This window comes from Mixophyes fleayi, chromosome 1, assembly GCF_038048845.1.
Source record: "Mixophyes fleayi isolate aMixFle1 chromosome 1, aMixFle1.hap1, whole genome shotgun sequence".
Lineage (NCBI taxonomy): Eukaryota > Metazoa > Chordata > Amphibia > Anura > Limnodynastidae > Mixophyes > Mixophyes fleayi.
The window spans coordinates 64,458,366-64,602,544 of NC_134402.1; the positions used below are offsets into that span (position 1 = coordinate 64,458,366).

The 144,179-nt window shown below is 40.5% G+C and overlaps 1 protein-coding gene, 2 long non-coding RNA genes and 2 other non-coding genes across 10 annotated transcripts; 4 read left to right on the forward strand and 1 right to left on the reverse strand.

Annotated features, from left to right (window-relative positions):
• Positions 1-14,090: 14,090 nt before the first annotated feature.
• Positions 14,091-81,208, reverse strand: LOC142138708 (uncharacterized). 4 transcript variants are annotated; one of them, XM_075195563.1, is made up of 12 exons: positions 81,121-81,208; positions 69,843-69,941; positions 67,739-67,831; positions 66,643-66,802; positions 58,138-58,252; positions 57,855-57,931; positions 55,129-55,183; positions 49,807-49,864; positions 49,587-49,675; positions 49,070-49,145; positions 22,838-22,930; positions 14,091-14,443 (listed from the first exon to the last, which is right to left on the reverse strand). In XM_075195563.1, the coding sequence occupies exons 1-12, from the start codon at positions 81,163-81,165 to the stop codon at positions 14,402-14,404; spliced, it is 1,002 nt and encodes a 333-aa protein (XP_075051664.1). In that variant the 5' UTR covers positions 81,166-81,208; the 3' UTR covers positions 14,091-14,401. The 4 variants fall into 4 exon arrangements, with proteins under 4 accessions (XP_075051664.1, XP_075051680.1, XP_075051673.1 ...); XM_075195579.1 differs by lacking the exon at positions 14,091-14,443 and adding an exon at positions 21,905-22,543; XM_075195572.1 differs by lacking the exons at positions 14,091-14,443; positions 22,838-22,930 and adding an exon at positions 28,568-28,703.
• Positions 81,209-91,670: 10,462 nt separating this feature from the next.
• Positions 91,671-93,570, forward strand: LOC142104545 (uncharacterized). 3 transcript variants are annotated; one of them, XR_012679590.1, is made up of 2 exons: positions 91,671-91,751; positions 92,945-93,570. It is a non-coding gene; the product is annotated as an uncharacterized LOC142104545 (long non-coding RNA). The 3 variants fall into 3 exon arrangements; XR_012679591.1 differs by lacking the exon at positions 91,671-91,751 and adding an exon at positions 92,017-92,058; XR_012679593.1 differs by lacking the exon at positions 91,671-91,751 and adding an exon at positions 92,017-92,038.
• Positions 92,193-92,323, forward strand: LOC142137240 (small nucleolar RNA SNORA26). The gene has a single exon (XR_012687883.1). It is a non-coding gene; the product is annotated as a small nucleolar RNA SNORA26 (small nucleolar RNA).
• A 14,092-nt stretch (positions 93,571-107,662) lies between the features above and the next one.
• On the forward strand, positions 107,663-110,157 carry LOC142104555 (uncharacterized). Its single transcript, XR_012679595.1, has 2 exons — positions 107,663-108,056; positions 109,279-110,157. It is a non-coding gene; the product is annotated as an uncharacterized LOC142104555 (long non-coding RNA).
• Positions 108,324-108,454, forward strand: LOC142137241 (small nucleolar RNA SNORA26). Its single transcript, XR_012687884.1, has one exon. It is a non-coding gene; the product is annotated as a small nucleolar RNA SNORA26 (small nucleolar RNA).
• Positions 110,158-144,179: the final 34,022 nt, after the last annotated feature.

The following is a 144,179-nucleotide window of genomic DNA, read 5'->3' on the forward strand; positions in this document are numbered from 1 at the left end:
CTGCTCCTGTTGTTTCCTGCCGGCTTAGTGTATTACCGTGAAACAGACTGTTTCCGTTCCTGACTACTCTTCATTGGATTTTCCTGTGTACCGACTCGGCTCTGCTTTGACTCTTCTCCTGTGTTGATATCCCTTGTACCAGACCTGATTCTGTTCCGGACGATTCTACTATCTACTCACCAGTTCCAGTCAGTTTTCTCCTGGACCCTGGTAAAGTCGTGCTCCCAGGCATGGCTCTGGCGCGATCTGCAGCTCCTCCGCTCATCCTACCTTATACGGAGATGCAGCCCTTGCAGCATATCTGCGCTCAGATTTCAACTATCTTCCTTTGGCTCCGGACTCAATCTTGCCACAGGTACTATTGACTGGTTACATATATCACTGTGTGCCTATAATTGTTGTTACCCCTGGCAACTGCCTAAGAACTGTTACCCCTAAATCTCTGGACTCTCACCAGTACTGTGGGTTGCAGTTACCCCTGGCAACTGCCTAAGAATTATTTCCCTACAATCTCCGGACTCTCACCGATACTGTGGGTTGTAGTTACCCTTGGCTACTACCTACGTTCAGTGTCAGCATCTTTACCTATCACTGCAAGTTCCGTAACTTTCCGGACAAGCACCAGTACAGAGGTTGCTGTGTATCAGGGGACTTCTCTATCAGCTGTTCCTTTATTTATTCCAGTGGCCACGAGTGATATATCAGTCTTGCACCATCCACTCGGTGTCTCTCCTGGCTCCCTCCTGCACTTCCTACTCTACTGCCTCAGTAACTCTATTCCTGGGTTCTTCCCAGCCAGTGCACATCTCATGACCCTCTGTTTGTCTGCAGCCGAGCCTGTCCCCACCACTAGGGGCAACAGTGAACACCAGACGTTCGGAGCAGACTCCGGGTTTTGCTGTACTGGCTGGAGGGGTTACTAACACCTGCAGCTCGCGCTCATTATCCATTAAGCGTTGGAGATGTGCGTATTTTTGGCCCGTCATAGCCATATCCATTTTCTTGAGCTGTTGAACCATTACTGTCAGGGGCAGAGTGGGTTGGGGGGCAGGGGGCATCTGTACCCCTGGCCAGTTCCTGCAAAAGTCCCAGGTCTAATTCCCGGGTCATCAGACCTGGGTCGAAGCAGGGACACCCTTTCACACTGGCCTTGCCCTGGCAAAAATCCGGGTTTTTGTGGCAGTGTGAATGGGGTATAAGATTTAATTCAAGAGCTGACATTCTTGGTTACTCCCTGACTGAACCCAAACTTCAAACATTCATAATTTTATCAGATATACTGTAAGTGATAAATTTCCCTGCATAAATGTAGCATAATAATAGCCAAGTCTATTGGATGGATGAATTATTTAAGAACACAAAGACAGAATGCTATTAAGTGGCGTTCAATATGACAAAAACTCACAATGTTTTTTTAATAAAAATGATAACAAATTGGCATACAGAAATATAAATGCAAAAACATAGTCAAAGTCAACTCACATACTTTTTTTGCGCACTCTGTTTCCAACTATTTCAGGGGACCTCACACTGTTCATCCCCCAGAAATTGCTGTAACCAGGTTATAAGCACTGGTGCTTGGATCACTTTTTCGTGAGTGCCCAATCCTTTTTTTCTTTAACAAAAATGATTTATTTAAACATTTTTTTTAAACACTGCAAAAGTCTGTGCTGATTATCATCAGCAGCATAGGTCATTGCACCAGGGGTCGAGAGCCTGTGTCATTTCTGCGTCCTAACAGGCGTATCTGCAGCTGCGTCCACTTCGGATTACACCATAATTATGTGAACACGACTTTACTGTACTCGGCGTACGCAGTAAATAATGTATATTTACATTAAAAATTAGGTGTAGGTCCAACTCTGCATCAGGTCCATTATCTCTATAGCATGTGCAAAGGTCTCCCCAAATATGATTTATGGACAGTAGTGTTTTGATTTATTTTTTCTTAAATGGAATATAACTGCATTTGGGAGTGACCCCAAATAATGTCCTTTCTAGCCAAAGAAATTCCCCAATCTATTATCATATGAGCAATAAGCACATGATTGACTGATGTGAGTGAGTTCTCTGTACAGTGCTGCAGAATTAGTGGTGCTATATAAATAGCTGATGATGATGAAACACACAAGGACAAACAAAAAAGAAGGACGGGGTCCACTCATCTGAAACATTCTGTTAGCTTGATTGCTGTGTACGCTCAGGGCCTTGGGGGCAAACAGAACAGGCCCCTCCCTACATGGCTCACTGGCCATAACCTCAATTTATTGTATCTTACCACCTCTAGTCTAGTTACAACAACAAGGCTCTAACAACTGCACTGGGTTTACGTGTAACACTGCAGCAGACTAGGTGTAGAGCACAATCACTAACCAGACCCTGCGCACTATAATATACAATGGAGAGGATAGGGGAGAACAGTAGTATATAGCAAACAACGATAACAGGGTAACGCATAAACTTACACACAGTGCAATTGGACTTTCTACATGCGGCCAGTTTGGCTGTCATATAGCGGCAACATTGGAGTCTATGCTAGCTCAACTTCTTTAGATTTCAGTTTAACCTCTATACAGAGAACACCCAAATGTACTTATCTTTTCCGGATAGTTTATCATCTCTTCCTCTACACAGTTCAGTCAAAACTTATATGTGTGCTCTTTCTATGCTGAAACAAATTTCTGACCCCAAACCAAAATTGTGTGTGATGAACAATATAGCCCCACTAAAAACTTTTTCCCATTGCAATCTGACTGCACCAATTTGCACTATATGCCTCATGCATCAAACTCCCATATGCCTATGGACTGTAAGCTTTCAAGCAGGGCCCTTTTACTTCTTTGTCTGTCTGCTAATATCCAGTTTTATAACTGGTTGTTTCCAAACGTAAAGTGCTGTGAGATATACTGTTGCTATATAAATAAAGGGTAATAATAAAATAATATCAATTTGTCCCTTAAATAAACATTGTCATTTTAATAAACATTTTCATTTCAATTATAATGGAATGTTGTTAAATAAACACAGGAATATGAATTCCACTGTGTTTACATTGTACAATCATTCCTAAAGTGAGATGAATTTAGAAGTTCCGTCTATATAATTAATTATACATAGCACAGACATTGCAAAGGAACTAAACTAACCATCTGTACAACACTCGCTTTTTATCAAATTCAGTTTAGCCCTCAAATTTAGAGAGCAAATTATCTAAAATAATATATATGAAACTAAATTTGCTGCAATTCTGATAAAATGTGCCACAAATGGGAGCATGTATAGTTCCAAGAAGACTGACGATCCCGATCATCTTATGGGTAGCCATCAAGTGTCAGTTGGGATGGAAGGTAAATTCAGGCAGATAAAGTCTACAATCATCCTCCTACTGCTCTGAAAGGTCCCGTCTCAACCGATCGTCTGAGCACTGAACAACCTGCTGTTTCAGATTTGGCCCCACGCGTTTATGTACATTTATGGCCAAATCTGACAAGGAACCAGGCAGTGGGGTCCAGAGACCACTGTATTTCCATCTTAGAAGGCGTATAGGGATCTGTGAACTGGTGGACTTCTAAAGGTGGAAACCAAGCTAAGCATTTCTGGAAGGGGGTCCAGATATGACACAGTGAATTAAGTGGCTGTGTGTATGAGGGGGCATTGAATGTGACTAAAGTGATTTTCGGACTCCTGGAACCCAGAGCTCATCTGTATTATGCCTGCCCGTCTTACTCTGGGAGCAGGGGGTTTACAAGCCAAGGGGATGGCACTGCACATGCTACACCCATGGTAGATATGCCAGTAGGTGAGTTACATACTTGGCTCTATCAGGAAACACTGCTATCAATTTAAGCAAATGTATGCCCCAGGTTTCGTTCTAATGCTTTTTAAACTCCAGAGATATTGTGTGTTGGAAAGATAATTTTTCAAAAGGTTAATCTCAAGTAAGAGCAGGTTTAATGGTTCCCTGAAGTGAATGAGGGAGGGAGATGAGCCTCCATTTTCGAGAGCCAGTTCGGGTCTTCTGGCCTCCCAGCCAGACAGCTGTACCTGCAAGGCTTAATTAAATGTGTGTGGCAGTCTGCTGTGGAATCACTACCTGGGGAAAGAATCAGAAAGCCTATGCAGAGACACCTGGCTTATTGCAAGTGAGACAAACCTGCCTAAAACACTTGTGTCTGTGGGCTGGATATTAGGTTCCCCACAAACAGAGATTGACTATTTGTTAGCGAGAGCCAGACAGGCTAGGAGTTATTGTGTTGTTTTATTTACTTTCTTGCCTACTAAAAACTAACTGTGGCTAGATTCTCCAGACTATTGGACTTATGTCATTCATTGGCTGCTGCACTACAAAGGGCCACTGTCTGCACCAGGAGAAGACATCTGCTACCTGTTCCTGTAACACCATATAAACAGTGATGAGTGGTGAGACTGAGGGGCTACAAAGCTAACAATGCAGATTTATAAACATTGTTACTGAAAATATCAGAAGCAAATACAAAGTCACATTATTGGGAATAACGGTAAATGTGTCACCTCCATGTTAACTATTGCTTGAAGGAATCAATTCAGTAGCCCATACTGGGCCTACTGATTTACTCAAAGGTGCCTGATGTTACAAATGTCTCACACTAAGCCGCAGAAATCCATTTTCACTGGAGACGACGTGTAACAGATAGCGGAATAAACCCGCAGGGGGGTACTTTGGAACACGGCTTAGTCTCCTGCCACACATTAACCTCCTTCCACTAGGTCTGGAAACTTCTGCCAACAATGCACTTTGTCTTTATACTAGGCTCAGAATGTTAACAGTTTTATATTTGACACATCATGTTTATACTTTCAGTTGCAGCGGGTGAGAAGGGTACCATAGCAATGTTTTCCTATGTAATTATATCTTCTAGACTAGAATGTGATTGATGGGTTGGCTTAAAGTATCTGACATAAAAAATGATGCATGTAACTAACTTTGTGTGGCTTTATATATTTTCCTTATTTAATTTAAGGGAGCAATGAAATTAAAAGAATACGAGGTATATCTATTAAATAACGAGACTGATTAAATAACTAACCTTTATTTATTGGTATTACAAATTTAATGTTTGTTTCCTTCAATATACTTCCCATTTGCACTAATACATCGCTGTATTCTTGCTTTCCACTGGTCGAAGGCATGGAGCAAATCTATTTCTGTCCATTGTTTCAACATATCTGCCGTTTTCTTCTTTACAGCATCAACTGACTCAATGTGTCCCTTTACGCACTGATTTAACTTTTGGGAAAAGATAAAAATCGCAAGGTGCTAAATCGGGCAAATATGGAGGATGTTCAACTTTAGTAATGTGTTTGTCGGTCAAAAACTGCTTCACAGAAAGTGCTGTGTGAGCAGACGCATTGTCCTGGTGAAGAAAGAAACCATTTTTCCACAGTTGCGGCCGTTTATTTTTGACTCTTTCTCTCAGCTGTTTGCAAAACTTCCTTATAATAATGTTGATTAACTGTTATGCCTTCTGGAACCCATTCTTCCAAAATTACACCCTTGATATATTAAAAAAAACAATGAGCATTGCTTTGAACTTTGACTTGCTTTGACAAGCTTGTTTCATTCTTGGTGATGACGGTGTTTTCCAGTGCATTGACTGTCATTTGGTTTCAGGATCGTACTGGAAGATCCAGGTCTCATCACAAGTAATCACTGTCAGGTGCAGTCTCCGCACCTCCCACGGGTGTCGGAGACGAACGCCTTCTATCGCTGCCTCCGTCCCTAGCAACGGGACGTCTTCGGCCACATGACCGTCGCGCGCGCATGCGCACTTGCCGCCTAGCTACCTAGCAACGGGGATGCTTTTCCCCGGCGATCAGCCTCAGCTGAAGTCTCTCTCCCCTCGCTTCCTCCTCTCCTGTATTTAAGTCTCCCTCTGGCACCACTTAGGTGCCAGAGTATTGGTTCCCAAACTCCAGCTTCCCTGCAGTCCTTGTTGTTTCCTGACTACTCCTGTATACTTGGCTTGTTTTTGACTACTCCTCCGGATCTCCCTTCTGTACTTCGCTGCTCGTTTGGTATTTGACCCCTGGACCGTTCCTGACTACTCTCTGCCTAGCCTCTGTTGTACTACACTATTTGGTTTCCAACTCGGCCTGTCTGACTACGCTTTATCTATTGCACTGGTGACTATCTCAGAGAACTGCAATCTGCGCACTTCACGCAGCAAAGTCCATACCTCCTTGCGGGGGTCCCTGGTGAACAGCGGAAGTGCGTTAGACTCCGCGCCTCTGTTTAGTCGCGCCAACACCAGTCAGTAGCAAATTCTAGTGAAAGACGTGACAATTACTTTATGAAACACGTTTGGATCTGTGTCAAGTTGCAACACAACATTCCTTGCAACATTCTTTTTGTTCTGGTGTGAGAACCCTTGGGACCATCTTTACACAAACTTTTGTCATGCTAAGATCCTCACGCAAAATTTTCCATACGGTGTCTTTGTCAATGTTCAAGGATTCAGCTATCATTTGAACACTGAGTCGGCGGTCTTTTCGAACAATCTGACTAATTTGTTCTACATTTTCTTCGGTTCTTGAAGTGCAAGATTGTCCAGGGCATTCATCATCTTCAACATTCTGCCACTCAAACACACACGCACGAGACAGGCAGTCATTCCCATAGGCCGTAGTAAGCATTTGAAAACATTCTGTTGATGTTTTGTGCAATTTTACTAAAAATTTCAAACTGACACGTTGTTCAACTTTTAAACTTAGCATTTTTCGGCACTCTACAGAAAACACAATCAAACTAAATGGCGACTCACAATCAACTGAACATCATTGTGTTGCAGCCTGTCATGCAGGCTCAGACAGGTTCAAGGTTACTACGTATGCAGTTATAACCGGTTCTGACTGCTTTGTTTACTAGTCTCGTTATAGACATACCTTGTATACTATGCAATTGTAATTCTAATTGAACTTTATCATTTATTTTATTAGATAAATGTTATTATGCCATGCAAGAATTCTGAGCCAGGTAGTTCCAACCTGCTTTTAGGGAGAGACATATTGGAGGGATCCACTAGATCACACTAATTGAACATGGTCTGAAAGGTCATTATTAAAACAGCAATAAAGCATCCAGTTCTTATTGTGTAACAAATATTGTTACAGTTTACATCAGTCACATATCACATGTGAAACCAAATATAGGAGGGTGCGTGCAAGTTACAATCTAGATAAAGTATATACTTCAACGTTATAAAAGCAGTATAAAGTATATACTTCAACGTAGTGTAATTTATACTACGTTATAAATCAAAATCCAGAGAGCAGAATTTTCACTGCACTTCATAACATGTCATATTTAGTAGTTCATTAGTGCAATTCATATGGAAGTTCATGTCCCTTTTCATTAACTATAGCATAATTACTGTACTGCCTTTCCGTGTACTGTATGCAATGAAGCATTTATATTTTAAATATTTAAATTAACGAGTCACCTTTTGTGACACCATCTAACAGCAACTCGACACCGACTGTTTTCCCTAATTGACTCTGACTTTGTTGTGTATTTGAGCATTATTGTGTTGAATTGATTTGCAAAAACATTGCTTGGTCATCTGAGAATGTTGTTCTTTTCTTGTAACATTAAATAAAGATAAAAAATAGTTTTTAATTAGTTACCACATTGAGTTGGCCATTTGGTTAATTTTTTTCAATATTTTTTAGGATATGTATTTTTGGTAGTAAGACCAGGTTGTTGTTGCTACTATTTTGGACCCTTTTTTTGCACTGGTGGAACAAAGACGGTGTCTACATCTCAATTTGCAGTGCATGCGGCCCGAAATTAGTGCAATGTTCGATAATAAGCCGGTCAGATTATTAGGGGTATTGTTAAATGCATGTGTGGACTGCACATGTCCACTATTGACCTGTGTGTGCACCCCTAACATAAGTCAGAAATAATTTGGTCAGTCTGAAAAGGCTAGATTTTCCCAATTTTGACCACATATGTGACTGGCCAACAAAGACCTGATCCTGCCACTCACTGCCCTGGCTGAGATATGGCATCTGTGTGTGTGACCAGCGTTATGAGATGAGATCTCATTGTCACTCATTTACAATATTGACCTCTGATTCCCATAAATTTTGAAGAAAAAAAAATCAGGACAACCTTGTGACCTGAATTGTCCCAGGCCACACACCCCCGAAAAAAAAGTACTACTTCTTATCTTCCAAATGAAGTATTTATAGAAACCTATTCCCACTTATCCTGATAATTTGGGTGTATCAGGAGTTTGAATTGTGGGAAATGAAGCACTCTTAGTTAGTTAAAGCTTTTGGTGGAGAAATGGTCACTGTCCTAGAAAACCTTGGACACAGAGCAACCCTCCAAAATATAGGTTATGATTCAGGGTTGCACAACATGAGGATGTGTATTGGTGTAAAATGAATGCACTACGCATTCGCACAACTTGTGTCCATGTGTAAGGTTGCACATCTTACACTTGCAGCCCATTGTGCTTATAGAGGTAGAGCTGGGCTCATTAATGTGCAGGTTTAGTATAATAATGGTATGTAGATAGAGAGTTAAGCAAACCCTTTGAGATACATCTACTCTTGAGTCACATGGATCTTGAAATATGTTAGTTACTAAACCTACATAATATGGGTACAATAACAATCATTTTATGTTATGTTCCTAGGTGTTTTGTGACGTTTCCTATGATAAAGGTCTGAAATGTTGCCACAATATTATTCCTGATATGATAATTATATATTATATGATAATTATCATATATTATATGATAATTGTCACCAGATGGGCTTATCTGGCATCCTGTCCTCTCATTTGCCATTTTACAGATCCGTCTTAGGGTTCCTTCTTACCATTAGTAACCTGCTGTTACTGACCACCCCTACTCAAGTTGCTCAGCCACCAGGCTCTCTAACCGTGGGTGCCAACTGTGCACCACTTGTAGGAGAACAGTTGCTGCCACCACCAGGCTACTTCACCAGCACCTGGAACCATTAACGTCTGGGTGTTTGGCATAGCTGATGCAGCACCTCTTTTCTGTTGACTGGGGCTGGTTCCCCCTGACCACTTACTTTACCGATCCGAACTGCTGGGTAATAGGCAGAGTGCTGGGTTCAACACAGGGCAGCCGGGGAACAGAATATAGGGCTATTTTCTGCCTCCAATTTTTGGTAATGGTCAATTTGTAACACTTACTGGCGTTCAAAATGCTAAATCCCTCTTGTCCCCCTAAATAAGACTATGTACATCCCTTTCTTAATCCTACTTACTCCCCCATATGTTCAATGCCTCTTTACCTCTTAATACTGGTCTGACACATTTTATTTCATGTGTGCTTAATGTGACACCAATATGTTAAATTCACTTGTTCATAATAATAAATAATTATACCCCATTATAAACACCTTCCCTCCATTTTATTGGTGTTCCATGGTCCCATCAGATTATCAGGGATGTGAACACTTTCCCGCTAGGATCTCCGTGACATTGCATTGTGCTACTAGAGCAGAGAACATTTAGAGAAGCTTCACAATTACCTTCAATAAAACCGCAAAACTCCTGTAGAATGAAATTACAGGTCTAAGAAACCACTGAGATTTCATATAGTGATGGCGCATTAATTTTTGTGCATGCTGCCATTCTTTTTATTGGTCAGCAGAGTTCCAGTGGGTCCAGTCAATAACATTTCAACATTCAATAATATGGGTTAATAATAATATTGGTTAGCACTTCTGCCTCGTGTGTTTTCCCCGGTTGCTCCGGTGTCCTCCCACTCCAAAAACAAACATACTAGTAGGTTAATTGGCCGCTATCAAACTGACCTTACTCTGTCTGTGTGTGTTTTAGGACTTTAGACTGTAAGCTCCATTGGGGCAAGGTCTGATGTGAGTGAGTTGTGAGTACTATATAAATAAATAAATTATGATGAATATTAAAACCATTATATTCTTTTTGTAATAACGCCATAGGCCCAGGAAAGGGTCTGATGGGTTTAATGTGGTACACTGGCTGCCAATTTAGCAGGGCTACTCTAAATCACTTAAAACCACCAGATAACATATTCATAACAGCTAGCCCAACAAAATGATATAGTATCCTCTAAAAATGTGATATAGAACTGAATGAAACCATGTATGGCATGGAACTGGTCAATAAACCAAGCATACTGCTATTGTATATTTCCAACATATGACCCATTTTACCTACTACATAATGGTAAATATTTACTACATATTTCATTAATAGAATAGTCCCTGTGATTACATTTCCTGTATTTATTTTCACAGCTTGATTTGAAATCCTCAGAAAAACGCTTAACCATTATGAATTTGTTCCTGGAGCTCTTGTCCTGAGTCACATGTTTAGCAAAATAAGAATCCCTTCATCACTTCCGAAATGTTACCACTTGTAAAATAGATTTTTTTCCAGAATTGCTTCATTTATATTGTTACATAATGAGATAAGATGCAACTCAATCAAGTATAACCTTGATTAGGAAACAGCAGTTTATTGCCAATAAAGTTGATTAATTTTATTTGAATGTGATTTTCCCTTTCAGTACATACCTGTGTCTTATATATTACAAATTAATTACAGCATGCTGGAAAACCCAATAGTTTTGGCTGGGCAGCTAGTATATGTTAGTATCACATGTTTTAAATTAGTGTAATGATGCTGCATTTCAGCACTAGGTAAACCTGTTGCTGACCCCAGCATACATGGATCATTATGTCTGTGCAAGGGAAGTTCCAGAGAGCAGAATTTACAGAATTAACTATCCAGCTGACTGAAAAATGTTATAAACTGTGCAGTGTGCAGAAATGTGGAACTTCCTTTAAATCGGCAAACATAAAGTATATCATAGAATATTTATACAAAGAAATGCACATTCATTGCTTATTCAGACAAAAACTTTCAAAAAATGTACTTATGCTGCATTCCAAATGGAATGTGACACCTGCAAATCGCTCTGAAAATACTGCAGGCGCTGTTCACCTTGGTGGCAATAAAGAACCACGGATCAGACCGAAATATCATGCACATGCACAACACTGATGGCCATGTGAACAGCAGTCACCTGCAGGCACCATCATCAATAATTCAAGTATCTGCAGTAATTTTAGGACTGAATGATCACATTGTATTAAATTTGGAGTCCTTGAACCATGCAAAAATCATGCTGCACTGAAATAATGGGCAAACTGCTCTGTATTTACAAAAGTGCTCTGACAGTTTTTATAAATGTCTCCTTAGTAGGATATTGGGCCTGTTCTACTCCTGATCTGACATGACATAGGATAAGTGGTGTAGTAGATCTAGTGTTTTGAAGATACAAGCACTGGTTACTTTTTATAATGCAATGTCTAAAGTTCCTTTCCATTGTAGCTCCACCATCTGTAAGCTCAAGCTGCAGGGGGTATAGGGAAAGAAAATTCCATAGTCTCCGGGCAACACAGATATGGTGCTCTAGTACCACAACTATGGAATGGATTCTCTCACAATCTAGCTATATAAATATCCCACATTCTCTTTTATTATAAAGAGCTTTGAAGTGATGGGTTCAAACAATAAATTCAGCCATTTTCAGCCTGAGATACTATAATGGAGCATATTTTCAATAAGTGCAAAGTTTAAGCAACCAAGATAAGCACATGTTTTCTAATATATAGCAGACCATTCGTTTTGTTTACGTTAGACTGGCAGACTCTTGTTACATACACTACATACAAAATGTAAGCAAAAAGTAAACATTTAAAGTATGTGCCATAATATAACTGTACTTCCTGATTTCTCCCACACTCCAAAAACATACTGGTAGGTTAATTGGCTGCTATTAAATTACCCTTAGTCTCGCTCAGTCTGTGTGTGTGTGTGTGTGTGTGTTAGGGGATTAGACTGTAAGCCCCAATGGGGCAGGGACTGATGTGAATGAGTTCTCTGTACAGCGCTGCGAAATTAGTGGCGCTATATAAATAGATGATGATGATTGTTGAACAGAAGGCAGCAGCATGTAATGGGAAGCTTAGAGTTTACTCTGCTCTTAGTGTGCACAGTGTAATGATGGCCCCAGCAGGAGTATGTATTGCAATCCAACTGCATGTGGGGGCACCTGAAACAGGGCCCTTCTTAATCCCCCGTACTTTAAAAATCCAATATTGCAATTCTTCACCATTATTGTTTGTTAACAAGGTAAATACTAGTAATTTAAACCTGTATATTAAGAAAATGATTATTTAGAAATAGATTTCCTAATTTTATTCACTCAAATATTGTTGCCTGAAACAGCAGTGACAGGTCGTCTTATTATAGGAACTCCCCTGGTCCCATGGGACTCACACATATTAGGTGGGCTTTACATCATTTGGATCATTGCACCTAAGCCACATAAAACAACTTTGTATCTAAAGTTCATCTTACGCTTCTGTTCTACGAGCTACATAAATCTTTACCGTAATCATTTCATAATTAACTGCTTAACTGCAAATACAAGTGGTAATATCGTTTATAGATTATGGAGCTCATTTACCAACATATTAAGGACTATTTTAAACCCTCAGGACTAGTGACTTATAATGGCAAGTAACCTACACTTTAAAGTACACTTACACCCTGTAGCAGATGGGAACAGCAGGGCTTGCACTTTGTGGGCCAATTGCTGGATAAACCTCCAAGAAACCATTGCGTCATGCTCAGGCCATAGAGAGGGTCCCATTTCTGGGTCCTTGTGGGTTAGTGTTCCTTCAAGCTAAACACTATGCTAAGAGTCTTATTACTTTCTTTTCAGACATTGATTGGGACAACCCTTTAGATTCCTTCTTGAACTCCTGTCCACCTAAACAAAAAGCCGTATCAGGCCACTATAGGCTTTTAAGAAATTAATTAGTCTATTCTTCTGTCCGCACTGGTCTTACACATATGTGGAGATGTTTCTTAATATATTACATAAGGGTTATATATCCCCACATCAAAGATTAGCTATGGGTCTGTCCGATAATGATAGGTCTGCGCCTTCCACCCACACTTGCAACACTGTTTCACTGTTTTTGGGGTTGTCTGGTCCTCAGGAGTTTCTGGATACAGAGATGGAGATTTGTTATGGCGAAATTAGTGAATTATCTTTCTTTCACACCAGAATGGGCTATTTTGGGCATTCTGCTGCCAAATACATGGACCGCTAAAGGAAGTAAAAAACTGTTGTTGGTTATCTCAGCTGTTGAGAGAAAATGCATTTTCCACATGTAGAATCAGGGCTCCCCCCCCCACTCTTGATCTTTTTAAGGAGAAACTATAGTTGTTATGAGAGTGGACTGGCTGGAGGCCTCGCTGCAAAAAACAAAACTCACAGGTAGATTTTTTGAAACTTGGTAGAGTTTTATTTACACCTGGTATATTCCTGTGAGAGAACAACTGCAGAAATGCTTTATCCAAACTCTTCACCCATCTCTGTCAGTGACTGATTGCTCTCAGAACCCCGGTCTCTCCGTGTCTCTGTGCCTAGAACATTACAAATACTGCCTTCAATGTTGATTTTGAAGCCTGAATATATACGTGTCTTTTTGATTACAAATGCTTTTTGATATGTCTGAAATTCTTCAATAAAAAAAGTTTGGGGAAAAAACCCAAAACACTTGTCTGTCTACTACACAGGTTGTCTTTTCTTGATGTATTACATATAAGCTATTGGATTGTGTCTTGGCTTTCCTGTCTGGCACTTGATCTGTTCTCACTGTTAAGAATGAATCTCTTTGACTTCTGGTTGTTAGGAGTCCACCTGTTCTTGAGGTCTCTGCTATCTCTCACCGTGGTGTCCTCAGCTTCTTTTTTCCATATTTAGTAGAAGAGCATAACTCTATTCTTCCTATACATTGTCATGATTTACTGGGCTCTGACAATGTTATGACTAACAGGGATCTGGGCAAGGCAGTCTTGCACAAATAGCGCAGAACCTCAAGATATCAACTAAAGCAGAACAGCCATTTAGACAACTGAGAAGTGCAATAGCCAGACTGGAACAAGGTCAGAACTGGGATTGAATGAACAAGGTTCTATGTTGGTAACATATGACAAAGAAATGTTTGTAGAATCTTCATTTAATACCAAAGTACATAAACAGGTACAGGATTTCTATTTGACATCTGGACACCATTAACAAGCTCTCATGCAGATAAACGAGATCAAGGGAAAACATCTAATCCGTATCCCCACCAAATCGTATCGCACCCTATTAGCAGCTTATTCAGTTGTTGCTCTACCCCAACCTTGCAGGCCCACTTCCTGTTGGCATCAGTGGGGCAAATGAGCCTTCTGTCACTCTTCTATTTCATGATACTAATCAGTAGTTAATGAAAATGTTGAATATATACAGTGAAAAAAAACCCTTTCTTTTTAGAAATGTAAAGGATCTGAGTTCTTCAAGTATCCTTGAACCTGAAAGACAGTAAAAAAAAGACTCATAAGTTGTGTTTCATTTATAAAGCATTGTTATATTTAAAAGTTACTTCTAAACAAGTGGTGGATGCAGGCAAGTTAGAATGAAGGGGCTAATGTTTTTCAGGGTCCTCACAATTTGACATTAACAGAGTAGCATCGTGTTACAAAGTCCCTATGACAATATTGACATCAAAGTAGGTCACATGTTTACCAAACAGGCTATAAGAATGTATTGCACTTCATTCAAAGCGGACACAAAGCAATAAATAGGGCCCATTTTGTTGCAATAACTGGTAGCTTACTCACCATTTGTGCATTTTATATTAACTTCAATTAAAAATAAAAAAAATAATATAACAGAAGACATTGAAATACATTTTGCCTTCCTTTTGACATCCCCTCCTCCCCACTTCGTAACCTATCATCTTCTCTTCCTTCACTTCAGTTTCTGCAGATGAAGTCCACCCCCTTCTCTCCTCCTCACCCCCTACTCCTGCCCACATAACCCCATCCCCTCCAACCTTCTCTGCTCCCTCCCTCTTACAGCCTGCTCCTATGTTGCCCACCTCCTCAACCTATCCCTCTCCTCTTGAACCTTCTCCTCCTTCTTTAAATATGCACGTCTCCCCTATAGTAAAAAAAAATCACTTGACCCTGCCTCTCTCTCTAATTATTGCCCTATCTCCCTCCTTCCTTTTGGCTCCAAACTTCTCAAACGGGTTCTTTCTATCGTCACACTCCCTCCTTGACCCACTCAAATCAGGTTTTCGCTCCCTCCACTTCACCAAAACTGCACTCACTAAGGTCATTAATGACCTTCTCTTCACTAACTCTAAACGACACTACTCCCTTCTAATCCTTCTTGACCTCTCTGCTGCCTTTGATACTGTTGACCACTCCCTCCTTTTGCAAACTCTCAAATCTATAGGCCTCTAACATTGTCCTCTTCTGGTTTTCTTCTAACCTCACCAACCACTCCTTTTCAGTCTCCTCACATGACTTCACCCCCCCTCATCCCTTACCTGTCAGAGTTCCCCAAGGTTCCATTCTTGGCTCCCTCCTCTTCTCGCGCTCCTTTGGCCTCCAGTACCACTTCTATGCTGATGTTACCCAAATCTATCTTTCATCCCCTGACTTCTCCCCTTCCCTTATGTCTCGTGTCTCCTGCTCATCTTGGATGTCCCAGCACTTTCTTAAACTCATTGCACCGGAGTCATTAAGGAAAGTATCGCAAATAAAGGACTATATATTTTACGGGACAAACCATGTTACAATGCAATGGGCGCAAACTAGTTTATTATTTTGCACATAAGTTAAATACTGACTGTTTTTTCATCTATCACACAAATACTTGATCGCTTTATTTTTACACTAAAACTTAAAGTTGATCTAGGACATGCCCTACAGCAACTATAAATCTCTCCCCACATTTTAAATTTACCTCCTCCTCCAATGCAACATTGTTTTGCCCAGGTGCAAAGTTACTCCTTTTTTATGCTTTGCACACCTTAATCACTTAGGCCCATTATTTGCAAGACTGAACTAATCTTCTCCACCCTCCCTGCCAGGGCTTCCTCACCTCCCCTCTCTCTTTCTGTTAATAATACTACCCGCCATTCTGTCCCTCAAGCCCAATGCCTTGGGATCATCCTCGACTACTCCCTCTCCTTCAAACCTCACATTCTGTCCCTCTCAAATATTTCTACTTCGACCTCCGGAATATATACAAGATATGGTCCTTTCTCACCACAGAAGCCACCAAAACTCTTATTCACTCACTTGAAATCTCACCCCTTGATTACTGTAACCTCCCTCTCTCTGGCCTACCTGACTCTCACCTTGACCCTCTGAAGTATATCCTCAATGCTGCTGCCCGCCTCATTTTGCTCTCCTGACGCTCTATTTTATTATTATTAATTTTTATTTATACGGCGCCACAAAGTATCCGTAGCGCCGTACAAGGACAAACAATGGCACAGAACAAGGTGAAACAGCACATTACAAGTAACAGTAAGCACTATAACTCTGGGGGCTCAGGCGCAGCATGAAAGAGAGGGAGGGAGGGGAAAAGTGAGTACAGGCAGGTAACTATGGCCCAAGAGGGTGGGCACGGATGACAGGTTGAGTGTCACTGAGGGGAGCGGAGAGAAGCGAGAGGAGACAGAGGGCAGAGGGACTGAGAGGAGGTGAGCTGAGTAGCTGGAGAGCGCAGTTAAAAGTGATGGAAACAGAAGGTAGGAGAGCCCTGCTCAAAGGAGCGTACAATCTAAAGGGAGGGGAAGACAGACAGACACATGGATGAGACGGGAGAGACGGAGACGGAGTCGAGGAAGGGGGAGAAGGGAAGAAGGGATGAGAAAGAGAGGAAGCCGACCAGTGGGAGTTTAGGCATGAGACTGGAAGGCTTTTAGGAAAAGGTGGGGTTTTAATGTTCGTTTGAAAGAGGACAGATTAGGGGAAGTTCTGATAGAGCGGGGGAGAACCACCATCACTCTCACTGACTGTCCCGTAATTAATTTGATCTGATTTAAAGTCTTATCTCTATATTTGTTTATTCATAAAGTCTGGCCTTTGTATTTTGTTCTTCATGTAATATGTTATGGATCACTGCTTTCTGTATATGTATTTTTCAACGCTGCAGACCTTTTGTGGCACCTTATAAATAAAAGATACTAATAATAATCTGTCTCTGCTGTCCCTCTCTGGCAGGCGATAGACTGTGGCTACAGAATTAAATTTATACTCTTCACCTTCAAAGCTCTCAATCAATCCTCCCCCCTACATCTTCAACCTCATCTCTACCTACACTCCTCTGCTTTGCCAATGACCACCGCCTCACTACTTTATTGATTACCTCTTCTCACTTCCGTCTCCAGGACTTTGCCCGGGCCGCTCCCCTGCTGTGTAATGATCTCCCACACCCTATCAAGATAGCCTCTACTCTCAAAGGCTTCAAGCGTGCCCTTAAGATTCATTTCGTTATTCAAGATTATCAGCATTCCTCCTAGCTTCCTTGCTTCGGCTTTCACCCCCATTTCCCCAATCAATGCTATTTGTGTCTCCCCCATTCCTTTGGAATGTAAGGTCTCATGAGCAGGACCCTCCTTGTATTCTCCTTCTATACTATTCCATCACCCTCTGCATCTCTTGTCCTGCTTCCCTAAGCTTAGGCCTACTTCACGCTGGTAACCACCATCACTCTCACTGACTGTCCCGTAATTAATTTGATCTGATTTAAAGTCTTATCTCTATATCTGTTTATTCATAAAGTCTGGCCTTTGCATTTTGTTCTTCATGTAATATGTTATGGATCACTGCTTTCTGTATATGTATTTTTCAACGCTGCAGACCTTTTGTGGCACCTTATAAATAAAAGATACTAATAATAATAATTACACTTACTAGGAAAGGACCAGTCTTGAGAGGCCAAGTTAGACAGAACACCTAGGACACATACTGCAGTCAGACAATGCATATATATCAGTTTATTAGTCTTTAAATCTCCTCCTGACAGTAAGGGTAATCCTTAGGGATCCCACAACTCCAATAAACCAAAGTCCCAAATTTTGAGTTCTCCAGGCAGAATTCAGTTTAAAGTTTAATCCCAAACATGTGAAGTTTGTACAATTTGTCACAATCGTCTTACATAGTATGTTGTGAAATTCAGAACACAGCTGTGTGACGCGAGTTGGATAATGATCAGATTATGCAGCTATTGTTAACACTGAAGGTTTCTGGCATGTACCATGTAAAACATAGGTAGAAAGTAACAGACTAATTCACGGAGAACAAAAAACTGCACTCTGATTGTAGAAGACAAACATTCATTATGATAGTGTGTTTTAATTAAAATGTAAAACAAATAGCTAACATTTCAAATGCTACCTTCTCTTGTGCGCTCACATTGTAGGCTTGATTTGGAGACATTTTGTTCCACATATAAATTAAATTACTAGATTATGGGAAAACATAAACAACAGGATAAATAAATCACTGGGTGACATTTGCCATCAAATATTTGTGCAATTCACATATTTATTTACATAGGGAATGAGTTGATCCATCTGCCTCACACTGCTCCTGATGTCTGAATCAAGCTTTAGTGGTTCATCATCATCATCATTTATTTATATAGCGCCACTGATTCCGCAGTGCTGTACAGTGGTTAATATATAATTATATATTTTGCCCAAAAATTATTGAAATAAGCATAGTTTTTTTTAATAGTTGACACAAGTGGATTTAGTAAAGTATGAAAAAAACACTTTTCCATGATTCTTCCCACAGTTAGTTTTCTATGAAAACATCGACCCAAGAAATTTGCTTTTAACTCTGCACTAGAAACCGGAGGGACACCACTAGCCTAAAGTAAATCTACTGTGGCTGGTTGGGAGATGGTTAAAGAGACTCTGCTCTGCTTGAATGGTTTTAAAATTAAACCAGTCCCCCTCATCCCAGTTGCAAGGGTCTACAGTAAATTGGTTAGTGGTTAACAGTCAATTCTCCTGAGCATGATATTCAACCCTCATTAAGGTTATAAAACTTAATAGGGGAGTTTAGGGATGCCTTCACCTCAAGGGTCATATCTGTGTATTTCCCTTATGGCCTCTGAGATGGCACTAATTCATTCTGCAGCGCCATCTTAATGACAGGTCAAATCAAATTATGTAATCAATGTACCAGATGACTCACATTAGCATGCCCGTCGAACCTGGATCCTAAGGCGGTCAATTACACCAATCTAGCTAGGACCAGAATTCATACAGGAGGTACGAGTCTGTCGTAAGGCCAGGGAGTCCTTCTCAGACATCAGAGGCAATTATAGTTTCAAACAGCCCTTTCAAAGAGAGGGTCAGTACCGAAGGCCCTCCCGGAATGTCCCAGGCTTTAAGCAAGATCAGAAAAATAGTCAAAAACCTTCAATAGTTCAAAAGGGAGACCTGCTGCAAAACATACCCCTGGAACAGCCAATACATATGGTAAGTGTTATAGATTCCAACACAGCGTGGGGGACATTATCATAATGGAAGACCATAACCACAGTCAAGTGGAAATTAAGAATGGTCAAAAAAGGGGTAAAAATAGAGCTAGCGCTGCCTCTCAGAAGGGATGCATCAGCCATTTATTCCTGATCACAGAAGCCTGGTAGAGCTAGCACATGCATTGTCCTGCCAATAACTAACGCTGAGGGACTCCTGTACACTTGGACATACATCTGTTTTATTTCTCTAAAATAAGCATTTTTCATTCTGCACAGATTTTGTAAATTTTACACTTGCAACTCCTTTCAAAGGAGTGAAGGGGTTAATGAGTGTAAGCCGAGTACAGTGAGGGCGTATTCATATAACTGTGACTGAGCTGGACCTGGACACAGATGCATATACTGCTGTCAGGAGCCGCACCTCTTGCAGGTGTTGGAGGGCTGGTCGCAGCCATCTGTCCATATTACTTAAATGATAATTCCATTTGGACTACAGGAAAAGGTGTTTAAAGGTAAAAATAACAGATGTTTGTACTTAATTAAAATTCACTTGACTTAGTTGAATTTAATTTGCATTTTGTATTTTTGTTTATATTTAAATATATTTTACAAAATAAATAAATCTTTCACATTTATTAATAACATTATTTGTGCATATGACACTTCATACATTATTATATTGTGTAGAAATAGGGTAATGCAACTTGGGGTAATGCAACTTGCTTACCTATTAAAACTGTAGAACCATAGAACCAATACTTTCTCTACACTACACTTGTTGCTTCTGACATAAACCTACGTATGTATTCATGCTGTGGAGCGGGATCTCTTGTGAGATGCGTCTGACTGAGCATATGCGCATAAAACGTTTAGGTTCCAACTCTGCATGAGTCCCAGAGTTTGGTGGCACGAAGACAAACCCTTTTTCCAACAGAAAGAACAACAATTTGGGCAAAGAGACATAGATGTATCTGCTTCTACAACAGTTGCCAAGACCCAGAAAAATCTCTCTCGTGTCTGGAAGGAGAGAGCCTGGAAAATGGATGCACTCGCCATCCCATGGCCATATGTCATCCAGGAGCCTTTCCACCTTCAGCGATCTTGGGGAGTTTATTGCAGAAGTACTAAAAGGGGTAGATTTATCAAACCTTTTTAAAAAGTGGAGGTATTGCCCATAGCAACCAATCAGATTCTAGCTATTATTTATCTAGCACATTCTAGAAAAGATTGCAAGAATCTGATTGGTTGCTATGGGCAACAATTACACTTTTCTGTTTAAGATGGTTTGATAAAGCTACCCCCATGTCAGAGAACTGGTTCTGGTATACCCAGTTGGGCTTTAAAACCTTAGAATCCTTTAGTACACCAGCCATAGCACTCATTGCGGTTCATCGGAGATTTCCCCTTTCCCCCTTTAGTTGAAGAATGGAATAGGCACAAGAATTTTTATATGTCGGTGGATGACATTACCCTAGTGCCAGTTGACCAGATACTTTGAATTCCCTCCCACATAGGCAAGATGTATAGAAGAATTGAACTCATACCAGGCTCACATTTTACCACCAGTTCCAAAAGTTGGAATCCTTCAAGGAAGTGCAGTTGTTGCCATCAAATATTCTATTCATTCAGTGCATATATGGTGGGAATGTCCTCGAATCACTCCCTTTTGGGATGAAGTTATTAGGCTCTCTAAGACCATTATTGGCCACGAGGTTCCTGAAGACCCGGGTTTTAGGCTATTATCTCTCTCTAACATCCCCTCATCTGCATTGTTTAAAACATTTAAACAATGCAGCTAGAACGGTTATTCTAATGCACTTGAGATCTCGATCCCTGCCCCTTCAATTAAGGATTGGTTCTCCAAAGTGGAGTTCTACATGTCAATGGATGACATTATTTTCTCTGTAAACGACAAATACTCAGATTTCACAGCCATTTGGTTTAGATGGTTGGAGTTTAAGGAAACAGAAGAGTCTAAGGGCCAGATTTACTAAGCTGCGGGTTTGAAAAAGTGGGTATGTTGCCTATAGCAACCAATCAGATTCTAGCTTTCATTTATTAAGTACCTTCTACAAAATGATAGCTAGAATCTGATTGGTTGCTATTGGCAACATCCCCACTTTTGAAAACCCGCAGCTTAGTAAATCTAGCCCTAAGACTGTTCTTTGCACCCCCACTTCGATCGATGGAGTGCTTCATATTTAAAAATTACTTTTTTAAATCCTACATAAGGTAATTTAACCAGGTACACCTTTCGTCTGACTAGTTACATGATTTGATAGTTACTAACATTCCTTACGGTAGTATTTGAAGTGAGTCTGAAGAGCTTCTCATACTCTTCTCCTCTTCCTGTCCCCTACCTTCCTTACCTCCTGTTTTATACTTATTCCTGTCTTTGTCAGCCCCCTTTTTTCTTTATCTATGTCTAGTTATGTTTATTCAGATTTAAAAAAAAAAAAAAAAAAGGAAGACAGTCAGTTGGTTTATCTGCTTTATTGTAATTATCGATGGATAGTTCTCGCATATTTTTCTCAGACACTATATTATTGTATCATATATAACTCTATTCATATTTACATTGTATAACCGGCATTGTGCATTGCCGTTTATTCTCTTTCTAATAAATAAAGAATTTATTAAAAAAATATATATATATATTCTATTCATTCTATTCATTTTATGGTCTTTATTAGAGATCTCTATAGGGCTAGCTCATCGATTCTGGTATGGACCTAACAAAGGCTTCATGAGCGTGAGCCCCTCTCCCTATGCATTTCTTTCCCACAATCCTTTTCCTCATTAGTTCCCTCCTTCTCCATATGATAAATACAAAGTGATAATGTTCTGATTTATTTGTTATCTCTTTGTAGTTTTGTTCTATTTTTATTACTGACTTTGTTTCGCCAATTCTGTATAAAACTGCATGAGGACAAACAGCGCAAGAAATTAGACTCCACATATTGTGTATCTTTACCAGTACTGTATAAATAAAGTGAACCAACACACACAGACATTTTGTTCATTCAGCCAATTGGGCACATTTATGTAAACGGGCACAGGGTAACTGTGGTGTTGCCCACAACAACAAGTTAGATGACTTCATTCATTTAATAAATCTGCAATACAAATATTAACAGATAAAAAGGTTTTGGTTTCAACGAGTAACAACACTGTCTTTCTGTAATCTAGTTTTCATACTGTATCACTGAGAATGCAGCAGATCAATTCATAAATAGTGGAACCTAATGCCCATAAATGGCCACCGCCACTGTGTGTAAGTGAAGGAACCACTTTAATCTTTGTGACTGAACTCTATGGGCATTTACTGTCCGATATGTCCTATAAAACACCAACATGAACTTGTTCTCAGTATTAACAATAACCTAATGAAGAAAATTTGTTTTACTTACCTCTGCAGAATCAAAGTGTGATTCAAACTCTGTCCTTAAGGCTGTCCTCCTGAAAATATCTGTTGCAATTTGCTTAGCCATTTGAGCCGTCACCTGAAAACGAGATAAAGCATGTTCTTAAGTCATGTGAGTGGGTACTCTACCCAACATATATTTTTAACTGTAATGACTGAGGCAAGTTATTCTACAATTTGTATTATCCGCTCATCGTGGGTTTCCTCCAGGTGCTCCGGTTTCCTCCCACACTCCAAAAACATACTGGTAGGTTAATTGGCTGCTATCAAAATTGACCCTAGTCTCTCTCTGTCTGTGTGTGTATGTTAGGGAATTTAGACTGTAAGCTCCATGGGGCAGGGACTGATGTGAATGAGTTCTCTGTACAGCGCTGCGGAATCAGTGGCGCTATATAAATAAATGGTGATGATGATGGTGATGATTGGCGTTTTTTCTGTATCTTGATTACTCTCTACCCTCTACCCTGCTCAACAGTCAGCTAATTTAGTAGTGTTAGATCAGATTGACTCCAAATTTCTGCATGTGTGAGTGCAAAATTGGTATTAATACCACTCAGCCCGAGTGACTAGATAGGTAGCTTTACAGAAAGGGGAGAAATACAAGGCCATGTGTTTTTTTTTTTTTTTACCACATTCCAAAATATATATACTGGTAAGTTAATTGGCTTCCTATGAAATTAGCCCAAGTGTGTCTGTGCATTTGTGAGTCTAAGGTAGAGTAATTATACTGTAAGCTCCACTGGAGCAAAGACTCATGTGAATGACTAAATATTATCTGTGCAGTGTGGGTAATATGTTGGCACTATATAAAGAGTAATATAATAATTGGTAAACTGATCTCCAGATGACAAAGAGAAGGTAATTAATGAAGCGCACTCGATGCACCGGGCAAAACACTTTCATTTTCTCCCCTGGCTCCTCTTCTCTCCCCTTTGCTTCACTGGCTCCCTCTTGTGCCTGATTTTGTTTACCCTCCCTTAGGATGTAAGCTCGTATGAGCAGGGCCCCTCTCCCCTCCTGTCTCCACATCTGTTCTTCCGCTCCGTCTTTACAGTATTTGCCTGCCTGGAGTTTCTGAAGTTCTGGTACTTTGTGTTTATTGTTCTGTATTGTTTTACCCTGTATAGTGTACTGTTTGTACCATGTACGGCGCTGCGGAATCCTTGTGGCGCCTAACAAATAAACAATAATAATAATAATAATTTTGAGCCTAGGTGGTTCGTCCAGAGCACATCATGCCACGCTAACGCTCCAGTCGCATCTAGAGCACATCATGCCACGCTAACGCTCCAGTCGCATCTAGAGCACATCATGCCACGCTAACGCTCCAATCGCATCTAGAGCACATCATGCCACGCTAACGCTCCAGTCGCATCTAGAGCACATCATGCCACGCTAACGCTCCAGTCGCAGGATATGCCTCAGCAAATTAGACATAATGTAGGGACAATTCTAAAGAGGGGAACCCTGTAAAAGTGTAAACGTCACATCAAAAGTCGGTTCTCCTACACTTTAGAACCACCTCTTTTAATTAAATTACATTTTGGTTTATCGCCTAAAATACTGCTTAATTTAGCCTCATAGATTCTTAAGTGACTTATGAGACTGAGAGGATGTCGGGACTATCCTTATTATATGTGGCACTTTAGTTTGGTTGAAGCTTGAAGTGTTCCTCGAAATTTGCTTCTCCACCAACATTCTAGAAGGCACAAGATATGTCCTATTAAAAGAAAAGAAACTCCTATCTTAAAGCATTTTTTATTCTGCCTATATTCTCCCACAGTGTTTTTGTGTTAGAGGTGCACATGGTACAATGTGTCACCAGTTCAAGTGCACCTGTCACCATAACACAGTGAAGGCAGCCATTTTTTCGCTAGAATCTAGGTACGTTTGAAATGTGATAATCACGTCACTAGTTTCTATTGAATTATTAGGCTGTATTTTCATGAATATTGGTTAAGCCCACAAAGTGGTAACCGCCACTGTGTGTGCATAACGGGTATATTTTAATGGGGATGGTGTCTTGTAATGGACAATATTTTGAACTACTTATAGATTGCTTTACATTTTATAAATGTGATGGGTATTGTTTTCATACAATTTCTATACACAATAGTCCACTACTGACTACTAAAAAAAAATATTTATGGTTATGCACATGAGGATTGATATATTGTTATATGCACTTTATAAGGTTTGAGGTAATTTTCATACAAATCAGCGGTAGATCTCAAAATTACACCAAAATATTGCAGAAAACTTTACAAATTTATTGCAAATCAGAGCATCACCCTGTTAGAACAATTTGCCCCCTATATTTGATAAGAACCATTCTTATAAATGGCTGAAGTGTTCTTATTTTTTCTTAGGCTGGATGCATACTTCAGGGTTTTCAGTCGATAATCGTTCCAATCACACGATAAACGGCCGTTCGGCTCGATATCACATTAGTGTGTACCCTCCAATGATGAGCCATTATCATTCCAAAGCACATTGTATAGTTTCATTTCATTTTTATACCAGACTAAAAATCTTGTTTAACGACGGAACAACGTCGTTCCAATTCTGCAGCGTGTCTGTACACAGGACCGGCAGTGTCCATAGATCTCTATGGAGTGTGCAGAGACACAATCATTTCAGCCGATGGTTATGACAGATGAAGAGCGCAAATCTGAAGGTAAGTCTTATAAAACGTGTTTAGTGTGTACACGGGAATCGGCATGGTGATTGGAACTATTCATTTTTTCCAGTAGTTGGTAAAATGCTTTTAAATGCACATCTCCAAAGATGTAACAAAATCAACATATAATTTTACTGTAGCTTATATCTATGCTTACTTTGTGCTAATAATCTGCCTTTCAGTCTAGAAATGATTTAGAAATGTTACAGTAGGTTACCATATGAATGCACGAGCTGCAAGTTTTTGTTTTCTTTAGATTCCATGAAATACACAAATGTATCTTACATTAGTAAAACCCATATTAAGCTGTGGATATAATGAATGAACAAGATTAATCTATCCTTGTGAGATTTTTTTTATTCTTGGTAGTCATAAAAAGGATGTTCCATTCTTAGTACAAATACCATAGTAAGCCTGCCTGGCACGTAGCTTTCCCTAGGAAGGTCAGCAAGACATTCTGCTTTATTAAAAAGAAAATTGCATATAAGTTAATTTATGAGCCCAGTGCTGACATAATTTGTTGTCATGATTGTTCCTAGTTGTGGAAATATTAACATCGTCCTTCCACTAAATTGATTCCAAAATGCCTAATAATTATTAATTCTGAGAAAGTCTTTTGCTGATTTTAAAAATAAATACATTTTAACAATGTTCAATTGTTGCAAGTTCGTAATCAAAACAGAAATAAACATTTTCATAGAAACTCCATTTGGATGCCAATTAGAGCCACAAAGGAAAAAGTACTTTCTGTAGCAGAGTGACAAATATGGAATGAAAATAAAAATATTACATCAAATGCGTAAACTGGGAAAGAACTCAACACATAGCCGACTCCTTCATACAATTCAGTGCTAGGCTAGTGTAAGTATTTGTAGGTGGGGAGTGGCAATAGTCAGTTTAAACTAGTAAGACTTCGATCAGAAACTGATACTCTCTCACACGCCAGTTGATTCAGACCTACATTTTCCAAATTGCATGCCTAGTGGAGGATTCATCCCACACTATTGGATATTAGGCTGTACCTTTCGGGTGATCCAATGTTAAACAAAAATAAAATTATTTTACGTGTGTGGCATGGGTGCAAATAAAGATCAGGGAGCCAGCTACTTGAGAGTTCAGTAAAGCATCTAATATTCTAAATAGAATGTTAAGAAACATGGGTAAATAATTATAAATTCTATTCTTCTGACAGATCATGGAATGTGTCAGAGCACCGACCAATCAGTGGCTTGGACAAAATACAAGCCACAATGGGTCAGAAGAGCGGATTTTCAGATTTTCAGCTACAACTCTAGCCATATACGGTGGACTTCATTACCCATCACACAACAAACCATAAGCCTAACTTTTGGTCACCCTAAATTGTATAAAACTTTTGACTCCACAAAAATGAAAGTGAGAAGGCAAACAATTAAAGATCTTACATCTATTATCACCTCTCTGATAGGAACCTACCCTTCTTACTTCAACCCTGTTATATCAAACTGCTCACAACAGCCATAAGCAAGTGAATGTCACAGAAGAAAATGCTATGAGAAGAACAAAAATATTTCAATCACTAAGCTAACTAGAAAATTAAACCCTCCCATAGATTGTAAGCTTGTGAGCAGGGCTCTCTTACCTCTCTGTCTGTATTATCCAGTATTATTTTATTTACATTGTTTGTTCCCAATTGTAAAGTGCTGCAGTATTTGCTGGCGCTATATAGAGAAATGTTGATGATGATGCTTATGATGAACCCTAGATCTTCATGTAAGTATATTCAAGCTCCATGGCATTCTGGTGCCCTGGTCTACACACCCTCTGCTACAGGAGTCTATATGCAATTCTATAGAAAGCATGAATCCTTCATAACATAAACACAGCTTAAGTGAATGCTACACCCTCAATGTTACAGGGATTGGATTCAGATAAAGTCTTCAACTGACCCTCAGATACTACATGGTTTCAGTTCTTAATAATTACTTGGTTTCAGCAGACGGCGTCTTCAAATTTTTTCATCAAAAATGTCACAAGAAAAAGTCACCCACTCTCTCTCTCTTCTCATTTTTGCTTCATGTCTAAAGCCATTTGTCCAACAACTGGGATTACATGCAGACATCTGAGGCATAACATGGGGTTAGAGGAGTCAAAACTGCATTATTTGCATTAGACACACTCTTCACACTATCAAACAATGATATCTCTTCCTAATTTGTATCAACTAATCAATGAAATTTGATTAACCATTGCAAATCTGAAGTGCTTAATAGTTTCTTCACCTAAATATGTAGATAAACTGTTACAATTAAACATTGTGGTTCATTTAGAATTGGATTATACCAGTGTTTTTAGGTAAGATACGCATTTTCATTCTTCACGTGCACAACAAAAAAAAAAATACGCATGCAATCATGTCAAGGTTTTTTTTGCCTATCTTGGACTTATGTCTGAAGATGTGGAATATGGAAAGGAAGGGTTAGACAAACGTAGGCCAAGTACAATAGGAATATGTTCATGCAACCGGCTCAGAAGGATATACACCTATGAGGAGGGCTGTTGCAAATATATGGGATTAATTAATGCACGTGTGGTGGACGTGTACACACATGCAAATATTAAGGAAAAAAATCTTCAAGCTTGAGATTTAAAATGCTACAAATTACTATTCCACTGGATCCCTGCCAGGGGCGGATCTAGGAAATTGCTATACCCGGGGCGATGTAGGGGGAGGCGATTTAGGCCCCGCCCCCTTTCCGATTTCTAAGGCTGCCGGCGGCTGCACAGAATGTGCAGGTCCGCTCGGCAGTGACAGTGTGCTGCCCTGCTGCTCTGATTGTGTTTAAAACACAATCAGAGCACCTGGACAGCATACTGTCACTGCCGAGCGGACCTGCACAGTGTGCAGCTGTCGGCAGCAAGCCCCGCCACTGATCCCTGCTGAGTATTTCCTTCCCCTACAGAATCCTTTTCAAACTCCTCAACACCACTTACAAGGCTCTCTCCCACTCTACTGCCCCCTATATCTCTAACCTCCTCTCCATTCACACTCCTGTTCTACTGCTCCGTGATTATTGCTTTAACCTGCCTGGAGTTTCTGAAGTACTGGTAATTTGTTCATTGTTTTGTACCGTTTCACCCTGTATAGTCTACTGTTTGCATGGTGTACGGCGCTGCGGAAATCTTGTGGCGCCTAACAAATAAAGGATGATGATAATAATAATAATAATAATAATAATAATAATAATAATAATAATAATACTACTACTACTACACAGAAGACCAAAAGATTTCCCCAAACCAGCATACCACATGGCAGCCTGAAAACCCAATGTTACGTGGCTAAGAAACGGAAAAGCACCATACTCAATTTAACTGAAATTAAATAAAGTAAAACATCTGGTTACTCTCAGGCATGGAAGTTATCAGAGCCTCCATTAGCAGCACATGTATCTGCCCACTCGGAATTGCAGGATCCGACCCCAAGGCCTTTCCTAGAGACCGCACTGCATCATATCCTAATCGCCGTCTACACAGGAATACAAGTCCATGGTGCCTTCGTCACTCTCCTCTTGTGTCTTCTTCCCTCCAATATCTTACTTGTTTTGTAATATATATGCTTGTACTCATAATAGAACTGTTATTAGGTAACGGTTACTTATTCAATCAATTAATATGTATCTGTTTAACCATATCAGAAATATCCTCTTTTACAGTAATAATTATAATCTATGTACCATTTATTTACATTTTGTGGTTTCCCTAATCATACGCTCAGTTAAACTTACCAAGTTCAATAAAAACTTTAAAGATAAAGAAAAGAACAAATGATAACACTTATGTAGAGTTCCATAACTCACTAGCAACCAGAATTTAATTACTAAAGGTAACCAAATATAACCTTCCTCGTCACTCATATCAAACTATATAAAACTCTAGGAGACAGCTCCATATTAGTAGATGTGGAATTTCCAATACAACTCAGCCCATGTTATTAGAGGGTAAATATAATCAGCTTTGTAAATACATCAGCAATTCAAGTCTTTGTATGCGGGTTTAAAAAGCATGTGCATGTCAATTCCGTCCATTCCATATTGTTTGTAATAATCTATAAATAAAGGCACGTGTATCAGACTGATGTCTCCTTCTTAAAAAATGATTACAGATTGCAAACTAAGTATAAATATTTTAGTTATGTACGGAACTACGAGTCTGCTTGGATGCCAAAATATCACTTCTATTGGAGATATAATATATGATGGTTAGTTATTCACAGTACTGGCTTTAGGACTGGTAGAAAAGCTCACACCATTGGCAGGAATTTTATGTCACCGCACAAACTTATTTCTGTTGAGTTAATGGGCAATTTCAAAAAAAGTTTAATCAAGATGAAACTATAATGTGTGTCAATTACATATGTTAATGTTATTTTTTTATTTATGAAATAATTTGTTAATCTCAATATGGCAAATGTTTTATATAGACTGAGTAAATGTATATTATTATTGTTGAGGGATACTTTCTAATAGTCAGGTGTAATAATGTACAGAATTGATGGGCAAATTGCTAGCTTTGGAGCAGCCTGTATGTGGCCCCAATTTCTACAATCAGTACCAGGAGTAAAAGCAGGATTTGTACAGGGAGGTGTGACCAGCATGCATGGGGGCGTGGCTATACTATTAGACAGTACTTGGCTGCTCTCCAACTCTTCCTATCCCTATAATATATATCGGCAATGCTGCATGCACTACTCTTAGGTGCACACAGCTCTCCCTTTTCAAGCAGAGCCGTGTGAAGCGGGGGCAGGGTCCAGCCACCTCAATTATAGAGTGCCCCAGGCTTGGATGGGGGTTTCCAGGCACTAGGAACCCCCCCCCCCCCCCCTCGGTTTGCCTATGAGTACATTCAATATTTTAATTTAGGCCATTCCCCCAAGTAATTGACTGGAGAGCTCTGTAAGATCATCATCAACATTTTTGTATATAGCGCCAGCAAATTCCGTAGGGCTTTACAATTACAATTTAATGGGATTGTGGGAAAGAGAAGAAAACACTAATTTGCACCATCAAGGAAACTAGATACATTTCTGTAACAAGAATATTTTTATATGTTCATCACTTAATATTTACATTAGACACATATAAAGAGGAAATAAATAAATATAGGTTTCAAGTGCCCCTTAGGAGTTAAATGGCCATTTAAACTGTTATGTTGGTATTCACTTGAGTGCCCATAACACAGATACGCTGTATATACTGTTCACCATGTACACAGATCTCATTAAACAAGTCACCCATATTAACATCAAATGTTCTCATTGAGGTAAATCAACCAAATTAAGGATCTTAAGTTAAGTCTCCTGGACAAAACCATGTTACAATGCAAGGGGTGCAAATTAGTTTTTTGTTTTGCACATAAGTTAAATACTGACTGTTTTTTCATGTAGCACACATATATCAACTTTAAATGTCAGTGTACAAATAAGCTATCAAGTATTTTTGTGCTAAATGAAAAAAAACAGTCAACATGGTTTTGTCAGGGAGACTTTAAATAAGAAACTTCTTAATTCAAGATCCTTTATGAATCAGGCCTCTAAATGTGTTCAACTGTAAGTGAGCCCGAATATGTGGATTGTTCTTTGAGAAACAATATTTTAACATGAGTCAGCAATGTACTGTACCTAAGGTATGACATTTAACACCATGCATTACCTACCAAATCCTATTTACTTATTTCACACAATTTCATAAAATGTTACACAATTTAATTTGCACATTCCAGAAATATCAATTTTGCAATAATCTATAAATAAATGCACATGTACTGCACTTGGGTTTCCAAAAAAAACCCCAAAACAATTATAGGTATGAATTGTTCTGTAAAATCCTATCAGCTTATTAGGTGCACGTGTTTCTGTGAGTGAGGGGTTTACCTGCCAACAAAAGAATAGACTGTATTGAAGGAATAATAATTGTTCCAGAAAATCTACATTAGACATGAAGATAATGTTGTCTTGAACAAAGAAATATGCTTTTTTGAATTCCGATAAAAGTGTAGTGATTGACATCACTGATTAGAGGGGATTAACTGTGAAGAAAGATGGAAAAGGTTCAGTTAAATCTGTCTACAAAATGAATGCTTTGGGTGGAGACTTTAACTAGCAACAATGTATAAATTGAGGAGAGGTGATCCAAAATGTTTAGTATTTCAAGATTGTGAAGATTAGCTGCGTAAAGTGTAGTTCAAAGGAGGAAATCCAACAAAAAAGTACAAAGTGTAACAAATGTTACATCTAGTACAAGCAGTGAACAAAAATGGAAAGAACACTACAGTGTATGATGAAAAAGTAAAGCCACTCGTGGATAGATTATATATATATATATATATATATATATATATATATATATATATATATATATATATATATATATATATATATACACATACACACACACACACACACACACACAACAGTTACATACCTATACCAGTTATAGGCAACTGGATGTCCTCCAGCCTTTAAATGGGCCACACAGAGCACAGTGCACTTCCTCTCCATGTATGCCACATGACCTCCTTCAACTGTGCAGAGGAGGTCCCGTCATGCGCAAGTTGGCTGCCTCTGATCAGATAAGATCGGGAGCAGCCGCCTGGAAGGGCGCAGCTGAAGGCTCGGCGGGGCGCTATCGGACCACAAGCCGTCTGTTGCCCACTGCTGCCCTCAGGTACCAGAATACAATACATAAGCTCTCCATTTACTTCCCTCCAATATCAGCCTGGTAGACGTGGCTTTGTGTCACCTCACATGATGTGTCCATGGTGTGGCTTTGCTCCAGCTCAGTCACTGAGCCACGTGGCACAGGTGGAAGGACATGTTGGGGAAAGCTGACATGTATACTACCATGTGGCTGCATAGTGGGGAATGTACACTGTATGTGAGGCTATGACCGCAGTATGTGGAGTAACACTGCAACATGCAGGTGACCACACCTTTCAGAGGTATTAAAGGTGAAGGAGGAATTAGCCGGATCTGAACAGTAATGGAGCAAATGTGGGATTGTTGCTAACAACTGGATGTGACAAGAAATAGTTTCTATCAGGGAAATGGTGAGTGTAATGGAGATATGGAATATAATGGTAAACAGGAACACTATCAATAAATCGTGTGAAATATAGAAAAACATAATTAATAAGTTATATATTTAACCATTAAGGTTATGTCGAGATGCTTAATCTCAGTTTTGCTTCACACTGCTGCATGTAACTCAGGCAAAAATGTCTTTACAGAGCCCCATATACCAGCTACATATATTCAATATGGGCCTTATAGTAGTTGGAGTAAATCCCTTGTTTAACTTGGCACCTTGGTGAAACCATGTTACACAGCAGGGGGGGGGGGTTAAACTGTGTTGACACACTTAGAGTTTGGAGGGGGCGTTTCCTAACTGGGCTGTACATTGCAGTGTAAAAAAGTTGCCCAGAGGGCAGGGTCGCCGAGAGGGGGGGGGGGGGGGGGCGGGTACATTTTACCCGGGCTCGGCCATGCCAGGGGGCCCGGGCCCCCACTGCTGATTTAAAATTTCTTTTTTTTTCTTCCATTTTTTATTTTGCGATCTGTTCTTTTTTTTTTTTTTTTCGGGGGGGGGGGTGTTCCATTGGTGGCGGTAGTTGGAAGAAAGAAAAGAGAAAAGGAAAAAAAAAACATACTTACGCGGTCGCGGCGGCAGCGTCCATCCTCTGCTTAATTATCCATTCACACTGACTGTCGGGCGTGACGTCATCAAGTCACGCCCGGCAGTCCGTGAGGAGCGCCGCAGCCAAAGCCAGAAGAAAGAAGAGAAGACAGAAGAGAAGAAGAGTAAAGAAATGGAGAGGCAAGGGGGGAAACAGAAAGGGACAGTACTATAAAGAAGGGGGAGAGAGGCACAGAGGAAAATAAAAGGGGAAGAGAGGCACAAAGGAAAATAAAAGGGGAAGAGAGGCACAAAGGAAAATAAAAGGGGAAGAGAGGCACAGAGGAAAATAAAAGGGGAAGAGAGGCACAGAGGAAAATAAAAGGGGAAGAGAGGCACAGAGGGAAAAAGAATGGGGTAAAGCAGCATGGAGGGCGCAGTGTGAGCATAAGGGGGCACAGTGTAGTTGTGAAGAAGGGGCACAGTAATGTGTGTGTGATGGCACAGGGGGCTTGTTGCAATGTAGTGAGTGTGAGGTAGGTGGTGGCTAATTAATGGGCGCTATTTTGTTTGTAGTGTGATGGTGAGGCAATTTAATAGTGGGGACTATTAATTTAAGATGGGGTGATTTGGGGGCTATTGAATGTTGGGGTGAGTTTGGGAAGAATGAGGTCTATTTATTAAATGTGACTATGAAATATTTAATGGCAGTGATGGTTGCGGGAAATAGGTATTGCTGGGGCTGTTTGCAGGAAGGGAAATAGGTTTATTTATTAAATGTGAATACTATTATTTTAATGTTGGGGCTGGAGGAAGGCCTAATTATTAATCGTGGGTGCTATTGATTTACCGCCGGTGCTGGCTGTAATTTTCTAAATGTAGCCATTTTTTTCCCAAATAGGTCCTCCAACATTCCAGGATTCGGACAAGCCGCAACTAAAGAAAGCAGCAGTCACAGGTGGTGAAAGTGAGAAGAACAGGTAGGAGAGAGCAGCAGAGTGTGTGAAATGTTGTGATTCTAGTAGGGACAATGGCAATTTTTGGTGAGTGTTGTGCCCAATGTAAGGTGCAGGCCAATACTGAACTCTTTGTGTACACACTGCATTCTTTGTATACTACACTGTGGTGCTAGATGTCTTAAAAGTCAGGAGTGCTGGGACATATGTCACGCTCTGGTGAATTCAGGATCTAGTGATTATGATGTGCTAGCCACGCCCCACCGGCGCATTACCACGCCTCCAAATGTATGACCACACCCCTCAAAAAAATTGCACCGCCGTTAGGCTAGCTACGCCCCAATGGCGTATTGACACGCCCCTGAATGTATGACCACATCCCCGAACGGCGTTGCAAAATTTTTTGGGCTTACTCGACTATGAGGGGGGCCCCATGAATTTGTTGTACCGGGGCCCTGAATTCCTCTTGGCAGCCCTGCCAGAGGGGACCAGGCGTGCACCTTGCTGTGCAAACCATCGAGGTGCAGAGGTGCAATACCGAGATGTCCTGAGTGTGCAGAAGGTGCGATTCATGAATAATACTCAATGTCATTTTCTGTGTAGCTCTTATTGTGCTCTGGGTAAATGGAAAGGAGCTACATTGCCAATAAATAGCATGATGGAAACATTTGCTTCTATTTATAATGGGATAAAATATTAGAATAACATTAATGAGGGTTCTTTCTTGGGATATGCAGAACAAATCCAGCTTATTGCTTAAGACTTTCAATTAGGAAGATCATTATTTTCTGAATGAGCTGGCATCCTGTGTTTAGGGGTGACATTCGTTAAATACAGCATTTTGAGTAATACACAACTAGAAGAAATATATAGTCAGAAGATGAGCTCGCTGTCACATACCCACTGAAGAGTATATTAATTCCTTGTGGGTTAAACTCCTTTCATAATTCCAACACACACATTCCCCACAGGAAGAAGGGGTGTCCTAAAGAATGATTTCAGGGACATAGGTCGCAAACTTAAGGCAAGGATATCCAAGGTAGTATTTTCGGTAATACTACCTGTGCCACGCGCTAGTCCAGGGAGGCAGCGGGAGATTAGGGAGGTTAATGCGTGGCTAAAAGATTGGTGTAAGAAGGAGGGTTTTGGATTCTTAGGATTCTTAGAGCACTGGGCTGATTTCTCGGTCAGTTGCCATCTTTATTGTCGTGATGGATTGCACCTGAATGAGGAGGGGGCTGCAGTGCTAGGGGAGAGGATGGTTAGAAGGTTGGAGGAGATTTTAAACTAGGCTCCGGGGGGGAGGGGCAAGCAAGTATTTATGGGATAGACATTGAGAGTAGGAAGGAGGAATTTAACAAGAGTAAAGGGGGTGGAGAGGGGGGAAAGGGAAGCATAGCCGATAAGGAGCGGCCCTTTTTAAAGCAAAAAGAAATACCTAAGGGAGGCAATAGACTTAAGTGTATGCTTGCAAATGCAAGAAGCCTGACAGGTAAAATGGGGGAGTTAGAACTAGTAGCAATGAATGAGCAGTATGATATTATAGGTATTACTGAGACCTGGTGGGATGATACACATGACTGGGCAGTCAACTTGGAAGGCTATTCTCTCTTCAGGAGGGATAGGGTAAATAAAAGGGGAGGAGGAGTATGTCTTTATATTAAGCCAGAACTAAAACCAAGTATTCAGGAAGTTATATACGAGAATATTGGTGATAATATAGAGGCATTGTGGGTGGAAATATCCAGCGGAGGAAAAAGTTCAGAGAAGTTTCTGATAGGGATATGCTATAAACCGCCAGATATTAGTACGATTAAACCAATGTGGCTAAATAAAAAGGTAAGGGAAGAAATGCAAAGGAAGAAGCGTGCATTTAAATTGTTTAAGTCTGAAGGGTCAGAGGAGTCCTTCCATAGGTACAAGGAATGTAATAAAACATGCAAAAAGGAAATTAGATTGGCTAAATTAGAAAATGAAAGGCACGTTGCAAAAGAAAGTAAGACAAACCCCAAAAAGTTTTTTAAGTATATAAATGGCAAAAGGATTAAAAAAGATAATATAGGACCCCTAAGAAGTGAGATGGGTGAATTGATAAATGATACTAAGGAAAAAGCAGAGATATTAAACACGTTCTTTTCTTCAGTATTTACCAGAGAGGAACAAATGGCAGGAGTAATACATAAAAATGGAAATGAAACCATGCCATTAATTAATACTTGGTTGTCAGAGGAAGAAGTCCAAAGGCGACTGAAGAATATTAAGATAAATAAAGCTCCAGGTCCAGATGGCATACACCCAAGGGTCCTTATGGAGTTAAACTCGGAAATAGCTAGACCGCTATTCTTAATTTTCAGAGATTCAATCTCATCAGGCTCAGTACCAAGGGATTGGCGAATAGCAGATGTGGTGCCGTTGTTTAAAAAGGGGACGAGATCACAACCAGAGAATTATAGACCTGTAAGCCTGACATCAATAGTGGGGAAACTACTGGAAGGTATTTTAAGGGACAGTATTCAGGATTACTTGGTACGCAATAAAATTATTAGTGGGAATCAACATGGATTTGTGAGGGATAGGTCATGTCAAACTAATCTAATTAGTTTCTATGAGGAAGTTAGTGGGAACTTAGACCAGGGCAGGACAGTAGATGTGGTCTACTTAGATTTTGCAAAGGCCTTTGATACAGTGCCACACAAGAGGTTAGTTTACAAAATAAGGGAACTGGGTCTAGAAATCAAAATTTGTACTTGGATCGAAAACTGGTTAGAGAATAGGGAACAGAGAGTTGTGATAAATGGAACATTTTCTAATTAGTCAAAAGTCTTAAGTGGAGTACCTCAAGGTTCCGTGCTGGGACCACTCCTTTTTAATATATTTATTAATGACCTTGGTGATGGTTTAGAAAGTAAAGTTTCTATTTTTGCAGATGACACTAAACTCTGTAAGGTAATAAAATCAGAGCAAGATGTAGCTTCTCTACAGAGGGACTTAAATAAACTGGAGGATTGGGCGGCTAAATGGAATATGAGGTTTAACACAGATAAATGTAAGGTTATGCATTCAGGGATCAAAAACAAGAACGCAATCTATAAATTAAATGGAATTAATTTGGGAGAATCTATAATGGAAAAGGATTTGGGAGTGCTCGTAGACAGTAGACTTAGCAAAAGTGCTCAATGTCAAGCAGCAGCTGCAAGGGCAAACAAAGTATTGGCATGCATAAAAAGGGGCATAGATGCAAGGGAAGACAGTGTAATTTTGCCACTGTATAAATCGTTGGTAAGACCTCATCTTGAATATGCAGTACAGTTCTGGGCACCACTCTATAAAAAAGATAATTTGGAACTAGAAAGGGTTCAGAGAAGGGCGACAAAATTGATAAAGGGTATGGAGTCATTAAGTTATGAGGAAAGGTTAGCCAGTTTAGGCATGTTTACTTTAGAAAAGAGGCGTCTAAGGGGAGATATGATTACTATGTACAAATACATTAGGGGTCAATACGGAGAGCTTTCATGGGAACTTTTTACCCCAAGGACCATACACAGGACACGTGGTCATCCCCTAAGGTTAGAGGAGAGGAAATTTCACAACCAGCAAAGGAAGGGGTTCTTAACAGTAAGGGCAGTCAAGATATGGAATTCATTGCCAGGGAAGGTTGTGATGGCAGATTCAATAGATATGTTTAAGAAAGGGTTAGACAAATTTTTAGCGGAAAGGTGTATCCAGGGATACGACCGTTAATTTAAAATAAAGGATAGTAGTGGATATAGGGTAAAAATTGGATTGCAATATTGAGTCTGGGGGGATTTTCAAAATTGAAACAGATGGGCAGTTGCCTACTCTGGATTAATTTCAAATATAAGTGCAGGATCGCAGGAGATCCAAAATAGGTTGAACTTGATGGACTGGTGTCTTTTTTCAACCTCATCAACTATGTTACTATGTTACTTACCTTCACTACAAGAAATGAAGAAACTAACCCAAACCTTAGTCACCTGCACAGGTAATATTTACACTGACATTACGTTCTCTGGCCTTCAGTTCAGCCATCCATTTGGATCACTCTCAATTATTTTGTGTAACATTATGGTGGGTGCTTTTAATATCATCACTGACATAGACAACTAATCTGCTGTTACCAATCTCCTCACTTTCACCTCCTCCTTAGGCCTTGCACAAGTTTCCACAGCTACAAATCATCAAGATGGTCACACATTTAGGGGTATATTTACTAAACTGCGGGTTTGAAAATGTGGAGATGTTGCCAATAGCAACCAATGAGACTACAGTTAACATAACGTATCAGACGAGTCAAACGTAACCACATTGTTCACCAGAGACCCCTGCAAGGGAGTTTGGGATTCGCTGCAAAAGGGTGCGCAGGTCCCGATTTTTCGAGACAGCCAGCAGCGTAGCAAAAGAGTAGACAAAGCATAGTCAAACAATCAGGGCAGCGAGGTACCAAAGGGAAATCCGAGGAATAGTCAGAGGCAGGTCAGGAATCAGGAAACCAGAACTAGCAGCAAGGTACAAAGCGTAATCCAAAGGAAGGTCAGAGAAAATAGCCGGGTCAAAACTGGAACAGGATCAGGATACAAAGTGCTGGAGCTGGGTAAAACCAATACTCTGCCACCCTAATGGTGCCAGAGACTCCTATTTATACCCGTGTGGTCCCTGATTGGTGGGCAGAATTGCTGGCAGTCTGAGACGCTGACCACCGACTGGAAGCCGCATGACATCTCGTTGCCTAACAATGGGACGCAAGAGTGACAGTGCGTGTGACACGTGCAGTGGCCGGAAGTAGAGAAGGTAACGGGATGCGACGATCGGAGGGACACATTGGCTGCTATAGCCAACACCTCCACTTTTTTAAACCCGCAGTTTAGCAAGTACCCCCCTTAGTCTTTACTCGTCTCTGCATCGAAGATTTCACACTGTGCACTCCCACTGTCAGACCACAATCCATTACCATGACATTTTTTTTTTTCTCTGCATCCCCTCCTGTGTAGCAGCTCACACACTTACACATGGTTCTTAACAATATAGCTCTGAAATATCTCATTGATACTCTCCAACCTCTTCTCTCCATCTCCTCCATCACTGATCCTGATCACGCATACTAATTAAACAAATCACCTATGTTCTGGAGTAAAGTGAAAAAGTACTCCTAAATGGCTGAGCGAGGTTGGAGGAAGAACATTGCTAAAGAAGAATTCATACACTAAAAATATCCCTTACAAGATTTGTTCTCTCATCTGCTAGTCAGTCATATTTATTCTTTGTCAAGTGCACACAACGCAGAGACAGAGACAACACCCGGCGACTACCAGAGGGGACCCGACAAGAAACGCGTTACAGACGGACGGACTGGCATCAGCGTGATCCCATCGATCCTACTCACTGCACTACTACCTCCATCACCTACGGTTCCCTACAGGCGCAGATCCATTCTACCCCAGGTAAATGCAACCACCACCACTTTACACACGGATGAGACCAGGGACACAGCGTGCAATAGTCAGCGCACACCTGCAACCATCACCGCTACACCAGCGTCTATATCACAGGCTCTCTTCCTCTCTCACCCAGGTAATTGGGTATATGTAGCCACCACTACATATACATGGAAGATTACAGGGGAACCACGCGCTGTCTCCCTGCATCCACCCGAGACAAATCAAAATTGAACATCATTACTGGCACCTCAACATCAGCATTGACATTTCAACTCCAGGAGCTATTGCTATTAAGACTGGTCTAGTTATCCACCAGTTTGACAGGGTTTCCTCACCACCCTACATCACCACCTCAACCACATAATAGATCCATATATGTACTGGAGCGCTGAGCAAACCCAATTTCCATATTTATTTAGGAGTGTGGTTAACTCCTCCTCACCTAGCAGCTCGTACATTATTCATCTTCATTGCCCTTAGTGCATCCACCACCCCGTTTCTTAACAATATAGCTCTGAAACATCTCTGATACTCTCCAACCTCTTCTCTCCATTTACTCCGTCACTGACCCTGATCACGCATACTAATCAAACAAGTCAGTAGAAGTCAAAAAATACTCCTAAATGGGTGAGCGAGGTTGGAGGAAGAACATTGCTAAAGAAGAAATCATACACTATAAATATCCCTTACAAGATTTGCTCTCTCATCTGCTAATCAGTCATATTTATTCTTTGTCAAGCGCACACAGACCTGTGATCTCAGTCTTTCAACACTTTCAACTTTGTTATCCCTTCTACCACCTTCTGCATCACTACAAAATACTTTGACACTCAGAAAATGTAAAATGTTAAAAATTATTTAAATTATGCAATCCCCACTGTCTACCCAATCATTTTCCTTCCTCACACATTGTACTCCTTTGAAAGAACAAATTGTCTTCTCTCTCCTCGTCTATTCCCACCTTATTACCTGTTCTCTTAGCCCAATTCCTTCTCATCTCTTTTCTCATATTTCTCTTTCTAGTGGCACCTTCACATTTTTCTTTTAACATTTTATCATCAAACCCAAACCTGTCTCTGGAACCTTCATTCCTTTCCAGTCATTGCAAAAGGTATTGCTCCTTTATATGCTAGGACACTCTCATCTGTCAGCTCCTGATTTGTCATCTCGGATGGATCATGTTCTTGACTGCTGTGCAGTCTCCTCTTTCATGTCCTGTCGGTGCTTAAAACTGAACATGGATAAAACTGAACTAGAATTTTTCCTCCTTTTAGATCTGTTCCTTTGTCCAATATAATCATCACTGTTGAGAACACTCCCATCTTGAAAGTTCCCCAAGTGCTCTGCGTAAGGGTATGTTTTGACCCCTGCACTTTTATTTATGCCTCATAAAATATTGGTGCATACTTTAATTAGGTCCCGGCTACAATACTGCAGCACTGTCCTATTTGGTCTACTACTAAACACACTGGCTCCATTCTGTTATAGATTATCTAGCTCAACTCATTGTTATGCTGACAGACTGTTCACAAACTCACAGAACTAGTAGGCGGAGGTCTTCACCTTTAGCAGCCGCCTTTCCCATAGAGCTTCATACGTTCACCAGTACTCAGATGCCCCCAGGACTTATCTCCAGATGTAGTGTGAGTTTGTAATACAGAACCGTAGCGGCAGGCCAGGAGGCAGCGTAGATGGCAGCGGATGGTCAGACGAAAGCCGAGGTCAGAGGTCACTAGAAAGCAGAATAATCAGAAAACACACCAAAGGTCAGGGTCACAGGCAATACAATGGGGCCCAAGGTACAGGCAAACAAATCAGGGTCACAGGCAAACAGCCAAGGTCCAAGGTACAGGCAGGGGTCATACACAGAAGGTCAATCCAGAAGGTATAAACACCAAACAGCACAGGAGCAGGTTAGCAGACAGGGAACTGAATGCTATAACCGGAAGGGAGGCTAAGCCCTCCCTGCCTTAAATACTGACAGCAACCAATGAGGAGGCAAGCTCCATAATCACAACTCAGCTGATAGGATATTACACTGCGCCTGCGCCTGGTTACAGCCTGCCGGGTCACAGCACTAATTAAGTTACATCATGCACCCAGCAGTGTCTTGTCTGCCGGGACGCGTAGAGAGAGTCGGGGAGCATCCGCCCGTTGCCTGGGCAACAGCCGCTTAGCGGCAGAAGGGACGTCCCGGTAATCATGACGACGGCTGGGACGAGGGGCGGCTGGAAGTAAAGCCGCGGCTCGTGACATTCATGCACCTTTCCTCCCATTCCTCAAGTGCTCCTATTTGTCAGCCTCTAAACTAGTTCCCGATCAAACACTAGATGCAGTTCCAAATCCCAGTCTCCTCTCTAATTTCCAGTTACTCCTCTACAATTCATCTCCGTTCCACACAAAATCTTCTGAGCTCCCTTTCTCCGATCATCACTCGTGCTCCCAGGATGTCTCTTTTGCTGCTCCTATTCTCTCCAACTCTCTTCCTGATGCCACAATACAGTCAAAGTCTCTAAGTTTTAAAATGATCCCTCAATACCCTTTTCTTATGAGAAGTATTTAACGTGACCTCATTGTAAGTTGCTTCAATCACCTGATCTAAAAGAACTTCTCTGGCAACAATCTCATTTACAAAACACACTCTATCAACTTACATATTCCTTTGACTCATGTTTCTATCCCTTTTACCTTTGAGAAGTAAGCTCTTTTCATCAGGTTTTTTATTTATATGTCTCATCTTCTCATGTTTGTATAAATATTATTCATTGATTTATTATAATGGCCTGCATGTATTATTTACTCTGTACAACACTGTTGTATAACAAATACTTTTCCTCTATTCCCTTTGTGATTGAGAATAATTGTATATATTATATATTAGTTCCTGCTGTAATACTAAACTGTCTCTTTAAAAGTTAAAGATAGATAAGTGAGGCTAGCGGATACACAAAAGGGAATGTAGCTAATTTAAATTGCCCCTACCCCTGGAGTCAGTACCAGCTGTCTTAGATGGCCTGCCTCTAACAACACCACCCTCAGGTGTTACCACTAACCTCCAGTACTGACACATGCGGAAAATCGACAATCAACCAGCCACTATAAGAACCTGCTCAGTCCCCAGTGTCTGAGTATCAATTGTGTCCAACATTAATATTCCCGCTCCTCGACTATACTAGGAAGTATAGCAGCTCTTCGTGTTTCTTCAACTCGTGTCTCCCTGGCAGCAGAATACCAGCTAAGTAATCTGCTGCTTTCACTGAGGGAACCAACTACTCTGGGCTATGACCTGGGTCCTCACTGACTGAAGTCCATTTCCTGTTGTAGGGATCCCTGGTTAAGTTCTTTGGTGGGGGTCTTAGATTCCATGCCAGTGTATTTGGTTGTGCCAATCCTGCCTGCTAGTTGTTGTCATCTGTGTGTGTTTAATCTGCTAACCTTGTTGTCTGTGTCTGTTCTACAGTGTCACTGTTATATACTCTGATGTATCCATTTGTTTACTGCCTTAACAGTGCCAACACATCCATGTCCCTCATTACATGCTACGCGCTGTACAACCAGTGCCAACACCTGCGTGCACCGTATTGAACGCTATGCACTGTACAACCAGTGCCAACACCTCTGTGTACCATATTGCACGTTACACATTGTTCAACCAGTACTAATACATCCGTATACCTCATTACATGCTACGCATTGTTTAAACAGTGCCAACACCTTCGTGCACCGTATTGTACGCTATGCGCTGTTCAACCAGTGCCAACACCTCTGTGTACCATGTTGCAGGCTACACGTTGTTCAACCAGTGCCAACACCTCCATGTACCTTACTGCGGGCTGTCCAGGCAGCTCCTACAAACTCTGTGTATTCCATTGTACACTATCAAAATCCCACAATTCCTGTACCCTCAGCACCCTCACCTGTACCCTTTTGTCTACAGTGTGAAACACCTCAGTGTATTCAGATGGGACAACCTCTTTATATCACACCCATACATCTTCCAGTGTGTTCAAAATCTCAAGTTCTCACAACAGACCTGTTTTGCTAATATAACCTATGTTCTATGTCTAATCTTTTGCTAGATACAATCTCTAGCAGAGTGTATCTAGCACTTACCTTTCCAGCAGATTCTTCATCTTCGGTGGGATAAGCTTATACAGTTCTCGGTCACCCCGCAGCCTCATATGCGCTGCACACGCTACATTATGGGGTTTGAGCTGAGCAGTACACATTGTTAATGACGCAGAGGTGGAGGCCCAGCTTAGGAAAAGTTCTGTATATGTCTGGCTCCCCCAATATGAGGAATCTGCAAAGGTAAATGCTAGCTAGCTACACTATGGTAGAAAATATATTTAGCAAATCATTGAAGGTAGGTTAGTTGGTATACTTGGGACTAGAAGCAAGCCTGATATTATAAAAACAAAGTTATTAATAAATGCTGCAAACAGTATATGCACTGAAAAATTATACCTGTAATGTTATTTTATATCACTTTAATTAATTAGTTTTACACACCCATGACATACTTGAAACCAAGAGCAATCTATTTCCGCCAGTTGATATGCATCATTCTAGCATGAAGGGAAATAAAGTTCACATAAATTATGTATATTGTAACAGATAAGACCCATCTCTCAGCCACTGGTCCCTAGTCACATGTGGTTTAGGCCAAACAGCATGGTAAAACCTGATGCAAAACAATTACCCCCTTGCATTGTGTAAGATCCCAGTGCTACTCAGCAGTAGGGGAGGGCCCGAGAAATGTCCAAGATCCTACATCTAGAGATGACTGGCTCAATGCTGAGTAGCACTGGGCCCCTCCTGGTAGTCCTGGCCCCTCCTGGTAGCACTGGGCCCCTCCTGGTAGCCCTGGCCAGATGGATACCAGGGTAGTAAACTACTCATTCCTCCATACTTAAAACAAAGTATTAGTAGTGCGCCTAATTCAATAAAATAAGTAGAGCGGTTTGATCCTACACCCATTTATAAAAGAGGTATCTATAGTGATTGAAATGACTCTTCTGTTAACACATAAGCATTGAGAAAATATCAAGCTGTTACTCCAAGAAAGCCCACGTTACAAGTTGTTTTGCTTTTTCTTACACGGTTGTGTCTGCAATGTCTACAGCAATAATACACTGTATGTTTTCTGTTACGTTATTTTGGCCACTATGTTATTTTAAGAAACTCATTCTGGTCTGAAACAGCTATAGCTTATTACCACTGACATACTAGGCAGCCAATCAAACCACAAATGCCTAATTAATGTGTGATTTTAGCTATAACAACTTTAGAATATTTACAATACGACTGTAACACCAGAGAGTGTATTTGATAGCAGGATAACAAAAACATTGTTCTGTAAAGCTACATAAATGAATGAGATATTATAAACCCAATGGCACGTTAAAAATAGCTTAAGTTAAATTATGTATTAGTTCTGAAGAAAAGAGTCTTTCTTCACTGCAGAGTGCTCTGTGTTTGCTTTGAACCTAGCAACACTTTGTTATGCATCGCTGTTTTAACAACTATGGACATGTTTTAAATACTAGGCCAATGTGAATAAAAAAACAGCCCAGAAATGTGCGCGGTTAATTTAGCAAGAAATAATGTGCTATTCTTAGACAGATTAAGTGCAAGATAAACACGAAGCATTTGCCCTTTCAGTTTATCACATTTGGAGCATTTTCAGCTGAACTGTATATAAACCCACACAGCGGCCAACAAAATGAATTTTCACAAGCAGAGCCTGTCCCAAATCAGAGTCAGGAATCCCCATCCCCCATTGGTGCTGCAACCCTGCCTACTCTCCTGGAATGTCCAGGAGACTCACGAATTTTCCGGACTCCCGGGAGAGCAGGGCAAACTCCTGGGTCCTGGACACACTTAATTAAATGGTGGTGGTGGGGCTTATGATGGAAATCACAGAGCCCTGCCCCCACATGGCCACCTGCCCCCCTCATCTCCCAGAGGCAAACTTGCCAAAGTTGGGAAGTATGATGCAGTATGTATCCATCATGCTCTCTGTCACTCCGCTGCAGCAGGCTGCCTTGTTAGAAGGTAGGAGCTTCTCGCACTAAGCTGGCAGATTTTAAGTAACAACTTGGTGACTTCCCGTGTAGAAATTCAGTGTGGATTGGTAGGTTCACACTTGAAGCAGCAACTTCAATGACTGCATTCTCAGCTGTTTGACCAGTTAGTTGCATGTAGTAGGTGGGGAAACAGAGCTACAGTGTAAAGTCATGTCAACACTAAACAGTGTATTTTAGCGTCATGGTTCATATTTGAAATCAGTTTTGGAGTTTAGTGGTTGAACTTGTGAAACCATCATCAATCCAGGACAGATATCAATGTTTCTAAATCTCAAATATCCACCTGTATTATGATTCAAGTATTATTTCAATACAGATGATCCCTAGTATTGCACCTATTAAAGGCTATCTATAAAAGTGCAAAACATTTGTTGCATCCATATTTTTCACAAATGCAGCTGTTTTTACAGGGAAGAGCATGGAATCATGGGTGAAGGTAATATGTATCCTCCAATGTGCACAATTTTGCATCTTTTGATAAGAGAAGTTTAGCGTTTCGGGGGTGTTCCTGGCTGAAATTGGGCTCTATGACTGGTTATGCAGCTACATGCAAAAACAAGAATTCATTTAGTGGGATGAAATTACTAAAGTGTGGTTTAAAGGGTTAAGAAGGTGCAACGAGAGCGCAGTGCATATTATGTCACAGAGGATAAGGATGCATTTTGCCACTTCCAGACGTACATTATAAGGGAAATCAAATTTTATTACCTTTTGACCAATGTAATAAAAACATGCAAATTACACATGTAGTAAAGACAATCTCTGTGCTCAATCTTATGAATAATTTAAGACATAAATGAGTCTAAATGGAACAGTGTCTTAAAGGGAAAATGGAAAAGGTGAAATATTGATAGTCCTTAAATGGATGTAGTGTCGACATTGAAGTTATGTTTTCACTCTTTCCACAGTGGTCATTTCCAATTGAATCCACAGTTCTGCAAAATTAAAGTCAACTAGGAGTTTTGGCGCAAATAGTAAAACTCTGCTCTCCCACAAGGTCTGCTCTATATTGTAAATGACTTGTATTGTCTCCTCACCAGTAAAAAGAGAGTGTGTATTCCCAGCCTTAGGACAAACTTTTACACTTGTTGAATATAACTTATTAATCTTGTGGTTCTATTTTAATTGGTTTTATTTAAACTTAATGAGGGAATTGACCTCCACAAACATTCCACAAAAATGCTCAACAATAGTAAAAATAAATTATGATCTGTCATTCATTTCCAGTCTGCAACACTACTGGTGATCCCCAACTAAACCTCTGCCAGAGAGTGTCTGGCAATTCTGCCTTAGGCCAGAACAGGATATAGAAGGGAAATGGATAGTTGACATGTTAGGGAATTAATGTTTTCGTAGTGCCCCATCCCCCTCTTTGCTGCAGGAATTAGGATTATCACGATTTACTTTTGTCTGTTTTTTTAGATAATATATATATATCATTGTATCAACATAACTTGGGTATTATAAGGATAGACAGATCTCCTAACCATACAGTTTGACTAAGAATAAGCTCTATTTTTAGGGAAGGCAGAAGAGTCACCAGCTATGTACGATGTGCGACATTCATGACATACTGTTCTGATCCCCTATGACATAAGTACAGAAAGTGACAGCTGCGGGAGTGAAGACTTCGGGGCACCTATGTTTAAATTAATATTTTCTTCATCTAATATTGCAGAATTTTATTTCTTTTACCAAGCAAATAGAAGACACCGTTTTGCACTACGTCTTATGTTAGAGCCGTGCAGCAGAAAGTGGATTCATTTTACAGCAAACCATATATTTACTGCGTAAGTGTCTTCCTAATAAACTGTAATTAATTCAGAGGATGGATGTCTAAACCGAAGCACTACTACATATCTTATAAAATTAAATTGCACTGCTCTTATCTCGCATAAAGTAACTAAAACCTGACATGGACTCCCCGCACAGGCTCATAAAACTCAGGCTTGTATTTCCTGTCTAAACAAAGGTATTACTGGATTCAATGTTTCATAGAAACGCTGAGATCAGAATCCATTTTAAGTGTATTTAGCTTACGGCTACAGATTTATGAGGTCTCTTCTCTGAGTTGCTATGACATACCTCCATGCAAAGAGCTGGTGTTTTATTGTTGCAACTGATCATTATTTAGATATTTGTGGGAAGCATTACAGTTCTCATGGTCACCTTCCAAAACATAATATTAACCCAATCAACTTAATTTCTCAACTATTACATGACCATTGTTTTAACTCCTAATTAATCTCTTGGGTGGGGTAAAAATTTTTTGAAGACAGTAATACCGGCAATAGTTACAGCGACTTAAAAAGCTGATTACTATAAGAGCGACAATGAAGAAATATAGACTTGCCACAATTCACAATGACAGTATGTCCAACACTTGTCATAGACGGCAGCTATAAATTGCGAATGGAGACAAGGCGGCGAGTGGGATTGCCGTTTATAAGGCGGCTATGGGCGGACCCACTGCCTGTAAACATTATACAGGCAGCGGGTCGTGGCATTTTTTATAACACACAACTATTTCTAGAAAATAATCCAATACTGTGATTTATGACTATTTCAACGTGCACATGAGTGGGAGAGTGGCCATGCTTCACGAGGTGTCACCAGCTCTTGGGAGTGCTGGGCTGTCCTCAGGCCCCCTCAAAACACCCTTTCATGGCAGCGTACACCAGCAGAACGGTGCGCGCACCACCGGCTCATGGCTGCACTGCCGTGCAGAGCACCAGTGAATGAGACATAAATCTCAACTTCCCCACTGGGACAAATCTGTCCACGGGTGGTAATGCGGGACGGAGACCTCAGCAAAACTTAATAAAAAAAAATAGCAGGTTTATTGAAAATTTATTAAAAATTGAAAGCCCAAATGGGACTTTGTTGTACATGTGCCAGACACTACACATGATCATGATCGAGGGCAGAGAGAGGGCCATTGAAGGACAAATCATCATTGACCCCAAAAATGTTTAGCTCTGGGTCTTGGTGATAGAATGTTTAGCTCTGGGTCCTGGTGATAGAATGTTTAGCTCTGGGCCCTGGTGATAGAATGTTTAGCTCTGGGTACTGGTGATAGAATGTTTAGCTATTGGTCCTGGTGACAGAATGTTCAGCTCTGGGTCCTGGTGATAGAATGTTTAGCTCTGGGTCCTGGTGATAGAATGTTTAGCTCTGGGTCCTGGTGATAGAATGTTTAGCTCTGGGCCCTGGTGATAGAATGTTTAGCTCTGGGCCCTGGTGATAGAATGTTTAGCTCTGGGCCCTGGTGATAGAATGTTATGCCCCTGACTAGGAGTATAAATATGTCCGTTTTATTGGAAAGCATCAGATGTAAGTAATTATATAGGATGTATTGCTCAGTAGGAATATATTAAATACTGACCTCCAGAATCATTTCCTCTTCTGTAAGAAGGACCGCACGATCTATAGATATTTCTAACATTAATTTTTGCAGCTGTCTTATAGCAACGAAGTTAAAGAAAATTAATTGTAACCAAATATTCAAATTGATCTAAAAATATCACACAGTGACAACAACATTGAAAAATACTAGGAGTGGGAGAGTACTGGAAGACTGGTAAGACGCTCCCCAGCCCATCTAAATTACATAGCCCAGCACATTCTGATCTATTGAAGTTCATACAAACATACAGGGGCTTATTTAATAACATTGTACAATGGTAGAAGTCCTGAAGCATTATAAATTAAAACCAAGACACACATATTACCAGGAATTTGCTCAGTCCCCAAAAGCCGTGCCACGCTTCCTAGACATCCAAAAACAACCGTAAAAAGCACAATTCAAAAAATGAAAGCTAGTTTCTGTCTGCTATGGATGCAGCACATTTGTGAACAATGCGCCAATGAAAATATGCCCCCTAGCTGCGGTGAAAGGATACTTTGTTTTACCAGGATTCATGTTTTTGGGTTGGTGAGAATAGTTGGCACTCATTACTTCTTCTACTACTTCATCCAGCAGATAATCATCCTGAAACAAAGACAGCACTTACTCTAAGCATGCAGTATGGGTTTTTATTTTTGGAACCACAGAATCAAATGATTTGCCAAATACATTAATAATAACAGACTTTCTCAATCATTTCAGACATGTCAACATACCGTATCTAATCCTTTTAGAAGATCAGTGCTAACTGGATTTGCGTTCTCATTTTCGTGTCTAGAGAGAAACAGACTATTGTAATTAGCTGACTACGGACTTTTTTACAGCAGCAGGTAATAGGAAAAGATGGTCAGGAACTAAGGGATTAAATTAAATTTGGGGGCTTTTCTTGGTTTATGTGCTTGAGATACAAAGGTTAAGAACAGTGACATGCAAATAAAATACACTGTTATGCTAATAATGTTATCAATCAATTCAAATAAGCCAGTGTAAAAATAGCAACACCACAATCAGAGCGATAATCGCCACTCACAAGTAAACAATAATGAATTCTGTGTAGAACACCTGCACACTTTTATTATCACTTAAAAAACTACAAAGAATCATGTCCTCATCATACAATAATGAGCACAATATTCATATTATCAATTAAAATACATATTTCTGAGATGATGAATGCATCACTATGCAAGTTTCTAATGTCATTAAGCATGCCCACATTTTTACTTATATTTCGCTAAATTTCCCAACCTCCTCCATCACCCCCAAAGTTCCATGTCTTACATTCTACAATATATTAAGATACACTATAATAGTACTGTCGTACCAGTAATTACTACAATTGTTGTTTCCTATCAGTTGCAAGAATTATCAATATGAAAAAATGTAACATTAGGAAGGCTACTGTTGTTTTGTAATTCTGTTAATCCAGGCGTTGGTTTAGGTGGTCTTTCCAGGAATCCAAGCCTGGTGATAAATAACAGGGGGATTAAGTCTTTCCTGTTGGATGGCCCCTAAATCTAAAAATACCTTGAACTTAAGAAGCACACAGACATTATATAGAAGAATAAAAATGTAAATGTTGCAAAACTTAGTGTGCCCTGCTTGTGACTCTGACATTGATAAGTATCAGAAGAGTATACGTGGTGTTTAATTTGATTGACAATGGAGGTAGTGGTTGTAGAAGTGTTTGATGATCAGGGATAAGACGCTGTTTGCTCTATGAGTAATGGCTGCTAACATTTCATTGCTGGTAAATGTGTATTTTGTTGCTATTTTTGGTCCCTTGCGCAGCTCACAAATCGTCACACTGCTAATTTTACACAACTTTGAGGATCAGGCTGGATTAACAAGGCAGCTGAAAGAGCTGCAGGTAGAAGCCTAAGTATATCGAGGGGCAGCTGAGAGAGGAGATAACAAATAAACAAACAAACAGGTGAGCTGGTAGACTTTTGAACAACCCTACAACAGCAGGTAAAGGAACATGTTGTAGGTGTGTTCTGTATGCAGCAAATGATTGGCTATGGTTATTGTCCAATCAGCTACTGCACACAGGATATACCTACACCGCTGGGAGTTTTAATCTCCTGCCCAGCTGCATTTGGCAGTGAATGCCGGTAGAATGGAGGTCTCAGGCAGAGGAACCACCACTTAAGAAAATCATGGTGGGAGGGGACTATAGGGGACATTAATGGTTTGATAACTCCCTTTAATCTGGCATTGAGAATAGAAATTAGTATATATTACTAATATAACTGTGTAGAGCGATGATGACTTTGATTAAGGTAGGACATTGGTTGTATCTGGGTTAGATATAACAATTGTCCATGTGATAAAAATGGTTGATAATAAACAAATACATGTAATATATTACATTTCTTCGCTTAAAAAATAAAATAGCATGCGTCTGTGCATCTATCATACCACATTTATGTTGTTGCAGTATAACAGGTCTTGCAAAGGCAATTATACAATTTTTTGAGCTAGTTTTCGGTTTGCAGCAAAATCAACCAAGAGGTTATTTTCTATTCTACAAGAAAGAAATACAATATCATTAACCAGACTGTGAACCTTTTTCTTTCATCACAAAGATCCCTGTATTTATTTTGGGTAGTTCTGATAAAGCGCATTCAAACACCATTTGACATAAATAAATGACTTCATAAAAGGAAGCTGGAAAAATGCAGCATGTGAACGCCAACAAGATTTATTACCTTAGCTCTTGTTTAAATTAATGAGCATCTTTATGGTATTTTATTAAATGTGTTGAGCGGAGCCTAATGTGCCCTGGCATGGTTCCAGGGCTCTATAGACTCCAGTATGTAATTCTTTTAAACTATGCCTATCTTCACATCTGATTTCCTCTGCATAGGATGTGAACGAGGTTATATAAATTCATTTTTGCTACAAGCATTATGGCTATTAACATTTTACTTTTCCATAGCCAGAAAATCTGCAGTCTTTTAGAGACAACAATGAACACGGAGGCTCATTTGGTCATGAACGTTTTTACTTGAACATTTACCTGGACCTTTATACTGATCTGTGTCTATGTTTTATCTATCTTTGTAACACTCAGCACCCAATGACATCTGGATCGTATAGTAAATACTCTGATCTGGAACAGATAAGCATTTAGTCAGGAGTCAAAACATCAGTCCAACAAATAATACATAGCTCCGGTAGGATTAGTTTCACTGTCTCTCTCTCTCTCTCTCTACATATGTGCGTTTATTATCATAAAATCACAGGCAATGTTAAGAGGGAATTAGGTATTTGAAATGTCCCCTAGGTAAAATAAAAGAAAATAGTTCTTGGAAATTAAGCAAGTAAAAAAAGTACAGGTGCACTTGTGGACACTAAGCAGTTGTACGTAGCCAACCCATTACTTAGACACTTAAATGCAGTAGTAGTAGTAGTAAGATAATAGGATTAGCGGGAATGTCCCCTTTTTTAAACATAATATTCTTGTGCAGTACGAGACATCATTTGTCCTGACTCCTGTCTTAAAAGAAAGATCTGCACTACATTACATTTAGTTACACATTCTGCGGAGACACAATTCCCACTGAGCAGGGAGGTCACATGGAAGGTCAAGGCTGAAGAAACTTCCTAGTATTTACATATAGTAAAGAGTTAGTGTACTGTACACATGTACTGCATGAATATTGTCATATGAGCATATATGTAAGCATATGACAAAGAAAAATGGGATAGATAGATAGAATGTACACTCAGTGGACGCTATATTAGGTACATCTGTATACCTGCTCGTTCATGCACATATTTAATCAACCAATCATGTGGCTGCAAATCAATGCATAAAAGCATGCACACATGGTCAACAGGTTCAGTTGTTGTTGAGACCAAACACCAAAATGGGGAAGAAATGTGACCTAAGTGACTGACTATGGAATGGCTGTTGGTGCCAGACGGGGTGGTTTGAGTATCTCAGAAAATGCCGATCTCCTGGGATTTTCATGCACAACAGTCTCTAGAGTTTACAGAGAATAGTGCACAAAACAGAACATCCAGTGAGTGGCAGTTCTGTGGGATGCATGTGCCTTGTTAATGAGAGAGGTCAGAGGAAAATTGTCAGACTGGTTCAACCTGACAGGAAGGTGAGAGTAATGCAAATAACCAAGCGTTACAACAAATGCAGAACAGCATCTCTGCACAGAATGTCAAACCTTGAAGTGCATGGGTTACAGTGGCAGAATACCACACTGGGTTCTAATCCTGTAAACTGAAAACAGACTACAGTGGGCACAAGCTGGATAACCATATCCGTGGCACAACACACACGTCATCTCAAGCTGGTTCCACGAATATGACAATGAGTTCAGTGTACTCCAATGGTCTCCACAGTCACCAGATCTCATAACAAATAAGCATCTTTGGGATGTGGCGGAATGGGAGATTGCAGAATGAATGTACAGCTGACAAAACTGCAGCAACTGTGTGATGATATCATGTCAACATGAACCAGAATCTATAGGATGTTTCCAGCACCTTGCTGAATCTATGCCACAAAGAATTGAAGTTGTTCTGGGGGCAATGAGGGGTCTACCCCAGTACTAAATAGGTCTACCTAATAAAGTGGCCCCTGGGTGTATATGTAATGTATGTATCATATATATTGTAACCTGCATCTTTCAGTGGTTTACATTCTACATCTAAAATGACCACTCTCCTAAACAGCTAATCCGCAACTGGAAAATACATTCATGGGTATGTGTATTAAACTGTACTGTAATAACTGGTGAAAGTACTACATTCAGTTATTACTACAAATACTACTACTTACAAATCACTCCTCACATCTCAGAAGCACTAATTAGTACTGCCGTTACTGGAAAATTGTGATATGTAGAAATGTGTAGATGAAGCCATTAAAGAACAGCATGGTGGCACAACGATTAGTGCTGGGGCCATTAGTCGATGGGGTCACATTATTGGGGTCATGAGTTCACTTCTGCCCCATCTGTGTGGAGTTTATATGGGGTTGCGTAGATTTCCTCTAGGTTCTCGATTCCTCCCAAGGTACAAAACATTTCTGTGGGTTAATTGGCTTCAGACAAATTGTGTTTGTGTGATAGAGAAATTAGACTGTAAGCTCCCATTGGGCAGGGACGGAGGTGAACGATTACATATCCTCTACACAAATATGTTGCCTAATATGACTAGTACTATATAAATAAACGATAATAATAGTAATGCAGAACCTTATCATGCAATCATTGCTGCTGTTGATAGTCAAGTATGTGTTTAGGTCAGTGTTGGCTAACCTGTGACAATCAAGGTGTTGTGAAACTACAAGTCCCAGCATGCTTTGCCAATATATAGCAGCTTATTGCTGGAAGGGTATGCTGGGACTTGTAGTTTCACAACACCTGGAGTGTCACAGATTAGCCAACACTGGTTTAGGTAAAGCCAGAACGGGGTGTGACATGGTATCTATTTGACACATTGAGGGTTATTTAGAGACTGTACAGCACTAAAGTAATTGGCAAACAATAATTGGCTTATATTAGTGAACATCATTTTGCAAAAGATAATGTTTTTTTTTTGCAATGAAATAATTATTTATGCTGGGTGGCAGCATTAAATAATCATTTTGGTCAAAGTGAAAATTTAGGTGGTGGTGGTATAGAAAATTAGAATTGGTGGTATGAAAAATGTAATGGGAATGTAAGTGAATGGAACTTGATAGTTTTACAATGAAGGCGTTAGGAGAAGTGGAGATATGACCATGTACACCCCACTTCAAGCACTGGATGTGTCCACGGACTTTCTTAAGACCCAGAATCATAAAATATATATATTTTTATGTATGCAAAATATTTAAGAGCAACACACAAGGGTTCACTCTTACTGATGTTGGGTAAGGAAACTCATAAATACCTTGGGTCTTGTTTTGTCCTTTTAGTAAGCATGTTGGTATAATAAAGAAAGTCATGTTTGGCAGCATTGCAAATGGCCCGCGCTGTATTAATTAGGACATTCCACATTGAGCATGTTGTAGATACAAATAAACCAACCTGTGTTCAGAGGACAGCTTCAGATTGATAGGTGCTGCAGCCTGGGATGTTCCCCCTGTAGAAGACATGCAGTAAAAGGGGGAAGCCATATGTTAAATATGTTCACTACTATTATTCTGGTTTCAATCTACCTGTCTGATGCATTTTTATAGGTCACTTATTCTCATGCTGTTTCATGCTGAAATTCCCAGACTAATTCCTAGGGGCAGAATCCAAGGATCATTTGTTTTCAACTCGCGTGTGAAAAATAAGAATCAAAGAGTTTAACTTCTTGCTGCCTTGTGACTCAGCATCTTAAATCAACATTAGACAGTGTCTAAACCATGTCACGCAAAGAACCACCTCTCCAGACATGCTGCATATCTGTCATATGACTCGTTTTGGTTATTTCAGGGAATATATATAGAACGGTGTGCAGTAAAGTAGCTCACAAATATAGATGTAAAAAGTTTGGAAACTTATTAGAAATTGGAAAATATAATGATAACCTCCAAATTAGGGGCTGATTCAATTCTGCCACGTTAGTCTAGGATTAACGCGGCGCTAGTACTATTACCTTTAAGGTAATTTTAAACTGGATTTTTGCTGGTGGCCCCGAGGGCAAAAACTAGCGTTAAAATTACCGTACTAACGGTAATACTGCGCACTTTTACCGTAGTAACAGTAATAGTGCACAGGCCGCGCTATTCCCAGAATAACGTGGCCGAATTGAACTGGCCCCTGAGAGTGAGCTAGTCAACCCTTTAATGATCAGGGCCATTCTGTACCTTAATGACCAGACTATTTTTAGCACTCTACCCTGATAAATGTTAAATTGTCTTTTGAGGACTGATTGGGCTTTTTTTTGTAGCATAGTCATAGTAAGATATGTTTATTTTATTATTATTATTATTATTATTATTATAATACAGAGAAAACCAGGAAAATGCCTGAAAACTCTCAAATGTACTAAAAAAAATATCTTTCTACCATATACACAGGACCAACGCCACCATCAGGCAGCTTAAGAGCTGCCTAGGGTGCCGGGCACTGGGGGTGGGGGGGGTGGAGGCCGCACTGTGGCTGAGTAAACACATTAATATTACCTCAGAATGAGACACTATTAGTGAACTTAATGCAGGCGGTGCGATCACCCAGGGCACACCGCTGCACCCGCTACTTCACCATCATGCTGACCCCCAGGTCTGCATTGCGGTGTTGCTACATTGCAGAACGACATTTTAGCATCTGCCCTGTTCCTGTCACACCGCTGTCAGTGGAGAGGAGCAGAGAGGAGTCAGACAGCCAAAGAAAAAAGTAGAAGCAAGATGCGGACGAGAAGAGAAGAAGAGAAGATAATTACATCAATAAAGATGTAACGCCCCCTATTGACGTTTTAGTAAACCATGCACCACAGTACAGGAGGGGTCACCTTGAGGGCGAGTTACTGGTTTCTGGTTAGTATGGGGACAACCCAGCCCAGTCTGCTGGTGACCAAGGAGAACGTAGGAGGGAGATAGATACAGAGGAGACAGTGAGAGAACAGAGGTGATGTGAAAAGCTGGGGACCTCCCAGGCTCCCCCGGCACTGTCTGGGCTGAGCCTCACTAAGACGGGGGACACAACGCTGCAGATTGCCCGTTTATAGTGGGAACTAGCCAGCCTGTTATAGCCTGTGCTGGTTGTGGCTTTAGTGAGGGGACCCCACACATTGTCATCCCAAATTAGCTCTAACCAGTCTAGGCTATGAGTGCTGGTGCTCAGTTTATTTTTGGGGGATAACACACTGTTTTTTATTTATTTATTTGTTTTATCTATTTTTTTAACACTGCAAAGCTCTATAGTGATAGCGATGATCATCATGTATCATTGCAGCAGGGGTCATGTGCCTACATGAGATACCCCTGGAAACAGGCATATCTGCAGCATTTTCAGAATAAGCCACATCTTCAAGGGGAGGGCCAAACGTACCGTATACGTGCACGCGCTTAGTGTAGTTGTACGGCATACCTCTGATCTGAATCTGGTAGGGGTCCCCAAGTGTAAGCGACTTGAATATCAAAATTCCATGTTGTTTTACAAAGTATGCACAGTAAAACAAAGAGAACATTTCCCCTTGAAGTCGAACATACATCCAACCCATTTTTATGCAGTGCATAGTTGACACTTGGATAAGAATAAATTTAGTAAAAGTATAATATGGTCTAGTAATGTGAATGTTGAACTTCTACTTTAAGACATTTTTAAAAAGAAGAGCATATTTCTCCTTTTCTAGTAAATTAGGGACCTAAATGTACATGCAGAAATACTTCCTCACTGTAAAATATATGTTTATATAGATTTTTCCTTAAATTCAAATACCATGCACAAATATGGTGTTACTTGTCTTAGACTATTCTATCAATGTCCCGGTACTACGACAGAGAGAGACTGACTATGCTCCTCTTATTTGGCTATTGACAATAAAGTATTGGACAGTTTCAAATGGAAATATACTTAGTGTCAAACCATGCAATAGCAAGATTATTTCACTGCATTAATGGTAAATATATTGAGTTTCCAGAAATGTCTTGCTTTTTCTATGTTTAAGGGGCCAATGGTTGAAGGGAACATTGTCAGATGAGCTGGACTCTCTATTCCCTGGCTCCTGGCCATATTTGGCAGTAGTAGTAATATGTCCATGTTCGCTGATTGAGACCTATAATAGAACACTGCATAGCTGCCTACTATAATTGGTAAAGACTTACCATTTCCAAAGAACTCATGTTGTGCTTCCAAATTCTTCAGCTCTTTCTTCAAATGTTCTTTGGCTGCTTCTAGTTTTCTTGTTTTAAAAAAATAAACAATTCTATATTTAGGATATTTAACAGGATGTCTGTGGCTGTTTTCTTAATTTTTCTACAGTTTTGTAGGTTTTTATGGAAAAAGTGATGTGTTGAAAAAATAAATGTGAAGGTTTTAATTTAAGCAATTTTGCAAAGAGTATACATGAATATGATCATTATTTACTGTGAAAAGATTGTGAGATACCTGATAGCTTCATCATGGTGCTTCTGCCTTTGTGAATGAGCTATACTTCTTCTGATCAAAACCTTGTCAATCATCTCTTGCATCGGAGGGGCGTCAGACACTTTCATTTGTGGATCTTTGAGGCAAGACAGGAGAGAAAAAAAAAAAGTGTATTTACATTCAAATGCATTTCTATGAGAAACATCATTATTACATGAAAACACTTGAGATTTCTCTTTATTGCAGCAGTACCATGTTTGTTATTATTCACACTAAACTCATATTAACCAAAGACACATAGTACAAATATAAGAAGAGGCCATAAACCCTGTATTTACTATAAAACTTCCTCTTCATTTTACTGTATGTTGATGTGAACTAAAATTATGGTATCACCACTGCAATACATCCACAGGACAAACTGATGGTAGTATGATATAGTGCTTCCTTGTCTACTTACAGTAATTTACATTTCATAGGATTTAGTGTTTTAGACATTAAAACAGTTAACTTCACATTAGGGCTCTATGGTGACTTGCTAATCAGCTAAGTCATGTTTAAAAAGCAATCATATCCACAACCTGTCTACACCAGGAAGGGACAACTGATAATTTTAATACTGTGAGGGAATATAAATCTAACACATACTTTCCAACATTTCCACAGAACAGCGACAGCCCCAACCATCCCATGTCCCCAATTCACTTTGGCTACCCATCAATCCACCAGGCCACACCCTTTTGCCCATTGTAGAACCAGGACTATACTATAAAAAAAATAGGAGCCTTGGGGATTTTCTAGTGTTGGGAAATTGAAATGTCCAATCGTTCAAGGTTTCAATTAGAATTTGTCAAAAGGTCAGGTATTTTTTTATAGGAACGTGTTTTATGACAAGAGAAAAGATAATGCCTTTTAATCATGTTTGATATAAATATAAGGCCTTGTTGTGAATTAAACTAACTGACTAAAACTCTGATGCTCAGCTCAGAGTATTAAAATGTTAACAGCAGCACAGTGTATATCAGCTCAGCCAACTCCTTTGTGTTGATGTGTAGGAACGTTTGGGATAGGAAAGGGTCTAGGCCAGCATGCAGACAATCCGATCATCTAAACGTTAACATCAACAAAGAGTACAGATATGAGCCTGGTGTTAAACTGGTTTGAGGTAACTGTGGTGTCAAACACACCTCTATATGAAAGAAAGTTCATACATCCAACATTTTTTTTATACAAGAATAGCAGAAGTATGGTGGGTCCTGAGAACATAATCATTGAGTGCAGCAATCTGAATTTACAATTCTTCATTTATTTTTTAAAGCATTCTAATAAAACAGATTCACTTGTTTCTATATCAGATAAGAGGGAAAATATTTAATGCCATTTCTGCACCAGCTATCTGTACGGGGATCAGAAGTGCTGTATTTTTGTATTAGTAAATTATTAAAATGTTATACATAGTAACATAGTTAATGAGGTTGAAAAAAAGACACCAGTCCATCAAGTTCAACCTATTTTGGATCTCCTGCGATCCTGCACTTATATTTAAAAATTAATCCAGAGTAAGCAACCGCCAATCTGTTTCAATTGTGAAAATCCCCCCCAGACTCAATATTGCAATCCTATTTATACCCTATATCAGGGGTAGGCAACCTGCGGCTCTCCAGGTGTTGTGAAACTACAAGTCCCAGCATGCTTTGCCAGTAGATAACCAGCAGATAAGTGGTAAGGCATGCTGGGATTTGTAGTTTCACAACACCTGGAGAGCCGCAGGTTGCCTACCCCTGCCCTATATCCACTACTATCCTTCATGTTAAATTAACGGTCATATCCCTGGATACACCTTTCCGCTAAAAATTTGTCTAACCCTTTCTTAAACATATCTTTTGAATCTGCCATCTCAACCTTCACTGGCAATGAATTCCATATCTTGACTGCCCTTACTGTAAAGAACCCCTTCCTTTGCTGGTTGTGAAATTTCCTCTCCTCTAACCTTAGGGACCACGTGTCCTGTGTATGGTCCTTTTGGTAAAAAGTTCCCATGAAAGCTCTCTGTATTGACCCCTAATGTATTTGTACATAGTAATCATATCTCCCCTTAGACGTCTCTTTTCTAAAGTAAACATGCCTAAACTGGCTAACCTTTCCTCATAACTTAATGACTCTATACCCTTTATCAATTTTGTCGCCCTTCTCTGAACCCTTTCTAGTTCCAAATTATCTTTTTTATAGAGTGGTGCCCAGAACTGTACTGCATATTCAAGATGAGGTCTTACCAACGATTTATACAGTGGCAAAATTACACTGTCTTCCCTTGCATCTATGCCCCTTTTTATGCATGCCAATACTTTGTTTGCCCTTGCAGCTGCTGCTTGACATTGAGCACTATTGCTAAGTCTACTGTCTACGAGCGCTCCCAAATCCTTTTCCAATATAGATTCTCCTAAATTAATTCCATTTAATTTATAGATTGCGTTCTTGTTTTTGATCCCTGAATGCATAACTTTACATTTATCTGTGTTAAACCTTATATTCCATTTGGCCGCCCAATCCTCCAGTTTATTTAAGTCCCTCTGTAGAGACGCTACATCTTGCTCTGATTTTATTACCTCACAGAGTTTAGTGTCATCTGCAAAAATAGAAACTTTACTCTCTAAACCATCACCAAGGCCATTAATAAATATATTAAAAAGGAGTGGTCCCAGCACGGAACCTTGCGGTACTCCACTTAAGACTTTTGACCAATTAGAAAATGTTCCATTTATCACAATGGTACTGGTGTGTTAGCTGAAGTCCAATGACCGACAGCAGATATATAACAGTATCCCGCATTGATGCGCAAGCGGATAGTCAGACGTACACCAGGATCCGAACACATGTGGGTAGTCAGATGTATGCCAGGATCCATACACAAGCAGGTAGTCAGACGTATGCCAGGGTGGCTACAGCCCCTGGGGTAGGTCTTAATAGTTTGTAAGCAGGATGTAAGCTCTGAAGCAATAGTAGAATTGGTATCAGAAAATATGTGGGTGCTGGAATTAGCCAGCAATATATGGCACAGCGAATTCTAGTAGAAAATAGTCCGGAAACAGGAATGCACTGGATCATGATTGGCCAGGAAGCAGAACGACATAGGGAATCCAGGTATAATTAGCCAGAAAGCAGATTTTCACCTCTTTTTTGGTCTTCCCCAAGGCTCTGCTCTTGGCCCTCCCTCTACTCTTCTCCATCTACTACTTCTCTCTACAAACTCATATGCTCCTTCAACCTTCACAACCACCTCTACACAGATGACAACCAAGTCTACCTTTACTTCAATGACCGTTCACCCTCTTTCCAATCCCTTGTGTCCAATTGCCTCTTAGCCACTTCTACCTGGATGACCCAACACTTCCTCAAACTTAACATGTCCAAATCTGAGCTTATATTCTTTCCCCTGCTAATGCCAATACTGGAGGATCATCTCACTCACAGTCAAGATCTTTACTCGCTCTCCTGTTCCCCACACACATTGCCTCAGTGTCATCCTCGACTCTGCTCTCAGCTTTATCGCTCACATCAAGTCCCTCTTGCAGTCTTGTTGCTTGCTCCTCTGCAGTATTGTTAAAATACTCCCTTCTTCATTCAGGAAGTAAATAAAAGCCTGGTCCACTCGCTCATAATTTCCCACCTTAAATACTGTAACCTCCTCCTCACTGGCCTTCCCCTCTCTATAATCCATCTTGAAAGCTTCGGCTACACTAATTTTTCTCTCCTGTTGCTCTAAATCCCCCACTTTGTAAATCCCCTTCACTAGCTCCCCAGAGCTCGTAGAATTTAGTTCAAGCTACTCAACCTTACTTACAAAGTCTTCACCAATACTTCCCCTCCACACATCTGACCCAATCATGACATGAGATACACCCCAGTTCAACCACTCCACTCCACTACTGACCTTCAACTCTCTTCCCCTCTTATAATCTCCTCCCAATCCCACTTCCAAGACTTTTCCTGTGCTGCATTCCACCTCTGAAATTACTTGCCTACCAGATTCTCCCCCGACCAACAATCCTTGAAACACTCCCTCGAAACTCATCTTTTCATGCTTGCCTACCCTACCCCCTCCTAGACTCTCATGTCCATCTCTCTGCTTCTTCTGTTCACTCCCCCCCTATGTCCAGTACATTATGCCCTATTTGCACAAGCCTTATTTGAACCTACAGCCTTATGTTCATTACCGCCTCTCTCTAGAGGGGGTAATGAGAGACCATATCCCCTCTACCCTATGTCTTACGTCTGTACACTTCGTATGACGCTGATCTCATGTCTTAAGCTGAATCGTAAGTTGTTTGTTTACTTACATGCCTGGAATTTGTAACAGTATCCATGCTAGCTGTAATTGCTAGCTTATGCTTATTCATATACGTGTTATTATGCTTAATTGTATTCATGTATCTGTTTATTATATTCATGTATGTCCTATGTAAGGTGATATTCCAGCACTACGGAATCCATGGCACCCAATAAATAAATAAATGATGATGATGACTTTTTCTGATGGTTTTCCTCTCCCTCAGACCATTTAGTACATACCCTCTCATTTGTAAAACATTATATTTCAGCCCTCATTCTCTGCACAGCAAGTAATCTATTTACGCATGTTATAAACTTTGTTGCCAAAAACTCAATGTGGTCTCTCATTGAATTTTAAATTAAAATTAGATATTCTTTAGTTTGATTTAATCATGATGGAATGAGTATTACAAATGTTGATTGTGATGCCAAAATTACTGGAAGAAATGGATAAAATGAGTTTCATATATTTAAAAATGCAAGATCAATAATATAGATTCAATAAAAACAGAAAAAGTTAGGTCACACACATTTTGTTGTGTTTAGTTAAACTGCAAATAGTATTTTGTCTTGTTGTACCTAGGATTACTAAACACTCTTTTAGTCTTATAACTACCAAAGTAAGTTTTGTTGTGCAGAATAATATTACAGTAGACGATTTTTGCAGAAAAAAAAAAAAGGAGACTGTCCCAGGACACATGGGAGCCATACTCATAGCAAATCCAGCCTCCAAGACTTCTTCTGTGCTGCTCCCTTCCTTTGGAACTCACTTCCTCTCAAATCAGGATTTCCACCTACCTCCGAGGCTTCAAACGTGCTCTCAAAACCTCTTTCTTCATCAAACCCTACCAGCTCTCTTCCTAATCCACCACTACACCCCTCTTTACACTATTCCTTCTGAGACATCCTGTTGGTCTACCTCTCCCCTAGATAGCAAACTCTTACGAACAGGGCCCTCTTACTTCGTGTCCTCTTCCTCTCACTACCTAAGCCACCAGATGACCTGTGTCTTCTTTTCTATCCTCCACCAGTGGCTCTGATCTTGTTTGCTGCTCCCACACTCCCTGGTACAGTCTCAGATTGTGCTAATTTGCTATTTCTATTAACTGTGAGGGTCATTTATTTGTAGCTTGAAGCCTCAAACTATGTAAAGAGTAAAGAACTGTACCCTAAACTTAAAAAATTAGTATTGGGTGGAGTTCACAAAGTTAATATAAAATCTATCTCTGACAGAGAGCTGTGGGGAATGACAGATCTTCTGTACTAAACAGCTGATTACTGTATCTAATGCATACAGCTATGACACTGCAAAGCCAAGCAAAAAGAGCAGTATATGATTGGACGGGAGCTGAAGAATTCATCATGTGATCAGACACCAATTTAACAAGTGCCGCCCTATTAATCATGGAACGCCTTAATATTTAAATATATATTTTTTCCAGCGAACCAAAACTCATATCGTTCATTATTGGGGTCATCTGTTTAATGCAAGAGGTAACCCCTTTGTCAGCAACTGTGGCTATCTGCTGATTTTGGCACTACTCTATCTGTAGGCACAGGGTCTAACGCGCCCCTGGTCTTCTCCAGGGACCACGCAGGGAAGTTTGACGTGCCGGTCGTGGTTCTCCAGAAAGGTAAACGGCGAGATCGATGAAGATAATAGGATGTCAGGAGTGCCAAGGTCTAGCTGTGCACACAATGCAGTACACTAGGAGGATCCAAAATAGTAGTCAGACAGGCGAAGGTCAATACCGGAATAATGTAGCAGAGCCAAGGGAGAATCCAGGAGGAACGTCAGGAACAACCGAGATCAAAACCAGGAAGACAGACAGGATGAATGCAAAAACAAGACCTGGAGCTAGGAGACCTAACACTCTGGCACCCTAATGGTGCCAGAATCTCTTTTATATAGGGGTGAAGGAAATAGGAAACGAAGGCGGCGGTGACGTCAGCTGCCGCCGCCGGCTGTCAGGCTAGCATCCCGTTGCTTGGCAACGGAACGCGCATGGGCAGAGAGGCCGCCGGACCTGATGCGTCTGGTTGCTAAGCAACCAGACGTGACTTCCTACTGAATTGGCGCCCGTCTCTGTGCGGACGGGAAAGCACAGGGACGGCGACTGACACCTTTTATTTAGTTTTATGTTCTATTGAATCTGATAATGTTATTTTGTGGTAACTAGTTTACTTTAAGCATCTCTTTTAAGGAAATAGTTTGAAATATAACCAAAGTCGGGCCTACCTGGGGCTCCTGGCCTATTTGTGTAGTAGGAGGAGCCACCAGCACGATGCACTGCATATATGCTGAGCTGTTGTTGGAGTTACCAGTTACTGCAGCCCCGGTTGCCCCCCCCCCAGCTCTGCGGTAGGTGATACAGAACAAGCAGGAGCACTCACGGAGTAAGGCAGAGGTAATCAGAAAATAAATGGGGGAGGTTAGATTGGCAGTGTATATGAAATTATATTTATATATGAAAAGGCAACACTCAACTGAGGCTTCCGACAACTTAGACTTCTTTCCGTCTAAGTCCAATACCCTATGCAACATGGACCCTGGCTACTTTCATAAGACCATTGACACTTGCCTAGGTCAGACTCAGGTCAGTTAACAAAATACACTTTGAAAGGCTACATAAAATATTCAAGGTGTTATACATAAATTCAACAGAAAATAACAATCAGTCGATCAGTTAGATATACTACATTTCATCAAACTGACAGTCATGTAACTTGCATTGTTGGCTATTACAAGTGATAAGACATACAAACAAATATATAAAATCAGTTGCGGAAATCAGTGTGAGATTCCCACAGAGGGATAAAAATGGTCTTTGTGTCACCAATCAATTTTGTATTTGTAATTTCCAAAATGGGTTTTCAGATGTAGGAGATCATCATCATCATCATCATCAGCAGCTATTTTTATAGCACCACTAATTCCACAGCGCTGTACAGAGAACTCGCTCACATCAGTCCCTGTCCCATTGGAGCTTACAGTCTAAATTCCCTAACACACACACAGACATAGAGAGAGAGACTAGGGTCAACTTTGATAGCAGCCAATTACCTACTAGTATGTTTTTGGAGTGTGGGAGGAAACCGGAGCCCCCGCAGGAAACCCACGCAAACACGGGGAGAACATACAAACTCTACACAGATAAGGCCATGATCAGGAATAAAACTCATTACCCCAGTGCTGTGAGGCAGAAATGCTAATCACTAAGCCACCGTGCTGCCCACAATTTGTGTTAAATCGTATTGAAGTTCTCAGACCTGAAATATGCTTGTATAATATAATGAGGTGTATAATATAAAGTGGTTTTGAAGACAGAAACTGTTCCAAATTTTTATTTGACAGTTAAAACTATTGCTTAATAACCTCTTCCACCTCCCCAAAAATCAGTTAAATTGCTTTTATTTCAACCCCACTTTAAGCATGACCTGTTCAAAGTTTGATATTTTTACTGGTAGTGGCCCAAACAACCCAATTTATAAGTACTCCCGATTTACATTGCTAGGGTTGACTGATGACCACAGAGACTTGCCAATATCAAACACCAGCCGACCAGGTTTTCCATCTGCTGTATCAGATCAGATGTTGAGTTAAAAAAAAAAAAAAAAAAAAAAAAAAAATCACACTCTTTGCAATATTAGGCTAATTTGGATAAAAACTACCAAATTATTTATAGTATACACTTACTGGCAGCTATACATCATGATTTGACCTTGGTCTCCTTTCTTCTACACCTTGTAATCAATCCTTGGAAAAAACCACTAGAGCATTTTTGGCTATCCTGTGACACTCCAGGTGTTGTGAAACTACAAGTCCCAGCATGCTTTTGCCAATATAAAGCAGCTTATTGCTGGAAGGGTATGCTGGGACTTGTAGTTTCACAACACCTGGAGTGTCACAGGTTAGCCAACACTGCACTAGAGCCATGCAGGTGACTTACCTAAGTATCTGTACTGGAATGAGCTTAGGCCTTGTGTCTGTGTGTACACTCTCATGGAATGTTCACCCCCATCATGTAGTAATCATAACACATCTGCAATGCATTTTAAATGTGTGGGGGAGATATTTAAAGTGGGGTAGGTTACGTTTTGGCTACAAAAATAGCACTTCCAAAATTACTGTGTTCAATTTGATGCCTCCCCCCATTATTTACAGAGTTACAAAATGTTGTAATAATACTTTCCAACCTTGAGAGTAACTTTCCATCATCGACTGAACTTCAGAAGGTTCGAAATGTTTTATAACCTCTCTATGCAGCTCCCTTCTAGTCATGTGTCGTTTGCCAGCCAGAGATGCTTTTCTGGAGGTGTCATCTGCTTGCAGATAGCCGGCCTTGTGAAATGTTAGCTGTGATGTAGAAAAACCAGGAAACGTCAAGAAAGAAATGTCTGTAATCTGGGCACTGCAGGCTTTATAATTTCCCGGGCTCAGTGTGCTATGTCTAATACAAATGTAGTGTTTTGAGGCTCTAATTACATGGCATTCCTGTCCGTAATCAGGACCAGGTCTCTGGCTCCTTCTTCCGGTGCTTATATCACTTGCTAGCAATGTAAGGAATCTCTGCAATGGGTACACTTGTAGACTTGGTGGCGCGCAGAAAAACTGCAAGTCACAAGCACTATTTATTTGACATTGTATAATGTTTATATAGCATCTTCTGCTCTAGCCCTTCACATTAAACATGTTCTTCCCCTCTCTCTGAGTCACTGTATCCCACACATTTTCGGTTTTATTTGGGCAGATATAAAAATGTCACTCTTGCATTGATAACATCACATTGTAAGTTATAAAAGTGTGTGGATATGTATCTACTTGTATTGTGTTTTATGTTGGAGGAACTTATACTATTTTATGAAATAAATTGGCAAGTATATAATGGGTGTTTGTTTTGGAGATGCTGCCTTACTGCTGTCAGATATAACTTTACAAGCCCCCACATTTGGGGCACCACATCTCATAAATCAGGGTTCCTCAATTGTGAGCCCTTTAAGTCAATAAATGTTTAATAAAGATATAATTAATTTTCGAGCATTTTTTCATTAGTGCCCTGGGTCATTTATGGCATTAAAAAAAAGTGAGACAAAACTTAATTTAACTTAAATTAATAAGAAAACGTATTAATATTTAACAAAATTAATTTGAGCCTAGGCCACCCCCCCCCCCCAACATTACTCAGTGGACCCCAATTTATGTACAGTATACAGTAAATGATGACAGTAAGGGTTCATCAGGGACCACTGATTTGTAAGTGTTATCATTTAACAATTTAATAATTTTAATTACCTGTGAGTTGTCATGTGAAAATAGTCCTATCTTTTTCTCAAGAGCTTGCACTTGGAACTCATATTTGCCCCATCTGGGATACGTTTCCTTCATCTAAAACAAAAAATAAGACTATAGATAAGACAGAATTTTGATTGGGAATAAATAGTACTTCGAGATTATCATGGGTCTTACGTTAGTGTTGGACATAATTTAAAATTAAAAAAATAACGTAAAATGTGTCCTTTTAAAATACTTCTTAAGATACATAGGACTTTGAATAGTATGTAAAATACATACATTTTAGAAGGATGTGCTTAAAAGCGTATCTTATGCTAAAAGTGTATGATACGTTTGAAGAGTATTATACGCTATGAGCCCCAAGTCTGAAAATTAAATGTGTTTAGGAAAAAAAAAAAAAATCGTGACTTTCCCCTTAAAAAAGCAAAACTAGCACTTGGCTATGCCAGCTAAGGCTGGTGGTGCTATAGCAGGGAAATCCTAAGAGTCGGCTCCCCTGCCATAGTGAGGACCAGCCCTTTGTGTAATGATATAAAATAATAGTTCATAAACAATGAATCATAAAGTGAATTTAAAAATTGTGTTCACTAGTGTGAATAAAATAGAAAATTGTAATATGTGAAAAAAATATTGGTAAAAGTATATTTAGTGACATCATAAAAATAAAAAATGTGATTAAGAAAATATATTCATAATTTTTTTGTATTTAAGTAAAAGTATTGAAATAAAAAAATTAATGATTTTTTTATATAAATAAAAATAAGAAATAAATTATAAAATCTAATAAAATAAACATAAATAATAAAACATTAATATATAGAATTGTCTAGATTTATATATAATTTTTTTAGAACATTTTATATCTTAACATTTTAATTGTATTAAGAGTGACTCTTTTCTTTAAGAATAACTATACCTAGATCCTGTGGACAAACTGGGCTGGTATACAGTGGTATGCCATACCCTCACTTCTTCTACTCCCTTCATTGTAACACTATAAAATTCCACTCACTTACATTTTCCATAGCGCCACTTCTAAATTGCTATACCACCACTTCTATATTCAAACCATTGCCTATATTTTGTTTAATAATCTTGCATTGTATAATAGTCTTGCATTATGTAGCTTATAGTAAAATGATTTGTGTTAGCAAGATGATTCTGTCTGTTTACTTAAATCAATACTTTTTAAATCAATATTGCTGTGTGTCAAATGTATAATAATCAGTGGTTCAAGTGGAACTTTAGAAGTGATGGCATAGAAAATATAAGTGAATGGAATTTAATAGTATTGCAAGGAAGGCAGTAGACGTGGCGGTATGACATACCACCATATACCAGACCACTTTGACCACTGATAGTAATGATAAGATTTATTTCTATGTGCTGTATAGTATTTGATGTATTTATATTTTTGATGTTGTCCCAAATGCCGTTGTGACACAACAGATGTGCAACAATATCGACAAATGAACATGCCGGCACTCCACCCATAAAGGACGTCATTTTGAAGGGCAACACTAGTAGTTGTGATGTTAAAGGGGTAATGCAAGGAGGCGCCGGCTGTAGAATTTAGAAGCCTTAGTAAAACACATACTACAGGCCGCCCCTCCTTGCATTACCCCTTTAACATCACAACTACTAGTGTCGCCTTTCAAAATGACGCCATTTATGGGTGGTGTGCCGGCATGTTCATTCAGCGCGATTGCTGCACATCTGTTATTTAAACAGTAGGAATTACCACTCTGTTGGGAATCAGAGGTTCACAAAATCCATGTCGTGGTAAGTCTTGTCGGGTTTTTGGTGTTCGCTGTAATGACTACCACCGCTTGGACAGACAAAAATCAAAGTGGAGCAACTTGGTCTCAATGCATAATGCCAATATTAGCATAAACCGAACACAGAGTATTACAAGAATGTCATACCAATTGTCGAGCATGGTGACGAATGGGTAATCATTGGGAGATGTTTAGTTATTGCTGCTAAAGGTGGTGCTACAAGTTACTGAAGCATGGGGGGGGGTATTTACTTTTCACACATGACTTATTCATGTTGGCTTATTTTTGTTGAACACATAATAACAAAGTAAATCAGCAGTAATTACCTCTGACTTTTGCCCTGAAGGCATTCCAAGTGTCTGCTGGAGAGCTTGGACCTTGTTGTTGTACCTGGACCAGCTTTGGATCAAACGAATTTCATCCATCTACCAAACAGATTTAACGCATCCCAAACTATTAAGTTTATCACAATTAAAAAGTTATAAAAGCTTCTTAAAAACAAATCACTATACTTTTTTATTGGACTTAAGAACATGTAGATTTCAGTGCTCTCATCAATAAAATTTAGATACTACGTATTTTAAAGGAGGGGAAGACAATTGAATCTCCGCACAGACAAAAACACTTTATCACTTATAGGATAGAGTTAGTGATTGCAAATGTAAAGGCTTGTGTTAAAGAGAATTATTTTCCAATAAATGTAATCTAGGTAATACGTACAGTATGTTGACACACTTTGAAACAACAATGTGTTCTCTCTGCAATCGGTCCCCAGCTGAGACTATAGCTTCCTGACTGATATTTGCATGGGTATGCTCACTATATGTAACCATTTTTATGACTTATGTCTAGATGGTCGCTGATGGTACTATTGAAATTATTATTTTAATGAGTTGTCCATCTTTGTAAACTGCTAAAATGTTTGTTGAATCTACCTTGCTTTTTATTATCTACATAATACTACAGACTGATATAGCATAATCACCATTTATTTATATGGCGCCACTAATTTCACAGCGTTGTACAGAGAACTCACTCACGTCAGTCCCTTCCCCATTGGGGCTTACAGTCTAAATTGTCTAACACACACACACAGACACAGGTAAATTTGTTAGCAGCCAATTAACTTACCAGTATGTTTGGAGTGTGGGTGGAAACCGGAGCACCCGGGGGAAACCCCATGCAAACACGAGGAGAACATACAAACTCCTCACAGATAAGTCCATGGTCGGGAATTGAACTCATGACCCCAGTGCTGTAAGGTAGAAGTGCTAACCACTTAGCCACCATGCTATGTGTATATGTATTGTGTAGATTTATTCAGGTGACATCATGCTACTCACATGCTACATTAAAAAAAAAAAAAAAAACAGATTGACTTCATTTTTGGAATCTGGGATTTTGGTCTGGACCCACAATCCCCAGCTATGACATAAAGGTGACACCTTCTTCAATGCTCTTAGTCATGATGATTTGGAGCCAGATTATTCTGTCACTTCACTAAATTGGCAGGTACAGCAGCTGGAGACTGAAACCAACCAGAGACATAGTGGGGGTGTAGCCAAAGAGTCTAAACCAAACTGTGTCCTAGTACACACCAGGACAGTCTGGAGGGTCATCTTATGAAGTCAGCCAGCAGTACAGGTAAGCAGGCAGAGAGAATGGCAGGACCACAAGATATAGGCACAATAATCTGGCAGCTCATGCAAGGACTGTCTGATTTATAAACCACTAGGATGCAGGGGATTGGCTATGGACAGGAAGTGGGTGGACGGCTGAACTGCGCATGCTCTGGAAAATTTGTCAGGCGCAAGTCTTCTAAAATAACTGTGATAAACAGCTTTAACGGTGACTCACCAGACAGTACTATGCTCTCTAGGCCCACATAGCACAGGATCAAGTCCCACTTGCAATTAACTTACATATTAAGCATTCACATTTCTTGTCCAGAAAGCAATATTTACTGGTTTTAACAACATAAACTATTTTCAGGAGTTTATGGAACATATATCATACTTGCCAATTCTCCCGGAATGTCTGGGAGACTCCCGAAATTCAGGTCAGTCTCACGGACTCCCGGGAGAGCTGGCAAATCTCCCACATCCCGCTACTGCCATCATTATATGACCCGACGGTGAATAGCGTCATTTTGGCACGCCCCCCGCGACAAAACGGCATTTCCTGTCGTGGGGGCGGGGCCAAAATGACGTGATTTGCCGCGTCCCGCCCCTCTTCCGGAAACAGATTTGAGAAAGTAGGTAAGTATGACATAGACCCTGGTGGCACAGAAGCAGCAGGTCATGACTGATGTACAAGAGAATTTGGCAAAAGAAATAAGATCTCAAAAAATTTGGTAGAAACGGGTGCATTGCTTTTCAGTTTGCAATATATAGATGCACAAAATTTAACTCCTTTATTATCAAAGACAAATTTCCGTTTTATAAACTGTCAGTCAAATTGTGTGTCATATTTGATTCAATGTTGCGGGGTCTAATATGTAGGACTGACTACTCGGCTCTTAATATAAGGCTCCTGTAACACAGACGGAACATTTTAAAAGGTGTTAGACCACAACCTTCAAAGTTCTACATTGCCTTTTTGGAGTATTGACCCCTACCTGACTCCTGACCTTGTCTGCTAGGTGTCTGTACTGCCTTTTCACTTGAATTGGTACCATGTCACCTGACTGTTCCTGATCTAAGCCTTACTCTGACCTTGTCTCTGAATACTGATTTGGTTCTGCGAGTCCTGATTGTTGCTGACCCCGGTCTGACCTCAACCCTAGTCCTCTGCAGCTTTATCCTGTCATCTGTTTTTTGTCTGGCACCCTGTCTTTCTTACTAATAAACACCTCTGATTTCTGCAGAGACCTGGGGATATCACATCTCATTTTCTGGGAAAGGGGGCTGCTAAAAGTGGAGCCTGCTAGCCTGGCCAACGATCTTTACCAGCAAATAGGGTCCCCAGATGTGACACCTCAATTCTTCTACAGTTCTATAGTGGCCATAACTGGCCATTAAAAGATGTGTTTGGTATTTGTACTTCTTGCATTTTACTCACATTTGACAAATTATCCAGGATTCAGATTCCAACAAATCTTTATAGGGTGCTTTTTAACAAATTATGTTGTTATTAAAAGAGTATGCTACAAAGCTGGTCATCAAGAACCAGTTTGAGTTAATGACAGAGTCTGAGTAAGATTTACTTGTTCATATGTCATTCCATCCCTCTGGAAAAATGTGCTTTTCTTATGTATTTATAAGGTGTTAGCAGTACTGCTGTACTGTAATGGAGTGATAAGTATCAGACAATTTCCTACAGTTTCTCTGTTTAGTAAACCTAAAAAGGTGCTGTAGTAGGTTACGGTGGTATTTCACTATATTTACACTATATTTACAAAGCTTGGTACTTTATGATAAATGTATTAAAAGCAAAAAAAGTATATAAAATTCATACTATGTGGATGGATGCAACAATTATGCATGCATTGATGTCTTATTTGTGTACACTAGTACTAGACACTATGTAAATCTAAAATTGTCAGGTACTCTTTAAGGTGACCCCTTTGCTAATCTTTGGAAGAGCACTTTGACCCCCAACACATAAAAAGAATACAAGCTGGAAACATCTTTGGTAAAGATCTGGGAGATTTGGCGTGCTCATGACAGTTGTTTTAAAGCCATAAGTGGAGAAACGATCTACAGCCACCAGGGTGGTGGTGTTACCATGGGGAAGTCGTGTTGAAATCCATGACAACATGAATCCATGGCCTTTGTAGAAATGGCCAGGGCCATCAGAAGCCCGGAAGACAGAGTCTATAGCACCTTGGTGCATGCACAAGTAGTGCACGGTCATCATCATATTATATTTATAAAGTGCCACAGAATCAGCAGCGCTGTGCAATCAACTAAATATAAAAACAACATACAAATAAGTAAAAGAGAAAAAGAGAAACAATAAAATCGTCAAAATCAATTAAAGAAGAGAGAATAGATAGAAGACACAACTCGAAGAAAGGACATCTTAAAGAGAGGACAATGAAATATGAGGTAGAGAGGGCTAAGTTTGTGCCAGTTAACATTTAAGAAGGGCAAACGGAGTGGAAGGAAGTGATAAGAAGAGGTAGGTGGAGCAAGAGGAGCAATTTTAGGATGGGGTGGTGGAACAAATGGAGACAATAGGGGAGGAGGGAAAGGAGTGGAAGGGGCAGGTGGAGCGTGAAGCAAGGTTGGAATCCTGGGTAAGTGCTGCCATTTTGGCCTGGATCCTGTCCATCAACTCTGAACAAATGGCCACTCCCAGATTCAAACCTGTAGGAATAATGGCTATGCCCTTCATGACGGATTATTTGGGAGAGTGCATAATACTTGGCGTTGTTGGATCCAGGCTGGTATGTTATGATGAACCCTTGCTCCAAGTTCTCCTGTATGTAGGTGGTCATGGCCTTTGTCTGTGGCTCAGACAGTGGGTATTTCCTGACCTTTGGTAGTATGGTGACAGAGAGACAAATTGGGCAGTCCCATTCTATGTGGGGTGGTAAAGTCTGAGCCTTTCATTTATTTAGTGCATTCTACAAAATGACAGCTAGAATCTGATTGGTTGCTATATGCAACATCTCCAGTGTTTCAAACCCGCAGTTTAGTAAATATAAGCCATAGCGTTCTTTAAAGAAACAAATCAACCAATTTGTATAAAATCTATACTAAGACAATCGATAATTAAAAAAAGTTTCACAAGTTTAGAACAGATATCATGACTTCAGACAGTAGCATGAAGGCTTTTGTGTAGAAATTCCTGGGGGGGTGGGGAAACACAGTCTCTGTCTACTCAATAGAATAGAATAGAATTCAGGAGGGCGCAGTTCTTCCCCACAGTTCCTAAATCCGTTTATCTGGTATTTATTCTGGCCCCCCACATTCGGGGCATATAAATGACATGCGTGGCAACTTATGCTGAATTTAATTGCCCCCAGTAAATCTTGCCATTTTGCAAAATGTTTTTAAATCTGCACCACTTTTAAATGGGCAGCTCAGGCAAACTTAATTCCAAAAATGATGATGGTGATAGACATATGGGCCTCATTTTCAGGAGAGTGTACATGTGTTTCTTTGTGTAAGATATATATTTCCGTACTGCTTAAGTGCACAAAACTAAGCATATGTTTGCATGTAGATGTCATGATCTGCATCCTGCAGCTTCTGTCTGCCAGGAACTATGCTGGACATTTGTATATAGATGTATCCTGCCACCTCTACCAAAGGAGCCACTGTGGTACTTAGACTGCTCTCTTACCTGCCAGAGCTGCCGCGTTACTCCTGGATGCTTAACACCCGCCTCTGGCCTATAAATGCTTGCTTGTCCCAGTAATATTTTCCAGATCATTTGTCGTCATTACCTGTGTTGCTGTTCCTGTGTCCTATCCTGACTGATCTCCTGGTATTGACATCTGCTCGACCCTGTTTTTGCACCTCTTGCTGCAGGTGACCCCTGACTTGGCTTGTCTGTGACACTGTACCTGCTTTCAGCTCTCCAGTGTTTCTGCATTATCCTGCTGCAGAGTATTACCACCAATACATGCTTTCAGTTCTCCAGTGTAATAGAGGACTAACCTGTTGCAGATTGTTACTAGCAGTCTCCACTACCTTGTGGTAAAGTCCTGCAGACCTTCACATTCTGTGTCCATTACCTTCAGTGCCTTGCTCCGCAGACCGTTGCACCTTGTGTGTCATCTCCACAACTTTGTGGTAAAGTCCTGCAAACCATTGCATTCTGCATCTGTTGTTTACTGAGTTCTTTTGCTATTTCTGCCATACCATACCATACTGCATCCTGAAACCTGTGTATCCGGTGTTTAATAAAAACCACTTCATTCACTATGCTCTCTCTGTGGTTTTATACTGGGAATCCTCACAGTATGATCTGGCCACAAAATTGAGCCTGCCATTGCATGCTTTCCACCCTTATTTGAGGATTCCCAGGGTACTGGTTTATGAACCTAGTATTCAACGTCCTGAGACCATGGATACTATTCCTTCCGAAATTTCCCTTTTCCAGATGCTCCAAGTGGACATTCTCCAACTCCGCTCTTAAATTTCTTTGCTAATTAAGGTACTTAAACAACTTCTAGTCACCATTCCAAGTACTTCTTGCTCTAATACTAGTTCTGTAGGAACAAATTCTTTTTCCTGGGAGAAAGTCATCATTGCAGTACATCCTCCAAAGACTGTACCTAGCAATAAAGTGGAATCAAGATACCTATGCCCAGAAATGGATCCACCCAGGGAACAACCAAATTTATCTGTGCAAGCAGCACCTCTCAATAATGTCTCTACAAGTTTGCAATCAACTCGGAACCACGGTGTAGCAAACTCCAGGTTCTCAGGTGCTCCACGTCTCCACCTGTCCGGAGAAGAGCAATGGCGCAGAAGGACCAATAAACTATGTCTTTACTGCGCCAGTGATGTACATTTCTTTTACAAGACTCTCCACTCCGCAGACCACAACATTCTACAGAATTGTCTCCAGTTTGCTCTCCTCCTCATTCCGGATTTGTTTATACAGGGCTTCCCGTTTTTACACTTCTGCTCCCTGGGATGAGGTTTAATCCACTAGTTTCAGCCACCTGTCCCCTCTGGAGCAGGCATTGTTGTCCGCCAAGTCCGTCCACCAAGTCCGGGCCATCTCCTGCCAAGTCCGAGCCGTCACCTGCCCGAGTCCTCAGATACATGTGCTCAGCTCGAGCCAAAATTTAGGGAGTCCTATTCCCATCCCAGTCAGGGACTTCTCTCCTGACGTCCCAGTCCAAACATTCCTGCTACGCCATCATCTGAAGTCGCCAAGACTGCTGACTCCTTTTTTGTTTTTAAATCCTCACCAACTACCTTTGATGGGGACATAAAACAATTTAGTGCACTTTTAAAATTCTGCCAATCTTATTTTCCCTCCATACCAAATCTTTTGGACAACCAACATAACAAACTCTTCTTGTTATCCAATTTTAAAGGGAGGGCATTGGAATGGGCAAGTCCTTTTATTGAAACCAGAGATCCCATTCTCTCAAGTTTACAACATTTTACGAATGTTGTGGTTGAAGAATTTGCTCCACCACTTGCCAATCCTACCTCCAGCACTTCTCCTAAGCCATCTTCTTTACCCCCAGTTACCCCAACCATGAACTTGTCTTTTGCTTCTATCCATTTCCGGCATCTCTCTAAGTGCCGTAAAAAGAGAGATAAAAATAAGTAGAGATGGGGACTTTGGGGTCTCTGCGTCCTTTGGGCACGGTTTCTGTACCTTTTCCGCCCTTAGCCAAGGATTTTTCAGCTACATGCCCAATTTTGGACTAGGACTCTGACTTTTTTGACAGTTCCTGGTAATTTGTGCGTTTGCAGAGACCCAAGCCATTTCCGATGTGAGGAGAGCCTGACAATTTAAAATGATGTCACTTAGAAGCTCGACAGGAATATTTAAAGTGGCAATGGACCCGGTGTACGATCATGTAATGTAAGTACCGGGTAAAGTTCATACTTACATTACATGATCGTACGCCAGGTCTGTTGCATTGCCGTTTTAAATATTCAAGTGGCGGTTCAAAGTGACGTCATTTTAAATTGTCAGGCTCTCCTCACATCGGAAATGGCTTGGGTCTGTGCAAACGCAAGTCACTGTTTTTTAACATATTGCTCTCTTTACATTCTGATTATGTAGGTCCTTTTAAAGGTTGGAGGGCTGCACATGAGGCCCTTGAATTATGTTGGGTTACCCATCTTGCTACTTCTGATTTACTACTTTTATATTGACCCCTTCAGCTGATATTATTATTATTAATTTTTATTTATAAGGCGCCACTAGGTGTCCGCGGCGCCGTACAGGGACAAACGAAATAACAATACGAGGAGAGACGGCACAGAACAGTAAACAATAATCACAGTAACTCAGTGAGCTCAAGGCACAGCTAGAGGGGCGGGGGAAGGTCAGCCAACAACGGCACCAAGGAGGGAGGGCAAGCTACTTAGTACTTAATTCATTAGCATCACGGCTATATTATATGAAGTTGTGGACTACATTACTTATTTGACATTTCCATTTGGACAACTGTAGGAAAGAAGGTGCCATTAGAATTTAAAGGGGAATGCAACATAAATATGTATTTACTTTCTATTTGCATTTAATTACATTGTGAAGACAATATTCTTTCTTGTGTATATGAAACTATAATAGCATTATATTGTGTGCAAATAGGGTAATGCAATGTTAGCATTTACTACAAATACCATCAAGCCACATCTACGCCATCATGGGTGAAAGTATACACACTGGTAACACCTGACGCAAATGCTACGGCTTGAGATGGGTACGACTCAACGGTACGACTCATCATATGCACGTAAATGTGCTTTTTTTTCATACTTGCCAATATTCGGCAAGTGTATTCCGGGAGAGAGGCGTGACTAGAGGGTGGAAAGCGGCCAAACGCATCATCTTGGCCCCGCCCCCGCAACGAAAATGCCATTTTGTCACAGGGGGCGGGGGCAAAATGACGCGATTCACCGCAAATTGCGTCATTTAGGATAGGCAGGTTCGGGATGTGGGAGACTTGCCTGCTCTCCTGGCAGTCCGTGAGACCGACCCGAATTTTGTGAGTCTCCGGGAGAGTTGGCAAATATTTTTTATTTTTTTTATGTGCGTCTTTTCCCTACATTGTAAATGCAGATACGTCCACTGCTAAATGAGCTCCATAGTGAGAAAGTATTTGTAATGTGCTCTGTGCATTGTATAAACCAGGTTTTTTTTTTAGCAACAGTATTTCTCCCCTCCAGATCCTGACACAGCCAGTTCTGCCCCTAGAAGCAGCTTCAATTGTACATAGTAAGCACCCGGTAACACTGGCTTCCTCAATATATATATATACTTTATCTTCAGAACACAATGTCATGACATGCCAGGAACAGGGGTGTTTAGTTGTTTGTACTATGTGAAATATGAACCAGAGAGAGGCAGTCAGGACTCCGTACAGCACATAGCCCTGCTTTATATCCTCTAACTGCCCAACTTATTTATATTCACATCTTTCACTACATTCTACAGTATACATATATCTTTTTGAAACCATTTAAGTAAATATCCGATCACTACCAACACTGTGCACAGAACAAGCTGATATTAACAAATTGTATTGCTCTAGTAACAAATTGTATTGCTCTGTGCGTGTATATATTTACTTTTATTAAATCTTCTTTAGCTAAAGTAAGCCATGTCTGTAGCCACAGCAACAAAGTACTGCAGATGGTATGTGTACAAATATGAGCCACTGTCTGGTGCAAATATTTAGCAAAATTGATGTAAGGTGTCCAAATATAAAGGATAGCTTATGTTGATATGTTTATGTTGGCGGGCATATTTCTGTTGCTTACAAACACTCTGAAAACATTTAAGGCATTTTTTTTATCTGCTAGGAGAAATGCTGCTTTTTACATTCTGTGTGTGACAGAGTTTTACACATACTTGTCCTGGAGACTCCCGAAATCCGGGTAGGTCTCCTAGACTCCCGGCAGAGCAGGCAAGTATCCCGCGTACTGCAATTTACTCGCCAAAATGACGCGATTCACGGTGAATCATGTCATTTTGGTCCCACCCCCCCGGGGACAAAATTATGTTTGTCACGGGGGTGGGGCCAAAATGGCACGATTCACCACACCCTACCCCCTCCTGCCTTCCAATCACCCCCCTGCCCGGGATCTCCCCGAATTCACTATTCAAAGGTTGGCGGGTATGGTTTTACATTCATTTTAATGGACCTGGATTTATCTCGATTTTGTACCTGCTAGGTGAAAACGTGGCATTAAGTGTCCGTGAAGTTAGAAACTTTGAAAACAACGGCTGTAATGTGCCAGCAAAAAGCAGATCCTATGGGAATTATAGAAGTGTTGCTGATAGGAATTGACAGCAGATATCTGTGACATTGACACTGACACATAAAACACTGCTTCTAGAACACAGGTGATTCTTGCCTATTATATATTATGTTTATGAATTTGTTTATACTTTTAAACTTTAAAGTTAACAAAATCACCATGAAATAAACTATTCAAATTTGAAGTTTATAAAGTTTTTTTTATTCATTTCTTTATTTTCTATTTAAAACCGACACTAGGGTAGTTTTGTAAATGGTACAAATGTGCAGCTATTTTATTAGGTAAATGCAGGATTTAGCATATGAAGTAGGCGTGCCGCTGCTCTGATAGTAAGAGCTAGTTAGATCGAGGAAGTAATTGTCACTGGGTGCAGATCATACTTGTCAACTCTCCCGGAATGTCCGGGAGACTCCCGCATTTTGCGAGAGTCTCACGGACTCCCGGAAGAGTGTGGCAATCTCCCGAATTCTGGGCAGAATTAGATCCAAAATTCACCAGGAATCGCGGCGTTTGGCCCCACCCCCACTGTAAAATGCAGTGTTTGCGTCATTACATCATGGGGCGGGTCTAAAATGATGCAATTTTGGAGCTCCGCCCCCCCATCACGCCCACCTCCCCCCAGGCAGGCTCCCGGAAAACAAATTTCAATAGTTGGTAATGATGGTGCAGATGTGCACATCAGTCTGCACCCAAATGAAAACAAATTTGATATTTGTGTTCTGGGATAAGATATTTAACTCCTTCCCAATTGGGTGTATTTTTCTGTTTTTTTGTTTTTCTTTTTTTCCGTTTGTACCCTTCAGGCAGCACACTTTGGGTACAAACGGTTTCCTATTACATATCACAGCTGCTGACATTACGTGTAAAATCCATGCATGTACGTTATTAAATAATCCCTGCTGTGTTTGATCTATGATTGTAAGGTGGACAGGGTCATGACGTGATTAATACATATTACATCTTCAAGCTACATGCACTCAGTGGACACTGAGCCAGGGTCGTGATGACACAACTAGCGCCTTCATACACATTGCTCCTCCCACTTCATAATGCAAATAGCGTGATGAAATTTTGCCAATCTCTTCTTTCCATACCTGCCCTCCACATCTCCCCGTAGACAGGTATATAAGCTATAAGTATGGCTTACACAATGATTTCAGTTAGCATAGCTTCAAGAACTAGAGGCAAAAAGTTTTTCACTGGTCCATTTTGTACAGCACTCCTGAAATATGTCTAACCAACAAGATACGATGCAATGCCCTTTAGGATCAGCAATGCATTAATGCACAATACATTTCAAATGTACTAAAACCCTTAATCCTTCAGTTCCTTAGCTACCAGTAATTTACTTGGTGTTCTGTAAATAAAGGAATAGACTTCAAGGAAAAAAAAAAAACACTGGTTCATTCTGGATCCTGATGTCCTGAAATGGTTTTAGCACATAAATAAATCATAACTATTCAGATATACATTTACAATATTTCCAAAGCTCCTCAGGACAGGACAGAGCTGCATGTCCATAGTCTCTGTTCTTTATATTGAATGATCTATGCTGTGTTACAAAGCAAGAGGAACAGACACTAATCATAAACTCAGCTGCTACACACTGTCTATAGTTGTATATTTCCTTTCCACTCCATAAATGTTTAAAGAGGAAGTATATGAACAGAACTGCAGTAAGAATCCATACCTGGCTGTCGTTAGTCTCTCGTTCATTATGATGATTGGTTGCCATGGAGTCAGTAAAGCAGGTGCAAGATTAGACAAGCCCTGGGTCCCAGTGCCTCCCATGAATAATGCTGTGCTTAGTCTGCAGCTGTTGTTGGACTTCATAACTTATTGCATGCTCTGTTCAGGGATTGGGTGATACTAACACTAGACTACCTGGTGCATAATTAAAATCATTCACTTGCACCATATTAAGGAGATCATGATTTTGAAAAAGAAATATAATGCTTGACCTTGGTATTATTTGTGTTCTTATTTTGCACTAGTTTCTAAACAATTGCATAACCCCCAACCGTCCCAATTTCATGGGAGTGTCCCAAATTTCAGAGTCAGAAAGAAGTGTATTTGCAATTTGGAGATGTAATTTCGATATGGGTGTCACTTGGGTGAATTGGAGGCCTATGTAATTTTGTGACTTTTGGCCTCGCAATGTTGAGAACTAATACAAAACAAAACAGTGGCAACTAGTCACAAAAGCAAAGAAAAAGTGCATTTTCAAATATAAATATATTACATGTAGCATTGCACCTTTTTAAAATCACTTACAAGTGCTTTTTATCTGGGCAAATTTTTAGTATCCCTCGATACCCCCCTGAGCACATAGTGACTGCGGTGTATGTAGTTCCTGTTTCTGTGTGATTTATTCAGTGGAAGGATATGCCAGATCTTTATTTGTGCTGTATATAGTTGGTGTATGAATCTATCTCATACTTGCCAACTCTCCCGGAACGTCCGGGATTCTCCCAAAATCTGGGTCAGTCTCCCGGACTCCCGGGAGAGCAGGCAAGTCATCCCGCAATTTCCTGGCCAAACTAACACGATTTGCGGTAAATCGTCATTTCTGAAAGTAGGCAAGTATGATATATCTTCTGTGTAATGTGTTTCCTGCAGTTTTATAGTAGAACCACTGTGTCTTGGTCTCCAAGAAACGTTTTTTGAATTATAAGTGACAATTTTAGCAGTGACACTTACCTGCTAGCTCATGCTAATACCAGTTTCTTCAGCCATTGAACAATACATTATACAGCACCGTGAGTAAAAAAAGAATAGCGTAATCCCTAAGGAAAATGCTCAAGGTATTATTAGCAAAATGGAAACAGGAGGCACATTCTTCTGTTGAAATACATTGGTGTGCCAAGGTGATCTGTTTTATATCCACAATTTTTACTTGAATGGCAGACTATTTTATCACTGTGTCCTTTGTATAATATTATACAGATAATGCATTTTGCCTTGCATAGATTAAATGGAAGCGTATGTTGTACAGGCTGTTAAAGTTTATTTTGATTAGATACAACATAGCTTACAATAAAACACACCCTCCTTTGCATGCTAAAAGACCATGATAATGATATCTGCCTTTAATATATAATCGTGGTAAACTATGCATGCATATGCTTTATGCTTCGTTATTAGATGCCAAGGTTACATAGCTTAAAAAGAGGTCAGTTGTGGGGCACAGACTGAATTTATTACAGGGAATATTCTCTAAACTAATTTTATGCAGAGAAAATAGTATTGAATCCATTCCAGTGCTTAATGTGGCCAAGCTAAGAAAGTTATTATTTTTTTATTATTATCTAAAAAACTGATTATATTTTGTAGTGCTGTATAAAGCCAGATTTTAATGCACCATTTGTTCCATGTAACATCTGAGTGCAGAGATAAGACATAAGCATATAGTACATTATATTACAGTATAATCCATTGTTGTTATCAGGGACATTCTTATTTGTTGGGGTATCACTGGTACCCATGGAGTGCTGCAGACATTAAGTAGTACCCTACCTCCAACAACCCATTCTCCTAGTCTTTACTACATGGCTTTGAGCAGTGGTGTGCAACCTGTGGGTTAAGACCCCATGTAGCAGGTCCACAATTTAAGTGAATCACTGTACTCAGAAAACCCTCAGCTTTCATATCACATGATTTGCTGTATATTCAAAAAAACTCAATGTTCCAGAGTTAATGAAAGCGACTGCTAACTCTTCTCCACTCGATCAATCAATGTTCAGGGCAGATGCCCTATCTTCAGGTGCTGTGTTTCCATGAGTCCAGTCCCTCACACAGCATCCAATTGGATCATCAATAGGAATTTCAGGTCCCGCTACAGCAACTTCTTGGGGCCCCTTCTATAGCTGCTGAAGGGGGAGTGGCCACACCAGTTCTTCCACTACACAGAGCAGGGCCCAGTACTAATTAATCTGGCAGACCCCCCTCTCCCTATAAACGCCCCTCCCTCTTCGCCTGTACATGCGCCCCCTCCCTCCATCTTCGCCGTACATGTGCCCCCTCTGTGTTCGCCATACCTGTGCCCCCCTCCGTCTTCGCCGTACATTTCCCCTCTCCCTCATTACAGTACATGACCCCTCTCCCTCATCACAGTACATGCCCCCTCTACCTTTATCACGGTACATGCCCCCTCCCTCATCACAGTACATGCCCCCTCTCCCTTATCACGGTAAAAGGCCCCTCCCTCAACACAGTTCATGCCCCCTCTCCCTCATCACAGTACATGCCCTCTCCAATCCCTCATTCCTCACTCCTGGTTTTTCTCAGCCTCTTTGAAATCTATGCCATCTCAAGATGTGACTGCCCACTGCTCCCCTCTTGACCTTGGACTCAAGTCCCAGCTTATGATGCAACACTAAGAACTATTTTACAGTCATCCTACTCCGCATCGCTTTGCTACTTACTCCTGGGGGCATTTCTTACTCTAATTGTTTCTGTGGAAAATGTCTAAGGGTGGCCAAAAAACAGGTGGAACCGACTGTCCCAAAGACTAAAGAAAGTTGCATATTCTAATACTAGATCAACCAGAGACCCCTCCCCTCATCAGCAAGATCACTCTGACTTAGACGACTCTGATCATTCTCTGCTGACTCCTAGAATCCAAACTGGATGCAGTGATCTCTTCCTAACAATCAGTGGAAGAGGAGCTCCACCTTTAATACCAACAGGAAGACCAGGAAACATGGGCCCAATGTAATAACTTGAGAATTAGAGGAATCCCGGAGGATGTCGAGATTACTTCACTAGATCAATATTTTTCCCACCTATCTCCTGCGAACACTGAAGACCATCTCCTCTTAGATAGGGCATACAGAGCCCTCAAACCGAGGTCCCAGGACTCATCTCAACCTTGTGATATTATCTTCAGTTGCCATCATTACATCTCCAAAAACGCAATCTTACGCGAAACTCGCAAATGTGACTATTTCATTTGAAGGAGCTTCGTTACAAATTTACCAGACATTGCTCAGGTCACACTCCTCAAGGAAAGGGAATTTATATCCATTACCACCCAGCCAGAGACAACAAAGGCACAGATTGGACTTCCCCTTTCATATCTTACTCTGGAATCAAAATAAATTCCACACTGCTAAAACTCTGGAGGAAGCCCATTGAATGCTTGAGACTATGGGACTTTCCACTCCTGCCCCTTCACCAGGATCTTTAACTATGGGCCCTACCATCGCCCTCCAGTTCTCTCTCCGAAACCACAGCGACATCCGATGAAAGAATACATGAAGGTGATAAGAACTACCAAATCTACCGAAACCAAGCCTGCAACCTGAACTTCTGTATGATGTTGGACTCCTGAGGGCAACATATAGCCACTTTCTTTTCTGTTCCACATGGATGACTGTCATTTCATCATCTCTCCTTGTAGAGTTGATGTCCTCCTTCCCATGCTGTTCGGTTGTCTATTGTTTCTTCTCTACTCGTCAGCTTTTGTTGTAGCCTAGTACAATGTTAGGTATATTTTGTTTATACCACTTACTGCATAGAGTAGGAAGCCAACACCCTCCACTGTTTTCCTTACTGCTCTATGTTCTCTGGATAATTAGACTCCTGTCCAAGGTAGGAGAGGACTTTTTCTCCAAAAAAGTACTTTATTTTTGTAAGTACTCTTCGTTTTGCCATCCCCCCCTCATTAGGTGTTGTACTCTTGTCGGACCCTAATTGTTGATGGCTCTACCCCTCCCAGTGGCGCACGTAGGGGGGGTTTCTGAGGCTCTAGAAACCCCCCCTGCGCTAACTAAGTGGCCACTCTCCTATACAGCAGCCACGGCGCTGTCAAAGAAGCGTCCCCGGCGGTGCTGTATACAATACAGCACCGCCGGGGACGCTTCTTAGACAGCGCCGCGGCTGCTGTATTGGACAGCGCTGGCAAAACGGAGCTGCTGCGGAGAAACACCCCCCCCCCCCCCGACAATCCTCCGTGCGCCCCTGCCTCCCTTTCCATGGCCGGCGCTACAGACCAGATTCCGTCCGTCCTGTACCTTGGTCTTGTCCACTTTACTGGTTTCCCCCATTACTCTCTCCCTGCCTTCCCTCCCATTCAGGTACTTTGTATACCTCCTGATACTAAAGTTCTTTTTTTCCTTTATCTTTTCTATAGACTGTGTGGCCCTAGGGGAAGTGCCGGGGGAGATGGGGCAGAAAGTGGGTGTAAAGGAGTTTACAACATTCCAGGCAGTGGGGTTCTGTGGTGAGAGTACCAATTTTTCCAGACTTTGTGAAAGGAAGCCACTTTGTTGTTCTGGAGACTAGTTATATATTCCATTCGAGACATAAACCATATACAGTTGACCACCACATGGCATGAGGGGGGGTTGTTTTTTTTCCAGTTGCGAGCTATCTAGTACTTTTCTGCGCAAGAGATGTGCAGGATAAGCTTATCAGTGGCTTTGTCTATATGGGGGATGGGGGCACACAAGAGGAGATTGTCAGGAGTCAAAGTGAGGGTGAACCCAGCGACATCTACAATAAGGGAGCTAATATCGGCCCAAAAGGAAGACAGTGCCATGCATGACCACCATATATGCATGAAATGCCCTCGCTGACTATACTTCCACCAGCACATGTCAGAGGTATTAGGAAACATGGTGTGGAGGCGAGCGGGGATGAAACAGTCTTTTTATGAAAAGGAAGATAAAGCTTCTAGGGCAACTAGATCTCAAAATAAAATATTGACCCTTAAAACTTCTTTGGGTGCCCTCACCTATAGCCCCAATGTTATCAGCAAAGAATGTAACTCTCTTTTCCAAGTTATATAATATGGACAGTTTGCAACTTGGATCTAGCCCATCAGAGGATGCCATTAACAATTTCCTCAATTGTGCTAAGCTCCCTAAACTTTCACACCCAGTAGCTCAACAATTAAACAAGGACATTTCTACAGAATAAATTACTGAAGTGATTGAGGCTCAAAACTCTTCTAAAGCCCCTGGCCCAGATGACTTCTCTGCAGCCTATTATAAGAGATTTTCACATATCCTGGTCCCGCACCTTCACTCCCTGTTCAATGGTGTGCTTCATGATATATAAAGAAGGTAAGGATCCCGGTGAGTGCGCCAGCTATAGACCTATATCACTGCTCAATACTGACGTCAAGCTTTATGCAAAGATTCTAGCTAACTGTCTGAACAAAGTTCTCACCGACTTAATTCACTGTGATCAACAATACAAGGAGGTCGATTGATCATATACAAATTATTAATCACAGGCGATAATTTTATGGCAATCGATCAGATATCTTGGAATTTTATGATTAATGTCTTAAAGGCCTATGGTATCTCAGCGAAATTCCTTAAGGGCGTTGCTGCTTTATATTCCTCTCCCACTGCTAGAGTCCTGATTAACAGCTCCCTCTCTGACTTGATTTTGTTATTTAATGGGACCAGACAAGCCTGTGCATTGCCGCCCCTGCTCTTCGCCCTGGTAATTGAACCGCTAGTTGCTATGATCAGTCATTCTGATTCTATACATGGAGTGGAACCCGGGGAATTCAAAATCTCCTTATTTGCGGACGATATTCTTTTTTCCCTCACCAAGCCCCAGTCCTCTTTACCACCCCTCTACCAGCTAATAGACGATTATGGCATCCTCTCGGGCTATAAAATGAACTTTTCCAAGTCTGAGCCTATGCTGTTACATGTTCCTCCACTATTAAAAGCCCGTATTCGGTCTACTTTTACTCTCAAATGGCAAAAGCACAAGATAAAATATCTTACCTTATATTATTTTACTTTCTTATAAGATCCACTTCTCTGTATGACCAACTGTACTGGGAGAATCCCCAGCTTCTCTACAGAATCAAATGGGATCACCTGGAGAGAGAACATTATTTCTTGGCTAGGGACAATCATCATTATTACCATGAATCTGATTCCTAAACTGCTTTGCTTGTTTCAACACTCTCAGTTAAAATTTCAAACTTGTTTTTCAAAGATTTACAAAGATCTTCTTTCCTGAGATTCATCTGGAAGAATAAGCCCCCCAGGATCTCCCTGGCTATTCTTAAGAAGTCTAGAGTAAGAAGGCGCAGAGCATTCCCGGACGTTAAATTATATCACTTGGCATCCCACCAAAGTCAATTACAGCTATGTACGCAGCTTACAATACTATAGCTTGGATGGGTTTGGAAATTCACTATGTCGAGGTTCACTTCTTAGCCTCTATTTGGAGTGTATCCAATGCCAACAGACCTGCCTTGTTTACTACTTTCCCCTCTCTTAAATTTAACCTGTATATCTGAGATTATTGTCAATCCCAATTCAAATTATCCCCCCCCCCCCTACTCCTTTTTCCAATTCCTTCCCAGTGTTCTTGAGAAAAAAAAAAAACTAAACAAAAGTCAAACTAGACAGTTTGATTGTTTACCATAGTTTATTGTTGATGTTTTCATCTGTCTCCTTTACAAATAAAGGGTCTGATTCATCAAGGCACGCATTCTGAGCGCAACGTGCGTTTGTTTAAAAACACGTACATCGGCTCTTCCTACTCCTGAATTCACCAAGGAGCGGATCTGAAGATACGTGCGCTGATGAACTTGGGTGTAGGTCTGCTCTGCTCTACTACACAAGACACTGCAGGATACATCCATTGTCTATATCATACTTACCAACTTTTTTAAGTTGTTGTCCGGGAGACTCTCTGTAGCAGGGGGGCGGGGCTCCGAAATCGCGTCATTTTGGCCCCGCGACGTAATGACGTAGATCCCAAACGCTGCGATTCCCGGTGAATCGTGGCGTTTGGGATCTAATTCTGCCCAGTTCACTAGCGGGAGTCTCCCGGACATTCCGGGAGAGTTGGCAAGTATTGTCTATATGGAATATACATTTGCAAAAGAAGGCACAAGAAATAAAAAATATTTTATTTATTTGCGATGAATCAGTCCTAATAAAGCTATTGCACTATATACACTATTTTAATGTCAACCTAAATAAACAGAACATAATACAACTATTACCTTAAAGTGGAACAAGACATTTTCTCGCCCACAGTAATAAGACAGAAGGAATAAAATATTAATGCAGTAGGTTGATGGGAATATTTATATTGCGCCTGCATTAAGAGAAGTAATGGTTTCCCTCATACAATTTGTTTTCTTTTCACTCCCTCAACATCTACAATTTAAAGACCAAATAAAGTCAATATTTGGCATTAATATATATGTGTATATATGTGTATATGTGTGTATATATATGTATATATATATATATATATATATATATATATATATATACTGACCAGAATGGGAAGACTTTGGCGTCAGTTGGTCAGCTTAAACATATATTGCAATATGTGGAACTAACATTCCCTGTTTTTAATATAGAACAGTACTTGATATAGCATTGATTATGTGTTTGGAGAGTGCAGAGTATCCCTGTTTTCTTGTCTATACAATGTGGGCAACCCCCTCTTGCACCCCAGTCTGTACATGGTGAGTGCAGAGGACCTATCTCTGTTTTTGTGTATGTATATATATATATATATATATATATATATATATATACTATATATATATATATATATATATATATATATATATATATATAAAGCAAGTTTTGCTCAGTTGAATATACATAAATAACCATAGTGCTTAGACGTAACTAAATATGTCTACTATACACAGGAGAAGGGCTGGCAAATTTCAGCCCGGGGGCAAGACTCAACTCAGCAGTCTATTAGGGACATTTTCAAAGGAAAGAAAATGCAGGTGGCTCAGTGACCCAGCCCAGGGTAGTCCACAATGGGACCGGCACAGGGGGCAAACGCCCGCCTGCCCCTGACCATGCTCTTTCCTTTTCACTCCTTTGCAACACGTTGCCCTGTTACAAGGAAGGAGCTTCCCTAGCTAAACTAGTAGTCGCTGACAGACTTGCTTTGCAGAAATGCACTATGTATATACAGAGCCGTAACTTAGAATACTAGCGCCCGGGGCGAGAAAGACAAATGCCGTCCCCCAAACCCTCATTTTTAACCAAATGAACCTAAAATATTCCTAAATTGCACCCCCCTTCAGCGTTGCGCCCTGGGCGGTCGCCCCTGTCGCACAGCCTTAGCTACTTCCCTGTGTATATATCATACTTACCAACTTTAGAAAGTTGTCTTCCGGGAGCCTGCCAGGAAAGGTGGGTGTGATGGGGGCAGGGCTTCAAAATTTGTGTCATTTTGGACCCGCCCACATGATGTAATGATGCAAACGCATCATTTTATAGCAGGGGCGGGGCCAAACGCCGCGATTCCCGGTGAATCGCAGCGTTTTGGAACTAATTCTGCCCTGAAGTGAGCAGATGCTGGAGATTGCCACACTCTCCCGGGAGTCCGTGAGACTCTTGCGAAATGCGGTAGTAGTTGGCAAGTATGGTATATATGTGGATTCATTCACAGTGTCAATGGAGAGAGCAGATCCATGCCATTGAAAAAAATACTACATTATCGTGCTAAGCACTGTGCCATGTAGCCTTTTACAAACCAAAATCTGCATGTTTTTAATTAATTACGAGTGTTTTCCTACTCCTAAATACTGCTGACCTGGCTTGCTCTATTATAGGTAAACACACAATCTTAAGACAGGCCTCAAATATGCATTCCTCCCAACATTGGCCTCCTAGGAATCAGGACAAGGGGATGTGGTCACACAGCTCTGGGGCGTGGTCTCCTACCTTAGTTGCGCTATATAAATAGATGATGATAATTTATCAAAAATTATGTGGGTGTAACTGGTCATGTTGGATGATCTGTGTATACTGTAGATGACACCCCTTTTACCACACAATACTTAGGGGTCTATTAACTAAGTTGCGATGATCCAAAAACATAAAAAAACAGCTAAAGAATGGCCATTAAGCTGTTCTTTTAATGCAGTGTTGGCTAACCTGTGACACTCCAGGTGATGTGAAACTACAAGTTCCAGCATACCCTCCCAGAAATAAACTGCTATATATTGGCAAAGCATGCTGGGACTTGTAGTTTCACAACACCTGGAGTGTCACAGGTTAGCCAACACTGTTTTAATGTATCAAGTGGTTAAAGCCTTAACATGTTAACACTAGTCACTGCAATGGGACCCAATTTAACAACCAGCCTTAAAAAACTAATACCCTTTTGAGAGGTTTTAGTTAGTTTAGATGGGGTGGAGTTCGCCAGGACTCGCTAGTGAGCCTTGGCTTGATAAATTCAAGCTGCAGGACATTTTGTTTCGCTGTGGTATGCATTGATACAAAATGAATCTTACTGCCATCCACTGTAAAATAGACCCTTAAGTACGTACTATATTTTATGCACAATAAGTATGTCCTCTTTCGTCACACCATCCATTTCAAGTACATATTTCTTTGGCGTACCATATTAAACATAATTGAATTTCTGGCAATAAAATAACCAAATATTTGATAGAGTGGATTACCTCACCTTTTCAGCTAAAGCTGCACTTTTACATATACACACTGGACAGCACAGAATAGTGTTGCATATATTTTGGTATAATTGAATTTCTGATATGAAAGGTACTAAGGGGTATATTTACTAAACTGCGGGTTTGAAAAAGTGGAGATGTCGTCTATAGCAACCAATCAGATTCTAACTGTCATTTTGCATAATGTACTAAATAAATAACTAGAATCTGATTGGCAACATCTCCACTTTTTCAATCCCGCAGTTTAGTAAATATACCCCCAGGTCTCTTTACAAATCATTTCCAACAACAACTGACCATGAATGATCTTTTGGGTTAAAGTGGATTCTGTACAGCAATACTTGTGTTTGTCCCTTGGGTTACATAAGGAGAAAATAGTAAAGGTCTATTTAACAACTGGCAAAGAACAAAAATGCTGGTAAAAATCAATTTCACCCCTTTTTCCTATTTGTAATTGTTAAAGCTGGAGAAATCACGAACTTATGTGTGGTAGGGAAATCAGATTGTAAGCTCTAATGGTGCAGCAACTGGTGAATAATACATATTCGCTGTACAGCACTGCGTAAAGTGATTGGTGCTATAGAAATATATAATAAATGTGTGATGAGACTGTAAAACAAACTATGAGATCATTATTATAAGTCATTAACGTGATATATTATAAATATATATATATATATATATATATATATATTATTTTTTATTTTATTGGATTTATACAACAGGGAAGATAGTGATAGTGACATTTTCTCACAGGTCTAGTCACACAGCCGCTCTACCTCACCCTGCTAATCACGTGACCTCTAGTAACTCTCGCGATGATGCGATCCTATATCAGACTGTGAGCGGTGCCTGCGCGTTCTCTTTCTCTCGCAGTGTCCGAGGTGAGTGCATGTAAGGAGATGGCTGACGTGCGGCCTAGGTGGAGATGTGCGGCTTATAACGGTGCACGGCACCCACTGTGCAGTCTATACTGAGCTGTGCAGTCTATACTGAGCTGTGCAGTCTATACTGAGCTGTGCAGTCTATACTGAGCTGTGCAGTCTATACTGAGCTGTGCAGTCTATACTGAGCTGTGCAGTCTATACTGAGCTGTGCAGTCTATACTGAGCTGTGCAGTCTATACTGAGCTGTGCAGTCTATACTGAGCTGTGCGGTACGGCCTAGCAATGTAATACATTAATGTATAACGTAAGTTGCATGTTCCCGAGCTGCTGCTGTGTGACCACGAGTCCTGCTATGGCGGCCTCTGGGTGTCCATGTTTGATTTACAAGGAGAGCTTGTGTTGTGTGACGCCGCCACGTTTTTATGGATGTTATCTGTGCAGCCCCTTCAATGAACATGCAAAGCTCCCCATGCTTTGTAGTGTGCAACACAGGGGGGCAGAGTGATTTCTCTCTAAAACACAGTGTGGAGCTTCCCCCTCCTCCCTGTATCCTGTCTAGAGTCACATCTCCATGCTGGTCCTACGGGTCATGTACACAAGACTCATACATTTGTTTTATTAGTGTTGATTAGGTTTATCTCATTCTGTTAAACACCTCATACCCAATAGTGTTTTCTACCTTTGTTATTTGGGTCGTTATGTTTTGGCCTAAGGGAAGGAGAACAATATGTTTAGATATGCACCCAAATACTAGTAGAAACTCCAGTGGGTATGTTTTTAATTATTATTTTAGACCTGTTTACATGTGTTGGCCTAGTGTTAAATCTGCTAGTAAAATGCATGTGATGCCTTAAGTGGGGTTCATCATCGCAAGTATCTCTTCTATGTAATAGACTTGTGCTCAACTGACTAAAGGTTCCTTGCTCAGTTCACACAGCATATGCTGCAGGTTACTCTATATTTGGATAGTGCTGTCTTAAGACAAGCTTTTGTTGCTACAGATGAATCTAACCCTTATCTGTTTGTAGACTTGAGGTCTCCTAATTTTACTGTTCAGCAAAGATAATGAATGAATATTGAGAAAAGTATTTCCTGCCGGTGCTTTGTAGCTTTTCTATGCTTTTGAAATGTTACTGCTATAACATATGCACAATTAACACCTAATGATTTTTTTTCGTTTTGTTTATTAGGCAACAAGTGAAGTCGGTTCTTGAAGTTGATGTGCTGAAAGCAAGAAAAGTGGGTAAGAGTAATAATCTGAGTGACTCGGCCAAGGGCCAGATTGTAATGGCAGGTTAGACTAGGTTAGAGCATCGCCAAAACAGCAGGACTTGTGTGGTGTTCCCTGTAATGCAGTGGTTAATACCTAGCAAAAGTGGTCCAAAGACATGTGTTGTGGGGCATCCAACGCTTGCCGAGCGAAGGCTAGCCAGTCTGGCTCAATCCCACGGAAGAGCTACTGAAGCACAAATGGCTAAAAAAAGTTGATGCTGTCTATGATAGAAAGGTATCAGAACACACTGCAGCTCAGCTTGCTGAGTAGCTGCACACTGGTCATAGTGCCCATGCTGACCCTTGTCCCACTTTGAAAGCACATACAATAAGCTCATGAGTGGCAGAGGTAGTGCAATTGAAGGTGGACTGGTCTGATGCATCACATTTGATCTCTTGGTGCTAGTTACTTTTCAGTCTGCTTTAGTGTTATTATATAGTATATAGTCTTATGAGCAGTATCTTTTATTTGTGTTTTAAATGTAAACTTGTTTTATAGAGTTGTCAAATGTGTAATTGTGAAATAAACTTTGTTTGAACACTGCACAGTTTCAAGTCTTCTTTGGAAGGAGGGACGGGGCAAACATTTTAAATGCTGTACAGCAATTCTCTTCCCCTAGTCAATAAAATAAATATTGCTCCAAGGAGTGCTGATAATTTGAAGGTTCATTGGGTTTGGGTGACACAATCTTTGTTGAACTAATTGTAGTAGTTTAGAACTCAAAGCACTATATGTTGAGGGACCATATGTGGGTGCGTTTAGATGCTATTCTTTCCTTACCCAACTCCACACAGGTAAGGCCATGGTAGGAATTAAACCCATGATGAAACAATACCAACCACTGTACTGCCCCAATAATATAACATACCACGGTTTCTTGTTGACCTAAGTGTTCAATATTAGATTCCCTCCACTGCGACCCCCTGGGATGAGTGCTGGGTGTTTCAAAGCTGCACATTTGTATTTCTGCAGTAATAAAACTTGGTGTGGCAAAATGGCTTAATACCTAAATACCTAGCTGGATATGAGCCACCAAGTTTCATTTAGGTGTAGATCTACTATATCTCCTAAAAAGGAAAAGAGGTGTTGCCCATAGCAACCAATCAGATTGTAGCTGTTGTGTACTTGAATGATGGCTCTTATTTGTTGCTATGGACAACACCTGCACACTTAATTTTTAGTACATCACTCTGAATTTGTGATTTACTCAATGTTTGATATTGAAGAACCAAATCTATGCATTTTATTTTCTAAATGGTGTATTGCAAAGCACCTTTTTATACAGAGAATCTTGGGGTAGAAAGGGAGTATGGAATTGGCATTAAAAGCTTTTTTACATGAGCAATTGGTAAGTGTTTTAAATAGGGAGGATGTGTTCAGGTCCATAGGTGGTTGCATATGACTTGAGTGGTCACAATTCTTTAAGGAACAATGCATTCTGTGATTATGCAATTGATACAGGAACATGTCCTGGTGTCCATCTGTGAGCTGAAAATTAATGATTGGTGTACTTCATAGCTTCATATTTACAGCAATTGTAAACGGTTCAGACACCATTTCCAGTTGAAGTTGAAACAAATAGTTCAGATTTTATTTTTTTTATGCACAGTGCTGATCGGAGTCCTCTCTGTATCTGTGCAGGTGGTTGCTACAGTACCACATCCTGTCTCCGTGAATGCTGTGTAGAAATGATTTGGTGGTCGGGAACTTTAATGGATGCTGGCTGTCTCTGCGGCCTTGGTATGCTTGTACAGATGCACTTTAGTGCCCACTGTAAAAGCGGTGGGCAGTCTCTACGGAGTTAACAATGGTTCAAATCTAAACATACCAGTAAATTCAATACAACTGATGCAGAGCAAATGTTACATTTCAGAATAACCAAAGCAAAGTCCTAACTTCTATTCGGTAGAAATGTGACATACATTAAAGCAAGTATTTAAGCTATCAAAAACCAGTGAGTTCAAGCAGTTCTGCTTGAATTGGGCAAATTAATGACTATTACAAGTTATTGTTGCTAACATTTCATTTGCTCAATTAAAGAACAACATTTTTAGTAATTTCTTAGAAAAAGATAAGGTTAGAACCTTTCAATGCTGCAGATGTCCCTGTTTGGGAATTTTTTTTTTTTGTATATTTATTTTTTTGCAGATATTTTTTCCCCTGTTTGGCTTTTCACAGAACCAAATATATTTTGCAGTATTTAAAAAAAAAAAAAAGTGTCCATGGGGAGGTCAGTTGTGGTTCTAAAAATTAGGGTTAGTGACGCCTTTATATTTACTTTTGAAGTAAAACTGTTTACTTGGCTTATAGCAGAAGCAGATCTTTAACACTGCGACACTACGCCTCCCACAATGACAATGCACTGTGCAATAGCTCCATGTAGGAAGTTACTGACAAGACTGCTGTACGGTGCAAGTTGTACTGGAATGGTAAATGCGTCATACTTGTAAGCATTGTAAAACAGTGACAGATCTGTTTTCTTAAAAAGAACACAATTGCTTGGATAATATCAAGAAGCCTACAGCGGTTTTTAAGCCAGGAAGGTTTCATGTTCCAGAAGTTTACTGATAAGTGTTTTATTTGTGATTAAAAATTGAATACATTTACTGCTCATAACTGATAGTCCTAACCTTCATTTGAAAGGGATATGTTTGTGTATAGTTTGATAATTAGTTGGGCATGTTTAATAACATAAAAGCATATTCATTTTTGTTAGGAAAGTGTTTCCAGTTAAAAATATAGAAAGGATAGTGGGGGGATTTACTATCGCTAAAATGAAGATACTCCCTTTTATTAGTCTATCTTGCTCTAGTTTTGATCAACGCTGATTGCTATGGATCAATACACATTGCATTTTCAATACAGGATGGTGTTCCTGCAGAAAGTCTGAGGCTCAGAATTGCGTTGTAAACATTCTACCTGTTCAGTTTTTTTTTGTAGTCTCCGGCCATTTTGGACATATGAAAAATACTGGAAAAATACTTTTTTATGAAACAATTCCCCCCTAGAATGATGGTATATTGACCTATTTCCAATGCAACATGTTGCATTATTTTATCTTTTCAAAGTCATTCAATTGAATGGTGTTGAATGAAATCATCAAAGCAGAAAAAGCAACAAAAAATCATTTTGTGGGAATTTTGTTCTACCTTGTGGTAACACAACACACAGTATAGTGTACCAATAGGGACACAACATGATAATTTCTATTGCCCTGCATTTCACCGAGTCTACTTCTCCATCCCTCATCTTCAGGTTGCATATTTACTGGAAAAAAAATAACTTCTGTATTCCCCAAGCCAGTGATGAAGGGGTTTTTTTCTGCACTTTTAGCCTGGTTTTGCTTTCCCTATCTCCAGTACAACACTGCCCTGCTGTCACTTTTTTTTTTTAACAATTTCTTAAAACTTTATTAAAACATTGTACATTATCCTTTTTAAAGGAATAGTTTTAAAATGGTTTGAGTATATCCTATGGGAGAGAAAGAGATACCAATGGTGATAAGACAAGTTCCTGAATGTTGTTAGTGATTAGCAAATGGGGGCTTGAACTGCACTTCAGTGGCACATGTTTTGGTGAAAATATAGAATTACTGCACCTTCACTATCCTACACAATTATAATGCTGATTGAGTAGGAAATTGTAAAATAGTTTGGAATTATTACACTAGGTTTCCATTTATTTGCATTCATGGTTAACATCAAATGTCGGTATAATTTATTTATATAGTGCCACTAATTCTGCAGTGCTGTACAGAGAACTCACACCAGTCCCTGCCCAATTGGGGCTTACAGTCTAAATTCCCTCATACACAAACAGACTAGGGTCAATTTGTTAGCAGCTAATTAACCTGCCAGTATGTTTTTGGAGTGTGGGTGGAAACTGGAGCACCTGGAGGAAACTCACGCAAACATGGGAAAAACACAAACTCCTCAGAGAGCCATAGTAGGGGATTGAACTCATGACCCCAGTGCTGTAAGGCAGAAGTGCTAACCACTACTCCACCGTGCTGCCCAGTGTATGTGATATCCTGACAGGATTGTATATGGGCATAACACGGCAGGTCCGTTTGGTAATTCTTGTAACTGGTCTTTCCAAATTATCTTCAAAAGAAGCATGTATCTGTAGCTACAAAGAAGTAAAGGAAGGACAATTGCAGAAAAGTAACTAAAAGAATCCATGTTTAATTATTTGCGTTGAGTCAGTTGTATTGAAGCTATTGCATTGTCTATACTAGTTTGTTTATATTGATATTAAAAAACATAAAGGAACTATTAGCTTAAAGCAGGACAAGACATTTTCTCGTCCACCGTAGGAATAAATTATTAGTGCAGTAGAAACTGCTTATAAACTGTACTTGAGGTGTCACCTAGTCCCAACTAAACTTCATTGCATTTTCCCCAACACCAGCCAGATGCTGGCGATGCTGTTGTGGACAGGGTACTCGCTTACATATGTGGTGGGACTGTCCCATTATCCAACCATTGAGGAACACTGTACTGACCCTTCTCCACCAACTCACAGCTGGTCATCTCCCAAGAGATGCAATTTTTTTGCTCAACAAAGCCGCCCCATCTATAAGCAATCCAACAGATTGTCTGACACTTCAGGTTAGTCAAGCTTGTAAACTACTGATAGCCTGAGCTTGGACATTGACATTTTCCCTTACCAACCCAGAATTGATAAATAGATTATGGCACATCTCGTCCATGGAATACATCACAGCCCTACTTAATGACACTCCCCAAATTCCATGAGACATGGACCCTATGGTACAGACTACATGGCTCTCCCGTTCTGGGTAGCATGTAAATAACGTTTACCTCCTCCCCCCTTTCTTCCAGGTTTTCCTGCTAGTGTCCCCTTCACAAAATCATTGGAAACACCGATTTGTTATATTTAAACATCTAGATATATAACGTGGAACCAATAGTTATGCCATATTGTTTTCTTTTATTGTATTTGGTCCATAATGTGTTGAACAAAGTGAAAATAAAAGATCTAAAAAAAATAGTGCAGTAGGTTGACGGCAATATTAATATTGCACCTGTACTAAGACAAGTAAAGGCTCACAAACCTCCACAATAAAATCAAACTCAGGTGAGCAGATACATTTTTGGGGACACAGTGCTGAAGTGTTCATTGTTGTGGAAGTTACAGTATATATTACTGGATTTCTATATAGTTATGGTTGAAAAGTGACATTGCATGGTTTAATGTGACTTGCAAATTTATTTATTGAAATTTTCACCTTCATGTACATTATCGTATTGATTAGTGGCAAGGTTTTTTTCTGTGTTGTCAACAATCAACCCACCTGCCTTTAGTTAAATGGTTCCCCATTGCCTGGGGTGAGTGAGAGCATGGTCTGTTTTGCTGATATTATATAATAGCCAATAACAGGCAATATTAAACAATGAAAAAGATTGTTAGTGAACTCTAATTGAGTCATAGTAGGAGTTGACAGCTGCAAACTAGGATGGAAGTCCTCCCTAAGACACCATGGGCTAGATTTACTAAGCTGCGGGTTTGAAAAAGTGGGGATGTTGCCAATAGCAATAAATCAGATTCTAGCTTTCATTTATTTAGTACCTTCAACAAAATGACAGCTAGAATCTGATTGGTTGCTATAGGCAACATCCCCACTTTTTCAAACCCGCAGCTTAGTAAATCTAGCCCCATGTCTTACTTTAATTAGTATGATGCTCTTCTGCAGCAGACATGAATGTCCTTAGAACTAGAAGGCAAATACTTAGATAGCTTAAGGCCTCTTACCCTCTGGCATTGAAATGCTTCATTTATAATTTAAAGTTAAAATAAAACACATTCTTAACTATGTATCCAAACCCATTTGTGTTCCTACTTGCGCCTGCATACAGTTAAGTTATGTGTTTTTTTGGGATTCAGATTGATCCATTTCAGTGCACCACTTGTGATTGGCTGAGTGGCTAATAACAGTCCTGATCAATTCATTCATTGTCATTCAGCAGCAGGGCTCCTATCCTTTGGGTTACAGAGCCAACATACTATGGGTGCAGTGAATATTTAATAATTCATATCAGTCTCTGCCCTACTGGAACTTAGTCTAAATGATCTTTGTCAGCAGCCACTTAATCTGTCAGTATGACTGGTTGGGATCAAACCCACGGTTCCAGCACTATGAGTGCTTACTGCTTTGCCATGTAGCCATTTACAAACCAAAATCTACATGTTTTTAGTTAATTCCCAGTGTTGTGCTACTAAAACCTGCTGCCCTATTATAGGTAAACCCACAATCTTAAGATAGGCCTCAAATATGCATTCCTCCCAACATTGGCCTTGTGGGAATCGGGACAAGGCGATGTGGTCACACTGCTCTGGAGAGTGGTCTCCTACCTCCTTTAAAAACACCCTTGAATTGCTGGACATTGTCATCAAACATCTCCCTTATGTTTCTATTACAATAACTTGGACTAAGTAAATCTAACAATGTTATAATCAAATGCCTTTATCTGGGTGTAATGGGTCATTGTGGATGATCTGTGTATACTGTAGATTATACCCCTTTTAACACACAGAACTAATGGGTCTATTTACTAAGCTGCGATGAGCCAAACATCTGAAGACAACAGCTGTTTTCTCCAGGGAATGGCCATTGCAGCTCTTCTTTGTATTTATTAAGGGTTTCAAGCAGGCAAAATCAGATTTATGCTGCCTTAATCTATCTAACACTGGTTACAGCAGTCCCCATAGACTTCTATGGGCACTGCGATGGGAGCTAATTTTACAAATGGTGAAAAAAAACGTACCTTTTTAATGAAGTCCTGTGGACTCCCCATCACTGCCGGAGAAGAGCTTCTTTGTCCAGGGCTGTTGCCTTGTCGCAATGTGTTACCTTAGCCGAGCATGCGCAGTAACCACTAGGTTCATTTCCTCCATTCACCGGGAGTACATTTTGTATCACTGCAGTATACAGCGATAAGAGATTAATAGTATTGACTACCACTGCCACCAATGTTAAATAAACATACCATCCATGTCAAGTACATATTTCTTTAGCCTACCGTATTAAGCATAGTTGATTTTCTAGCAATAAAATAACTCAATACCTGTTGGTACTAGAGATGCTCATGCTCTGTTCCCCGAGAACCAAACACACCCGAACTTAGCAGATCCTTTCACCCGCCCTCGGTATTGAAAATGAGGCAAAACGTCATTATGTCATCGGATCTCGCAAGTTTTGGATTTTATAAGTACTGCCCTCCATGGCAATCCAGTGCCATTTCACAGAGGGACACAGAAGGGGTAGCACAGTTATTTGCAATCTCTAGAGCAGTTGAGCAGCATCATGGGTAGAAAAGAAAGAGGAGGGGTAGCAGTGTTCTTCAAAGTCTCCAGTGACATTCAGGAGAGCTCCATTGCTAATTGTCATTGCTGAAATACAAGTAGGGCAGGCAGTCTTGGTGTAAATCTTCAGATACGTACTATGTTATATAGGTGACACACAAAGAGGAGAGCTCCATTGCTAATTGTCATTGCTGAAATACAAATATGGCAGGCAGTCTTGGTGTAAATCTGCAGTCACGTACTATGTTATATGGGTAACACACAAAGAGGAGAGCTCCATTGCTAATTGTCATTGCTGAAATAGAAATACTAGAGCTGGCAGGCTTGGTCTAAATCTGCAGTTACATTTTACTGTACCATATTATTATTATCTTTAACTTATATGGCGCCACAAAGGGTCCGCAGCGCCGTACATTACATATACAGAAAACAGAGAACCAAGACACAACATGATACAAAAAGAACAAAAATATATACAAACACAGGTAACAGGATAAAGCAAATCAGATTATTACTGGGACAGATAGTGAAAGGGATGGTAGAAATCAGCAAGAAGTAGGCCGAAGCTTAAGAAAACAGGCCTAGCGAAGCAGGCCAAGAGGTACAGAGGGTGATGGAATAATAGAAAGAGCACACAAGGAAAGAGGGCCCTGTTCCTGAGAGCTTACATCCTAAAGGGAAGGGTGGTACTAACTGGGGGAGAGAGCCAGGACAAGGAAGTTAGGAGGAGGACTGATAGACTTGAATAAAGTAATGAGTCTTAAGGGCACGCATGAAGCCTTTGAGAGTGGATGCTAACCTGATGAAACGTGGCAGATCGTTCCACAGCAGGGGAGCAGCCCGGGCAAAGTCCTGAAGACGAGAGTGAGAGGAGGTGATCAGTGAAGTAGTGAGGCGGCGGTCACAGGCAGAGTGGAGGGGGTGGGTAGGAGTGTAGGTAGAGATGAGATTGGAGATGTAGGGAGGGTAGGATTGACTAAGAGCTTTAAATGTGAGGGTGAGGAATTTAAATTTAATTCTGTAGGGTATGGGGAGCCAATGTAGTGACTGTTGGAGGGAGACTGCAAAGACAGAGCGGCGGGAGAGAAAAATGAGGTGGGCAGCAGGATGGAGGATAGACTTAAGAGGGTCAAGGCGAGAATCAGGTAGGCCAGAGAGAAGGAGGTTACAATAGTCAATCCGAGAGATAACAAGCAAGTGAACGAGGGTTTTTCGTAGCTTCTGTGGTGAGAAAGGGAAGTATCTTTGCTATATTCCGAAGGTGGAAGTAGCAGGATTTTGAGAGGGACATAATGTGAGGCTTTGAATAAGAGGGAGGAATCAAGGATGCCTCCAAGGCATCGGACTTGGGGGACAGAAACAAAGGTAGTGTTATTAACAGAAATAAAGAGGGGGGGGGGAGGTAGGAGAGTCCTGGAAGGGGGGAAGACTAAAAGCTCGGTCTTGGAAATATTGAGTTTAGGGAAACATTGGGACATCCAAGATGAGATGGCGAGACAGGAGGAGACGCAAGACAGAAGGGAAGGGGAGAGGTCAGGGGATAAAAGATAAATTTGCATAGCTCACTCAGAAACAGGAGAGGTGGCAGGGTTCAGTGCTGAAACAGAAATTGTAATAATAGGGCTGTCGGTGTTCTTAAAAGTCTCCAGTGGCATTCTACTGTGCCATAACTCATAAACAGGAGGGGTGGCATTGATCTTGTCACTCTCCAGTCTCAGTCATGATAATACTAATCCCTCTACCTCATGTGCTAAAGCCTATGTTCAAGTGCATAGTAGTTTTAAGTCAGGGAAACAAAAATGTAAATTAAAAGCTTGTTCCTTTGTAAAGAAAATAACACCTCTCTAATAAAGGTGAAAGTTTACTGTAGAAAAACATAAAATTGCCAACATTCCATTCTACCCAAAATATTACCAAGCATACCAGCATCATCTAGCTCCCTTCTCTCAGCTAGATCTCAGCACCTGCAATCTACACTGTCATCATATTTACCCTCACCAGTGTGTACATCATCCTCAAACAATACTAATTCATCTCCGCTGGACTCTACCATCACAGAAGTCTGTGTACTTTGATGTAATGGCCTTCCTCATGGAATTTGTAGTTCATTTCACAGGAGAGCTGTCACGATGTGTTGTCATTTCTTTTAGTCCAGACCAAATGTCAAAACATTGTGCTGACTCATCAGCATCACCACTAGGTGTCTTGGGAAAGCTAAGTTTTTTCCTAGCAGCAATTTCCAGAGAAACTGAAGGAGGAGACATCATTGTGTCATGTGCCACTTGAGCTGTCAGCTTGCTGACCATGAGCTCATTGTATCTCTTGAGATCTGGGTCAGTTGGAAAGAAAGAAAAGACATAGCTCTTAAACCTAGGATCAAGCACAGTTGTCAAAATGTAATGATCCGATTTCAAGATGTTGATAACTTTTGGATCCTGGTGGACTGAATAAAGTAGTTAATCTAGAAGACCAACATAATTAGCGGAATTGCTTTGATTCATTTCCTCCTTCAATTTCTGTGGCTGCTTTTCAAAAAGTCTAATTAGGGGAATCACTTAACTCCAGCTAACAGTGTCTGCACTCTCTTTACAGGTGACTACTCCGAGTGGTTTCAGCACCTTGCACAACAAGGAAAGTATTCTCCACTGTGCTGGACTAAAGTACATTCGCCCTAATTCTATTCTTGCAGCTGCTGCATTTTCCTACATGCTGTTGCAGAATCCCGAAAATGACCCTAAATATTTCGGGACACACACAGCATTTCCTGCATATCATTTGCATTTTTTTAAAAAGTTCTGTACCACCAAGTAGTTTGTGTGAGCAAAACAGGAAATGTGATGGAATTCCTCCTGCTGTAATGCTTTAACAATATTGGTGGCGTTATCGGAAATCACATATCCTCATTTAAGTCCAAGCAGGATAAGCCATATTGCAATGACATCTTTTAGTTTTTCAAACAGGTTGTCAGTGGTATTACCTTTGACCTGGGCCTTGTCTCGTCTCTGATAACCACCTCTCACTCCCGCCTTCAAGACTTCTCCCCTGCTGCTCCCCACTTATGGAATTCCCTACCACGCTCAATCAGACTTTCCCACAGACTTCAAATCTTTAGATGCTCTTTGAAAACCCATCTCTTTTTTTAGAGGTGACCTTATCCTCGATAACACTATTCACACTAATGCACCCTCACAACTATCCCAATCTCCACTCGCTCCTCTTTTTCAGCTGTGCCCTCTTCCCTTTAGAATGTAAGCTCTCTAGTGAGCAGGGTCCTCCATACCCTTTGTTTTCGTGTCTCCATTCATTTTTTTTCTGCCTTGTCTGTTCTTGTTTTACGTATATCTTGTATTATGAATGTTCTTGTCTTCCCTACTGTACAGCGCTGTGGAGCCTTACAAATCTACGATGATAATAATAATAATAATAATAATAATATGGCTCTTAGTGAAGCAGATAATACACAGAGTAGCCTGCCTCTGAAAAATGCAACGTTATTGGGTACATGCTGCTGTCCCTGCTGGTGAAGGCGAAACACCAACCCAGTGGACTGTCACAATCATATAATCTTTAGTCTGCCCAGTTCCGCTTGTCCACATATCTGTGGTTAAGTGTACAGTGGATAGAATGGCCTTTTGTAGTCCAATAATTAAATTATTGTAACGGGGACAGAAGATCTCAAGTAATTGTCTAAAACCAGATGCATCAATAGTGGATATTGGACGCAGATCTAATACTAGCATAGTCGCCATGTCTCTGATCCGCTTTACGATTGGGTGACAGCTTTCATACTTGCTTCTTATTGCAAAGGATTGTTTAACAGTCAATTGTTGTAAACTACTAGTAGTCTTCTTGGTCTGATTCTGGGTTGAAGATCCACACCCCAGCCGCAGCAGCAGTGGGACTAACACTCAAGGATTCTTCTGAGGAGTCCTCAATAGGAGAGGAATCATCTCGCCTTAGAAGCTTTGATGCAGGACTAACTTTGAGCACTTGTGAGGATATTGATGATGAAGGTGTTGGGGGTGTAGATTGCAGGTGCTGGGATCTAGATGAGAGAAGGGAGGTAGCTGATACTGGACTGCTTGTTGTTATTTTTTAGCATAAGTTTTTGATTTGCACAAAAGCTTTCCATGAGCTCTCTTCAAATGGCGTAACATGGATGAGGATCCTAGATGGTTAAGGTCTCTACCTCTACTGACTGTGGCTTTACAAGGCTACAAATGGCTAGACAACTGTTGTCAGGATTTGGGTAAAAAATAATTCCACACATAAGAGGTGGATTTTTTTGGTCTTATGCCCAGGCATGACAATGGCCTTCTTCTTATCACTGGCAAAAACTGTCTTTGTTTGGAAGTGTACGAAAATAATATTGTGACCTGTGAGGTGGTCAAAATTGGATGCAAATGACTTGAAATTAGTGTTATTGAGGTTAGTAATAATGTAGGGGGGGGGGGGGAGCAAAATTATGTGTTTCTAGCAAAAAAAAAAAATAGGGATCCAAAACCAAAACAAGCAAGGGCGGTTTTGCCAAATCCAAAACACCAAGTTAATTCAGATCCAAAACCAGAACACGTGAGTCAGTGAACATCTCTAGTTGTTACCTTTCTGATGGAGGGGATTACCTTACCAGTCCCTCTATAGCTGCACCTCTACATATACAATCATGGACAAAAGTTTGAGAATGACATAAATATTAGATTTCACAAAGTTTGCTGCTTCATTGTTTTTAGACCTTTTTGTCAGATGTTGCTCTGGTATACTGAAGTAAAATTACAAGCATTTCAGAAGTATCAAAGGCTTTTATTGACAATTACATTAAGTTTATGCAAAGAGTCAATATTTGCAGTGTTGACCCTTTTTTTGAAGACCTCTGCAATTCGCCCTGGCATGCTGTCAATCAACTTCTGGGCCACATACGGACTGATGGCAGCCGTTTCTTGCCTAATCCATACTTGGAGTTTGTCAGAATTTGTGGGTTTTTGTTTGTCCACCCGCCTTTTAAAGATTACAAGCAATGAGCAATTTCTCAATGGGATTAAGATCTGGGGAGTTTCCTGGCCATTGATTGTAAGCTTGCGAGCAGGGTTCTCTTACCTCTATGTATGTATTACCCAGTATTGTCTTATTAATGTTTATTCCCAATTGTAAAGTGCTACGGAATTTGCTGGCGCTGTATAAATAAATGTTGATTATGATGATGCACCCAAAATTTCGATGTTTTGATCCCCAAGCCACTTAGTTATTACTTTTGCTTTATGGCAAGGTGCTCCATCATGCTGGAATAGGCATTGTTAGTCACCATACTGTTCTTGGGTGGTTGGAAAAAGTTTCTCTTGGAGGATGCTTTGGTACCATTCTTTATTCATGGCTGTGTTCTTAGGCAAAATTGTGAGTGAGCCCACTCCCTTGGCTGAGAAGAAACCCCACACATGAATGGTCTTGGGATACTTTACTGTTGGCATGACACAGGATTGATGGTAGCGTTCACCTTTCCTTCTCCGGACAATCGTTTTTCCAGATGCTCCAAACAATCTGAAATGGGATTCATCAGAGAAAATGACTTTACCCCAGTCCTCAGCAGTCCAATCCCTGTACTCTTTGCAGAATATCAGTCTGTACCTGATGTTTTTCCTGGAGAGAAGTGGCTTTTTTGCTGGCCTTCTTGACACCAGACCATACTCCAAAAGTCTTTGCCTCACTGTGCGTGCAGATGCACTCACACCAGCCTGCTGGCATTCCTGAGCAAGCTCTGCACTGGTGGTGCCCCGATCCTGTAGCTGAATCAACTTTAGGAGAAGGTCCTGGCGATTGCTGGACGTTCTTGGGCACCCTGAAGCCTTCTTCACAACTATTGAATCTCTCCTTGAAGTTCTTGATGATAAGATAAATGGTTGATTTGGGTGCAATCTTACTAGCAGCAATTTCCTTGCCTGTGAAGCCCATTTTTGTGCAAAGCAATGATGACTGCATGTGTTTCCTTGCATTTAACAGAGGAAGAACAATGATTTCAAGCACCACCCTCGTTTCAAAGCTTCAAGTCTGTTATTCGAACTCAATCAGCATGACAGTGATCTACAGCCTTGCCCACATCAACACTTCACCTCTGTTAACAAGAGAATCACTGACCTGATGTCAGCTGGTTCTTTTGGGGCAGGGCTGAAATGCAGTGGAAATGTTGTTTTGGATAAAGTTCATTGTCATGGCAAAGAGAGTCTTTGAAATGAATTGCAATTCCTCTGATCATTCTGGAGTATATGCAAATTGCCATCAGAACAACTGAAGCAGCAGACTTTGTGAAAAATAATATTTGTGTCATTCTCAAAACTTTTGGCCATGACTATACACGCAGCACAGCACAGAATAGTGGTGCATATATTTTGGTATAATTGAATTTCTGATATAAAAGGTCTCTGCATATAATTTCCAGCAACACCTGATTGAATGATCTTTTGGGCCGATGTGGATTCTATACAGCAAATCTTGTGCTTGCCGCTTGGATTACATAAGGACAAAATAGTAAGGAGTCTAATTGTAAAGCGCTACGGAATTTGCTGGCGCTATATTAATAAATGATGATGATGATTTAACAAGTGGTGAAGAACTAAAATGCTGGCGTCAATGCTGGCAAAAGGCCTTTTTACCACATATTCTTATCTATGAAAGGGTTAATGCTGGATAAATCATAATTTCTCCAGAATTAAACTATCTAGCGGCATTTATCCCTGTCCCTATCGATCCCTATTGGGACAGCTGCTTTAGGTAATTTATTAAACAGTGAAAAAAAAGTAATGTCAGCTCAGGATGCCGTCTCTGGTCTATTTCAGTGGGATCCAGCAGAAGTATCTCTGGCTTCGCTGGATTCCTCCTGGGAACTAGTGCTATGTGTGAACAAGAAGACGTCTACCTTGCAGAGGGGCTCCCAGAGCAGCCCGGACCTGTAAATTGCCGCTGTGTTTCTATATGTCATATCATACTTGCCAACTCTCCCGGAATGTCCGGGAGACTCCCGCATTTTGTGAGAGTCTCCCGGACTCCCGGGCGAGTGTGGCAATCTCCCGAATTCTGCCCACTTCACTAGGAAGTGCCCCACTTCCTAGTGAAGTGGGCAGAATTAGATCCCAAACGCCGCGATTCCCGGTGAATCGCGGCGTTTGGCCCCGCCCCCGCTGTCAAATGACGCAATTTGCGTCATGACGTCACAGGGGGCGGGGCCGAAATGACGCGATTTCGGCCACCCCGCCCCTTCACGCCCCCCTCCACTGGCTGGCTCCCGGAAGGGAGCTGAAGAAAGTAGGTAAGTATGCTATATGTACTGCTGTGATTTGCAACTGGTGAATGAAACACATTGGTTGTGGCACTGTGTAATGTGATTGCTGCTATAGAAGTATATGACCATAAATAAAATATGTAATGAAATTGTAAAACTTTTAAACTAGGAGATCATTATTAGAAGTCAATAACTTCATAGATTATAAATAAATTGTTTCTTTACTTTATTGTATTTATACAAGAGGGAAGATGGTGATATAATCTGTCCATTCACAATCACACTTCGATTCTACATCAACCGGCACTTCACGTGACCTCTAGTAACGGCAGCAGCACGCGGCCAATCTCGCGATATCTGTGAGCCTTTATTACTCGGGGCAGCGCCTGCGCGAGGTTTTTTTTGTTGTTTGTTTTTCCGTTTCGCTGGGCCTGAGGTGAGTGAGTGTAGGGCGCGGGCGGGCGGAGTTCTCTACCCTGAGCTGTACGGTATGGTACGGCACTATAGAGGCTGAATGCATAATGTGTGTTTATAAGTTATATGTTCCCGAGCTACACCAGCGGTTACGCGATTGATGTGTGACCACGAGTCCTGCTATGGCGGCCTCTGAGTGTCCGTATTTGCTTTACTTAGGAGCGCTTGTGTTATGTGATGCCGCCACTTCTTCATGAATGTTACCCAGGTTACATGTATGTTATCTGTGCAGCCCCTTCAATGAACATACAAAGCTCCCCATGCTTTGTAGTGTGCAACACAGGGGGGCAGAGTGACTTCTCTCTAAAACACAGTGTGGAGCTCCCCCCTCCTCCCTGTATCCTGTCTAGAGTCACATCTCCATGCTGGTCCTACGGGTCATATTCACAAGACTCATACATTTGTTTTATTGCAGTGTTGATTAGGTTTACCTAGTTCTGTTGAACCCCCTGATACTCAATGGTGGCTTTTTGTTTTTAGGTTTTTTGTTTTTAGGTCATTGGGTTTTTGCCAAAGTGATTTAGATTTGCTAAAGGCAGGTAGAACTCTATGTTCAGAAATGCACCCAAATAATAGAAACTCCAGTGGGAATTGTGCTTATTCTTTAGACCTGTTTGCATGTGTTGTCCTAGTGTTAAATCTGCTAGAAAAATGCTTGAGATGCCGCCAGTGTGAGACCTTAAGCAGGGTTAATCACTGTAAGTACATTATCTATGTGATGGACTTGTGCTCTACTGACCAAAGGTTTCTTCCTTCACACAGCATATGCTGCAGGTTGTTTTGTGATGGTGATGACTCATCACAATCTTTCTTTGCTACTGATGAATCTAGCTATCCCTTCATCTGTTTGATAACTCAGGGGAGATTCAATTAGCCGTGAAGTGTCTCACAGATGTTCCAGAGGCACTAAGCGGCAGAGATTCTTTAAAAACTCTGCTCATTTTCCCTTACACCCCATAGAGGTGCGAGGAAAGATAAAATTGTTGGCAATGTGCGCAGCGCAATGTCTGCGCGCCCCATTGCCGGCAATTGCATTCCCCCTTAGTATCTTAAATTTACTGTTCTCCAAAGATAAAAATGTTGCCTGTCAGTGTTTATGTAGCTTTTCTATTCTTTTGAATTGTTACCACTATAACTATATATGCACTGTTAACACCTAATGTTTGTCTTTTTTGTTTTTTAAGGTTTAGTGAAGTAAATACTTCACCTGTTAATGCTACTCGCATAGTTACCATTGAGGTGTCACAGTGTTTGGTACGCCTGCCCTTTCCATGCATTTGACTAATCCATGACAATCCTATACTGATCAGCCACAACATTAAAACCACCTACAAGTTAAGTGGATAACGTTACCTCGTTACAGTGGCACCTGTCAAGGGGTGGGATATATTAGACAACAAGTGAAGTCCGTTCTTGAAATTGATGTGTTGGACTCAGGAAAAATGGGTAAAAGTAAGGATCTGAGTGACTTTGACAAGGGCCAAATTGTGATGGCTAGACGACTGGGTCAGAGCATCTCCCAAACTGCAGGTCTTGTGGGATGTTCCCGGTTTGCAGTGGTTAGTACTTACCAAAAGTGGTCCAAGGAAGGTCAACCTGTGAACCGACGACAGGGTCATGGGCGCCCAAGGCTCATTGATGCGCGTGGGGAGAGAATGTTACTCCGTCTTGTCCAATCCCACAGAACAGCTACAGTAGCACAAATTGCAGAAAAAATTAATGCTGGCAATGATAAAAAGGTGTCAGAACACACAGTGCATCGCAGCTTGCTGCGTATGGGGCTGCGTTGCCGCAAACCGGTCAGTGCCGATGCTGACCCCTGTCCACCACCAAAAGAGCCTGCGATGGAAACGTGAGCACCAGAACTAGACCATGGAGCAATGAAAGAAGGTGGCCGGGTTTTATGAATCAAGTATGATCTCTTTATGCTAGTCACTGTTTCATTCTGCTTTAGTGGTATGATCTTAGCACAAATAGAAGATCCTGCTCCTGTTTAAATGTAAATACTTGTTTTTATGAAGTTGTCAAATGTTTAATTATAAAATAAACTTGTATGAGCACAATACAGTTTCAAGTGGTCTTTTTAAAGGAGGGACAGGGCAAACATTATTAATGCTGTATAGCAATTTTCTTCCCCTAGCAATTAAAATAAATATTGCTCCACATAGTGCTGAAATCTTGAAGGTGGATTAGCTTTGGGTGACAAAATATATTTGTTAAATTAAATGGCGTAATTTAAATAGCGCCTTTCTCTCCATAGGACTCGAAGCACTTTGTTGTTGCAGGTGCTGAGACAGTAGATGTGGAGTCGTTCAGCGGCTATTCTGTAAAATCAATCATCTTTCCCAGCTCCATTGGAACTTAATCTAAAATTCCCTACTATACATTAGGTTCCATTTCTGACACAAGCCAATTAAGTTGCCTTTATGTTTTTGGACAGTATGATCTCCATATCTTCATATGCGTTTTCTCAGACTACCTCACCCAAACTTCACACAGGTAAGGCAGGCCATGGTAGAAATTGAACTCATGAACCCAGTGCTGTGAGACAATAATGCTAACAACTGTGTTTCCCTAATTTGACATGCCCATTTAGTAGAAAATGTCTTCAAAACTGGTTTAATCAACAAGTGTTAAGCAGTATGCCAATTTTAGTTAACTAGTGACTGCCTTCTCTCTGTACTCTGAAGATCACATGCTGGCAGATCATTGGTAGCTATTGCTTGTCACTTGTGCTTTAAACATCACTGTTGTTTGACTTATGAGTTGAATATAACATTACCTCTACTGTGACCCCAGGGATGAATGCTTGGGGTCGAAAAGCTGTACATATGCAGATCTAGTTTTTCTGCAGAAATAAACCCATATTGCCTTACTAAGTTTATTATTATACTTGTGGTATATTGCCATTACCAGTGGCAATAGCTGGATGATATGAAACAAAAAAAACTTAGTGCTAGAAACCCAAGTTAAAAATATATTTTTCAATCTACTTCCATAGAAACATAGAATTTGGCGGCAGATAACCACTTGGCCCATCTAGTCTGCCTATTGTTTTATTACCTATGGTAACCTTAAACCTTATTTGATCCCTTATTCTTTATAAGGATATTCTTATATCTATCCCAAGCATGTTTAAACTGCTCTACTGTATTAGCCTCTACCACCTCTGATAGGAGGTTATTCCACTTATAAACTACCCTTTCTGTGAAGTAGTTTTTCCTCTGAACCTACTCCCCTCCAGTTTCAGTGCATGTCCTTGTGTTCTAGTACTTCTCTTCCTTTGGAGAATGTTTCCCTCATGTACCTTGTTCAAACTCTTGATATATTTGAAAATTTTTATCATGTCCCCCCTTTCCCCTCTCTGCTCCAAACTATACATATTAAGTTCCTTTAGTCTTTCGGGGTAAGTTTTGTTCTGTAGGCCATGCACCATTTTAGTTGGCCTTCTTTGTACAGTTTCTAATGTATTTATATCAATCTGAAAATATGGCCTTCATAATTGGACACAGTATTCTAGATGACCTATACAGTGGCATTATTACTTTTATCTTTATGCTACTGATTCCTCTCCCTATGCAACCAAGCATCTGACTTGCCTTCCTCATTGCTTTGTTGCATTGTTTGCCTGCGTTTAAGTCACCTGACATAGTGACTCCTAGTTCACGGATCATCAGTTTAAAAATGTAATAGTGGAGGTGTATTTAGTGCATTCTTAAATGATAGCTAGAATCGAATGTTGCTATAGGTGACGCTTACGCTATTCCTTTTTAGTACATCCACCCCTTATTGAATTTGGTGTGTGCTTTAATGTCTGACACTGAAGCACCAAATCTATGCATTTTATCTTTTCATAAATGGTGCATTGCAGAGCACCTTTTATACAGAGAACCCTGGAGTGGAAAGTGAGTGGAATTGGGGCGATTGTGTGGGTTTAAACCATATGCCTTTTTGCGTGAGTACATGACACTTAGCAATTCGGTGAGATAAATCTGAAAAAGGGAGGATGTGTTTAGGCACATAGCTAATGGCATATAACTGAGTGGTCTTAATCCTTTAGGGAACAATGAATTCTCTGACTATACAAACAAATAGTACAGGAGAATGTCTTGGTGTCTATCTGTGAGCTGAAGATTAATGATTGGTGTACTTTATAGCTTCATTTTCACAGTAATTGTAAATGGGACTGACATACCATCTCCAGTTAACGTTGAAACAAATAGTTCAGATTTTATTTTTTTATGCACAGTGCTGATCTGCGTCCTCAGTATCTGTGCAGGTGGCTGCTACAGTACCACATCCTGTCTCAGTGAATGATGTGTAGAAATGATCTGGTGGTCAGGAACTGTAATGGTTGCTGGCTGTCCCTGGGGCCTCTGTACGCTTGTATGGCTGCACTTTAACAGCATGTGGCCTATCGCTGTAAAAAGCAGTGGGCAGTCGTTACGGAGTTAACAATGGCTCACAAATCTAAACAAACCAGTAAATCCAATACAATTGAGCAGAAAAACATGTTCGTTTTCAGAATGACCAGTACAAAGTCCTAACTTCTACTCAGTAGAAATGTGACATAACTTAAAGTAAGTATTTCAGATATCAAAAATCAGTGACTGAAGCAGTTCTCCTGGAATTGGTCAAATACCTCTGTCATTGTGTGGTTTTGATTAATAGCTAATCTAAAGTTATTGCTGACATATAAATTGTTTAATAAAAGCAAAAAGTTTTGTCATGTTTTTCTTGGATAAAGACCTGGTAAAAAATTTCAATACCTGATCTGTCATTGTTCATTTTTTTTTTTTCTAGTTGAGGAAAATATGTATTTAATGTTTAACTTTTCATAGAGCCAAATATATTTTGCAGTTAATAGCAAAATCGGTGCATGGGAGTCGGTTATGGGTCTAAAAACTTGGGTTTCTGACACTTATTTGTATCTTTGTATTTATTTTCTGTAGTAAAATGTATTCACTTGAACTTGATATAACAGAAGCAGAACTTTTACCATTGCAACCTTAAGCCTCCCACAATGACAATGCTCCTATACTTTGTCTGTCATGTAGTCAGTTACTGATGTACAGTGCAAGTTGTACTGGAATGGTAAATACGTCCTACTCATAAGCATTGTAAAACAGTGACAGATTTGTTTTCTTTAAAAAAAAAAAAATAAACTGTCCAATATCATCATAAACATTTATTTATATAGCACCAGCAAATTCCGTAGCGCTTTACAATTGGGAATAAACATTAATAAGACAATACTGGGTAATACATACAGACAGAGAGGTAAGAGAACCCTGCTTGCAAGCTTACAATGTCAAGCAGCATATAATGGTCATATGCTTGTTAAACCAGGAAGGGTTTCATATCCCAGACGTCCACTAATAAGTACATTTGATTTGTGATTAAAAGTTAGATACACTTATTGATAAATGATAAAGTGAATCCTACCCTTTATTTGAAAGTGATGTACACCAATCAGCCACAACATTAAAGCCACTGACAAGTGAATAACATTGATTGTATTGCTACAATGGCATCTGTCAAGGGATGTATTGGGCAGCAAATGAATTGTCAGTTCTTGAAGTTGATGTATTGGAAGCAGAAAAAATGGGCAAGTGTGAGAATCAGACTGACAAGAGCTCATTTGTGATTGCTAGACAACTGGATCAGAGCATTATTATTATCAGAGCATATATATCTGTTCGATTTCTAAGGCACCACAGTGCTCTGCAGCACCATACAGTAGGGAAAACAGTACATACATATAATGGAAAGACAAGGTAGACAAAATAAATGCAGACATGAAAACAGGGTATGGAGGACCCTGCTCATTAGAGAGCTTATATTCTAAGTGAAAGAGGGCACAGCTGTAACGAGGAGTGAGTGTGGTTAAGAGTGGAGATTGGGACAGTTGTGAGGGTGCATTAGTGTGAATAGTGTTATCAGGGATAAGTCGGCCTAAAAAAAGAGATGGGTTTTCAAAGAGCTTCTAAAGATTTGAAGGCTGTAATAAAGTCTGAGCGTGGTAGGGAATTCCATAAGTGGGAAGCAGCACAGGAGAAGTCTTGTAGGCGGCAGTGAGAGGTGGTTATCAGAGATGAGACAAGGCACAGGTTCAAGGTAGATCTAAGAGGGCGGGAGGAAGAGTATTTTGATATGAGATTTGAGATGTATGTAGAGGTAGTGTTGAGGGCTTTGTAGGAAAGGGTGAGTAAATTGCATTTTAATCTGGAGGGCACAACTAGCCATTGTAGATATTTGCAAAGTGGTGCAACAGATGTGGAGCTGTGAGAGAGTAAGATCAGTTTGCAACAGCATTTAGGATGGATTGAAGTGTGGATATGTGGGTGTCAGGAATGCCAGATAGCAGGAGGTTGCAATAGTCATGACGGGAGATGATGAGAGAATAGATAAGAGTTTAGGTAGCATGTTGAGTAAGAAAATGGCGTATTCTAGCAATGATTTAAGGTGGAGTCGACAGGACTGGGAGAGTGTCTGGATGTGAGGAATAAAGCAGAGGGTGAATTCAAGTGTGACACCAAGGCAGGGGGCTTGAGAGACTGAGGAAATTGTTTTGTTATTGACAGTGAGGGAGATTTGAGGGAAGGATAAAGACCTGGTAAAAAACTGGCAGGACTGGCAGGATGGAAGATAATAACCTCTGTTTTGGACATGTTGAGTTTTTAGTAGCATTGGGACATCCATGTGGAGATAGCAGAAAAGCAATTGATTACACAAGATAGTACAGAAGGAGAGAGGTCAGAGGAAGAGATATAGATTTGTGTGTCATGAGCATAGAGGTGGTATTGGAGGACGAATGAGCGAATTTGTACACTTCTTGGTGCAGTATGAACAAAGTAAAGGGCCAAGAACAGAGCCTTGTGGGACCCCAACAGATAGTGGGAGTGAAGGGGAGGATGTGCCAGAGGTAGAAACACTAAAGGAGCTGTTCGATAGGTAGGAAAGAACTGTGTCATAAAGGCCAATGAAGTGAAGGGTGTGTAGGAGAAGAGGGTGATCAACAGTGTCAAAAGAGAGGTCCAGGAGAATGAGTGGAAAAATGACCTTTAGACTTTGCAGTAAGTAGATTATTTATCACTTTTGTGAGAGCAGTTTCAATAGAATGTTGGGGGCGGAAGACTGATTGCACAGAGTCGAGAATCGAATAAGAGTAGAGAAAGTGAGACAGGCATTTGTACACTAATCGCTCAAGTAGTTTGATGCTAGAGCATCTCCAGAACAACAGGTCTTGTGGGGTGTTTCTGATATGCAGTGGTTAGTACCTACCAAAAGTTATCCAAATAAGGACAACTGCTGAATCGGCGATAGGGTCACGTGCCCAAGACTTATTGATGTGGGTGGGGAGTGAGCCTGTCTGGTCCAATCCCACAGAAGAGCTTCTGTAACTCAAAAGTTACTGATGGCTATGATAGAAAGATGTCAGAATACACAGTACATCCGCAGACCAGTCAGAGTGCCGATGCTGACCCTTGTCCACCGCCGAAAGCACCTACAATGGGCCATGTGAGCACCAGAACTGGACCATGGAGCAATGGAAGAAGGTGGCCTGGTTTAATTAATCGCGTTTTTTTTTTTACGTTGTGTGGACCTCCGGGTGCGTTGTTTTCCTGGGGTAGAGATGGCACCAGGAAGCTATATGGGAAGAAGGCAAGCTAGCGGATGCAGTGAGGTTCTACGGGGAATGTTCAACTTGGGTCCTGTTATTCATGTGGATGTTACTTTGACACATGTCACCTACCTAAACCTTGCTGCAGACCAATACACCCCACCCTGGCAAGAGTGTTCCCTAATGGCAGTGGCCTCTTTCAGCAGAATAATGCACCCTGCCACACTGCAAAAAATGTTCAGGAATGGTTTGGGGAACATGACAAAGAGTTCAAGGTGTTGTCTTGGCCTCCAAATTCTCCAGATCTCAATCCAATCGAGCATCTGTGGGATGCACTGTAAAAACATGTCAGAGCCATGGAGGCCCCACCTCGCAACTTAAAGGATCTGCTGCTAACGTCTTGTTGCCAGATACCACAGGACACCTTCAGAGGACTGGGGAGTCCATGCCTTGATGGGTCAGAGCTGTTTTGGCGGCACAATGGGACCTACACGGTATTAGGCAGGTGGGTTTATTGTTATGGCTGATCGGTGTATGTTAGTGTATAGTTTGCTATACATAAGGAATGGGGAGGGGGTAATTGGTATTTACTAAAACTAAAATTAAGACATTTATTAGCTTTCATCCAAATACAGCAAAGTAGACCAATTACTGATCGATTGCTATGGATCAACGCACATTTTAACTTTTACTGTTTGCTGATAATTAACCTCAGGGAACTTATTTCTTAGGTGGGAGCATAAATATTCAACATTCACATCCCTATTAAAAATCTGTAGGTAACTTCAGTGTAGAATGGAACATGGACCACTGACTGGTGCAATATTCCTGGATTTTGTAAATACTTTTGATCACTCTATGCTGTTAAGAACATTTTGGTGCTCAATTATTAATTCACATGCACTAACGTGGTTTCACCCCTATTATTTAGGAAAATCCCAGTTTGTGTCCATGTCGGTCTCCAACTCTTACTTCCTTCTAACTTCCTAGATGTTACCTGTGGGGTCCCTCAAGGCTCTGTCCTGGGGCCACTACTGTTTCATGTATTTATAAATATCTTACCCACTATCCGTAAATCAGTTTCTATGCATGTGTACGCAGATGATACTATCTTATATCCACATAATTCAAATTTCTTTGACCGTAATAATGTACTGCAATCTGATTTCTCTTAAAACAAATGCTGTCTAATGGCATTGGCAGGAAAGTACATCACACACATTGCCTGTTTATCCTTGAAAAGCTTTCTGGGCATATTACCCAACTACCTGAACATACTTCTTACACCTACAATTTACAGCACTTATCAACTAAGATCTACCTCCTGAAACTGGCCAATGGTTATTAAATTAAATGAATCTGGCCGATGTGCCTTCTGAGTTCACAATTTTTAAAACATACCTGAGTGTGAAGATGCCGGGTTTATCTGGCCCAATTATACCTACTTCATGCTGGCTGGCCACCCATGGGTACCTTACTATGCCAGGGAAGCATTACCTTCTAGGATTCTTATAGTCACTCAGGAAAATGCAGTTAGAAAGGTACAGCAGTACATTTATTGTAATAACAATCAGTATAATACTATATACAAACAGGAAATAAATACCAGGCAGGTTTACCACATTATATCATCATCATCATCATCATCATCATCACCACCATCATCTATTTATATAGCGCCACTAATTCCGCAGCGCTGTACAGAGAACTCACTCACATCAGTCCCTGCCCCATTGGAGCTTACAGTCTACATTCCCTAACATACACACATAGACAGAGAGAGACTAAGGTCAATTTTGTTAGCAGCCAATTAACTTACCAGTATGTTTTTGGAGTGTTGGAGGAAACCGGAGCACCCGGAGGAAACTCACGCAAACACGGGTAGAACATACAAACTCCTCACAGATAAGGCCACGGTCAGCCACCATACTGCCCCACTAGCATAAGGAGTTACAGTCACCTGGATCTCTTGACTTGCAGAATCCAAGACCCATGGAGTTCTTCTGAGCTGCAGATGTACCAGCAGGATGTTCAGTCCAGCAGAAGCCTAAACCTCAACATTGGAGTTCTTCCCAGGATTAACTAAAAAAAAAAAAAGACACCACCTCCCCTATGTCTCACTTTATCCTCTATACCAGGCTTGGCTAAACTGGCACTCCAGGTGTTGTGGAACTACAAGTCCCAGCATACCCTTCCAGCAATAATCTGCTATATATTGGCAAAGCATACTGGGGCTTGTAGTTTCACAACACCTGGAGTGCCACAGGTTAGCCAAGCCTGCTCTATACCCTGTAGTTTTCCAATCCTCCATGGGCTGGGTCAGGGGTAGCCTTAGATATTGGGATCCTCATCATCATCATTTATTTATATAGCGCCACTAATTCTGCAGCACTGTACAGAGAACTCATTCACATCAGTCCCTGCCCCATTGGAGCTTATAGTCTAAATTCCCTAACACACACACACACACACACACACACACAGACAGACCGAGAGAGAGACTAGGGTCAATTTGATAGCAGCCAATTAACCTACTAGTATGTTTTTGGAGTGTAGGAGGAAACCGGAGCACCCGGAGGAAACCCACTGACTGTGGCTGTCTGTTAAAATGGGCTGTTTCAGAGCTGCCCCTTCTCATCCCAATACATCCCTTTGTCCCCTGCCAGGCTGATTCCAAAGTGTTTGCTGAATACAACCTGAGACACTGGGGATATACGCAGGTTAATTAAAAGATGATTACGTGACACTCCCAGTATTAACCCCTTTATAAGCTTTTTCAGCCAGAGCTAGCTTCCAGCTGATTAGGACTTCCTGTAGATAAAGGAGTGGGAGAATGAATGTAGCTACTGCCCCCTCACCTGTATCCTGTAACTGGATCCCTCCCAATCCTTACCCATAATCCACCTGGCTTCAATTTAAGAAAAATGTATAACAACATCATTGCAATAACAACAAGACACATGTTTACAATGGGTAACATAGAAAGAAAATGTCTTCTATATGGGCATGGATTCAATGTACCATTATCCCCACTGAAAGTGAGGGTGTCCAGCGGGTTAAAACGTTTAGCTCAATGTGACAGATACCCTGCTTTCGCCACACTGAGTCACATAAAATTGCTACCTGTCTAAGAACTTTCAAAACATCTGTCACTTGGTTTTACAAGCACTTTTCCCTTCGGTCTGTAACCAAATAACAAATGTATATGATGTATATGAGGACAGCCTTTAAAGTGAGAGGTGACTCCTTGTAGTTCCAACTGGTAACATTTTTTATAATTAAATAAGTAAATAAAACAGGTTTTAGGTGAATTGCTTTGGAATAATTGCAGGTGGCTGATTTAATCACAAATAATTGATGGACCATTGATATGTCTAGTAGCAATCAGTCAAAGCTTCCCTTATATTTCATAACTATGCTGAGCTCAAACACAAACTCACCTTAACCTCCTATTAACCAGCCCTTCTACTGAGCTTACTCTTTACATCCCTCTCTCTTCTGCTCCTAATGCTTCCTATTTCTAGCCCCATTGCAAATGAAATGCAATTGCACAAATTACCCAATAATGACTACAGATGTACAGATACACAGTGTTTATATTTATTATATCTTTATAAAGTTCAGAGTTAAGCACAAATGCAAAGTGAGGTATATATGGTGATGCATAAAGTTCTTACAGATTTTCTCTATAATGCCTTTATGTGTCACGTGGTTCCACTTGATACATACACATGAACGCATGAATGTTATTGTTTTTGGAAGCAGCTGCAATGTGACTAAAATCTACATATGCCGGAAATCTTTCTGTACTCTGCAGCCATTAAGGGTATAATCAGCAATGCATCCGCCTTCACCCACACAGAATGTTTTCAAGTACCAATTTACAAATGACACTTCCCGTGTGATGACTGCTACCAAAAGTGCTTCAACCTTCACGCGGGTTTATTATGAGATGTGAATCAATAGAGATGCCGCATACAATTTACTGCACAGTACATTAAAGTACTCAGTTTTCACAGGTTACATTAAGTTTTCTGAAAACTCATTTGTTTGTCTTACTCCTTTACTCTAATAACACACTACAAATGTCAGTCATAGAGGGGAGAGGATAGATAAATGAATGGAGGTGAGGTGTTTTCTTCCATCTCCAAAAACGTTGTTTTTAACTTTTATAAAACCAATAATGTAGTCAGGGAAGGTGTCAAAGTGCAGAAAAACTTTGTTTGTAGAGCAAGCTGGCAGCACTTGCAAAGGAGCAGAAGAGTACACAGGCCTAAGGGAGGAGTTGGAAGGAGCCAGGCTGTTCATTTCTAAGTGCCATGCACATAGGTTTGCAGAGCAGTGTAAAAAAAACAGGTTTCCTTTGACAAGGTTACACTATTGAGCTAAGGAATGACATAAAGAGCTGGCAATCTTCAGAGCATTTTTGTGCCTTCACTTCAGCTAAGAAGCAGATTTGTAGGTGGACTTCAAACAATGTAGTAAATCATACTTACCTACTTTCTTCAGCTCCCTTCCGGGAGCCAGCCAGTGGAGGGGGGCGTGAAGGGGCGGGGTGTCCGAAATCGCGTCATTCCGGCCCCGCCCCCTGTGACGTCATGACGCAAATTGCGTCATTTGACAGCGGGGGCGGGGCCAAACGCCGCGATTCACCGGGAATCGCGGCGTTTGGGATCTAATTCTGCCCACTTCACTAGGAAGTGGGGCACTTCCTAGTGAAGTGGGCAGAATTCGGGAGATTGCCACACTCGCCCGGGAGTCCGGGAGACTCTCACAAAATGCGGGAGTCTCCCGGACATTCCGGGAGAGTTGGCAAGTATGTAGTAAATAACTTCACACACAAAAAATTGACATGGAATAGCAGTACTCCCAATGTCCCCCCCAGTCCTATGTTTAATTTAAGCCATAAATGTGGCTAAACTCATCAGTATTTCAGGAGCAAAATGGGCACATTTAATTTAATGAATGGTGTGGTTCTAAAGTGCTAGCTGTTTGGACTTTTGCACAGTGGTTCTCAACCTCTAAGCACTTCCAGGTGCACTTCTACTTTGAGGAGTCAACTCCCGAGAGGAGAGTAGGTATGCACCTCGAGGTGCACTGGGCAGGTCATGTGATTACTGTACTCTAACACCAAAGGTTAAGTGTAAACAACATTTCACTTATGTAGAGTTTTGTTCATAATGTTCCTTTAAAGTGACTTCAGCGTACTCTGTGATATGAACCTCTTAACCTCTGCACCATCTCGTTTCCCACAATGTTATAATTTTACTAACAAGACTGAATCATTGTGTCAATTGAGAAGATTGCAGTACTTGAAAAATCTAATGCGCAGTAACTATCCCTGGTGACAGTAATCATTCTCAGTTTTTCAAGAAGATTCATAAACACATTTACTTAAATGTATCACTTTGAATTTCAAACAGTATCCTCTCGATTTTCATAGATTAAAAGTGAAAGTTTGTCTGACATGCTGGATATATCAGGCTATATGGAAATTCTTTGGAATAGGCGAATGTCACAGTCTGAAAATATATGGTACTCCATGCTGTAGAAGTTGGGCAACACTGATGTAAATAATAGCATTGGATTTCTAAGATATGAACGATGATCATACTGTTTGTATCTTTTTAAGGGCTTATCGCCTACTTTTCCTAACACTTAGCCTTTGACATCACAACTGAAATAGTCTTTGACCTGTATTGTGCCTTCCTCAGCATTTTCGTTAATATTTTATGGCATGTCTGTCTTATGTTGACCCAACAATTTCAGATAACATGGTGGTCAGGTCGGACAGACTATACTGTTTGGCAATCTAACCAAGCAAGGGCAACCATTATTGCAGTTAGCCAATGGCCGCACCCACATTGCAATAACTGTCTATGTAAATTGTAGTCCACAAGTGTACACAAAATTTTGAATAAAGTTCACAGTATCCCTATAAATCTAATAAATCACAGAATAAATGTAAGGGTAGGATTTTAGGGTAACACTAATTGTGTGAAAATAGTGAAGGATTGTATTTTGATTTAGTGTAATTTTCCTATTTGAACATGTAGTGAGGTTAACATCAAATCAAAAGCCAAAGTCTTGAATCTGAGTCAAACAGATTTTATTGTGAGGATTCACAACATAACCCAGCAACACATGTGAATTGCAAAACCAGGGCTATGCCAAACCAAAGTTCAGAGTTTATTGTCTTCTTCAGTGTCGAGATGTGAAACTTCCACCCTCCCCAGACACCAGCACACTTATTTTTTCCTCCTCTCCCCTTCAACATTCTTATTCGGTTGTAAGTGAAATACTGGCCCATTCCCGTAAATGGGTCGTGAACACCACTCTACATAAGTGTCACCTAAATGCAGAATATAGGTGGGTTACTGGACACGTGGTGGTATATTTCTCCTTTTCCATAGCCATTTATGCTGGAGAACTGGTATATTAATCCACCAACTGCCTTCCATTTCCTAGGAGACCGGGAGGTTATCCAGGACCCATTCCAGTGTAGCAATAAGGCATCTACTACATTAAAGTGATTTTAGCCCACCTGAGTCCACAAAAGTCTACCAGCCATATTGCATATCAAAAAATCATCCTTCCTTGGATATACAACCTAGATTTTCATGTCACAAGAAGAAACATATCCCAGTGCTATGGTGGCCCTGAACATTTATTCTCTAGGTCCCGGTCGCCTACCAAACAAGGCAGGAAAGCCTTGAACTCCCCAAAAAACACACTTGAACCTTTTTAAAGAGACACCCGATCGTCATAGATACAAATAAATATATATATATATATATATATATATATATATATACAAGTTAACCCGTGCATGATACTCATGCATTCTAGTCAAATCAAGATACTTAAGGTCTTAAAAAGGTTCTTGCCATGCATTTGGGCCTAGCCCAGGCCTCCTCAGGGGAAGATCGTTACCGACGCAAGCGCCCTTTTTAATGTGCGTTCATGAGGTAAAATTACTTTACGAAAATGAGTTTGACCCCTCAACTCGTAAATTTAGCCTTTACTACCCCTCCCACGGGGGGAAGGGGGGATGATGGAAGTTAACTGACTTGACTATTCTAATTTTTTTGTCAAATAATTTCAGTATACCAAATTTCAGGTCAATTGGATGAGCCCTTTCTGAGAAAATAGTTTTTTCCACACACACACACACACACACTAACGCACGCCTCTACACATGTGTGTTCATGAGCTCAAATTACCTCGTGAAAATGATTTTGAGCCCTACCAAATTTCAGCCCTTTTTGAATTTTTTTTCCCACACACACTAAGAATTTAGTAGGTCAGTGTATAACTCTGCCCAGCAGGTGGCGCTGCAACTTGGATTTTTTTTTCCACACACACACAGACGCCACTAAGCATTTATATATTAGATATATATATAAAGGGGAAAAAAAAAAATCAGCGCTGACGATATATGTATAAAAGTTGTTCTTAAATAATAAATGTCTTGGTGTGGAACAAACAAGGGATGATCTCACACAGTCACCAAAGATTAAAATTTATTTAAAAATTCATAAAAATCAGTATAAATGCATACACATAGGAGTCAATATAAGAGGTTTCTGAACCCTGTAAATCTAGGGTAAGTCTCATATGCTAATATTATGCACCATCATCTATGTTTACCCGTGGACACTTGTTACATGCATTAGCTGTTCACACAATTTGGACAGTCCTCAGTGGGACTTGGACATATGACTACTACAAAATGACATCCAAAGTTCTTAAATCTATATTCATATCGTGTCACACTCTTTTCACTTGTGAGACTTACCCTTATGATTGGATTCAGTCCTAATAAGTCCTAGGACTTGTTCATGCTACGTTTTTTTTTCAACTATATATATATTTCTGTGGGCCCCCAGCTATAGTCTAAATCAGGACTCGTCCATCTATACATACTGATCTGTAATGAGTGGTTTTATTTTTACATTTGTTTTCATTGTTTTCCAGTCATATGGTATAGATTTACAGGGTTCAGAAACCTCTTATATTGACTCCTATGTGTATGCATTTATATTGATTTTTATGAATCTTTCAAATCAATTTTAATCTTTGGTGACTGTGAGATCATCCCCTGTTTGTTCCACTCCAGGACAATAGTTCCATTTATTATTTAAGAACAACTTTTAAACATATATTGTCAGCGCTGCATTTTTCTTTTTCTCTTCCTGGTTGGACTCCCCGAGCCTGCAGGAGGTTTCACACCATATTTAGATGTGCCGGTAGTGACAACAATAAGCGAGTGGTGACTAGCGCTCCAACCTCCTCAATCTTACCATCAACAGGTGCATAAGAATAAGGACAGACCTCAGCAGCCCGAGAGAGTGTGGCCTGATCTAATGATATCTGTGTGTAGCTATTTATTGTGACCTGGATGTCATCCTGCTATACAGGAGTCTGGCGGATGAGTCCTGCACATAGTGCACTGGGGGGTACAGAGAGATACTGAGACTACAGGGTAAGTGTCAAATCTACATCAAGTATTCTAAGTTAAGACATTGCCTAAAGCACTACAGGGGTTGTTGGATAGCAGGCACTGCTACTAACCCCTGCTTATATATTTGTAAACACTTCTCACCAACGCAGGCCTAGTGGGAAGTAACACAGAGCTTACACCTGCCATATAGTGTATTTATATCCTTATGAAGTCTATTTGTACCCCAGGTGGTGCCCAAAACTGAGCGTGAGCTGTGGTTGAAGAGCATCAGAGTCCCCCGATTTGCTTGCTCCCTTGTAAGGCCACAGAAAAAGAATCACATGTCTGGAACTGTGTGCTGAGAATATCTAAGCTTACATAAAAATAGGCCAAAGGCTACCAAATCTGAGATGTGGTCACCACTGTTACTGAATTAGTGACTCTTATCAACCCAGTGCCCAAAACGTAGTGGTGAGGAGAGCAGCCTGTGTATTTCATCTGTGGAATTCATCTCTTTAATTTGCTACCCTGTACTGGCTGGTGGCTGCTGTACTACTGCCTGGACTCTTTTAGGTGACCCCTGTCTCTATCGGAAACACTTTGCCAATCCAGTTCTGCTGAATGTGGGCAAGAACAGCCAGAATACAGCCACAGTGTGACTTGAAAGTTAACCCTCCATGATCAACTGTAAGGAATCGCAACAGATTGACTCACAGCAAGTTCTGATGGCAATTACTTCCTGTGAGAAAAGGGAGTGAGTGGGGGAGATAGAACACTACATCTTCTCTCTCAAGGATAATTATATGAGCTGGAAATTTCAAATACTGCTTCTCAAATGTTGTCTTGTAAGCAAAAATTGTCAGATCTAGGCGGCAGGCTAAAGCAAATTTGAGTGATATATTCCAGATGGCTTTTTTTCATGTATTTGACAGACAGGTGTTACAGAATTTCAATATAGGCTCCCAGGCAAGGGCCCCTTCACAAACATTTATTGCTAAATTCCTTCATGATAAGGAAAGGGACATTCGCATATTGGCTAAGTACCAGGATCCGCTGCAGTATGAAAACTATTGTGTGGCAGTCTTTCTTGATTTTTTTGCTCAAGATGCAAAATCACCTTGCCCAAGTTATTGAGGTTGAATAAGGGCTTTGCAGTCTCCAGTTATTCTATGCAAGTTGTATCTGGCCAGATGGTGGCTAATGGATAGGCAGACTTTTTCACCACTCACTGAAAAGCTATGGAATGGCTTGACCTCTGGCAAGAGAACAAGAGGGACACATAAGATTTGTTGTACTAATTCATGATACTGTTTGATATTTTGCTCTGTCTGTGAAATGTCTATGAGTCCACGCCAGCAGATGACCAGAGAAGTGCCCATGCAGCACAAGAGTGAAAGCCGTTTCTAGAACCAGTAGAGAAAGGAAGTTCAGTGAAGATAAATGGTGAAGGGCAGTTATGTCTGCTAGCAGCTGCTTTGGAATTTCTACAGTGACTGTATCATCTATGGTGTTTCTACCTTCCTCTGACTCTCCTCATTCCAACGTACCACACAACCAGTAGCTGCACAGAAATGCCAGTCACCAGTAGCTGCTTTAATATTGGTGGCTAAAAAGGCTTCTACCTTACAGTAGCCACACACACTTCCTGCACCACCAGCCACAATTGCTATTGCAATACCTTATGTATCAATTGTTCCCCACTGTTCTCAGGTTGTAGGCTCATTTGGGCAGGGCTCGCTCCACTTTCTGTTTCATGTCATTACATGTTATTTATTTGTATCATAATGCCCTCAATGTATAGCGATACGTAATATGTTGAAGGATAATAATAGTTTTGTACATTTTCATTAAAAATACATTAATGGGTAATGTTTTATATTGGCAATACTGCTACATGCTTAAGTTTTATTTATCTGTTCATGGTAGGTCTTTGTGGTAGGAATTGGTTACTTGCTGCATATTATACTGTGATGGAGAGCCCATGGCTACAAGTCCAGGTCCCAATAAATCAAATAAAACCCTATCTGTGCTCCCTTAGGTGTAGAGAGACTGCAGCCTATAGGAGATTTAGATGAGACTCAAAATTAAACTTAGACTCTTAACAGTATATGGGAAGGTGCAAAAAGTAGATAGGTTAATATGAATAGGAAAGTGTTGCAGGCATGTAAAAAGACCAGTGTAGGCTATAAGGTATACATGCAGTGAACAATTATTCAATCCTGCCTACACATAGACATAAGCATGAAAATAAAAATATACATAGACTGTATAAACAGTATAGTATAAATTCAAGAAACCACAGACTCAAAATTCGGTCCAGAAACTATTGTGAGCATGGAATGAAAACATTGATCTGATAAATGTACAACGAAAACATCAAAGCAACTGACAGTGTAACTATAAATTCACAATTCAAAGTTCTGTATAAATCACAACAGTAGTCCCATGCAGCATATAAACTAAGTGTTACTGTCCTCTGATTGCCACAGGGAATAGCTAGATATGCACAATGCGTTGCTATTTGAGGTGACTCTTAGTAAACAGTCAGTTCTTCAGTACAACAATCACAAATAGGATATATCCTTTGGCTAATCCATAGTGGGGAAGAGGAAGTTCAAATAGTTTACAGTATAGTGAGCCTACCATAAGTGGTATATAATCCGCATGATCTACAAGTACAGTATGTATTAGCAGTAGTAATATTAGTCAAAATTAGTCATAACTCATGCCTACACGTCTGTACACTTTTAATAAAAGCTGCATCCTCCATCGACTTTTTCTCTATTGCTTTTTTTTTCTCTATTTATTTGATTATGTTTTTATGAGTCATATGAAATAGTATGAAATAGTACCAAATTGACATGGACATTTACTGCCTGCCAGATTACATATCGATGTTAGCCCTCCTTTTAGGTCACCACTAGTATATTTCTCTTTATAGCTATATGAAAGAACTGGATAAGGATACTCATTCTGAGTTGTTGTTACACACAAATAAAATAGTCTATTATTTTATATTGCAGAAGAACATAAAAGGAGCATTCACTACAGGGAACAATAGTCATTGCTGTAATTATATTCATTGGTATGAGAAGGATCTGTGCTCTCTACCAATAGCTCTCTGTAAATTATCATCCATATATCCCAGTCCTTAGTGACCAAAATAACACAGCAAATAGTAGAATAGTTGCTAGAATTTACCAAACAGTAACCTTTAAACAAAGCATCTGGAAGATATGGCAATAATCGGAGGTACTACTATACAGCAAGAAGAGGGATACAAATATGTAATATCATCATCATCATCATTTATATATATAGTGCCTGCAAATTTTGTAGCAATTTACAATTGGGAACAAATACTAACAATAAAACAATACTGGGTAATACATATATTTATGTTCTTTATAGGTGGTGTCACATGAGAGCGCATAAACTCTGCACTTTTTCAGCTAAATGATATCACATTTCTAAAAAAAAAAGTAATAAATAATTCACATAAAATCAGTGCAACTGCTCCCCACTCTTCAGAGACTGGGGATGGTCAGTAAAACCTTGTTTATAAAGAAAGATTTGAAGGGCTCTCCATGTGACATCTCCACTGTTGTAGCATCTGGTGTATATGTCATTACCCCATGATTGAGCAGTCCTACCACCTGCAATGTGCTCTCTTAGTGCCTGAATTCCACTTTATTCCTTACCATGGACTGGCAGCAACCGCTTTCACCATCCTGTCAGATAGTCCATCCAATCTGTAGAATCTATTTGTAATGTGACACTTTCCTGCATCAGTCACATTTTGTCCATTTTACCAGGAGCACACATGTAAAGAAATATATGGTATTTATGCACTTGGCACAATCTGTAGTTTTATAGGAGGGTCTCGGCCACAATCAATGAAAAGCACCAGTTTTATTGAAAATTTCAGCACTTTACTAAAGCTATCAGATGATAGTTTTGCAGGTTGTGGGATTTTTCTCAGGCTTGGGGATCATTAGTATCTGTGCATCTAGGAATCAGGGGTAAAGGCACCAGCCTCTAGGTATGTGTTACTGTGTGTATGAAGGGGACAATTCTTGGTGGACAGTAGTGCATACTCTTTTGGAGGTCCTAGCGGAAAGCCGTTTACATCTCTACGGTCCTGCCTTCCACTGCACAATGCCATGATTTGTATCATCACACACGTCCACTTCACTACGAAGGAGGCAGGGCAAGGAAGGTGGACCCCGGGCTGAGGGATAACTGGGTCGTACGTAATTCCCTTCTGCACATGCCCAGAAAGAGGACACTCGGCCGTCAATAAAAGCAAGTCCGCTAGGTATGCCAACGCAAATGACAGTTACGACGGCCTACGATTTCGGGGAATGAACGGGGCGGGGAAGTGGCGTGTGCCCGTTCTCGATGCACAATGTGGGCGTGCCAAACTCAAGCGAATGCAGCCACGTCAGAATGAAGCTCTGCATGTGATAGTTTCGAGTTTTTCTGCAGAATCTCTTGCACCAGCTAAGGGGCTAGTCTAAGTCCTGGGTCAGTATCGTATCCATGTTATAACATGTGTCTGCAATCAGGAGCAACTGTAATAATGTAGTTTATGTACAGTAGACATTAAGGACAGCCTAATAAATGTTTTTCAACGAGGAAAAAAAATTCTAATTTTTTTCTTTTTATTCAGTTTCCATTTCTAATCATAAATGACTATATTATTGACAGGTAACATTAATTTATTAATATTTTTTTTTCTGTGCGTTCATTTGAGATTTTATATTCCACATACGTATTGTACACATCCGGCAGTGTCTGGTCTAGTACAGCAGAGTGAAGCTACATCCATAGTCAACACCACACGTGTCTTGAGACCCGCTCCTTGCTGACTTCGGGAGTATGCAGAGCCGATTTACATGCTGTTGCGAACAACTGCACGATGCGCTCAGTATGCTGCCTTAATGACACAGGCCCTTAGTCTTCTGAGTTCCTTTGCTCTATGCTTAGATCAATGGAATTTGTTTATGGTCTCAGTTTTCTATTTGGTCGTCAAAAGCCTTTCTGCTCTCCGAACCTAGCTTTTTTTTTCATGAGCTGCCACTTAGATTGCTGTACCCTTTTTAACCCCCTTTAACCCCCTTTTACACCAGAGATTTGGGACACTTGTATTTGCAGGTGTGTTTTTCAAGAACAACTCACTTTTGAAATTAATCCCTTTATTGATTATGTGGAGTGTGCAGTTTCAAGCAATATATGGGTCTGACGGGTGTCAGTGCTGTTTTGGAATTGTAATTTTCTGTTTTTCTCATGGTGGATTTTTGGGGAATATTTCACTTGTAAGCAGTATTGGGTATGTCAGCTCTTTAGGGGATACATGTTCTGGGAGATACACATACAGGGGCTGATTCATTAAGGAATGTAAGTCCTGGTCCTGTTGCATGGCGTATTTTGTGTTCAATTGCTCTGCGCATGCTCAGAATGGACAATATTCCAGTGAACACAAGTGCATGATATTCATCTTTGAATGTAAACGCCACTTCTGACAGCCTACGATTTGAAGAGAAGAACGAGGGAGAACAGGGATGTATGCACATAGGAAATGTACATTAAGGACTTCCTAAGATCGAGCGCCACATCCGTCAGAATCAAGCTCTGGACATCTCTTAGGTCCGTGGTTTTTAGCTGTACCAGTTGCTGGAAAAAGGTTTGATTTCATTTATTTAAATTTTCATGGTGTAATCATACTTGCCAACTCTCCCGGGAGACTCCCGAAATCCGGGAGAGCAGGCAAGTATCCCGCATACTGCTATTTGATGGAAAAAATTATGCGATTTGCGGTGAATCGCATAATTCTGGCCCCACCCTCCTCGACAAAATTACATTTTTGTCGCCAGGGTTAGGCCAAAATGATGAGATTGACCGCGCCTCGCCCCCTCCAACCACGCTCCCTGCCAGGGATATCCCGCAATTCACTGTTCAAAGGTTGGCAAGTATGGGTGTAATGTGATAAAAGGAGATGATTTTGACAGGTTGTGATGATACTCAGTCTATATCATACCAGAGTACTTGGGGGAGTTCATGTTTTAAAATTGTATGCTAGTTTTAAGCATTTTATTTAATTGATATTTAAAAAAAAAATTAACAATACACTAGAAAACATATTTTGAATGTTTTCTTCTATATTTATGACATCATAACTTCAGAACAGTTGTTAAATGCAGGTCAATTGAGATAAAAAAAAAGGCCTGAACTTGTCCTGAAAATAAATATATTTACACTGTAAAGTATAATGTATTCACAGGAATGAGGCCGCAACTGATGTAAACTATCTTGCAAATTGGTCTGGTCTCACTAATAAAATTATTTTCCAAAAACCTCTGGCACCCAAAGGGTTAAGCTCTGCAGCTTCTATGTGCAAGTGGCTTGTGACAGGGGAGGAGTGTTTCCCCTTATCTTCCACCTGTCATCACTGGAGCAGATTGAGCTTTTATGAAAGCTGCACCTTTCTGGGTGGAAAAGCGCAGTATTGAAGAGCTCCCATGTGACACTATCTCTAAGCAGAAGTTTCTTTACAGACCTGTTCTACCAACTAGGAAAGTAAGTAATGGTCTGTGCACCTGCATACGGAATACAATAGTTAGGTCTTTACCCATCTACCCTGGTGCACCTGAAGGAATGTTCTTAGCGCTGAGACAATGGAGCTTCTATTTGGTTAAATCAGTACAGCAGTCTCCTTCCAAGCGAAAATATTTAACTCTTTACTTGCTGAGGAATAGAAACGCAGGAAAATAAATTCAGGAAAGAACATTAATTTGATCCCATCAAACATCCCTTCACATATCAATTAGATATATGAATGTATGGGGTCACACATATTTGTTTTCTATTTCTTGTATGATTTAAAAAAAAAAATAGATTTCATAGCAAAAAAAGGATAAGGTAAATTTGGTGCATTATATAGTAAATCCAGGTGTCAAAATAATGTAGTTCAACATAATGATTAACAGTACAAGTATAATGCATGGTTAATGTAATAAAAGTAGTTTACTGAAATAAAACTGTTACACTTAGCCCCTACCATAGATGAAGCTAATAATAATATTGTTGCTTAACATTTTACACCCTTGCAATATGTGGGGCTTGGATGTCATCCAGGACATGGTAATGGTTTTGAGAGTTCTGTTTATAAACAGTTATGGGGGGTTGGGATTATCAGCTACACCAGGGATACATAACAAAGGGAACAGGTTGGGAATTCATTAGGCCTGATTCAAGTCCGAACGCAACTTGCACGTCAGTTGTGTTTTAAGAAAGATCACAGAACTTGTGCTTAGTTCTGATTGTACTCAAATCCAAGCAGATCTCAAGATACTTTTCGATTTGAATCTGGGTGTAAGTACTCTCTGCCATACACAGAGCAGACTTCAGTATACGCACCTGTAAGTACAGAAAAAGCTCACATCTGAATGCATAAAAATAAATTTTTAACATAAAATAAAATAAATTTAGGAATGTATTTTTTGATGTTAGTTGTAGTTACACAATAGTCCTTGACCTGAGTGACACCCAATTTTGACAAAACCTCATCCACCTTCAAACTACCTTGTTCCTGGAGAGTTTTGTTTAACAAGAGAGGGGTGTTGGGGAAGACCAAGGAGTGTCCAGTTTAACAAATAAACATCTGCCAAGCGTTAAATGGCTGAGTAATAATTGTTGTGTTGTAAATGAATGACTAAGGGGATGTCAGGATTACCTATAGGAAGCAGGTGTACACATAGGGTGGGAGGGTTTCCAGTTGCCCAGAAACCCCCACTATCTGAATCACGGTAGATCTGTGGGTTAGAAAGAGGAAAAAGCTTATAGGACACCCAGGGGTGGGCTGGGCAGGGGGGGCACATGCTCCCCCGGGCGGACCACATAAATCTATTTTGGGACAGCCTCTATTACTTGGTGGCTGGCCCCTCCTCCAGGACCAGCCACCTTCTACCATTGGCCACGGATCCTCCGACCCACCTCCCTCCCCTCCACTCATTGTGTCCTCTACTGGTGTCAAATGGGATGCGCACCACATGACAGGTGCCGTCCCACGTGTGAAGAGGAACATCTGCATAGCGCTTGGTGCAGCTGGAACAAGGTAAGTGCCAGCGGGGGCGGTGAGGTGGTATGTTAGTGTATAGTGTGTGTGTGTCAGGCTATTGTTTGTTTGTCTGTGTCAGGCTATTGTTTTTGTGCGTCTGGCTATTGTTTGTGTGTGTCTGGCTATTATTTGTGTGTGTTAGGTTATTGTGTGTGTATCAGTTCATTGTGTGGACCAGTATATACTGTGTGTGTTTTAGTGGGCCTGTGTGTATATATATCTTGTGTGAGAGGGGGCCAGTGTGTATATATAGTGTGAGCAGGGCCGCCGAGAGGGGGGGGGAGCGGGTACATTTTACCCGGGCCCGGGCTTGCCAGGGGGCCCGGACCGGGCCTTCGCTGCAAATTTGTTTGGTTTTTTTTGTTGGTTTTTTTTTTCATCTTCCGTCTTTTCATTTTAATTTTTTTTTTTCCGCGGGAGGGGGAGGGGGGGGGGGGGGCGGGGGTCGGTCCGGCAAGATCGTTGGTGGGGGGAGCTGGGACAAAAAAAACAAACCAAAAAAAATTAATACTCACGTGATCGGCGCCGCGTCCCTCCTCGTTCTTCTCTGCACCATTCACACTGACTGTCGGGCGTGATGTCATCAAGTCACGCCCGTCAGTCAGTGAGGAGCGCCGCAGCCAGCATGAAGAAAGCAGCATGAAGACAGAAGAGAAGAGAAGAAAAGAAAGAAGCTGACAAAGGTAAGCAAAGAAATGGAGAGGCAAGAGGAGGAAAGAACAGAAAGGGACAGTACTATAAAGAAGGGGAAGAGAGGCACAGAGGAAAATAAAATGGGAAGAGAGGCACAAAGGAAAATAAAATGGGAAGAGAGCCACAAAGGAAAATAAAAGGGGAAGAGAGGCACAAAGGAAAATAAAAGGGGAAGAGAGGCACAGAGGAAAATAAAATGGGAAGAGAGGCACAAAGGAAAATAAAATGGGAAGAGAGCCACAAAGGAAAATAAAAGGGGAAGAGAGGCACAAAGGAAAATAAAAGGGGAAGAGAGGCACAAAGGAAAATAAAAGGGGAAGAGAGGCACAAAGGAAAATAAAAGGGGAAGAGAGGCACAAAGGAAAATAAAATGGGAAGAGAGGCACAGAGGAAAATAAAATGGGAAGAGAGGCACAGAGGAAAATAAAATGGGAAGAGAGGCACAGAGGAAAATAAAATGGGAAGAGAGGCACAAAGGAAAATAAAAGGGGAAGAGAAGCACAAAGGAAAATAAAATGGGAAGAGAGGCACAGAGGAAAATAAAAGGGGAAGTGAGGCACAGAGGAAAATAAAATGGAAAGAGAGGCACAAAGGAAAATAAAAGGGAAAGAGAGGCACAGAGGAAAATAAAATGGGAAGAGAGGCACAAAGAAAAAAAATAGGGGGAGAGAGGCGCAGAGTGAAAAAAAGGGGGAGAAAGGCACAGAGGGAAAAAGAAGGGGGGAGAGCAGCATGGAGGGCACAGTGTGAGCATAAGGGGGCACAGTGTAGTTGTAATGAAGGGGCACAGTAATGTGTGTGATGGCACAGGGGGCTTGTTGCAATGTAGTGTGTGAGGTAGGTGGTGGCTAATTAATAGGTGCTATTTTGTTTGTAGGGTGATGGTGAGGCAATTTAATAGTGGGGACTATTAATTTAAGATGGGGAGGTTTGGGGGCTATTGAATGTTGGGGTGAGTTTAGGGAGAATGAGGTCTATTTATTAAATGTGACTATGAATTATTTAATGGCAGTGATGGTTGCAGGAAATAGGTATTGCTGGGGCTGTTTGCAGGAAGGGAAATAGGTTTATTTATTAAATGTGAATACTATTATTTTAATGTTGGGGCTGGAGGAAGACCTAATTATCAATTGTGGGTGCTATTGATTTAACGCCGGGGCTGGCTGTAATTTTCTAAATGTAGCCATTTTTTCCAAATAGGCCCTTCAACATTGCAGGATCCGGACAAGCCGCAACAAAAGAAAGCAGCAGCCACAGGTGGAGAAAGTGAGAAGAACAGGTAGGAGAGAGCAGCACAGTGTGTGAAATGTTGTGATTCTAGTAGGGACAATACCAATTTTTGGTGAGTGTTGTGCCCAATGTAAGGTGCAGGCCAAGACTGAACTGTTTGTGTACACACTGCATTCTTTGTATACTACACTGTGGTGCTAGATGTCCTGAAAGTCAGGAGTGCTTGGACATATGTGACGCTCCAGCGAATTGAGAGCCTAGTGATTTTGATGCTAGCCACGCCCCAATGGCGCATTTACCACGCCCCCAAATGCATGAACACACCTCCGAAAAATTTTGCGCCGTCGGTAGGCTAGCCACGCCCCAACGGCACATTGACACGCCCCTAAATGTATGACCACACCCCCGAAATTTTTTGCGCTTAGTCGACTATGAGGGGGGCCCCATGAATTTGTTGTACCCGGGCCCTGAATTCCTCTTGGCAGCCCTGAGTGTGAGAGGGGGCCAGTGTGTATATTGTGTGTGTATGTGTGAGAGGGGGCCAGTATATTAATATTATGTGTGTGTGTGTGTGTGTGAGGGACTCAGTATATTAATATAATGTGTGTGTGTGTGTGTGTGTGTGTGTGAGGGACTCAGTATATTAATATAATGTGTGTGTGTGTGGGGGGGGGATCTTAATTTAAATGGTGTAGTGCATGTTCGGGGCTAATTATGGTTGCTATTTTATTTGTGGGTGGTGGGACAATTTATTAGTGGGGCCTATGCAGTTAAGATGGGGTGATTGGACCTTTAATTTAATGCTGAGGTGGTTTAAGAGCTATTAATTGAATGTGGGGCTGTTTGGGGAAAAATTAGGTCTATTTATTAAATGTGATTATAAATTATTTAATGCTTGAGATGGTTGTGGGAAATGGTTGTATTTATTAAACGTAAATGCTGTTTAATTTATTGCTGGGGCTGTTTAGAGGGAGGGAAATAGGTTTGTTTATTAAATGGGAATGCTATTTAATGTTGGGGGAAAATAGGTCTATTTATTAAATGTGTATACTATTAATTTAATGTCAGGGCTAGTTGGAGGGAAGTAGATCTATTTATCAAATGTGAATACTATTATTTTAATTTTTGGCTGGAGGGAGGCTTTATGAAACGTTGGTGTTATATTGATTTAACACCGAGGCTGGTTGAAGTTTTCTAAATTTCATGTACCCATTTTTTTTTCCAAATAGGGCCCCCAATATTTCAGGATCCAGACAAGCAGCAACTGATCTAAAGACAAGAGGCAGCCACAAGTGGTGAAAGTGACAAGAACAGGTAGGAGAGAGAAGGACAGTCTGCCAACTGTCCTGAATCTGTTGGAGCAGTCCCGAATTTGGGTGACTGTCTCGCTTAGTCAGGATTTAGTCTGACTTGAAGGACAGTCGGGAGGTATGTCCCGCTTCACACTGTACTGATCGTGAACGTAAACTGTGTGAACCTAACTGTAGTGCACACAGTATTGCCTGTGTATTTGTCTAAAATGATAACCATGTTACATCATAGGGGTCCCCCCCTGTCTAAAGTAACCCAGGCCCCCCAGAGCCTTAATCCAGCTCTTGGCCACGGTGTCAGATTGACACCTAGTGCTCTGCTCCTCCTACCAGTAGGTTAACCTTAAAACAAATAATAACCCTATTAGTATATAGCCCAATGCAAAAACTGGCAAAAACATCAGGTTTTCTAAAGCAAAAGGGCTTTTACATTTTGATAAATTGGCTCCTGTGTTCAGTACTGTAATAGAACATTATATAATCTATTGCTACAATATGATTTATACCCCATTTTAATCAGCGAGGTATGTTAAAAAAACAAAACTGTTGTAGGGAGAAGTAACATATAAAATAAAATGCAATATAAATTGAGGTTTGTTTTTTGTTGCATTTTTTGTTTTCATTATTTAAGATTTATCATTTATAATAATAAAGTATCGCTGGGTTAAGAAACACTAAAATAGCCTCTTTTTATATTCATAAATATAAATTGTACCGTGGACCACCCTTTAAGGATGGGCCGCTACTTATGGGCCAGTGCTTTGTTCTTGCCCCCGGGCTAAAGTCTGCCAGCCAGCCTCTGAGAACGCCCAGTTAGTATCTGCAGTAAATAACTATAGAATTTTGCAGTCTAAGGCTCATTTTTGTTATAATCTGCCTGTTTTGGCTTTGACATAGCCGCCATTGTTGTTCTTACTTCCTTTTTTTTACTCTAGTAGTGTATTGTTCTTATGTTTTAATTGTAGTGTTTTTCTGTGACTTTAGGAGAAATAAGTGACTTGTGCTCTTCTGCAGTTTCTTGGCTGCTGAGAGTAATATGAAGCGCTTGGTAACTAACGCTCATAATTGTTTTTAGTTTAACTGGATGTAAGGGGAGATGATTATATATGTTGTACAATTATATTAATGTACAAATATTATATTTATTTAGTAAGAAGGTCAAGATGGATTTATGCAAAGGTTGTTAACATTATTGTTGGGTTTTTTATGTAATGTACTTTCATTTTTTTTTCTTTAATTTGTTATAACATTTTTTAATTCTATTATTTGTGCAAAAAATGTTCTTTTTTTTGTTCTTGAAACCAAGCATTTGGAAACGCCCCTCTAAAAATTCTGTATTGGCCTCTGGCAAGCGGCCATCTATTGGAGTGCCTGGCAAGATGAACAGTTGCCATCCCACCAGATGAACAGTTGCCATCCCACCAGCCTAACTTATCTTTTGGAAAAGAAACATGATTACGTTTAAATAAAGTTCCTGCTTCTGTTACAGTGACTAAAATTCACACTGTGTTCAAAATTGAAGTCAGTCTTAATAGCACTGGGCTCTTACTGGTACCTCTGATAGTTGGGTACAAGGGTAAAAATGTTTAAAGGTAGATGTCAACCTATTGTAGCACTACAAGTGCCAGCATGCACTGGCAGCCCATGAGTCTTATTTCAAGTAGAATTATTTATTTGGGGACATGGTTTTAATTTTACTGGGGTTGATAATGTTTATTTTATTGCAGGACCTTTTTTATATTATTGGGGGACATGTTTTTTATTTTATTGGGGGTCACTTTTATTTTTTACTATTGTGGCATTACAAGTTCTAGTATGCACCTATGTGCATGTATGTTCCAGTTCTAGAATCAGAGTCAGCCTGGCTGCAGAACCCTCATTAGCTCTTATAGGAGGTCCTGTGTAACACAGTCTGTGGTTAGAGGCCCTCTTTTCCCATTGAGAAACAAAGAATGTGATTGGGGAAGAAAAGTAGTTCTTTAGTTCCCTTTGAAGTAGTTTTATACCCCAGATTTATTGGCTTGTACATGGTCGCTTGTAACTTTAAGTTAGTTTTATGGCAAGTAGTTGCTCACCTGTAACATTTACTAAATACATTGTTTTCTCTCTACCTTCCTTCTGGGTGTTTAGGCCACATGTTCATGTCAATGGGCAGTGTTGTTTATTTGTGCCCGACATTAGATCAGAAGCTTTTTCTGTTTAGTAAACAGACCTCCTTCCACCCATTCAGCTCCAGAATTTAATTCATAGCATTGACATTTAATAAATATGCTTATTTCCCTCCATATAGCCCCAACATTAAATTAATAGCACCACATTTAATAATTAGGTCTCCTTCACCCTAATAGTATTTTTTTAATTAAAAAAAAAGCCCCCTTTCCCCCACAACCATCCAGAACATTAAATTAACTTTCCTATTTAATAAAGAGACATACCCCCCATCAGCGAAGACATTAAATGAGTAGTATTCCCATTTAATAAACAGACATATTCCACCCCACCAGCCCCAACATTACATTAATAGCATTCCCATTTAATAAACAGACATTCCTCCTCACCAAACACAATATTAAATGAATAACCTCCACATTTAGCAAACAGATTAAAGTCATTAACTAAGGGATGCGAGGATCTGATATTAAAAAGCTATAACTAGTATCAAAATTAGGGAAAACATTCCAATCAGTAAGATTGAGACAGAAAATGTAAAGGACAGTTACAATTTCTGCTTCCATGTAGGCAGGGATTATACTCATACCATAGACAAACACCAGTGTTATGAATAACCAGTATCTGCAAATACAAATGTTTTTCCTCTCTTACCAAATGAATCTACCAGTGATTGCTGTGTACTCTGACTTTGCATTTCTTGTGCAATGATACATATTGCAAAAAGAAACTTTCCCAAGGTTACACATTACACCATTTATCTTTCTCCAATTATAATGTAACATTTTTCTGGAAGACTTTCAGCTCCCTGAGAGACTCTTTTTGCCAGAAAGAAGTCAGTGGAGAAAATGTGCCAGAGTTTGTAATTAAGAATGTGTAATTCTACTCTATGTTTGGTTTGCAAGGCTGAAAATTGACCACAGTAAACACAATGAGACTGATTCATGCTCGGACTTAAATCCATTTTTATGCTGTACCTTCATGAACCAGCTCTGAACATGCTCCGGAATGGTCCTTATACCAATGAACGCAACTGCATGCAATTCATGGCCGAACGCAAATGCCACGACTGCCTATGACTTGAACGGCAGAAGAGGGGTGGTAAGGGCGTAACAGGGGTGGGAAGGTGTTGGCAGACGGATGTAGGCAATGTACAGTAAGGGCGGGTGTGCCGACGCAGATGCGGCCGCTTCAGTTGCTGGGTTTCTCGTAAGTGCCATTCTATAGTGATGACACATGCGTGCCACTAGCTAGCACAGAACATGTATATGCAAGTAAGATAGACCATAAAAATGCATTGTATGTACAGTGCGCATTACTAAGAACATCCGGATTTATGCATTTAATGTAAAAATAATTATAAAAAAAAATATTTTTTGAAACCAGCCATATTTTTATTAATGATTATAATGTTACAGTAGCTCATTTTTTTTATAGTGTCAATATTTTTGTATGCGTTGTGATGTGACCTTATATTGCACCTGTGCTTGTGCATATCCTGCACTCTGTTCTGTCGGTCAACATACGACAAGTAACATTTCGGTAGAGCGTACTTACACCCCAATTCAAATCAAAATACGCATCATGATATCCTCTTGGGTTTTACTTTGTATTTTACACAACACATTACAAAATAAATGTTGCTTGTTATGTCCAGCTATCATCACCTTTTGGTATAGTTAGCCTTTATATAAGCAAAAGATTGGTTTTAAAATAAAACATTTTCACAATAGTAAAATTTCACATTTCAGCAAATGAGAAACTATTCAAAGATCATCAGTTTGTGACTAATTGCTTCATCTATTTTCCACCTTTCACTACTACTGTTGAAACATCTAATTTTAGAATTCATAGAATACCGGGATGCTTATTCATCTGTTTGTCAATCTGGTGTTGTGTTTTTCCAGCAGGACAGATGTTTGGAGGTAAAACAGCCACAAAGGAGAATGATGCGGTTTTGAAATGATGGGAATCCTATTGTTGAACAAGATTTTTTATTGTGTAATTTCACATCTAATCTTCTGTCTGGTAAAAGGGGAAGAGTCAATATCCCCGGCCAGATACTCTTAGGGAGGAAAGCAATCTGACATAGTTTATGTTTGACTTCACATGTTAAACAGATACGTGGAGTGAAGCGTGGAACATATTAAGCCAGAACAGTATGTACTTTATATGAGAAAGACATGAGGCACACATCCGTTCTCATTTCTTGTGTTTGAACACGTGTATTGTTTTGTGTTTATTTTTGTGTTTATTTTGTTACATGTTTGTGTCTGTAATGTACACGGTGTGCTGTTACATTAATAGCCCCTTTTGTTTGTAAGTCTTATCAAATGTTTCCGATTTGTACTTTTATATAATGTAATGTTTGTTTACCATAACTGTACATCCTTTATAAATACTTAATTATTATTATTATAATTATTATTAATTAATAATTATTATTTAATATATTATTAATAATCATGCATAGGCATATAATTAAGGTGCATTAGATATATATATATATATATATATATATATATATATATATATATATATATATATAGTTTCATATCCAGTAATTTATCATCCAAAAAGTTCTGAAACAAGTGAGTAGTTTCTGATTTCCAGTAAAAAAACTTAATGTGTACCAACATCACCAGAGTTTTTCGTTCTACAGTCACTGAGAGGAGCACTGCTAAACAATTTATTAAAGATGGCAATGCTAAAGGCAGTATAGGGAAAAAATTGGAATGTAGTTTAGCAGGGCCTGATTAAGGGTTCTGGCAGCCCTAGGCTATTGCACCCATAGCCACCCCCCCCCTTCCTTCCTCTAAGGAAAGATTAGGAGTATTCTACCTGTTCTTGCAGCTTTGTTGTCGTTTAGCTGCCTTCTGAAAAGTTGGGGTCCTGTTTTGAAAATGTGCAAACATTACAAACCCTCAATGATTAAGCTCTTTAGAGAGCATCCTCATGAGCGCCACACCATACAGATATCATGCCCCTCCCCCCCCCCACCAGCCATCATGACCCCCTCAGCCATTTCATCACACCTCAGCGGTCAATTCATGACTCCCTAGCAACTTCATCACCCACTTCCCAAGTTTTTTCATCACCTATCCCCCAGACAGTTCATCATCCACCTTAGCTCCCCCCACATATCTTCCACTTGCCAATTTATAACATTAGTGAAAAGGATGTATGCATAAATGTCTCTTAACCTGCATTAAACCCAGTGGGTACATCTATGCAAAAATAAGTGCTTGAAGTCACAAAATAGCATTTACACTACAGGCCCTCATTATTGCACTTTCGTGTATGTATATATATATATATATATATATATATATATATATATATATATATATATATATATACATACATACACACACACACTTACCTAGATCAAAGTGAATGTCCTCTCTTCTATCTTTTCTCTCTCCTCTGTCTTCTCTCTTCTCTCATCCCTCTTTTCCACTGCTATGAAAGCGGTGCAGGGAGGCCAGCCTAGAGAGTCAGGTAGGGGAGAATGGTGGCAGGTGAGATGCAGCAGCAAAAGATGTCAGTCAGAAGTGGGGGTAAATGTTTTGATGGGGCCAGTGGCAGCATCGGGTGACTGACAGTGGTGAACAGTGTAGCAGCAGGGAGGTGAAAGTGGCAGATGGGGTGCCCGGACGCAGGGAAGGAAAGCGTGGCAGATGGGGTGCCGGAGACAGGGAAGGAAAGTGTGGCAGATGGGGTGACCGGAGACAGGGAAGGAAAGTGTGGCAGATGGGGTGCCTTGAGCCAGGAGGGGACCCACCAATCCCCACAATATATTAACCATTTACATAGGACACACACACACACACACACTCAAATCCCTACTAGGGGCAGATTAATACATTTCCTTAGGGAAGGGCGCCATAACTTTCATGGGCAACTGTCCTCCCTTCACTCCCAGCAGAGCGAGCTGCTGCGGCCGCACACTATATATAAGTGCCTGGTGGACGAGAGGCAGGTAGAGGATGCTGCCCAGCTATTGCAAGCCCCAATCACACCCCACCCTCCACCTCTGGATCTGCTTGTGGACCCTACAGGTTGTTATCCCTTTACATACACAGACACACACAAACACACACACACACACACACACACATGTCCCTACAGCACTTTAAGCAATGCATTTTTATAGAGTTGAGAACTGCATGCAGTCGTAATGGGGAAAGGTCCTCGTTCCCTTTCTCTGGGTCCTCCGGAACAGCTGGGAGTTGTGACAAAGCTTTTGCATTTGATGCCACCTCCCAGAGACAAGAGACACTGCTGTACAAGTTATAGAGCTTATTCATCTGCCTGGATATAGAGGACGTAGAAGCCGACAGAGGAATAGAACAGTGACAGTACAAAGAAGGTTTATGCCTGAGAATACAGACAATATCCTTGCTGATGTTTGGAAGACAATAGAGAACGGTAGAGAGGTCATTACCTCTACGTGTGGTTTTCTGCTCTATAAAGAGCCATAACTTCTTACCTTATAAACAGTATTGTTGTATGATTTGTAAACATCTTTTAAACAGAACATTTCTGGTAAAATCCCTTTCTACAAAAACACTTGGAGATCCATCATTCGGGCAGCACGGTTGGCGCAGTGGTTAGCACTTCTGTCTCAGCACTGGGGTCATGAGTTCAATTCCCAACCGTGGCCTTATCTGTGTGGAGTTCGTGGCCTTATCTGTGTGGAGTTTGTATGTTTTCCCCATGTTTAAGTGGGGAGAACATACTAGTAAGTTAATTGGCTGCTATGAAATTGACCTTAGTCTCTCTCAGTTTGTGTGTATATTAGGGAATTTAGACTGTAAGCTCCAATGGGGCAGGGACAGATGTGAATGAGTTCTCTGTACAGCGCTGCGGAGTCAGTGGCGCTATATAAATAAATGATGATGATGATGATGATGATGATGATGTTGTAATTCTACAAAGTTAGACAAATTGTACCATCTCTCTTAACTGATCTTGCAGCTTAGACTACCTGATGTTCTTGCTTGTTTTTGGAGTGTCAGTTTGCTGACTTCTGGAAAACTTGCAGTCCTGTATTGATGTGCAAAAATTGTTTTATAATGCAAAAGGTTAACAAACCCTGAATGATTCAAACACAACACTCCATTATGACCATATAAAACAACCCCTTAGTACAGGCATATATAGACAATAAATATATAAAATATATAAAAATTACTTATAATCATATACAAAGATCTACCAATCCTTGACAGTCAGTTAATTAACCCTCCCCTTAGCCAATTAATAATCTTGATCCCCCTGCAGCCAATCCACCCCCCAGTTATGATCTCCCCCAGTCCAGCCAGTTAATAATATTGATGCCCCTGCAGCCAATCCATCCCCCCCAGTTATGATCTCCGTCCCTTCACAGCCAGGGGCGGATCTAGAATTTTTTTCTACCCCGGGCGATATGGGGGGAGGATTTAATCCCCGCCCCCTTTCTAACTTCTAAGGCTGCCGGCGGCTGCACAGTATGTGCAGGTCCGTTCGGCAGTGAAAGTGTGCTGTCCCGCTGCTCTGATTGTGTTTAAAACACAATCAGAGCAGCCGGGCAGCACATTATCACTGCCGAACGGACCTGCACAGTGTGCAGCCGCCGGCAGCAAGCCCCTGCTAGGGGGGGGCGATGGCCCCGATCGCCCCCCCCTCCTGGATCCGCCACTGTTCACAGCGCCAATTATCACCTCCTCCTCTTGATTTTACCCCTGTAATTTAACTTACCTTGTTGTCTTCTGGACTGATCCACTTCTCTCCCATGCCACACACCGTGCTCGCACTGCCTGGCAAACTAACAGCTTCGGATTTGCTGTTAGCTGCGTCCTGTCTGAATGGATAGGGTGAGTGACAGTCTGACTCGGGACCGTCCCCTAGGGATATCCGGCATTTTGAGAAAGAGAAAAAAAGCATTAAAAAAAATGAATAAAAACAACAAATTGTTTAAGTGTGCCGACGCTGCACCCAACCAGCGCCCCAGGCTGCAACCTGTTCAGCCTATTGGTTGATCAGGGCCTGTAGTTTATGATATCTGGAAAACCCAAAGGCATTCATTTAGTGCTGTTTTGGTGATGTTAAGTGTGCTTTGAAACCATCTGATTTACTAAAGACCAGTCAGCACATTAAATAGCATGTTTTGTAACTGCAAGAGTTTAAACCGTCATCCTGAAAATGGCATGTATACAACCCATGTGATTTAAAACTTTACATGAAAAATCCAGAAAAGGGCAGGTTTTTAAACATGGTTCTGCATGGCAGCACGGTGGCTTAGTGGTTAGCACTTCTTCCTCACAGCAATGGGGTCATAAGTTCGATTCCCGACTATGGCCTTATATCTGTGTGGAGTTTGTATGTTCTCCCCGTGTTTATGTAGGTTTCTTCTGGGTGATCCGTTTTCCTCTCACACTCCAAAAATATACTGGTTGGTTAATTGGCTGCTATTAAATTGACCTTAGTCTTTCTCTCCCCTGTCTGTGTTTGTG

Bases quoted from the DNA above. Each gene is read 5' to 3' on its own strand.
- LOC142138708 (XM_075195563.1), bottom strand. From the start codon at position 81,165: ATGGCAACCAATCATCATAATGAACGAGAGACTAACGACAGCCAG. The intron at 49,865-55,128 runs GTTGGTTTATTT...GTTTCTCTCTAG, and splicing joins AAGCTGTCCTCTGAACACAG to ACACGAAAATGAGAACGCAA. The intron at 49,146-49,586 runs GTATCCTTTCAC...CGTTGCTATAAG, and splicing joins ATGAATCCTGGTAAAACAAA to ACAGCTGCAAAAATTAATGT.